This window comes from Strigops habroptila, chromosome 1 (genome assembly GCF_004027225.2).
Source record: "Strigops habroptila isolate Jane chromosome 1, bStrHab1.2.pri, whole genome shotgun sequence".
Lineage (NCBI taxonomy): Eukaryota > Metazoa > Chordata > Aves > Psittaciformes > Psittacidae > Strigops > Strigops habroptila.
In genome coordinates, this window is record NC_044277.2 from 57,456,278 (window position 1) to 57,585,491 (window position 129,214).

At 36.0% G+C, this 129,214-nt stretch overlaps 1 protein-coding gene across 1 annotated transcript; it reads right to left on the minus strand.

The window, feature by feature from the left end:
* Positions 1-6,356: 6,356 nt before the first annotated feature.
* RTTN (rotatin) lies at positions 6,357-94,779 on the minus strand. The gene is made up of 49 exons (XM_030498351.1): positions 94,691-94,779; positions 93,681-93,868; positions 92,078-92,276; positions 90,174-90,263; positions 88,974-89,052; positions 87,669-87,783; positions 86,047-86,197; positions 84,951-85,116; positions 82,736-82,917; positions 78,467-78,582; positions 75,922-76,092; positions 74,405-74,617; positions 73,049-73,161; positions 71,777-71,903; positions 69,573-69,698; positions 67,347-67,463; positions 65,341-65,480; positions 64,925-65,096; positions 63,791-63,890; positions 62,592-62,680; positions 59,821-59,938; positions 59,472-59,568; positions 58,544-58,612; positions 57,941-58,129; positions 56,647-56,886; positions 53,833-53,977; positions 52,069-52,223; positions 50,655-50,874; positions 48,658-48,786; positions 43,957-44,064; positions 43,169-43,327; positions 41,829-41,900; positions 39,911-40,103; positions 37,515-37,597; positions 31,066-31,177; positions 30,102-30,300; positions 29,016-29,106; positions 27,848-28,001; positions 27,549-27,686; positions 26,357-26,568; positions 22,500-22,605; positions 18,980-19,074; positions 15,444-15,521; positions 13,795-13,921; positions 12,289-12,491; positions 10,143-10,410; positions 8,882-8,985; positions 8,471-8,540; positions 6,357-6,804 (listed from the first exon to the last, which is right to left on the minus strand). Exons 1-49 carry the CDS (start codon positions 94,719-94,721, stop codon positions 6,722-6,724), a joined length of 6,702 nt encoding a protein of 2,233 aa, XP_030354211.1. The 5' UTR covers positions 94,722-94,779; the 3' UTR covers positions 6,357-6,721.
* Positions 94,780-129,214: the final 34,435 nt, after the last annotated feature.

Sequence of the window (129,214 nt, forward strand, 5' to 3'; positions counted from 1 at the left end):
TCCCTCTCTCCTGTTTTGCTCTGTCCCATGAGGCTATGCACTGCTACTTAGGGTTATTGAAGGAGTGAGAATAGAAAATATTTGGCTTTCAAAGGCAGATGATCATATGTATTTCAATCCTAGATCAGTCTTCTGAAAAAATTCTTAAATAGGAAGCTTTCTAAAGAAAGATAGGCAACACTGTGAAAAATTGCAAGTTACTTATTCTAGTGAACAAAATCTTGTATTAGTTACATGAAGCACTGGGAATTGACAGCCTGTTTTCTGATGGCTTTGAAAGCTTCAGACATTCAACCCACTAGCAGTGTTTCTTCTGTCATGCTACCTACACTTAAAGTTGTTTTTAGAAGCACCTTTCCTATGGAAAAAGAAGGGAAGTAAAACATAAGTTTTACGTGCCACTACAAAGTGAAAGCTCCCACAGAAATTACATATGGATAAGTATTGCTTGTGGGTTTAGACCTACTCTATTGGCCATTAAGAACCTGCTGTGACTTAGTGAATCCTACCTGACTGATGAGAAATTTATTTCACATACACATAAAAAGTATTTTTTCCCCCATTTCCCATGAGACTTTTCACTTTTATGGGTTTTTTTGGTGGGGGTTTTTGGTTTGGTTTTTTTTTGGTTCTTTTTTCTGCTCTTCTTGGCAAACATTAGGCATTAGGTCAAGGACAATGATGAATTTATATTTTTAAACAGTAAGTTAGCTAGACATTCTTTAACAGAAAGCAGTCATGTAATACGCATGATTCGGGGTTGTTAACTTCAGGCTTCTCAAGACAGAGTATCAGCTTTGATACTAACAGTCAGAAAAATCTCCTTATGAAGTGATTCTTTTGAAAGCAGACATGATTTGGCCAGCATTAATTGTGAAAGGAAGTACAGCAGAATTTCTTGACCCTCTTTCATCTTTTCCAAAAATTCTGTCCAACTGAACCAGTATTGCACTAAAATGGTTGACACATCAAAGAGAAAAACAATCAGCTTCTACCTGCCGTTGTCAGCAATGGACCAAGAATATTTAAGGCACCCCTAAACCAGCTTTTCCCTGATTTTCAGAGAGATGCAACAATTTGGAACTTGGTTGCAGTTTTTCCTTCTCATCATTGAAGCTAGAATCTGCATTCAGCCAGAGCTTTCCTGCTCCAAATAAAGTGAATCAGTAGTCTTTGACCAGTGTGTCCTTTCAGGAGATGCGGGTGAATGCAGTCTGTCCTGTCACTTGGAAGTCAGGTTCAATGCTATGTCCTCATGGCATGTGATCTCAGACATACACAGGTTGGGCTGGTTCTCTCCTAGCATAACTTTACTGTGAAATAGCTATGGAGTTTTAAGGATACTGCTTATATCAGTTCTGAATGTAGTTTGTTTGGGGCTTTTTTCCAGCATATCCTGCAAAGCCACATAACCAAGTAAACAAATACCACACATGAGATAATAGAAGACTATTTCTAATCAGCTACATCAGAGTCCACATTTGGAAATGTTTTGTTTGCTACAAAATGCTTATTAAACAAGTATTCTAATACAAACAGAGAGATCTTGCTTGCAAGTTTAAAGCACTGCATGTGTGACACATTTGGGTGAAGTACTTAGGACATTGCACCATTGTTAATATGCATAATTTAGCACTAAGAAACTATTTGTTTTGCTTGTGATAACTGCCACAACTATTTATTTTGATAATTTCTTGCACTGGATTTGCAAGTGAAGGAAGCACGGTTAGCAAAGCTTTCAGCTTTTTACAGTGAAAAGCACATTCTCTAAGTTACAGGGCATCTCTCTGACAGGTTAGAAATACCAAAAGGGGCTTGTATGCACCACCTGTGCTATGCAAAACCACAGACAAACAGATACCCGCTAACTTCTTGAAAATCATCAGTTGCATTTTGTAGCAGGAATTACTGTTACCCTCTGGGATTTCAGTAAAATCACATGAATGTTGGTCTTAAGTTGGGGAAAGTGGAAGAAACAACAGATGCTGCTTAGAAAAAATAAAGAGCAATAAAAACCTGAAATAATGCATGTACTTTTTAATAGAACAGCAAAGATTATTGAAACATGTTTGGGTTATGGTTTGATTTTATAAAATAAACATTCTATTTCAGACTAGTTTGATAACAATGGCTGAACATATAGATGGCATAATTGTTCATATTGTGAAAAATTAGAAACACCAAATGAATTCAAGATTTGTGTATTTGACAGAATCACCAGCCAGATTTTACATTACTGAATCTAAAAGGTGGATAATGGCATGTCAGTAATCCACAACGAAGGAAAAGAGAATAAAAGCAGAAAAACAATAACACTGAAGTTAATAAAAATTTATTAGAATTCTCTGAAAAAATACAAACATTTTAGACATATAAAAATAATAACCATTAATATTTAATACGAATTTAAAATCTACTTATGAGCCTACTGAGATCTCTTTATAAAGTAGATTATTTGGATTTTCAGCTGAAGTGGAAAGGAAATGTAAAAATTTTGTGAAAAACAAGTTATTTTTTTGTTCCAAAGAGCTCTATCCTGTATTTATTACAAACACATTTAATTCCAACTGTCTCCCAACATTTCCATTTTGAATAAAATTATAGAATCGTATATAAAAACCACACAGTTTTGATTTCTATTAAAATTACATTTCCGTTCAGCAAAGACTTGCCCTCACCTGCTAAATACCAAGGATCAGGATCTAAAAGTGTAAAACTTCATGATCCCCTTGGCAAGTGGCCAGGAAGCTGGAATGAGAACATATCTGGATTGATCATTCAGCATCAGTCCAGGCATTTATGAAGAATGAGTACACTTGTGAACCTAAGCATGTACATTTGCTGTTGAATACAGACCAACAGGCTCTCTTTTGAATGTAGGAAAGCAAGTGCTGTGAGAGTCTCCTCTTCCAGTGAAAAAGGGAACAGCTTTCACACCATCTTTCTTTTTTTTCTTTAAAATGTGTGGTGGCTGAGATAGGCTTGGCAGCAGGAACACGCAGCTGAATAGCAAACTGAACTGTAAAATCCCTACAGCACCTGAACCACTGTAAACAGCAATAAAAATAAGACGTGCTCAAAAGTAGCTGGCACTGAGACCAGAGGACGCAGACCAACCTCATCCATAGGGTGAAACCCTTCTGCATTACACAAAAGGGAGACTAACCAGGTCTTGGGAATGCCCACAAGCCACAGAGAATTGCTGAATGAGGTTAGGTAATCATCAAATAAGGAAGAGAAGGTGATGAATGAAGAACACACGTCTTCTACAGTGTGGCCCAGGAGCCAAAACATGAGCTATAAAGGATTGAGGTTTGAAGGGATCACTTCTTTTTTTTCTTTTACAACCATAAGAAACCTGAAGAGAAGTACAGTGTCCCTAAACTCCCCTGGGGACAGCAATCTTCAGGTGTCTGCAAACCAATTATTATTTTTCCTCGCTAGAGGAGAGTAAAACCCTTCTCTGAAGGACAATCAGATGAGAAGCATTCTCAGCAGCTTCTACTTTGCTGTGAAGGGAAATCCTGATATAAAGCTGGGCCAAAGACTCTGCACAGAAAATTCCCCTCCCCACTATGGCCAATGTTGCTCCATCATTCCACTGAAGCTAGAAGCCTGTAATTGCTGTAATTTGCAAGTTTGATGTGGAGAGGAACCAATGATGAATTCCACCAGGGGCTGTGTAGTTGCTAGGATTGAGTGAGGAGAAGCCATAGTTCCAAATTGCTGGAAAAGCAAAAAATAGTGCCTTACTCAAAGGAAATCTTCTGAAAATTTTAAAGTAGGCTTGAAAACCTATTACTCAAAGCTTTGAAAACTTCATCAGCAAGTCATGACTTAATTTCTCTATTTGGATGAAAACACACACAATCAAAACTAAATGATTTAAGTTTAACCCACATTTTTTTACCACTCAAGGGAAAATTATTTCTTTGAAAGTTTTGAACATGCATAGATGACACATCAGTCTTGAAAAGTCTGAAAGCCTCATTTGTAATGGATTTTATGTACAAGCCTCTTCTGAATTTAAAGTAACTTCTTTCTTGATTATAAACTTCTCATAAAAGATAAAGCAACCAGTAAGAGCATGATATATCTGCAGTTAGTGCAAATGGTAATTGTGTTCTCCTGGATAAGGATTCTCAAGAGACTCTAGCTTGCATGGCCATGCCTTTTATTTAGAGAAATTAGATACATGCTGAATATTACTTTTTAAATTCTGTAGCCTGTTCAGGGAATCCATCTCCACTTTAATTGCACTTTCCTCTGTAGGATAAGAAATTATTTTACAGCTCTTAAAATTTGAAGGTATTTTAGGATTTAATTTTCTTTGAAAACCCAGACATGACAAATACCACATGCTTGGAAATAGATGCATCTCCAAAATTCTGAAATTAAATTTAACTGTGAATGAGGTCTCAATATTTTAATTTTCTTTCATGAAAGCTATGAAGACTAAAAGTTATTGTGAGGCTAATTGAGCTACTCTAAGTGCCAGTGAACAGAAATTGTAGTGTCATTTATGTTTTATAACCTACTTTATTAACATGCAGGGAGACAGGATGCAGCCACTGTACGTCCCCGATTTTTGAGGGAAAAAACAAAGTGAATGCTGACTTTTAAATAAATACATAAATAAATAAATTTATCTTTCCTTAATCTTGAAGGAGAAAAGTTTTAAGTATTCTGTGAAGACTGTGCACAACGTTAATATAGACATTTGATATACATGCCCTTAGAGGCTAAAAATTGGTGTTGCTGCTCAGGAAAATCAAAACAGAAGTATTTACTTCTGCCATTGCTGCAGTTGCTTCCCAAAATTATAAAATATTGCAAAATACTGAGAAAATAGTGGCTAGATCTATGCTCATTTTAGGATAAACAGAGCACTTGCACTAAGGCTTACTGTAACAAGAAATGTGTTCACAATTTATCTGGATTTTTCAATATGAATAATTCCTTCAAGAACTTGTACAGCTCAGTAAAATTGAAATGTTTTATAGAAAACAAGAATCCGGTTCCTTTATGTTATTTTATTGTACTTACATTTAACGAAGCCATTCAACTATGCAGCCCAATTTCATCTCACTAGGTCCACGTGTACTACTTCTACACTTTGAAACTGAGGGGGTCCATTGCATTTAATTTGGCATCGAGTGCTCTCATTCTTTGTGTCTCTGAAAAAGAAAGCAAACTGGCAAACAATCTGAGTTTTGACTGGCAACCTGATTTATGAGAGAAATCATTGGGGTCAAGTATGCTGAAACATAAGTCTCTGAAGAGACTTGGCACTTGCTATTCTGAGGGGAAGAGACCCCCCACCAAAGCCCAGACAGCAAACACTGACTTGCAGACCTGTCTGCTGAGTGTTCCCCTGCCCTGCAGCTTACAGCTCTGCAATACTATGGGATGAGCATGACAGCATTTAACAAAAGCTTTGCAAGTTACAATAATTATGCAATGTATCAAGTGGGAAAGAATCAGGCTCTGGTGGTGCTTTTTCTTTAGTGGAGGAGCAGAAGGTTAGCTGATAATTACGTTTCTAGTAATGATTTAATCCAGCGACTCTAAGTGTCATGCTTATGTCAGCAGAATAATGTCAAGTCACACATTATTTATAAGCATCACAAATCAAACAAACAAAATCCCCTCTATTAGTGGAAAATACTTTCAGTATCTGGTTAGGAAGACTAATTGCATGTAGACATGACCTTGCTACAACCCTATCAGAGATGTTCTCAAAGTTGTGTTTTCTGTTTGCTCACTTTAAGCTGTCCCTGACATAAAAGAAAAGCTTTACGTGTTGAAGGAAACCAAAACACCCTGCTAGAATGTTTCAGAAGCACATTCAGCAAAACTGTCATGTGTTCAGGCATCAATGTATTTTTCTTTCAAACTCATTCAGAACAGAATACTGAAAAGCTTACGACAATAGTTTAATGGTAGCAGTTCAAAGATAACACAGGCCTGGATATCAGACTGTTTTTTTCTTTAGGGAAAATATTTGAAGTGTTTATAAATTGGAAACCAATAGATTGTGTCTCAAGTATTTTCTACAATGTTGTAACATAACTAAAACTGATTCACATACCTCCCATGCTGAATAAACTGCTATATTAACCTGTCACCTGTAATACCAGCAATTGAGAGATCTTTTTCAATTGTTAGCATCTTAAAAAAACAGAAAAAAAGCAACAGTTTGAACTGAAAACTGTCAAAACTAAACCACACACCTTACTGTTCTATACCTAATAGTTATAACATACCGTGACTGCCAACATTTCCATTTCTTGAATCACAGTATGCACTGTGCACATCTACATTACAAATTACAATCCACTGACGACAAATGCTGATTTCAATTAAAAACCTCTTTATTAAGACCAATGCAAAACAGCAATTCTAATACTTTACAGTAACAATTTCAACACATAATTTAGGAAAATTACTGATTTTTCACATCCTTTTCATCTGTACATCCTTCTTCTGTGTACATACTATACATAGCATCATTATGATTTCCCATTGGGATTACATTACAGCATTTAGTGCGATTTCTTTGGTTCAAAGTGATGAACTTCTTCCTCAAAGGCTTCATAAGCTTCCTCCATTGCATATATGCTGCTGCTACAGATCCGTGAATTAGAAGTGTTTTCTTTAAATTTCGGGCTCTCATTGAGTAAGCTGTCCACTTTCAACATACGAAGTCATTTGATGATGATTAACAATCAAGAAGCTGCACTATATTCTCTAAGCATTTTAAATAGTAGGCATGTAGCTCATTTTCTTCTGGCTGTGGAACAGCTAAAAGGAAATAAAAAAAACATGATTTGAACTTCTAGTTAATTCTTAATAAAAAATTACTTTTTCAAAGATTGCATCAAATGCCTTGCTAGAATTCATTTATGATCTTAACCTGTATATTAATGAGTAGCAAATCAAGTACTTATACTTTATGTTGCTAAGTCTGGTTTTTTGTTTTGTTTTGTTTTGTTCAAAGGCTAGATTTTCACAGCTTTCCAAGCCCCCACTTGGTTGTGACAAAAAAGTGAGAACTGCCTTTTTGTTATGCTATGTTACAATGCAGTCATGCTTTGTTCTTCCTCAAACTTCTCATTGGGTTCAACAAAGTTCAACAAATGTAAAATAACAGTAGCCATGTCGAACAATTCCCTCATTTACACTCAGAAGAACAATCTATCATTTTAGCCCAATTATTACTGTAATGTGATCAAAAGGGTACTAACTAGGGTAGGCTAGTTGAAAACCTTAATACAGGAAAATATAGATTGCAACTTCACATGACTGTAAACTGTAACAATTACAGTTCATAAAAACTTCTATACTCAATATTCTGATACTTCAATGTTTATTGAATTAAAAATTGCTATTTCAGGCGAGAACTCTGTGTTCTAAAGCAGTACCTAATGGGGATTAACATTATGAGGTGCTAGTCTGGAAAAGATTCAAATTTCTACCTTGCTGATTCAACATACTGTTTTGAAAATTCCCTGATCAGTGGTAGTTATGTTATAAAGAACAACAAAAACTTACCCATAAATTAACACACTATCAATATATGAAATGTTGCATATGTTATATTTAATGATTGACTTAGTAAAGGATGAGTTTGAAACAGTACACTGACAAAATCAATGGATTTGGGTGACAGTACAGAAGAATTAGCATGAGATAGTCTAGCAAGAATACATCTCCTTATTAGCATACTAACAAACAATGTTTCGTGTGCGCAGAAATTCTTTGGCAATTCAGTTGTGCAAAGTACTATGGGAACCTGGTATCATAGGTCTCCCAAATTGATAAACCTACTTGACTACATCTATAGAGCAATTAAAATGAGACATTTGCATATTTTTGCAAGATCAGATTTTGCAAGATCAGAGTGTTCCAATAAACCCCAGCTACAGACCAGTGGGTGAACATCCTTCAGAATAAATGCTCTTAAACTGAAGATGGCAACCTATCACATAAAAGCTATTCAAATGATAGTTATATTCAGTTAGTTGACCAAAAAACTCAAGTCTTCAGAAAGTCAGCTAACTCACGGTACAGTATTTTAAGACTGGCACAATGATCTGTTCTGATGCCTTCTCTCCATGGCTGAACACAGTGAGGTTTAGCACTGTTAAGCAAAGTCATTGCTAAATGAACAATTTATCTTATTGCAAATTTTGCTCCAAGCACGATCAGACTTATTGTTACAAACTAACCTTAGCAATTACCTGAGGTATTATTTATAATTTGTTAACCAAGAGACATTTTTCTACATTTGTATTTATAAAACACCTAACCATAAACCATATTATTACTCATGATTTTAGAGACAAAAGTATCCTTTCAAAAAATTGTAGCACAACGAAAACTTACTGTGATTATATAAATTGAAATGTATTCATGATCTGATTGACGAAAAAACACAGAACTGGTATTAGTTGAAAATAAGACTTACTTTTCTTCGCTAAAGAATAAGCCTCATCTATTATTCTCCTTATCGATGGATTCTTCAAAGTAACTTTTGCCTGTAGCACACAAAACCACACAAAATATAGTGACGTGACTTTCTTCCCCACATGTTCACACTTTACCAGTGAAGCTTAGAAAATTAATGTAATTCAGCAGAATTTTAGAATTAGCATATGACCGTATCATCATACAGATTACATTTATATAAGCAGTCACAAATCACAGAAGACAAGCTGCTTCCTCGCCATGTTGTTTAACCTCCTAGTCTGAGCACCTATGCGAATACAAAAATAAAATGGAACTGCTACTGTAAACTTTATTTACTTAAAGGTTGCTGTATTGTTTACAGCATAAAAGTTACATTACAAATTTTTCAATTATTTCTCAAAATGCTAACCTTCTGATAGTTGTGAAGCAAAGCCCAAAGCGAAGCTGCTCCTATTCTCCGAACACCACAACTGTCACTTTCCAAACAGCCAGACAGGACTGCAACTGCTTTATCTAATGAAGAAAATAAAACAAAGCAAAACAAAAAAAAAACCCAGAAAAAAGAAACCACAAAAAACCCAAACTACACCTAGAAAATATCAAACCCACAGAAATACGTACACATGTCTCAGTATTTTGGAGCACACTTACTTTTATGACAAGTATTGTATGGCAGAAGAATTACAGAAACTTTATTATCCGATTAAATTTAAACGTGCTTACGGAATTGGAAGACTACATTCAAAGAAGTGGTAAAAAGAATATAGCAAAACAAACCCAAGGAAGGTGAACATTAAGCCACCAGTAATAAAACATGCACAGCCATCAGCTATACACAGAGTAAGCCATGAAACTGTTTTATAACTTCCAGTATCCACAATTAGAGCCACATCAGGATGGAAATTAAGATGTTTTTATTTTCCTTAGTACTTATCATGTAGATGATTTCTAACCAATGAGAATTATTTGCCACCCCATCATAGGTGCCTTAATTTCCTAGCTTTGCACTGAACTCCTCAAATTTGCTTTTTCACTTCCTAATAAAAATTCACAGATTATGGAACTGAGTAATGTATGCTTAATTTAGCAGCAAATCAGCACCTTAGGAAAAAAAGAAAAGCATGGACACCATGGAAAACCTGCTGAGAAAGACAGGACCATTCTCTGCGATTAAATAGGGGAAACAGGCCTTTTATCAAAAAAAATGAGAAAAAAGTTCTGTGAATGTTGTTACATTAAATATACATGCCACGACATAACACAAAATAGTTTGTCTTGACATCTGTTACTTGCAGGAGCTAATACATTTTGTCCAACTGAAAGATTGGAAAGATAGGACAGAAAAAGATCCTTCAAAACCTCGCTGAAAACTAGCTGTTTGAGAATACTGCAAAAATCCTTTTATTCATCATGTGTTACTATATATTATCAGTCTCATCTCTTATTTTTTTGACTATTTGCTTTTCTTTTTGTTATGTATTATTTAATTGCTTTTCTGCCAAAATATATGTTCCGTAATTACTTCTACAAAAATAATTTTTATAAAAATGCTTTTCTAAACAACAATATTGTGTTCTTGGTCAGCAACTGAAATTGCAATGAAAACATGGTATTCTGGAAGGCACAATATTCTCAGAGTAAAATAGCTTGAATACCTTTTAGATACTTACCATTAGCTAATATCTTCGGCTTATTAGTTGTATTAAAACATACGTTATGTAGAATAAGAAGTGCTAGATGTTGGCTGCTTTTGTGTTTGTATTTACACATTTCCACGATCTGGTCTAAAAACCCATTTATCTTCATAATCATCTGCTGTCCATCTTCTCCAAAAGATATGTTCAGTAGCAGTTTTAGCCAAGGAGTAGACACATTACCAGGATTTTTATTACTTCCTTTTGGTAAGGAGAGAAACAAAAAGTTCTGCAGAAAGTTACTCTGTCAGAAGGAAGAACAAAGATGTTAGAAATTATAGTAGTCCATGTTTTGTTCATTGCTGTTTGACCTTCCAGCCTGCACACTTGACCAAAACCTAGTATTAATGTTTCATTTACATATTTCAGAGAACCCATTATTATAATCAGGGATTTTTGAAAGAATTGGATATGAAAAATTGTCCGCATCTTCGTTAAAATGTTAATACGGTAAAATACATTTTCTTCTCTAATAATTTAGGCAGTGTAGTTACATAAAAGTTGACTGTATTTCTTTAAAGGCTAATTCCCACCACTACCTAAGCTTTTTGCTATGCACTTAGCATTTATGCCCAAAAATAAGTTAGAAAAAATTTAATTGAATCAATGCTCTACTTACTTAATGTATTCTTGATTCCTTATTTATTATTGGTTGCATTATTAGCAAATGTTAATGAGATCATAGAATATCTCAAGTTGGAAGGGACTTATAAGGATCTATAGCTCCACACCCCCCTTCACTGACAGCCATAGGAATGTTGTCTGGTTTTGTAATCTTTGAAGAAAGAGATCTGTGTGTTGATGTGGCATACACTACTCCCTCCTAATCTCAGTGTTCGCCTCCACTTTAAGTAGACACTCTGAGCAGGTGAAAACCTATTCTCTTGTTGCATGGGAGAGATGTTCTAAGATAACACTCCTATGACTATGATGAAACAAATCCTCGACTAAATATTCCCAACCTCACTGACCTTCAACAACACATACAGGCACCTGGCTAAAAGCAAACGATTCAGCATAAAACCTCATTGTGGTTTTCTTCACGTGAATATAATACTGGCAATTTAATTTTCACAGATGGAATTAGTAATTCAGCATTGCTTACACTCATGAAAGCAGAGCTCAGGAGAGAGAATGAAGACTAAGTATTATCACACTAGAGTGAAACTCTGAACACAGCAAAAGCCAAACCAATTCACAGGCCAACTACCATAGAAAAGAACTCAATTTCTTAGTTTCTGTCACAAAGTTTGAGTATCAGCAATTTTGTAACTGTATGACCAGATTTTACAGAATTAGCATTACAAAAAGATCATACTTCTCCCTGCCTTTTCTAACAGGTGATTAGGTCCAAGCACAGAACATTGTTAATGTAAATTGAAAGAAATTGTTGAAATTATTAAACTACTATAAAAGATCCTAAAAACAAACACACATTTTATAAGTTCTTCTGTGTTAGCTAGTTTTACCATATCACCACTATAGTTGATGTTCTACATGGTTTGACTTCTCAAGGTGTTGAATTTATTTAAATGATCAATGTTAAATTTTAACAAAACAGATTTCTCAAAGAAAATTTCATAAAACAGAGTAAGGATCATTCAATATGCAAATTAAAAAGGGAAAAGACAGTACCGATGTATTCTTATTTATAAAATAAAAATAGATTTCTACCTAACAGCCAATTACAGACATGTAGGACATCTTTTAAACTATAATTTCTACAAAGATTGTTTCACACAGTATACCTAATGACTCATACTATGTGTAATTTCTTGTTTACCCCCATGCAGTTTTTTCTACTGTATGCTCATTTCCACGATCCACTAGTGATTGCTTCAATATGCACAGGTATTAATTTTTTTACACCTCACTGAAACTGAGAGGTTATAAAAAGCTCTAGCAAAAATTGGTTCCATATGCTGTTCCTGCTCAGACTATGAATAGGACTAAATTAAATGATTCTCTTTGGGAACAGTAACACAACTGAGGAGACAATGGCTTTGATTTCTGCAGAAGCATCTGCATATGATCACAAGACATTCCATACTGAAATATGAGAGTTTATTAAAAAGGAAAATGCATCCACACATTCCTAATATCGAGAATATAATGTACTTACCTTCTGAATAATGCCTTTACAGTCATGAGACAAAGCAAGGTTAGAAAGAAGACAAAAGACCACCTGCTGAATTGGGCTGTTATCATTTGACACGTGGGAAGCCAATTTCAAGATGTTATGCATTAATGAATTGCCAGCTGCATTTCGTGCAGGTGGAAGTGATGGTGATTGTCCACCACTGGCCCAACAAAGTGAAGTACAACCTTAAAAAAATTAAATGTTTATCATATGAGAAATGCGCATATACATTTAAAGAAAAAAAAGATCTATAGAAAGGACAGTCTAACAGCTCAAAGACTGAGATGGAACTTTTGAAAGGACTATGTTATTTTTTCTTTGAACCACAGTGAAGTCAGTGGGACATGCTTTGAATAGAAATGTGCAGATTTAACCGTTAAAAACATCTACATGTATTTCTTTCTTTGATTACCCTAAGGGGAAGTGGTTAACCAGTTCAGAGTAGGTAAGTTTGGGTCACCTCATAAATCAACTATTCTGAACAGAAAGACAAAATATGATGAAGCTAAAATCACTTGCCCTTATTAGTGAGGAAAAAAAAATGCAGCCTAGAGTCACTCAGAGTTAAGAAACAAGAAAAACCATCAGGACTTCAGCTTGACTTCCAGTACACCACAGGACATTGCATTTTAATTTTATATCCTGTGGTTGACTAATACGCATTTGACCGTTTTTCAGTCCACATTAAAAAAAAGTCTTTATTAAAAAAAGAAAAAAAAAGGCATCACAAGCTCCTTTAAGGTATGGGGAAATTAACTGAAAAGAGGGTTGAAAAGCTCAGAGACTGTTCGGTTAGTATATTTTAACCATGCTAACTCTTTATGGTGTCTTGACAGAGGGAAATCAACAGATACTTATATGTCTCTTCAAGCCACTAGCAAATCATTACCTGAGTCAATAACCAGGATACAGAATGAGACAAATTCATATTAGGGAAAAAAAAAAAATTACCCGTAAATGGAAATAAAAGGTTTCCTCAAATGACAAAGGGAATCTTTAAGAAAAATACACAAATATAAGCTACTGAGACCAATGCACAAATAAATGGAAGAAACTTAGTACAGAATTAAATTAGATTTTTGTATATATCAAAACCAGAACATTCTCAGTAAGGGCTGAAGTACAAACTGTATGAAGTACTGATACATTGTTTTCTGTGAGAGAATTCCTAGAGTAGTACTTTTACAGAATACTATTCAGTTTGCCAGGATTTTCACTGTAACCTTCAAACATAACAGTTTGAGTTTAATGCTATTTAATCCTTCAATACAATTGTACTCTTGCTAAATCCAACAGACTGAAACAGGATTCGAACAAAAGTCTTGAATGTATTAAAATCAAAATTCTCGATAGACTTTGATGGACCGGGGCTTTTATACTTCCCTGTAATGGTACTAATAAACATTCCTTTCCCTTTATTATGTTTTTCTGTCTTAATTATTCTGGTTAAAGATTTTGATGTATTACATCATAAAGTGACTCTCCTACCTGCAGGATAGTTTGTAGTGTAGACACAAAGCAAATGCAGAGCTATTTGCATTGAGGAGTCATCCATTAAAAACCATGGCCATAGTGAATGCAGAACAGGAACAAGATGAGTTTTGAGTGCTGCCATCTACAAGAGCATGAGGAAGAATTTGAACTGCTATACTATTAAGTACTTTGAAAATGAAGCATAAACAGAATGAGAAAAGCATATTTTTATCTTATGATGTCCAATTTGTTTGCTGTAGAAGATTGTAGGGGAAGAACTGACACCCTAATTTCAACACTAATGAAACTGATTCTATCCCAGTCAAAACCAGCACATATTTTAATTACTGAGACATGCAAACAAAAGTAAAAATTTATTCATTCTAACTGTGGTTGTTCAAGAGCTGCCTATTCTAAAGTTTTATATTACTCAACTAAACTAATTATTAGAACTCAAAAAGCATGGAAATAGAAGACTGCAGTTCTACAGAGCAAATGATAGAAAACTTCAGTTATCAACCGCAACCTCCTTCTCTTCTCCAAGAAATTCTCTGCAGATCCCTGATCAAAATAAACAAACAAAAATATTCCACAATATCTCTTATCTGATATTATGACATAACAAAGTTATGGGGACCTTAAAGATAACGAGATGGCTTATTCAGGTCCATAGTTTACATGGTGTTCTATATACAAAACTGATGCTAACACATGCCCACAATAGGGATACTTCTGGAAGGTCTGGAAATCTTGTTTCCACCAATGCATTTGCTAAAAGTAGCACAAGTTGTATCACAGTGCCAAGACAAATTTAACTGTGAAAGAGAAAATGGGAATAAATGTGTGAAAGGTATCAGCAATAAGAAAGAGTAGTGATCAGAAAGGAAGAATACAGGAAAGAACGAAAGAAAGTAATGTAGAATTTTACCCATGTTAAAAACAGGTAGGCAGAAGAACTGAAGTAGAAAAGAAATTGAAAAGCACAAAAAAAAAACACACCACAAAAACAGAAGACCAAAAAAAAAACAACCCAACAAAGAATGTGAAATGAAAAGAATAAATTCAAAACAAGATTCTGAGCAAGGAAAATGATGAAAAAAATGATGAGAACAAAATTATGCCTTGCAGGATTAGTGTAATTTAACTCAAAGAAAAATAAATGCCAAATTATTATTTAGTGTTTGGGTTTTTGGGGAGATTTTTTGTGTAGTTTTTGGGGGGGTGATTTGTTTTACTTTTGTTTTGCTTGTTTGTTTGAGTTTTTTGTCTTTCAGAAAGGGAAAGGAAAAGAGAGAGTAAGGAAGGAAAGGAAACTTAACTTTCCAAGATGTGAAGTGTATCTCTTATGCGTCTTATCTTCTGGCCCCACACCTTTCCCCACATCCATTTTTTATATTATATGCTTTGAAAACTGCAATTATTAATTTCAGCAAACAGAAGTGGGTATAAAGGACAATAGTCATCTAAAACCTTTGGGAGATGATGCTTCAATGAGAACATTGAGTTCCTGTGCATGTATGAAATATTCTTAGGAGGCGGGAATTTAAAGAATTTCTTGCCATTAATATCAAGCTTCAATTTAGCCAGCTTGAAATAACTTCAAAGTAGAAAAAAAAAAAAAAAAACCCACAATCTTCATTCACTAACTGAATGTGAATACTTACTTTACATTCTTCATTTTGAAAGAGGCAGTTTCTGAGGAGCTGCATACAACACCTTAACTGTTTGTTAAGGTTATCCTCCTATTCAGAGAAAAATATTTGAAGATCATCAACATAAGACCAGAATGAATTTTGTAGGAGAACAAAGGTGATTTCAAAGGAGAGGTGCAAATTTAAGACATCAACACTTGGGTCACATCTCTGCAGTAGAGTTTCCTTCTGATCTCAGGTAGGATTCATCTCAGCTAGCTTTAAATACTAGTATACTAAAGACATTTATAAGTTACTACTAAAGACATTTATGTTAAGTTACTCGGAGTCATTCTCATCTCTCTTTATAACCCACAGATACTATTTCTAGGGGCACTGATCTGGCCAAATGCAGAGATCTGTAATGTAGAACTCCACGTCGCTTACAACTAATGAAGAATGGGTGGGAACACTTTCTGAGTATTTGTTCCACCCTAAAGCAGACATCTAAAATAAGTCAAATGAATCACGCCCTAGAAGCACCTATTTTTCTTCCTTGGATAACAAGGATAAATTAGCTCTGTCTTATAGATCTCTACATTTGGTCAGAACAATCCATCCTTATATTCCCAGTGTCTTTGTTCCCTATCCAAAATAACAGAAATAGTTTCCATCCTGATAAGAATATTACAAAGATAAATACAGACCTTTGGACAGTGAGGTACTATACTGAGATTCAAATATACAAGTAAATGAAAAAAAAATCTATGTTTGTGATAGTGCTGTGACACTAAAAGGCTAATGATGGCTGACCTAACTTCTATAAAGTTGACATACTAAACCACTTCTGAAAGATAATCAAATTCCAATAAGCTTGTTCACCACAGCAGACTATTTCTGTTCTATCAAGCATAAAGGAACAAAAATGTAAAATAGGATTCTTGCTTAATCCTAAAAAGACAAGGTGACGCAACAATGCTTGCTTATAAATCATATCATACAGTTGATGACATTTAGAGAAGAAGTAAAAGCCTACATCAAAAAAGTTAATGAAAGTCAGGTGTAAGATGAAAAAGACACGAGTTGTAACTCTAAGATGTTCCTTGAAGAACTTCCACATTATTAATTTATTTAATAAATACAAATAGCACTAAATCCTACAAGATGCTACAAGCTACAACTTATATTTACGTTAAACTTCCAGAAGGTTGAGAAAGCTATAGACTGTGTCGATGGCACTGTCTGTATTTATTTGTTTTAGGATATCTTGATTTTTACTACAATCCTATTTTGAGGTGTTTTGGTTCTCTCTCTCTTAATTTTTTTTTTTTTTTTTTTTGAAAGCTTAGCTATTTGTAAGTAGTTTTCATGCCCTTGGTTAAGATCACAGTAATTCTTGTGAACAAAAAGGAATATCAGGTAAAACAGTTAAAAGAAAAGAAAGAGAAAAAGAAAAGAAGCTCTGAAAACTTCACTTTGAGAACTGTGCCTCAAAGTGGGCTGGGGGGCAGTTTAGTGAATCATCAGCTGAATCTGACTTTTCCTCATGTGAAACTAGATTGCTTGTCATTATGTACCACATATGATGAACAGCACACTTACATATGATATAACAACCTATAGTCCCAGCTCAGCAGAGAAATCTGCCACAAAGTCTTTTGCAAATCTCTTTCAAATAATTCTTAATTAAACAGTGTTTCTGACCTTTCTCAGAGGCTTCTTTCTTTTGAGTTTTAAATTCCTTCTACATTTAGAAGAGTAACAAATGTCCCCAGATTTCCCCTTCTCAACCCAAGAAATATAAAGAACCAGCTGACTTCAACCTTACTGGATATGTCCAGGGCAGGACACCTTCCAGCCTTCACCCCTTGAACAATGGATAACAAATGTGCTTAGGAGATCTCAAGAAAAAATATTGTAGCATTCAAATGTCAGGGTCAAACTCAAATTCTTTTAAGAGCTCGCTGTTATAAAACACAGTTCCACGCTCACAAATCAAGGCTAATGTCTGTATCTGCCAACGCCTTGGAGAAAAATACTATTGAGCTCAAACAATTCAGAAATATCCTGCAGGAAGATGCTTTGTGCAATTTCTGCTTTATGTGGAAGCCGACAAGATATCAAACTTGACAGCAGAGGTTATTGTTTGTATTTTAATAATTCTTTTAGATGAAAGTGGTAGAAAACAACAGACTGCCACAAAAATCTTATGAAACGTTGTCTGATGGTAAGGAATAATCTATGTCTAGGTGTGGTAAGGAAGAGCTGGCTGATGTGAGAGTCTGGAACAACTGGAAGTTATTTAGAAAAAAAAAAGGAGAAAAGAAAGGCTAAAGAAATTGTGAATGTATAGAAGAAACTGGGAGTACAGGTGGTGGAAGGACCAGAAGTATGAGGTAAAAAACCAACTCTGACAACAAGTTAAAGCCAGGGACAATTGAGTCTGATGACAAGAGACTGCAACATCCAGACCAAATATGCAGGAGGACGGAAACAAATTAGAATTGGAAGCCAGATAATATGAGAATGTAGAGAATAAAAATCTATGACTTACATGTGCAAGCAGACTGGCATTGGGTTTGGGGTGGGGAGAAGACTGGTACAGGAACAGACAAAACCAAAATGACTAGCACTAGTTGAAAGACACAGAGAGAAAAACTGAGAAACAGAAAACATATTATTGTGGAAACTAGATGGGAAAAATTGGCTGGATTGGATAGGACCATGAAGTCAAGGCTGAAAATCCAAGCATGTTTGAAAACAATACAGTACTCTTAGATATTGCTGTAGTCTAAATAAATATAAATTGCAAGCACTGACAGGTGACAAATGGATGAACATGTATGTGTGTGAATGTCTGAAACTGAATTTTTGAACTCTCAACTGGAAGCCTGCTAGCTGCTGGCTTCAACCAGAACAGGCTAGTTGCTAATTCTGATAAACTGGACTAAAAATGGGAAGTCCTGAATCCTCCAATTACTGAAAAGACATGAGACAGAACCACTAACTCAGAGGCCTATCATGTATTGTATTTCTTGTATAGGATATTTAGATTAGGTAAACAGGAGCTTAGTTCTGGAAAGAAAAGTTGGTGGCAACAAGGATTTCTGGAAAGAAATGGTCTCTGAAAGAAAGCGTCACTCTGCAAGTGAGAGAAGATCCAGGAGACTAGAAAGACGCATCGAGACAAACACCAGCGCACGCCCAGGGGCTTTGGCCAGTAACACCCAAGACTGGTAACTGCGCAACTGCAAAACACAATCCGATATGATTTTCTGCCTTTCTTGAACCAGCAGACATTTACATACTGGAAAGAGAAATTGAGACCTAATGAACATAACTGTGGGTGGGAGAGTGAGTGTGTAAGATAATCAAGTTGGTAAAAGCTCTAAAATCACTGAATCTTAAAGAAACGCTAGTATCCAGATCCAATACAAGCTGTCATTTACTCCATCTCACCTGTGACAGATAATAACAGTAATGGCCTCAAGAAAACAAACAAACAAAGAAAACAAACAAATGAGCTTGGAAGTGCCTTAATATATCAGTCTTCTGATTTTTAGAGTTACCTTTTTTTTCTGTGCTTTCCCAGCCTTTAAGGAATCCAAATTCAGCTGTGCATGAATATCTTTCATGTTTTCTATACAGCTGTTTATCAAGTCAACTGGAAGATAAAAAATATTAACATTTTGAAGCTCATTCATAATCAAAAGTATTTTATGAAACATAAAATATCTTTCTTGCAATGATCTTGATTACTGTTACCCTCCTGAACTGAGATTTAAGGATTCAGATATCCAAATTGTGTGAGTTCATATGTTATCTTTTTGATTATCAGGAAGTATTAGAAAGTAACGAACCGTGTCTGAAATAGAATACGTCTAGTTGAATGATCTTAAGAAGCAAGAATACATTTGAGTCCTTTTGCAACAGAATCCTGTGAGAGGAATGCCAAAAGGAAGGAAAGCTAAGATGGAAATGGGAAGATGGATGTGGGAGGAAGAGGATAGCAAGTCATAACTCTTCGGGATATCTTCAATGATGCTGCCTAGAAGACTGAAGCTTCAAGAGGTTATGGCATGCATTTATGTTATCTTACTCAACTTTTCCGTAAATGCAGCAGATTTGCTGCATCTGAGGAAGAAGGAAAGCAAATGTTGAGGTGACACAAAGTGCAAAATTTTGAATTAGGCTCTTTTCTTGGGATCTAGAGTCTTTAATTCGTTACAAGATCATGGAGTGACTACACCAATGGAGAAGGGAAGAACTAGGGATCTCATACAAGACTTCTTGAGTCAAAGTGGGGGACTTTGACTCAGTCCCCCACAACATCCTTCCCTCAAAATTTGTGGTGGGTGGACTGTTCAGTGGACAAGGAATTGGTTGGATGGTTACACCCAGAGAGTAGTGGTCAATGGCTCACTCTCAAGACAGAGATCGGTGACAAGCGGTGTCCCTCAGGGGTCCATACCGGGACCAGTACTGACACGTCTGAGGGATGGGATGCCATCCAGAGGGACCTGGACAAGCTTGAGAACTGGGCCCTCGTGAACCTTATGAGGTTCAACAAGGCCAAGTGCAAGATCCTGCACCTAGGCCGGGGCAGCCACTGGTATCAATACAGGCTGGGATGAAGGGATTGAGACCAGCCCTGCAAAGAAGAACTTGGGGTTACTGGTGGATGAACAGCTGACAATGTACACTTGCAGCCAGGAAGGCCAACTGTATCCTGGGTTGTATGAAAGGAAGCATGACCAGCAATTTGAGGGGGGCGATTCTCCCCTTCTACTCCACTCCAGTGAGATCTCACCTGTGCTCAGCTCTGGGGCCCTCAGCCCAGAGGGCCACAAAAAAAAAATGAGCAGAGGGATGGAACATCACTACTATGAAGAAAGGCTGAGTTGGGAATGTTCATCCTGGAGAAGAGAAGGCTCTGGGAAGACCTTATTGCAGCCTTTCAATAGTTAACGGGGCTTGTAAGAAAGATGGTGACAAACTTTTCAGCAGGACCTGTTGCAATAGGATAAGGGGTAATGGCTTTAAAGTAAAAGAGAGGGGATTTTGACTAGATATAAGGAAGAAAGTTTTTACAATGAGGGTCGTGAAATACTGGAATAAGTTGCCCAGAGAGGTGGTCGGTGGCCCATCTGTGGAAATATTCAAGGTCAAGCTGGACGAGGCTCTGAGCAATCAGATCTAGTTGAAGATGTCCCTGTTAACTGCAGAGGGGTTAGCCTAGATGACTTTTAAAGTCCCTTCCAACTCAAATTATTTTATGATTCTATGATCATAGGCTCATGGGATAATTCAAGTTGGAAGAGATTGCCATCAGGTGTCATCTAGCCCAACCTCCTGCTCAAAGTAGAGTCAGCTATAAGATCAGGCAAGATTTACTTGTAGCCTTATCCAGTTGGGTATAGAAAATGCCCAAAGACAGAGACTGCACAGTATATCTACCCACTGCTTTACTGCCTTTGAATGGAAAATATTTCTTTACAGCCAGCCTGACACATTTCAATTTATGCCCATTCACTCTCACCCTCCTACATCATGCACTGCTGTGAAAAACCCATCTCTGTCTTCTTCAAAATCTCAGAGGTACGAGAAGGCTGCTATTAGGTCATCCCAAAATGTTATTTTTTCCAGGTTGAACACTGCCAGTTTCCTCGGCCTTTCCTTTAAGGACAGGTAGGAACAACCACCTTGGTGGCCCTCTGCTGAACTTGCTCCAGTTTGTTGATGTCTTTCTTGTACTGGGCCAAAACTGGATGCATTATTCTGGGTTTGGTCTGACAAGTGCTAAGTAGAAGAAAGATAATCCTTTCCCCTTGATCTACCGGCTATGATCCTGCTAACACAGCCCAGCATGCTGTTATTCTTCTCACAGTCAGCTTGCTGCCTACTAAGACCTCAAGGTCCTTTTCAGCTCCCCAGTCAGCTTGTACTGCTGTAAGAGATTGTTCCTTTCCAGGTGCAGGACTGTATTTGTATCTTAAAAAGTAGTCCTTAACAGTTGAACAGGTGATGTTAGAGCTACAGATATCTTCAAGACATTGATTTGAACCTCAGAACTTCTCTTCCTTTCCTCTAAGGTTTGTGTTGCGTCACCGCAAGGATGACATGAAGGCATCTCTAGTGTAAAATGTGATGCATTTCATGCGCTGGTAGTGCCTTCACAGGAAGTCAGGTCTTATATGATCTAGAAGGTCATCAACAGAAGAAGAGCCCTGATTAAAGCAAGGGCTGAGAAGACCACTAGGAAAGAGCAGAAAGTAGGTATATAGCATAGGATTTGAAATTCAGAGTTTTCCGCTGCTATTACGGTGAGACATTGAGCAGATATGTCTAGGCTATGTATTTCAGCGTAGTGTAAAGTACTGAACAAACCAACAGAGAGATGTAAGTAACGAGAAAGCACCCAAGACAAAGTGCACTTGGGCTGATCAGCAGGTATTTAATGCATGACACAAGAAAAATTCAAATTAACCAGTCTCCCCTGTGTTCTACTAGGCACAAAAAGCCTTTGATTAGAGATTTTTAACTTTTGTTTTACTGCTGTAAAATCAAAACCTTAGCATGAAAGATGATGCATTGCAAGGGAAGAAGGTCCTACTTAAACTGTAAAGTGGGAAGAAAGAAAGGAAGCGGCAGGGAAGAACAAAGCTGAGAAAAAGTCTCTTCATGTCTAGGTCATTAAGGTTCTAGTCAGAACTGAGAACACAGGGTGTACTTTCACCTAGAAACCTGTACTGGCATAGCATGAAACAAGAAATGGAAGATACTACCAGCATAAAACCTCCCGTTTTGAATGGATGAATATGCCACTAGCAGTAAAAGCTCACAGGTTTCTTCTCACTCTGACACAGAGCTGTGATTTCACCACAAGTTTTTACACTGGCTACAATGTCATATTTTATCTGTAGCTGAAAATTTTAATTATTAATAATGTTTTCTGTAAAAATCTGCAAAAAAATGCCACTGAAAACTAGGACTTTTGTTTTGACAGAAACCATTATGATTTAAAAAAATACGTGAAACGTGCAAGCATTTGATTCATATATAATTTAACATACATTTTGAAATGCTCACCTTCCAAAGCAGATTTCTGGGCATTTTTACTGACAGCTAAAAGAGACAGCAGTGCATTTGTAGCAACTTCTTTCAGCACATCCTTTGAAGATTTTCTTTCACAGATCTACAGATAATGCAATTTTATTACCAAAATGAGAAAGTGACCATAGTAAAAGTAGTATTCATATCTATAAATATGTTATCATGACCTATATTTTCATTTGGATGATTCATCACTATATTCCTGTCTAGAGTTCTCCCTCTGTATATTCATGTTTATAGTCCGTCCGCATTGAAGTTTTTAATTATTTTTTCTAATTACAATGTTAAGATTTCAGACACACAGCCCCCCCCAAGCTCACTCCTCTTACTATTTTCTTAACATTCTAAATTCCTAACGCCTAGATTCCCAGCCCTAGCATTCCAGGCCTTTTCTAATATTCAGGCTTGCTATTGCAGACAACTCACTGACATGCCGTTAGTGCAATCTCACTTTCCTTCAACACAGCAATGAAGAAGAGATGTTAAATATCAGTGAAATTCTTTAGAATAAAAATATCATTGACACACTGATAGTTGGGGGTTTTTTTAGATATTTTTCCAGCCAGAGAAAAATTGTCATTTGTCTTATTTTTGTGAACACCACAGTATCTCTAATAACATAAATATAACCTCTGTGCTTTCAAAGAAATATTTATTTGGAGTCATATAACAAGAAATCTGGAAAGGGATTTTTTACAAGGGCATGTAGTGACAGGACAGGGGAAAAGCTTCAAGCAGAAAAAAGGTATATTTAGATTAGATGTTAAGGAAAAATTCTTCACTATGAGGATGGTGAGACACTGGTACAGGTTGCCCAGAGAAGCTGTGGCTGCCCCATCCCTGGAAGTGTTCAAGGCCGGGTTGGGCGGGGCTTTGAGCAACCTGGTCTAGTGGTAGGTGTCTCTACCTCTGGTGAGGGGGTTGGAATCAGACGACCTTTAAGGTCCTTTCCAACTGAAACCATTCTATGATTCTATGAAAAAAACCAAAATGATGACTTCCTTCAATCCTGCATAATCTAAAATGTAGATTAAAAGTATCAAAATTCCATTTTTTCTTAAAGCATGCTCCTTTATGCTTTTTTCCTTTACTCTTCAATCAAGAACTGTAGTTTTTAATTAAGAAGAAAAGTCAATCATAGGGAACATTTAAATCATTAATAATTCACAACTACTAGTTGAATGCAAAAAAATTTCTGTAAATTTATCATTCCTTTTGCCAGCAGATTCTATAGTTTTAAACGACTAGTATTAAAGTATTAAAATGTGAATGGACACTTTTAACACTTTTTTGAAATTATGATGTATAATAAATTTAAGATGTCCCATAAATCCACAGCAGACATAGCTATGTTAGTCTGCACCTTCTGTAAGTTAGTTGAAGGGGCGATCACAGACTTTCTAAAACATTATATATTTTATATCTAGAAAATAAAAGCTAGGGCCTAAATTTGAGACATTATGTATGGATTATGGTTTCCTTATTACTTTTACTTCTGATATTGAAAATATGTATACAAGGGTTAAAGTTGACATACACAAAAGCACCAAAACCTTTTGTCAGCATGTGCATTTACTAAAGTGTTTATATGCAATAATGCATACTAATTTCGGACCTGGTCACACCTACAGACAAGGTCCCAAGTTAGCATTTGCCATTGCATATCAAGTACTCTGCAGATTTTATGTAGTTAGGATGATTAATAGAGACAACTGTTTGAAAATTCTCTCTCACTGCCTTTTCTATGTTAGCCAGCTATATGCTTAAGTGCTTCTCTTGAAGGAAGGTTATATTTAAATTTTTCAGTTGTTATGTGGTTTGATATTTTTTTGTGTGATGTTTTGTGTGTGTTTGGCTTTTTTTAACAGCCAACTTTACATCCTATGGGCTCCTCTTTCAGCTGCCTCTGAATGATCACTGGAGGGGAAGGAGGGAAGAAGTAAATAAATATATACACTCTCCTCTAAAAATTGAAGCTGTTTTTTTCCTAATTCTGCTATTCTTTTGAGGGCATCATAGCAGCTATACCCCTTTAATGCATTATAAATCCCCAGGTAGCATAAGTTATCTTTTGAGCTATTTTATGAACAAAATGCAATGACTATCTACAGCTCTGTACAGTTAAAGAGCAAGTTAAAAAGCTGCTATCTCTTACAATACCATGTCACAGTGTCTGATGTACTTGAGGCTGGGCTGCAGTTACTTCTTCATTGTGTAGACTTTTTCTGCTGTCACCATAAGAATCATCACTTTTTGCTAGCAAAGACTGGTAATCAGTTATGTATACTTGTATGAAAGTAAGGGAATGTGACATACTTCCATGTAATTGCATTTCTTGTGCCAGAGCCAAGGAGTTCAGTTTTAGGCACATACAGGAACATTAAATACAAAAACGTAATAGGATATTTATCAAATTATGGGATTTCAATAAAGTATCCCTACTTTGCTAAGAATCTCTGAAAAATCACGTCCTTACAGGAAATCTCTATGCACTCAAATTATCTGCAATTAGTTGCCCAAGGAATTCTAGTTTTAGTGGCCTATATAGCGACAGTAAGAAATATCCTCTCATGAAGTTTCTCCTCTCTAAAAGACACCAGGTTCTCAGTGGACAGAAACTATGCCCAAATAAATGCTGTAGAAACACAGTGGTGTAAGACTGCAGCAGAGGAACAGAGGTTGTGTGACAGATACCAGCTAGATCAAGGCAAGTCCTGGTAGGAATAAGGTTAGTCTACAAGAATTCGGCAACCATAGGAAGAGAGGAGATTAAGTGATACTATGAGCATTATTTTGGTCACACAATCCAATACACATGTTGAAAAACTAATGTTTTACATAGCAAAACAGTACTAAATATGATTCTCACAGAAAAAATAATTACGAGACACTGACTCCAGAACATGAGAAATCATAAACTATGTTATATGAAATGTGCATCTTTTAGACAAACACAGTCATGAACCACTATGACTGTTGCAGTGACAAAATGCACATAATTTAAAGAAGGACAGCGAGTACAAAAAGGAACCAATTTGCGAGGAAAAATAAATCCGACACAAATTTCAGATATTACTTTTCTTGTTACTAAGTAATGGAAGATATTTTATCAGTCTGTACATAAGTGAAGGATGTAAATATAAAGGAGGTAAAAAGAATCAGTTGGGACAGTATATAAAAGTATAAATAAGACTTTATGATAAGATTACACTAAGCAAGACAGAACCTTAAGAATAAGTATCTAGGAAAAAAGCATCTTGTCACCAAAATATATATTTTGTCAGGCAACAAAGTTCCTAAAAAAAATTAGTGAAAATACATTACCTGGCCAATTTAAAACTAGCCTGGAAAATACATTAATATATGCTCCTTACATGCAACAACACTGATCTTACACTATCAGGGAATGAACTGATGATTCATTTTGGTTCACAATTTTTATGAAGGCAGCTGTTATAAAAAACCATGCTGTAATTTACAGTGAGGATAACTACATGTCAAACCTTAAAAATCTCATTACATGTTTGGAAAAGCAGAAAAATAAAAGTGTATGTATTTAGCCAAATATATTCTATGTGTTATATCTCCTCTATGTAATATTACCATGCTGCTGCAGCACAATTGCCTTGCAAGGCACTTCCTAGAAGTTGCTGCTTTGCATTTGTTCCAGCTTATTACCTGAATTTCAAAAATGAGTGTGATAGATGTCTCAAATTAAAGAAGTCTTGGTTCATAACTGGAAACGATTTTTGATTAGGTAACTACATTCCTTTTTAATAAAATACAAAAATGTAAAAATACATCCTGCAATCACATCGTCAAATTCTAAATACCTGAATAATTAATGCAGTAAGTTGAGTTACTGATGCCTGGCATCCTTCAATGTGATCCAGAAGAAAGCTAATAGTTGGATTCTGACATGTATTCTCTTTATCTTGGAGCTGTCGTCTTCCTTCTTCATTCAAAAGGACAGAGAGGAACTGTAAACTAGTCATACATAATGCAGGATATGTGGTTGACAGATGAATACAATCACAAATGTTATCTGAAAGGTTAAACAGAAAAAGAAAATAATTTTAATATTTCATTCTGAATAAAGCTTAAGTGCTTTGGAATTCAGAAAGACTTATCAAAAGAAAGCATGTAAGCCAAGAAGCACTTATATCTGTTCACTGCACAAGGAACTGACAAATTCTATGCATTTGACAAGTCTTTAAAAATCTAAGAAAGAAAAATTTGGGGTTTATAACATTTGAATGAACTAATTCGTCTGCATTGATTTGACTATAAAACAAGAATAAAAAAAACCCCAATTTCGATTTGCTAAATCACTCATTTGTTCAACAATTTTCCGAACTCTTTTCACTTTATTCAACAGCTTACATTACAATGCCAACAGTACCCATCAGCTGCTTTGTGTGCAATTGGATTTGGATTCACCAGATCACTTAACATGCAACTGCCTGAAATCACAAGCTTGAATGGAGTATGCTCATAATTCAGTACTGAAACATGTCAGAGAATCTTGGTGACCTAGAGCCCTGACTAGGCAAGTAACTAATGAAGAAACAATTAAAAAAAACAAAAAACCAAAGAAACCACAAACCAAAAAAACCCCCAACAACTCCCTTTATAATAAACTTAAAAAAAAAAAACCCCAAACAAATAAACAAACAAAAAAACCCCAACATAACATATAAGGAAAAAAAATGAAGTGCTAATGGATTATTTCAGGCTTTACTCACAGGTGCCATATTTGGTTAAGATTTACAATTAGAATCACTAACCCATATATGCAAACAGAACTTGTGAACTTATCTGACAGTTCAAAGGTTAGCCTGATGAGATCAGAAAGAGTTGTAAAAATCCAGTTAAGGGAAAAAGCTAGTCAAGCTCTGGACACATCTGGTTTTCATTTTGCATATGCCATTGCTGATTACTTAATAGTATCTAAACATGAATGCCCCTCTTTTCTGTTTATTTTATTAGTTGCTAGGTTAAAACCCATCCAGGAATAGTCATTACCAATTATTGCTGTACAATGATTTGCAAGGGCTGCTGTCACAGATGGAAAAGATATTTGGCCACTCTTCCACAATAATGTAGTTAGAAGGTTGAAAAAGTCTACCCATGTTTCATGAAGTACAGATGTTAACTCCATATCTGCAAAGATAATGGGGGGGGGAAAAAAGTATCAAACCATTCACATGTGTGCACAAACCCGGACAGCTAAGCTTGACAACAACTACCAATGTAAATGAAGGTGGTATGTAAATAAAGACCTGACTCTGGCTGGCTGCACTGGGAACAAAGTGCTTCATTACCTAATCCATCTTTGGAGCGAATGGCGAGAATTGTAAAGGTATTTCCCAAGAAAGGTTTCAACACTTCATCCTGGATTACAAGCTGAGAGTCCACTAATAAACATGATTTCAGAAGCCTGGACACAGATGACAAGTATTGAAGTAGTAATAACACCTGTTAAATATTTTTAAAAACATATGAAATAAAGCCACATAGTTGAACCTTCCACTTTTTTTTTAATTTAAATACATCGCCTCTACTGACTCCTAACGTTTTGAATAAATATATATGACTTATAAGAAATAATAGGATATTAATTAAAATTGTTCCCCTAATTTTTATTGTAGAAGATGAAACAGAATCCCTAGTCTGGAAACACATGTGTGAAATCAATTTTCTAGTGATGAAGAATAAATTTCCTTGAGAAAAAGTCGCAACTCGTTATATGTACAGCATCATATTCTCTGGAAGCTCACAAAGAAAAACTTAAAAATGGTCTTTAATATTGACAAATACATGTATTTCCTAAAAACAAACTCAATTTGAAGCTTTAGGAAAAAAAATATTCCTTTTATATTTATTTATTCTCCCAAGATTTCTGCAGAAACACATTTTCTTAACAACCTGTGTATCTTTCTTCAAAGTAAATCTGAATCCAGAGCAGCAGAAGCTTTAAAATAGTGCTGAGCCATGAACATAGTATGTTCTATATGTTATATATAGAGAGTTAAATTTGATACAAAATTAGTTCCATTGGCAGTAACCCTATATGCTTTGCATACATCAAAATTAGTTGAGAACTATGTGTCTGCAGGACTGGAGGCAAAGCAAAGCTGCCTGTTTTGTTGAAGCAAATAAATATGAAATGTGTCAGTAACTATCTGGCTCATATTTTAATACTGTTCAAAGAAATTCTATTGTATGATTTCTGCAACCACTAAACTCAATTTGTATTTTTCAAACACTGGTTTTCAGTTTGACGGTTCTATGTGTAGTTCTAACACAAAAATTAATTGTTCTTGTTAAATGAAACATGGTTTATTTTCTCTTAAACCTTGTCAAAAACACAGATTCACATGAAGGTAGCCTATAGCAGTGTGTCTGGACCATGATAATGAATATAGATTACTCAAACATAATTATTTTCATAATTAAAAAAAAGTAGAAAGTAACAAACAGTTCTCTAACCTGAGCTTTTACATATTCTATATGGCAAGGATGACCCAATGGAGCTTTCAGTTCCAAGATACATCTCTCAACCAGATTAGCACTTACAAGACTAAAATAAAATAAAGTCGGTTAGAAATATACTTCAATAATTAAACACTCTACTAATTTAACATTTCATAGAAGAGAACATTTTAAATCAACAGTAAAAAAAAATCTTAAACACTTTTTTAAAATAGTGGGGTTTAGCAGTAAGTCTATTCAATGGCAACTGTAGTAGCTGTGAGTTGTTTCAAAATAGACTAACAGATTCCAATGGCTGTTACTGCACCGTTAGGTTGGGGGGGGTGAGGGGGTGGGTATATGTTTGTTTAATTGTTGAGGGTTTTTTTCACTAATTGCAGTATGAAGTGCAAGTACAAAAGCTCTTGAAAACCTTAAGAAAAACTGAACCAATTTTCATGCTTCACTTCAGAACTTCCAAACACTTTGTACAGATGAAAGAATTTGTTACTATGCAAATGGAAACATGAAATACAATCTGTAGACTATTTTAAAGTGGTTCCTTCTTTAAAAAAAGAAACAAAACACTAAGGACTATCATCCAATACTTTCCCAAATATGGCAAGCATTCTTTACTCTTCTTTTAGCGAGATAGACAGACCTCAAAATACTGCATACAATTTAAAGAAAAAAATCATAGAAAGAACTGAAAAGAACTGCAATTCTGAATACCTATAGTAAATGACTATATCATTTACTGTTCTACTAAAGAAAAAAAAAAAAAAAATTATCCCTCCAAAAAGGATGACTAAATGGCTATCTAGACAAAAACCTAAAACATTACCAGAGGAATACAGAAGTGCTACAGAAGACAGACACCACAAATGGAATCTCCAATATGACTACCTTTTCTGTGACAAAAAGAAGTAATACAGATTCTTTTTTGTTGATTGTACTTTTTTAAGTCATTTTTGGACACTTCAGAAGCAAGAAGTGATCGGTATAATAATTTTGATAAGAAACACTGGTAGATCTTATTTCAAACTTTTCATGCCTACTGCTAAACCTTGTTTCTGGTTCAGCAGTTATTTACTGATTTCATACCTGCTGAGATCTGCTAGCAAATGCGCCTGTTGAAGAGCAATTCCAGTATCTTCTGAATCAACAACCAGCAGGTTGTGCAGAAGGCTGCAAACAGCTGACAAAAGAGCAGGTGTGACTACAGCCCACTGTTTAGAAAGGGCAGCAGACATGGGAGAATCATGTTGACTTGGAGATTCTGTTGTAGTTGTATCGCTTTGACCTAGAATGTATTTAATAATAAAACAAAACAAAACAAAGAAAGAAAGAAGAAAAAAAAGAAAAACACAACAGATTTATTAGAGCAGTTACATAAAACAAATTGCATTTTATTTTTCATAAAACATCCAATTTCCCTTTACATTTAAACGGTGTATTCTGAAAAAGATAAACAAAATAAACCCAACAGAAAATAAAAAAGAAATCAGATACAGGGAAAGTGTTATTTAAAATAGCCCTGAAATAAAATGTTCTTTCTACAAGGCACTAATAATTGTTAAAGATAAATGGTAAATTTGGAAAGATATATATTTTCACTTCTTTTCTCCACAGAAAAGTGTTTTATATTTGTACACAGATGTCTCTACATGCATTATTTTACTTTTTTTTTACATTACATACATTTTTATCTATCTACATATACAGAGAATTATATATACATATCTGTATGTCTGCATATATGTACAGGATAGCTTTACCAAAATTGATCGTTTTGAAAAGGTGACTGGATGTCAGAAATAGAACTTAAGTGTTGAGTGACATTTCAAGCAGTATCAACCATTTTTTACCTATTTTTGTTAAATATATTTTACCCTTACTTCATTTTAAAGGCAGTGTTTCATGTTTGTCTTCTAAAATAACCACTAGGAGCATCAATGGTCATTGTTCCAGCAACACACAAGCTCCATATGCATGTACAAATACTGGAATATGGGCAGGCTAATACATCGTATTCATCATTAGGTACCAAACCCAAAGTTTGACTTACCTTGTGCCATAAGCCGATCAACTACAGTTTCAGGAATAAAACTGACTGAATTTGTTGGAACTGCTGCCTGAAGCTCAGTAGCAGTCCCGAGTGTTGGTGACACAGACAGAATCTAGAAAGCCATAAAAAGGAAATTAGTCGATTCCAGCTTTTACAGAGCAGACTTCTATTTATATTTTGCTTGGGGTGCAGGGGGAATCACGACATGACAGGACGCAGTAAAATCAAAACACAATGTAAAAATTACTGTTCAGAACTAATCTGATTACATTTTGTTCCTTATATGTGTGTATATGTATATACACATTCTATAAACGTCTAGTAACTGAAACTATTGAAAGATGTTTCAGGCTGTTCATATTTCACATTTCAGTCAAAAACTGATCAATGGTCATGTTACTGAAAATTCCTCCTCTTCATCCCCCTTTCATCCATATAATTGATTCAATCTACATTTGGATAAAGATAGAAAGGCATTACTGAAGCATTTAAACTCAATTTTTTCATGGACTATTTGCTCTACTGAGAACATCAGCACTTATCCATTTGTAACAGGACATGCTCAGATAAAAATATCACAAGCGCATTAGTCATCAGCCAAAGCTGATATTCCAGAGACTTTCTGACTCTGCGTACTTCTCTTAATCTTAGGCCAACGTGTATTCATTTCATAGTGAAGATATATTTACACAATAGTAAATTCTGCTGTCATACTACCATGCTCCTCCGACCAGTTTTACATTATCTATCATGTTATTAATTTTGCATGCTTTCAAAAGTTCTTAATGCTCTTGCTACTGTGTTTAAAACCATAAGCCGGAGATCAGGAGACCTAGAGTCTTCAGCTTAATAATATGATTTTGTGACACAAGACCTGTGACCTGTTTCAAGAGTATAGGATAAATATCTCCCAAGTCGGGTCACTTTTTCATTTCCATTTTCGGTTTTCTAGCTGGACAATTCACATCACAAAAGTTTTCTTCAAGAATGTAACTATACGGTGTAAAGAATACAGAATTCTGGGGAATCCAGTGAGCTTGAAGGAGGACGGCATTAGACTTTCCCTCACAGCAAACTTCCTAAGGAAGACCAAAATGTTTCAAATGTTTTCTTTTCCAAGTTCTATTAGAAAATCAGTTGGAATTTTTTTTTTTTTTTTTTACCTAAAGGAAAGTCAAAAGTGACTTAATTGACAAAAACTGTGGAAGGAAGGAAATCACAGATTACTCCCTTCCTAGCTATTGTATCCTTGCAGTTAGGTCACTGCTTTCCAGGTTTAGCTTTGATTTACTCAGCAGCATTTTGAGCTACAGGAACAGTCAGCTTAGCCTTTTCTCATCTCCTAGAAGGTTTAACCCCACCTCCCACTCCCTATCACTTTCAAATGTTGTTAGGCTTCTATCAGCACATCTTTACTTGAGACCACAGTGCCTGCATGAGCTAAAGGTTGCCATCTCCGTGTTGTAACTCCCTTCTCTCCCCTATTTTCCCTCGTCTCACATTATTGTCCATCCTACAGTCCTGAATCTTTTTCCTCAAGCATGCTCAGTCGTTCCTTAAAAAAGACAGAAGATTACTGTAACACAGAAAACAAGCTATAGTAAGATGTGGGGTGCATGTCTGAACCCCAGGATTCGCATATAGCTTGGGTCACAGAAACACTAGGACATGCTTGGCTAAATAGTTTTCTTCTTAGTAAAATGCAGTACGAAATTGTACCAATGAACTTAAATTCAAATTCTGGTCAGATTATGCAAATAAAAATCATATTTGCCAATTGAAACAAATTATTTAAAGTTTCATGCTTGCTGATTTAAATAATTATTAAAATCCATGATTTATATTAAACCAATCCACCTTGACACATGACAAATTCTGCACTTATTCAGCAATATACTTCAATTCCAAGCATTCTAATAAGTAACAAAAACCAACTCTTTAAAAAGTACAAACCCAAAATGCAACTTCTAACAGTCCATATGGTTCTTCTGCAATAAGCAAAGCACTAAAAGGAATTTTTACTACACTGAAAGTAATTCTGAATATATTATTATGTATTATATAAGCTTTCATGTATTAGTAAATAGTATCACCTACATTGCACAATTCTTTCCCACCTTCTGCAAATGTCTAAGCACTTTGGGCAAAGAAATAAAAAACAAGTGCTTAGAGATGTTAAAAAAATTCAATAAATGCTTTATCTAGTTAGAATAATATCAGCTTCCTGCACTGACGGAACATTTACTGGTAATTGTTTCACAGTGGGACATGGGTTAAAACCAGAAATTTTCTGCTTTCTTAACAGAAGAGACATAGTAGCACAATGAAGTTGTTTCCACAATGTTCTGCCCTCCAGGAGAGAAAAGATATTACAACTTTTATAAATCCCTTTGATAAGGATGAACTGGGAGTCTGGGACATTGTATCTGGTAATGGATATTTTCTATTGCCACCATATTCTTTCTGGGAGCAATGCAGCATTCTGTGGCTTAACAGTGAAACAACAGACTTCGGAAGGGGGTTCAACTGAGGAATAGAAAGGGTTGTGTGGGGGGGGGAGATGAGGACTGCAGATTAGAACTAATACAAAAATTGTCTGAGTGGAAACACAGGAGAAATGTGAGGGTTTTGCCATTTATCTACCACATATGAATAAAAGGTCTTTTCTTAACCTCTAGTATAAAAGTCCCTCTGGCATTGCTTTAATAGGCTTGCAGTGATTAATTCTATTCAGTTCTATTTTCAAAGGTTTAAATCACTTAACTGTATAGCAGTCTGGTAACCATGGTTCCAGAAAATAACACATTTTTGTAAAATAGCAAGAAGATTTCACAGGAAAGAATGGCTACGACTTAACACTATCCGGGAAATGTCTGTAGATCTTTAACCTGCACCATTTTTAGCCCAAGTTTTTAAATAACTGCTCATTTTGCTAAGCTGTCCAGGGCACAGCACAGCCCTAGTGTATTTATGCATTGTGAAGCAAGTTAGTATATCTATGCTGATTGGTGTTCTCAGTCACACGTAGTAAGCACAAACCAAACACGTTGGTTGCAACGTGGTTTGATTTGTCCTCGGTAATGATAACCTGAGTTAACGTTTAAACTATGAATTCCATAGATTTTTAGCCTCAGAATTGGACATTCTGCAGTATTCACATTCCAGTTTGCAGAAAAATAAATATAAATTTGATAGAAATCTTTAATCCACTGAGATCTTAAAGACACTAAATACAGTGCATAGTTAACAGCTAACAGAGCAGCACTGCTGCTGTCTTTTACATGACCTTGAAACATTGATTTCATCCTCACATTGCTATTCTTTACTCTCCAAAATGGGCAAAAGTGTACTTATGGCCTCTGCAAGACCTCTGACAGACTATTTTATACACTAAATTAAAAAAAGAAAGTTCCCTGTTATTAATGTACCTTTTCTTTAATTTTCTCAATTTTATTTTCTTCAAATTTGCGGATGGAGAAAAAAAGATGAAGCCAAAAAGTAATTTCGATTTTTACTTTCATTTAAGGTCACATGAACACTGTATGAAATCAGCCTTTGATAGCAGATAGCTCAATTAAAGTATTGATTACATGAAAACTGAAAACAGAGGAAAACTAACAGTGTCGTTTTCTTTTTGTCCAAACTGTTTCCAAGTATTAAAAAAAAAAAAAAAACCAACCAAAAACCAAACCCCAAAAAACACGCAGACTTTTCCATAGAAAAAGAATTCACGTAATTCAGTAAAAATACATCACTTTTGCTTCTCCAAATACATTCAGGATATGGCTTACTGAAGAAAAAAGCAGTTTCAGCTTCCTAGACTGACATTCATAAAAGGAATAGATATGGACATACTTAGAACTACTTAAAAAAAAAATAAATAAATAATTAATATCAGAGAAGATCTTCTCACAGAAACAATTCTACTTGGCTTGATAGCTGGTAGCTCTCAATTATTTGTGCATGTCGACCCCAAAAAACCTAACATTTTTCCCTTCAGTAAGACCTGCAGACTCCCTTTCATCTGTGATGGGGAAAGCATGCCATCTAGCGGGCTTGGAATAAGTACATCTTGCTACCATCAGTATATAAAACTTCTACAAACTTTTGGTAATGACTTCATACATGTATTTCTTTTTTTTCATACATCAAAATGGAAAACTTTGGGCCAAACTGTAGGAATACAAAATTTAAATTTATACAGGTATAAATTGTGAATGCCTGACTTAAGGACAATTTTGCGATTTTAAAGGTATTTCCAAACTTTACTAGAAAGACAGTTAATAGTCATTAACAGCCCTCTGAAATACGGTTTGTACTTAGCCTCAGTTCTCTTCTTCCATCTTTCTTCTCCTAATTAATATTGGTATTTGAACATCAGACCTCTGCATCTTACCATCTGTCATGTTGGCAATGGTACTTTATTAAAGAAACTTAGTAAGAACAAGAATTTAGAGCTGCTAAAAAGGTCCATGAAGGACAAATGGAAATTAACTTCTATAAATGACAAGCAAAGTTTTTGTGTGAAACTTCCATATGTATCAGGGGAAGACAGAAAACAAAACAAAACTCACATTTGAATAAAACTCTCTTACATTAACTGTTAGAGCATAATCTTAGCAAATACGAAGCCTCAACATCTGGAAGACTGACACAAATGAGTCTATCTTAGTATTACATTGAGTTTCCCACTTTAAATAATTAGTTGCCCATTTGTTAAATAGAACTGTAGTGCTATGCCTTTACGTTAAACTATGGTGCTACTTTACACATACAAATACAAATTTGGTCTAGTAGATTCAAATTATTTTTTCCCTTTTTCTGCTTAAGCAATTTCATGTAATGAACTCTTCATGAGAACTCAAGCACAATTTTAAGGAGATTAGACACTCAACCCTGATGAATTGCTGAAATTTACATTTCACTCAAGTAACATGAACCAAACAAGATGAAATCCGTTCAACTTTTATTCCTATAAGTGGCACTTAATTTATTCATTACAAAGCAAAGTGGAAACAACTGCTTTTAAACAACCTGAGATTTTTTGTAAATGTTTTTAGAGCACTATTCCTATTAGCATCTACTTCCTGATTTACATGCACTGTCATTTATTTTAGTTTCAAATATTCAAATATTCAGATTTGAATATTTGTGTTTAAAATAACCCCAAGTGTCTTCTGGGGGGTTTGGGCTCTTTAGATAAATGAAAATCAAAATAATTAACACAATTTCTGAAAAAGAGAAATTTTAGCTTAAAACTAGAGTACAACTTTTCCTCAATTACTAAAAACACGCCAGATAGATAACAGTCACAGTACTAGACAGCAATAAATCTACAAAAGAGAATGGTAAGGAAAAGTTATAATTGCAAAATATTTTGAGACAAAACTCCAGTACTGGCTTTTCTATATTTTTTTTGTCACAATCCACAGGAAAACTGAGCATTAAATTTTAGTCAATAAAATAAGATAGCACCCTGTGCTTTATCAGTCTGTCATATAGGCACATCTGTTTAACAGAAAAACTTCTGAGCTATGACATTATGGCTTTCATATTACATTAGATGGTCTTTCACAAATCAAAGATTTTTGAAGAAAAAATTATTAAAATGGATTTCAGTGCAACATGTCAGAGTTTTCTTGGAGTTACGCTGCAGTCTGTGAAAATATATAATTTTTATCACGTAACTAATGAACGTTATAAAAGCTTCCTCCACAGCCTGATCTAATATTGCAAATCTACTCTGGAAGTGGAAGAATGTCTTTCAATTTCTCTTCCTTTGCATCTGCCATCTTGAAAGACAGCATATGTTTATAGCTTTTCATTGCAATAATCGTCCCAGCCAGAAACAAATTTTTCAAGCAGCCACTTGCTTTCTTGTATTTTTCATGTCTATTTTGGGTCTTGCAAACACTTGTGCCAGTGTTATATTCCATAAAAGCAGTTTCAGAATCCAGAGTTTATTGTGACACAGAATATAATTTTAACCTAATATACTTATGTGGTTTGATTGATCCAGTTTTGTACCTGTGTAGTGTAAATATGGGTTCACTCTGGAAGGACAGTTAGGATAAAAGCAGCAGAAGTGACAGCTATAGATGGAGATGACTGCATTTTGTCAATACAGCGAATTACAAAGTAATCTATAGAGAACAGGTCTTGCTGTGAGAAGCTACAGAATTCAGCACTGCCTTATGCATTTCACTAGTCAAGGTAAGCTATTTTATTTATTTTTGCTCAGGTAAATAACCATAAAAGTTTTCTTCAACACATTAAATCTGCTTCAGAGTAAATTTTAATTTAGTTTCAGCTTTTAAATTTTCAGTTTAATTTCAGCCTTTTTTTATGTTTTGTTGGGCTTCTATAGCATTTATAAAAGCGCTAATTTTCTTCAAAGCATTTCACGAACAACTTGAAATATAAAATCAATAGATTGCTCTGCAAGTTACCATAGTTTCAGATGTTGACTGAGAATGTGAAGACTGGCTTTGACTGGATGGAGCCTTCCAAAGATTAAGAGAATCATCAAAATCTGTAGTAAAAAAAAAAAAAAAAAAAAATCAAACAAAAAAGAGGTTTTCTTCTTCATTCCTAAAAGACCTGCAGAGAGCATTACAAGATTTTCAGAGGACTGTTTCAGTGAAACAGAAAAGTAGCAACCACAGTTATATTCTGAGATCTTCAGAATGATGAATTTTCACACATTGTACCACCTATGAATTTTTATTCAGGAAATCCCTTCAATAAACTGGACTTAAATATAATACAATTTTCAGTGCTACAAAATAGTCTGGAAAAATCTACACTTAAGCAGTTGCATAGACTTTAGTAATTTGAAATAGTTCAGATTTAGTTTTATTTAAAATGTAATAGTACTAAAGTATTGAAGATACTGGGGTGTCACAGCACAAACCTAACTAACAGATGTCCTTGTCTTAAAAAAACCCTTCAAATTCACATTTTAAGAGAAGCAGTTTCAAGAGAACCCACAGGGGGGTTGGAACTAGATGATCTTAAGGTCCTTTCCAACCCTAACTATTCTATGATTCTATGATAATGAAGACAGAATTACTTTGTAGATTTGTTTCAGAATAAAAAGAGCCAAAAATAGTACAGACCTGTCAACAGTAGGTTTTGAGGCTTTCATATATTTAGAAAAAAAACAATGAATAAAGCACTAGATTAAACAGATTCTGAATGCAGAACCCACAAAAGTAGAAATCCTATACATATCTTAGCTAATTACTAAACTGAACTAATTTTATTTTTAACTTTAACTTTGTGGATGGGTTTTATTTTTGTACTCCTGAAAAATGTGAGGAAAATTCATTGGGAAAAACACGACAAAAATGGATTTAGCAAAATAAACCAAAGCAAGATCTTCTATTAAGAGATAAGGGACCTATTAAAAAGCAAAAAAAGGTCATTATAGATAAACACCACAATTCTGAACATATGAATAGAGGACTTATAAGCCTTTCAAGCACTACAGTTTTAGAGATAGAGCAAACATTGTCCTGTCCTTCCTTTTTTTTAAACAAACAAAAATTTTGTATCTTGTTCCTGAAATATCACAGATTATTCTCCTCCTTCATTTCAAAGCTCCCGGAAAATTTTTTTTTTTTTTTTTTTTGGCTTTGCTTTTCAACAACCTGATAAGACATTTCTCAACTGCTCACTGAAAAGTTCTACAATCCTGGAGTTTGAGTTGCTTTTAGATATGATATTGCATCAGCTAACAGAACTACCAAGAGGCAGAAATACGACAAGCATGGAAGGAGTGAAATGTGTTGGATTGAAAAAAATTACACCTATAGATAAATAAAGCAGCCACAGAGGAAATTGAGGATTTTTATGGCTGAATTTTGTATACTGCTAAGGTAAGTCTCTGAAAATCAGAGAGATAACCAGTAATATTTATTTTCCTTGGGTCTGTCAAAGTAATAACTTGGTAGGGGAAATCACATTTCTGCTCATGTTTCTGTAACTAAGTTTAACAGAAGCAGGCCTACAAGAACTGTTTAAATCTGTAACCTTAGAAGGTGGAAATACAAAAACTTAGGCACACATCAAAGAAAGAAACCAAGAAGAATGAACTTACTGATTTTCCCTCCCTTAAACAGTTTTTACTAATTGAGCTCTCTGAAGAATTTCCTAGCTTTCTAAACTTAAGCTCGTAATGCATATTTGGACAGGAATGTTGGTTCCCACAATGCATCATAGCAAGACTTAGAAATATTGTTCAGAAAACAATTAAGCAATATTAAAAATTAGATCTGAGATACTCCAGGCATACAGGTTAAAAAAAAAAAATAATAAAAAAAAAATAAAAAATCAATCCGAGTATTAAATTTTTTTCAGTCTACAAATTAAATTATATCTGATGTCTTAGAATGCAGCTAACTTCAGCATATAAGAGCCCACTCCTACTCATGCATTTTTGATGTTGAACACATCAAGAAACAGGAGTCTTAGAAACAGTCCATATATTTCTTTTTCCTGAACTTTCATTGTATTGGTCTGTCAAAGTCATAACTTTAAAAAGTATTTTACCAAAGATATTTTGCAAGAAATTATACTGCAGAACCAATTGCATCTTTTCTATTTATAACTTTTTGATGATGTAGGTTACAGCTTAGAGCTTCTTCTGCCCTATGTTAGAACTAGTGGCTTATCCACCACTTAAATCCTCAGAGCAGTATTCTTCTTACCATATTTAAGGGCATGGCTTGAATATTCATTTTCAGTTCCATTTTTAGTAAGAATTTTTTGAGGTAAGTTACTCAAAACTAGAAATTATTTACGTAGGTTTAAAATACTACAAGATTATATTAACGGCACTTACCAGTTATACCTCCTTTTTCTATAATGAGGTTGTCTTCCTTGGAAGAATTCAAATCAAACATGTAACATCCTAGGTAACAGTGTTTCACCATCTGCTTCACATGCTCATAGAACTGGCAGTGATACAATAGGGCCTTAAGTGCAGGTTTTCCTGTCTGAGAGAGGCCAGATTCTTCATCATGTACACATGGACCCTGAAGACATGAAATTCACAGACATCATTTCTTTAAAGGAATGTTTTACATAAAAACTGTCAAAAAAACCCCAAATTAAACCTAATACTGTGTGCGAGTGTATATACATAGCTGCTTTACAGGCTGTAACTAATAGATTTCAAAAATCAAATGTAGATTTTATTAAGGCTGAGTTAAATTATAACATATTACAAAAACTGTAATATTTTAGCAAAATCTAAGTAGCTATTTGGCTCCTGAGAAATTTATGAACAGCTAAATAGAAAGTGATGGAAAGCTGTAAATGGGTGGTTTTAAGACTGTGTATGTATCAATTAAAATTTACAATTTCAATTTCTTGTTTAATTCTACCTACAGATATCAACTAATGCAAAAGTTTTCCTTAGAAAAAGAGCATAGTCATACTAAGATAAGAGTAAATATCTTGAAAAGTTCAACCTGTTCTAAAATATACTGCCATTATACTACAACTAGCTGTGTCAATCTACTATGATAAAAGATTTATTTAGAAAACAAGACATGAAAAGGAAGAACTTCTCTTTGAAGAATGGTTTTCAGTCATTTCTTTTTAAATACTGACTTCAGGGGAAACTTTCTAGAGCAGTGGATTTATACATGAAAAGAAAGATTTCATAGATGTATTTCAAATAAACAGCTTGGTTTGACTGTTTTTGTTACAGTATTTCTATGGTAACAGAAGACAACATGAAGTTTTATTAAGCTACAAGATAACCTCTTTCCAACTAACCATAAAAATTAGAAGTAATAATTGCCAAAAGAACCCAGACTGAGAAAAATTCAAACCAATTTCATTCTGCAAGGCAGTTTTAGGTGGCTTCTTGCAGTACTTCAAGAAGAAACTAGTTAGAACTATGGAAAGAAAATTCATGACTGGTAATTAGAAACAGATGAAACATCTTACTCATTAAAAAGGAAAAAAAAACCACTCTGAAATACAGAATTTTATCTTGGTATCTTGCATCTTACAATTTTAAGTGTTGCTTGTATTTTCAACAGTTTTAATTTACCAGTTACCATGAAGTGCTATTTGATAACATCTTTCAGCATGAACAGAATTTGTAAAAAAAAAAAAATAGCCCCCCCCCAAAAAAAAAAAATAAATCTTCATCCGTGTGAGAGTAGTCAAACATTAGAACAAGTTGCCCAGAGAGATTGTACCCTTGGAGATACTCAAAACCCACTGGACATAGCCCCAAGCAACCTGCTCTAGTTCACCCTGCTTTGAGCAATGAGATATGATTTTAAGAAGCATTCAAATTTACCTAAGCAACCTTTTCTTTGGAAAGGGTTGCTTCTCAACACTTACCTATTTTTTTTCCCCCCCTCTCCTAAACATTTTATAATCACCACATTATCAGAATTTCATCTTCCTCATACCTGTCAAATCATGCTGCATTTTAAGTGCAGATTATATTAATGACCAATTTCTATCCTAAATGTTAATGATACTATGTAATTAAGCGAATTTCCTAGGAACCGAAAGATACTATACTCATGAAATGCAACATATATAAACAAACATTGTTTCTGTTCTCAGGCTTGCTAGAAGTTTGTCTATTCATATATTTTGCTTTCTGAAATGTCACCTTAGACATGTAATTCTTTAAGTTTATATTTTATAGGTAAACTGACAAAAGTTTTTATATCGAGTAACATCTCTCTGTGATACTATGACCTTTCTCATCCAATGTTATAGTCACTCACTTGCCAAACACAGTCTTTCATGTCTTCTGTAGGAAGTGGAATCACAAGGAGATTTTGTAGAATAAAAGCGGCCTGAAAGAAATGAAAGCGTCATTATTGATATCTAGCCATCACAGCTCAAAAAAAAAAAAACCAAACAAAAAGTGCATCAGATTGAACAGCACAGTCTACAAGTCTACATATTATTCCACTGCTTTAGACATAAGAATTTTCATGTTCATGTTTGGGAAAAAAAAATTAGAAGGATATAACACAAAACCTGTCAAGCTTCACCTACAATAGATGTCATTAGGGCATGCAGTTTAATCACTGTTACAGTACAGTCAACACTATCCAATTAGCATAACAAGAAGTACTGGGAAAAGATTCCCAAGCAGGAAAACCTAACTGTTTATGACCCTTCACTCTACTGTCATTATGTTTTGTATTAATTGAGACAATCTGGGGACACAGTGGGATACACAGACACATCAGTTCCCAATATCTTCCTTTCTCAATACATGGCATGTGTGTTTTGCTCATTTATATCACACACATTTTGCATGTATATATGGGTGGACTGAAACTGCTTATTTTATATTTTGTCAATCTTTTGTCAATAATTTGACTCTTAAGATACTACTGAAATTATTTAGAAGTTAAATAAAACAACAAAGTGCCCATTCTCAAAAGCATTTTGCACAAATAAATTCAAAATATTACTTTGGAAAATATTATTAGTTGAGCAATAGAGCTGGGAAAAAAATAACCCACTATTTTTCACTGTTGTTCTTTCTTAGTCATTGGAAAACAAGAAAAACATTAGAGTGGATAAAGTTGCAAAAAATGTGTACACAGCTTAAATATAGTATTATATAGTTGTATGTGTTATTCTTTTAGAGTACACTGCCTAGACAGATTACTTCATGCTTGCAATGGTGAGATATTTGTCACAGATCAGTTGATGAGTTCATACCAAAGCATACATAAACGGAACAAAATGGTCATTAAAACCTGGGCTAACTTGTTATGCTTTAGCAACCTATTTATCTGCCTGAGTAAGACTTAAGAGTTTTTATGCGTTCCCTTATATTATTTAGATCATTTCTACTTTTACAGTAGTCATCTGTATTTGTTGCTTCTTGAGTAATTCTAAATAAGCAGCTAAACATTTAGTTAGGTAGCATTTAACTTACAAAGCAGTAGGTGTTGTGCAGCATCATAGAGCAGATATATAGAATAAAATATAGAATATAAAATATATGGAATAAAATATTTAAAAAAAAAAAAAAGATAAAATCTTTTCTCCTTACTGAAAAAAACTCGACAATCTAGACAACAGAAGGACACAAGAAACATACCTCCCTGCGTACCATGCTACATTCAGATTGATCCAGAAGGATGTTTATCACTGTTCCCCACAGACCTCCTGAAATATTCTGGCAACTTTCTGCTAATGCAATACACCCTGCTTCAAGAGATGTAAGAGCTGATCCTATTCCAAGTGCTGTAAATCTGACCTAGTACATACGAATGAAACACAAAGTGATATTTCTTACTGTAATTAGCAACACATTTTTTAAAAATTATTAAGTTGTATCAACTGAACCCAGAGCTTAATGGAATAATTTAAAAAGTAATAACCTCTTTTCCTATATTTCTCTGGCCCTATACTCATAATCACGACTATGTATAAGTAAAAGACTGAATTAATAGAACAGCTTTTGAATATATAAAACCACTAAGTCTTCAATATTCTTTACATTTTACCACTTAAAAATAGTTCCATTTAGCAAACTTGTAATTTAAGAGATTTGCATCAAATACACTTGGCTCTAAATTTGTAGTTGATATAAATGTTTCTGCTTTGCAGTTAAGTAACAGCAATATCAATGAGAACTGCCTATGAATCATGATCACAAGTGACTAACGAAAGCATACAAGACAAAATGTAGGGAAGGATTTCTCAGAAGATATTTATATGGGAACATTCTCCCTACCTTATTGATACTGTAATTCAGTATATAGTGAGTAACATTTTAAATAATGCAAACCAGTAGTTTCAGTATTAAATAAATTGATGAAATAAAATTTTTGCAAATACATAAGGGTCAAAATAAGATATCAACTTCACATTGCACTAACTAACCTCAGGGTCTCTATCTACCCATAAAGGAACCAGCCATGCCAAACCTAGCTGAGAAAGAACTTGTTCTTCACCGTTTTCATAAGGCAAAGACCAAAGAGATATCCAGTCCTGATTAGAAAACAGAAAATAAAGAAATTATTTTATAAATCTTTCAATGTCATGCCAGTCTACCCACCCTCTGAGCTACTAATTACATACTAAAACACTTTACGCACATAGCACTGATATTCCAGGTAAGTTTTTGATTCTGCCTCTATAAACATGTTGACTTCACCTACTGAATAAAATTGGACTTGTGTCTTCTTCATAGAATTAGGACAGCAGTGCTAAAGGGAGATTAAATATACTGGGATAATTATTCCCATTCAAAATTTACTCCATACACTTTTAATTTCTGCTTATTATTAAAATGTCTTTCTCTCTTGTACACGTGCAGAAAACTACTAAAGAACATGCAATTATTACTTCGATCACAATTTATTCTTTTTCTTCATGCATCTGCCACATGATTAAATAAAGTTTCTCAGACTATCACATACCAATTAGCTGCAGATTCCATGAAATCATACTTGACTTTCTGAACTAATTTTTTAGCTCAGGTTAAAAAAACCTCCACACCTGCCATTCGCTCTCTTTAACCATGGCACTGCAAAAATGATGCATTAAGTTTATAATGCACTATTACACCTAAAATTTTATGTATTTGTATTCTGGCCATCTCAGTCCTGTATAGTCATTACATCGTATATGACTGATGTTTCATGTGGAGCAGCGTTTTTTGCTTGGATTTTCTCAATACACACGATATTAATTACAAAAAGCACATTATTTTAAAATCCTTTAATTTGGGGAGGGAGGACATTGAAATACAAAATGAAATATAAACCATAGGTGAGCAAAGCACAACAAATGAAATGTTACTATAGCAAACAAACAAAACATTCAGCCGTTCTAGTGCACCCTAAGTATATGCTCTATTTCTCAGGTACTACAAACGTCCATCCACCAGTACGACCTAAAGGATGTTATGTCTGATTTAACAAGGTGGTTCTTTTAACAACAAAGAACTGTAATGGTTCATAATACCACTAATGATCAAAAAATAACTTGCTTTAACCAGTTTTAGTTTCAAGTCATTAGACTGTGCATTTTAAGTTCGTACTCATTTTTTTTTTAAATCACAGTTATCCAGTATACTCTGTATAACATTGCTTGCACAAAGAAAGAAGGGTAATTTTGTATTTCCTCCTTGCATAAGATTTGACACTGAATCACATGACTGTAAACAGCCAGGATTTAAAATCTTTTTGGAATATAAGTTATTAGTACAGTCTAGACATTAACACTGTTGTACATACACAAGGTATATGATTTACAGATGCAAAAATGCCACCTATTACTATGCTACTATACATGATCTAATTCTTGGAGGCTACAGTCTTCCTGCAGCATACTTAATTCCCTGTCCCCCTGCAATTTTAGTGAACTCTTGTCAGCACTTAATATTTTGAAGATACTAAGAAGTATACAACTGAAGAAATAGATATCTGGAATTTGGAGAAGTGGGTATACTGCTTTTTCTAGTTACTTGATCAGCAGGGTTACTTGATCATATTGAAAGGTTTTCACCTGTGGCTATCACAGAAATTAATAAGAGTGGCTTTTAATTCTCAAAAATGATTACACTAAATTAATGAATTTGCTTTAAATGCTTCAGGATGAAGGTTATTTTTTATTAAACTTGCCAAAATTCAGCTCTCAACATATGAAAGTACAAGCGCAGATATGAATTTTGCTAATAAGTAATGATAAGTCCTTTTATGATACAATCATTCTTTCATGTATGTATATATTCTTTCATGTATTCTTTCCTGATATCTGTTGGAGGGACGGTACGGCCCAGCACAAGCAATCCAGGAGGTTCCTCGATTGTGTGGAAGACAACTTCCTTTTTCAAGCAATAGAGGAGCCGACGAGGAGAGGTGCCATGCTTGACCTCGTGCTCACCAAAAGTAAGGGACTGGTTGGAAATGTGACGCTCCAGGGCAGTCTTGGCTCTAGTGATCATGATATGATTGAGTTCGAGATCCTCAGGACAGTGAGAAGAGCATGCAGCAAGCTCACTGCCCTGGACTTCAAGAAAGCAGACTTTGGCCTCTTCAGGAATCGGCTTAGTAAGGTTCCATGGGATATATTCCTAGAGGGCAGGGGGGCCCAAGACTGCTGGTTGATATTCAAGGATCACCTGCTACATCCTCAAGAGTGTTGCGTCCTGACTAGAAGGAAGTGCGGCAGGAGGGCCAGGAGACCTCCATGGATGGATAAGGAGCTGCTGAGGAAACTTAGAGGGGAGAAAGAAGCTTATAGAAGGTGGAAGCAAGGACAGGCGGTCTGGGAAGAATACAGGAACGTTGTCCGGGAAGCTAGGGACCAGGTTAGGAAAGCTAAGGCCCAGCTAGAATTAAATCTGGCAAGGGATGTCAAAGATAACAGGAAAGGATTCTATAGGTATGTAGCAAATAAAAGACAGACTAGGGACAACGTAAGCCCTCTCCGGAAGCTATCAGGAGAACTGGTTACCATGGATTTGGAGAAGGCTGAGGTTCTTAATGACTTCTTTGCCTCAGTCTTCACTAGCAAATGCTCTGACCACACCACCCAAGTCTTGGAAAGCAGATGCAGGGACTGTGAAAATGAAGACCTTAAGCCCACTGTAGGAGAGGATTGGGTTCGAGACCATCTTAAGAACCTGAACGTGCACAAGTCCATGGGACCTGATGAAATCCATCCACGGGTCCTGAAGGAGCTGGCGAATGAAGTTGCTAAGCCACTGTCCATCATATTTGAAAAATCATGGCAGTCAGGTGAAGTTCCCGATGACTGGAAGAAGGGTAATATAACCCCCATTTTCAAGAAGGGGAAGGTGGAAGACTCGGGGAACTACAGATCAGTCAGCCTCACCTCTGTGCCTGGCAAAATCTTGGAGCAGATTCTCCTGGAAAACGTGCTAAGGCACATGAAAAACAATGAAGTAGTTGGTGACAGCCAACATGATTTCACTAAGGGGAAATCCTGCCTGACCAATTTGGTGGTCTTCTATGATGGGGCCACGGAACTGATGGACGGGGACAGAGCAGTTGATGTCATCTACCTAGACTTGTGCAAAGCGTTCGACACTGTCGCGCATGACATCCTTGTCTCTAAATTGGAGAGACATCAATTTGATAGATGGACCACTCGGTGGATAAAGAACTAGCTGGATGGCTGCATGCAAAGAGTTGTGGTAAACGGCTCGATGTCCAGTTGGAAAACTGTAACGAGTGGTGTCCCTCAGGGATCGGTGTTGGGACCTGTCTTGTTCAACATCTTTGTCGGTGACATGGACAGTGGGATTGAGTGTGCCCTCAGCAAGTTTGCCGACGACACCAAGCTGTGTGGTTCAGTTGATATACCGGAGGGAAGGGATGCCATCCAGAGGGACCTTGACACGCTTGTGAGGTGGGCCGATGCCAACCTTATGAAGTTTAACCAAGACAAGGGTAAGGTCCTACACCTGGGTCGGGGCAATCCCAGGCACAGCTACAGGTTGGGCAGAGAAGAGATTCAGAGCAGCCCTATAGAGTAGGACTTGGGGATGTTGGTTGATGAGAAGCTTAATATGAGCCGGCAGTGTGCACTTGCAGCCCAGAATGCCAATCGTATCCTGGGCTGCATCAAAAGAAGAGTGACCAGCAGGTCAAAGGAGGTGATCCTGCCCCTCTACTCTGCTCTTGTGAGACTTCACTTGGAGTATTGTGTGCAGTTCTGGAGTCCTCAACATAAGAAGGACATGGAGCTGTTGGAGCAAGTCCAGAGGAGGGCCACGAGGATGATAAGAGGGCTGGAGCACCTCCCATATGAAGACAGGCTGAGAAAGTTGGGGCTGTTCAGCCTGGAGAAGAGAAGGCTGCGTGGAGACCTCGTAACAGCCTTCCAGTATCTGAAGGGGGCCTATAAGGATGCTGGGTAGGGACTCTTCCTTAGGGACTGTAGTGGTAGGACAAGGCGTAATGGCTTTAAACTTAAACAGGGGAAGTTTAGATTAGATATAAGGAAGAAGTTCTTTACAGTGAGGGTGGTGAAGCACTGGAATGGGTTGCCCAAGGAAGTTGTGAATGCTCCATCCCTGGCAGTGTTCAAGGCCAGGTTGGACAGAGCCTGGTTTAGTGCAAGGTGTCCCTGCCCATGGCAGGGGCGTCGGAAGTAGATGATCTTAAGGTCCTTTCCAACCCTAACTATTCTATGATTCTATGTATGCATATATACACATATATACATACATGAAAGAATACGCACATGTATAAACATTTAGAAAGCCCATTATCTGTACAAGGCTGAAGAAATAACGATGTCATAAATCCTTACATTTATTCATCCTACATAAAATTCTGATTATTTTTTTTAAATAAAAAGAAAATTATTCTCAAAGGCGGCCTTTCTAAATCCACAGAATTACTTGCAGAATAATTTCAGTGGGGCAAGAACTGAATCTTCAGCTTTCCTATTCATTTACCTAACATTATATACCAAATGAGATTGAGCAGATTTTTTTTTTATTTTTACTATCTGTTGCCATGTAAGACATCTTCCGCCACCACATATGAAAATCTATGTGTGTAGCCCTCACAAATGACAAGATAAGGGCAACTGTAAGGCACTCACCATATCCTTGGCTTGAGCAGTCATTTCATGAGATAAGTGAAGCAAACAAAGAACTGTGCTTTTCGTAACACCTTTACCCATGAAAGACATAGCATTTCCTCCCCATTCAACATAAAACGATGAGATGACCTAGGAGTAGGGGTACAAGTTCATGGTAGACTTATACAGGTAAGCATGGTAAGCAGCATACAGGTAGAGTACAAACTGTCTTACACCACTAAAATATAACTTAAACCTATTAAAAGATGGCAGATTTTTAGCTGAATTTTGAGAATTTATTTATTTATTAGTCATTTGGTCATGTGATGGTTTCCTATATGGTTACATTTCTGAAGATCAGTGATTTTTATTTGCTTCTCAAATGAAGAACACAGCCAAGCTTATTAATAACCATAATATTAACAGAGACCTGAGACTTTGTTTTTAATGTGAACAGCCCATTTATTGTACACAGATTTTTGTGCTATGTTTGGAATTAAAAATATAATTTCTTTTCAAAATTCTGTATTCAAGAAGAAGGGTAATTTATATCTTTTATTCTGATTTGAACTAGAATAAAAATGTGTCAGCTTTGTGTATCAGATTCTAATCAACAGAAATAAAGGTCACTGGATCATAATGTAAAATAAACTCTCTGACCAAGTATCTCCATATATGTTAAAATAAAAGAATGCTGCTTTCAACAAAAAATGCCCCAAAATATTTTATTAAAATCATAATCTTAAGACTTATACTTCTCGATGTATTCTCTTCTCCCCAGAACATGGCAATTTAAATGTCTCCATTTTTGGTGCTATTCTTTCTTTCAGTGGCCCACTCTACAGAAATTCTTTCGGTCCCGCTTTCTCCCCTTATCCAAAAAGACCTATGATTACTTTTATATTTAAGCCAAGTAAAACTGCATAATTCTTCTGCACACAGAGCTTATGCATTACTAGTTGATTTCATTCCATAATATTCATTAGGCTTTTGTCCAGTAATAATCTTTCTTTTGCATAACATCTATAACCTTGGTGCCGTTTTTAGTCTAGACTTCAAACCTCGAAACTCATCTAATCAAACGGTTCTAAAATATTTATTTCTACTCAAGGAAATCTTGGCAAGTGAAGACTTCCCCCTAAAATACTATTTTTTTTTCCATCACAAACATGATTACTATCTGTATACAAACTTGCCAGACACTTATCTGGCTGCTATTCATACCATTCAGAATTGCAAATTAATTAAACCTGCTTTAAAAGCTTTTCAAGCCTCAGATTTTAGTATTTGAAACTAAAAAGAAAACTTTAAAAGGTACCTACCTTACTGAATACCTGTAAAACAATCAACAAGCCAGATCTATGCTTTTTCTACAGCTTTAAGAAGACTGGAGTTTTCAAAAGATAGAATTTTAGGAGCAAAACCTAGTTGTCTATCATGGCCATGGACTTAACAAACAAATAAGAACACTGAAAACAACAATGAAATTTTGGCTTCCCAACAGCTGCATCATCTTGAATTACCTCGTTTCTGCTTTCTCTGTGTTAAAAACCTGCCTAATGTGTTATTGTTCCCCCAGACCACCTTTCTCACATGGATTTTGCCTATGGGAGAGTACCTTGGATTTTTATTCTTAGTGTTTCAACAAAACAAAAAAAAAAAAAACAAAACCAACACTCCCAAAAAAAAACCAAAACAAAAACAGAACAAGAAAAAAAACCAAACCCACCCACATCTACTCTTCGTCTTGATTAAACTATAGTCACTCTTTGTATTACCTGTTAAACAGGGGATGAAGGCACACACATAACACACAAAACAACCAATCTTTAGAAGAACAGATACAGATCACTCAATCTAGTTTCTATATTTACTTAGCAGAAAAAAGCATCTTTCCCCCACCTATTCCTAGTGATGATACTCTCTAAAAGCACATCATAAAAAATACAGTGTAATTAGTTAAGCACTTCTTTACAAGCATTCAAACCTAAAGCTAAGTAATAACATAAGCTACTTACCTCAAGAAGACCTGTTAAATATTTCTTACAAATTGTGACAGGTTCAACTTCAGCAGAACAGGTACTCCAGCCTGGAAGTGCAGTAACATGAACCATTCCTCGTAATGTTCTCTCCAGTGAAGGAAGTCCATAAAAACGTGGTGCATCTGTTAGCCTTAAACACTGTAGCAGCTTCAGGGCCAGCTCAGTTCTGAAAGAGCCAGCAAGTTCCAAGCCCTCTCTGGTTTAATCATAAAAAACAAAAATCATCAACTGTCAACACAAAGCTATTACAAGGAATTATTTTCTAAGAGGGCAATGCCTCATTCTTCTTACTGTTAGTCTGAAAGTCTCAGCATCTCAATTAGTTACTATTGCCTTATGCAATTAGTTCCAGAGTAGCATGGAACTAAATTTGACATTTCTAGCTTCAACAAGGTTCTGAAAACATAATACTGCATCTGATTATAACAGGGCTGCTTAACTTAAATCTGACAAGTGAGATATAACTAATTACTAAGGAGCATGTTAAATAAAGAGTAAGAGACTGAAAATAGTGATAACAATGAGAAGATTTGCAAAGCTTAGTAGTTACACTTATGTTTGTTCTTGCTGAAGAGACAAATTTAAAAACATTTCCTGCAAAATACCATCAGTCTAGAATTCAGGTAGATATACAGGTATGGGAGATATAACTAGCAGCAATTTCTGTAATCCTCCCTTTACCAGCTGCCAAGACTTTTAGAAAATGAATAACTGAGTGGGAAGAGTGAAGAAGATAACATGTTGAAAGTATCTTTACAAACAATTACACTGTGGCACTTAAATAAACAAATATTATCTTAAGCTGCAATTTTAGTATCTCTTAGAATACACATGGACAGAGAGATTTAATGTGGGAATATATTATATTAGAAACTCGGAGAAAAATAAATTAAATGCTTAATTGACAGAAAAAGGGTGGAACTTCATGCTGGAAGTAGCTGTACTAAATAATCACTAATGTGCACTGATATACTGTATTAGGCCAAAATGGAGTTCAACTGAAATAAACATTTGTTGATATTTCAAATATTCCTATGTTTTACTTTGCTATAAATAAATGATACAAAATCAATGAAGTTATCATTTGCTTATGAAAATTTCCAGCAGTGACAAAGGATGGCCCATCTTCTCCCTGCAGTCAGTTTTAACTGTCTATTTGCTGAACAAATGACCACTAGTACATCATCTTCCAATTTTCCTAGTTGATTTCCTAATTTTACTGTGAGAAGGCCTATCTAATGTTGATCTTCAAAAGGAGTATACTCCATTTTTACAATTAAAGATGATTAGGTCATGATGTAATTATATTCAAATTCAGCCCACGATACAGCAGCATTAAGTATTATGATCCCCAGTCAGAATTACACAGGCAGGTCAATTTATACTGTACCTGTCAGTCACTGACATGGAACAAAATAACAATGTGTTAAAAAGACGAATGAGTTCTTTGTCCAATTGCTGCCTGACACCAGTCTGTATTTCATCTATTTCATCCCGCACTTGGGATTCTGGTCGCACCAGGAGGCCCAAAAGGGATTTTGGCTTCTAAAAGAAAAGAATAAAAATACAGTCAGAAAATGCATTATTTAAATGCTATTTTAATACCCACACAAAAGCCATTTTTCTGTTGGGAGCTTGCAAACCACAAAAAGTATAAATTACAAATTCCATGATCATTTTATTAAGGAGTATTTCTGTAAAAAGCACAGTGAAAATATCCTGTAATTATCAATTACTTGAATCTACTAAATGGCACAAAAGAATCTACTGTTAATGCCTTTAAAATTTCCTGGCATTCAGCCATGACACAGTGTATTTTGAAGTGTGAAAGTCAGTTATATACAGCAATAACCTGCAATAAAAATGTAGATCACAAAAAACCAGAAAACACATAGTAGAAACATTAGATCAAGTTGTATCTTGTATGTCTCAGTTGAAAGGCTTAAAATAATTTTACATAAAGATTTTACATTAATATATTGAATGGGCCATACTTACAAAATTTTACAGGATTTGCAGTTAGCCATATGAATTAAAGCACCTGAGTTCTATATGTAATTAAAATTGTCTACTAGCATTTTTTTTTCCTAGATGCTTAGACTGCATTTTAAAATGGGGAAATACAAGTGCATGGAGACTGTACTTAATATGATATCTTTTTTAAGACCATGAATGATCTTGCACGTGAGCAGTTTGCCCTTGCTTTGTGAAGAAAAAAGGGCAAACAAGTACTTTGCAAACTTCTAGAACTGCAGCCATCACTTTTATACTTTGTTTTTATAAAGCAAGATTGAAATATTTTATTTTAACAAATATAATAAAAGTTGGTTTGAATTGCTTTGTGATGTTCATTTTCTACTTGTTTTTATATTTTCCAATTTTACACATCTTAAATTGAACAGTATTAGATAGAACAAATCTCAAATAGAAAGCCCAGGAGTCTAGAGAAACTGAAAAATAGACATAATCATTTAAAAAACAAACTGAAGTGACAGACACACTGAAAGCAAATCTATCCTAACTTACAATTCTTGTTCTTAATGTGGACAGATAACGTTTATTTCTATCTTTTTGCCAAACAGAACATTCCAATAGGAACATCAAGCTTTTAAGTTACACAGACAACACATATTTAGTTATGTAGCTAAGCATACCTTATACAACTGCCTATGCTTAGCACATATGCATGTATGCACATCTATGTCTATGTGAACACATATGTTCATATAGTTACATAGTTAACAATATCATATAAGTATATATAGTTACACGTACATATAGAGCTCTGCAAAGAGCTATGCATAGCTGACTATAGTTATATGGCTTTATACAACTGTATTACCATAGTTAAACCAGATCAAGACACACTGGTAGATGTTGCTTGCTTCTGGCAAATATAAAATTTGAGTTTAGAGAAACAATTCATATACTAAGCAAAGGAAAGAAGGAAGTTTACTCTTGTTCAAAGTTAACTTCCCCAAACACTAAAACTGTAGCACCAAGCACAAAGTAGCAGACATTAATACCGCAATATCTGCTATTTCTTTTGTTACTAAAGTCATTTTTGTTGAGGAACTCATCAGAAACAAACCAGCCAGTTCACAGTTATATTATTTCTTACAGTCTACAGCTAACTTCTTAGATATATCCTTACATTTTTAAGCAATGATTTCAAGATCCACTTTAGATGGTTTGATTCCAAACTTGATCTCTGCTCTCTTAGCAACTTGTTTAAAAATCTTAAGACATCTACTAAAAGCTTCTCATCCTCCACAGAAGCTGGAAGCACTTGGAGAAACCTGCAATACAAACAAAAATGTTTACTTTCATACTTGTAGCACATTAAAAAAGTTTAAAATCTCAGCCTAATAGGGCTGAAGTCACCAGCAAATGTGGAATTATAAAGTCACTATGTATATCACATATATTTACATATAGCAAATACAGAATTATACCAATTATATTATATATATAGGCTATATTAAATTATTATATACTTTTACACATTTCTTGTGTATTATAAAATTGTTATGTATGTTTAAAGTCTATTTACATATATTAAACATAGGATTGCATGTAGTAAAAGGTAGAAAAATCTGAACAAGGTCACAGACAGGAAAGAAAAGGTAATTAGCTATTAAATACTCACAAATAATAATAATAGCAAAGCCTACCTATGCATTTTAAAATAATCTTTATTTTAAACACAGCATTCTTATTTTTTGCTGGTTTTGTGTATGTAAATCACAGAATCGCATAAACATCGAGATTGGAACAGACCTCTGGAGGTCTAACCCAGGGATACCTGCAGCTGGTTGCTGAAGACCATGTCCAAGCGGCTTTTAAATATCAACAAGGATAGAGACTCCATAATATTCCTGGGCAACCTGCGCCAGCACTGGGTCACCTTCACAGCAAAAAAGTGTTTCCTGATGTTCAGAGGAAACCTCCTGTGTTTCAGCGTGTACGCATTACCTTTGGTCCTATCATTGGCCACCACTGCAAAGAGCCTGGCTCAGTCTTCTTTACACCCTTCCTTCAGATCCTTGTACACATTGCTAAGGTCCCAGCTCTGAACCTTTTCCAGGCTTACCAGTACCAGCTCTCTGAGCCTTTCCTCATAGAAAAGATGATCCAGTCTTTCACTGTATTTCTGGTGCTTCGTTGGACTCTCACCTATATGTTCACATCCCTCTCATACTGAGGAGTCCAAACTGGACCGAGCACTCCACGTGTGGCCTCACCATTACAGAGTGGATCACTTGCCTCAACCTACTGGCAACAGTCCTCCTAATCCAGTCCAGGATACCATTACCCTTCTTTTCTGCAAAGGCACATTGCTGGCTCATGTTCAGCACCATGTCCACCAGGATCCCCAGGTCCTTTTCTTAGAAGCTACCTTCCAGCTTGGTTGACCACAGCTTATGCTGGTGCATGGGGTTGTTCCCACCCAGGTGCAGGAGTTTGTACCTCTCCTTGTTGAGCTTCAGGAAGTTTGTGTCAACGCACTTCTTCAGCCTATCAAGGTCCCTCTGGATGGCAGCACAACACTTGCATACCAGCCACTCCTCCCAGTTTTGTAACATAAGCAAAATTGCTGAGGGTGTATTCTGCCATATCATCTCAATCGTTAATGAAGATGTTGAACAGGACTGGACCCTGTGTTGATTCCCATTGACCTTGCCATTCACGTGCATGGAAATGGGTTTCAGGATTGGCTGCTCCATCACCTTCCCAAGGACTGGCCTGTAGTTCCTGGGTTCTCATTCCTGCCCTTTTTGAAGACAGGAGTGATATTTGCTTTCCTCCCATTCTCAGGCACCTCTCCCAGTCACCTTGATTGATCAAAGTGGATATGAAATTACTTCAATCAGGATATACTCATGGGTGCATCCCATCAGGGCACATGTCTTTATGTATGTCCAGTTTGCTTATGTATTCCCTACACTGATCCTCTTTCACTGACATGTCTTTCTTGCTTCAGAATTTCTCCATGGTCTCTGGGACCTCAGATTCCTGAAAGCCAGTCTTGCTGATAAAGTCCGAGGTGAAGAAGACAGTATCTCAGCCTTTTCCATGTCCTGTGTCATTGGGACCCCTGGCCCTTTCAGCAGCAAGCTCACTTTTTCCCTAGCCTTCCTTTCGTCAACAAGAAGCCCTTCTTGTTGTCTTTGACATCACTTGCCAGATTCAATTCCAGGTGGGTTTTCTGTTTTCCTAACTGCGCCTCTGCATGGCCAGGCAATATCTCTCTCTCTCTCCCAGGTTACCTGCCCCTACTTCCATCCTCTGTGGGCTTTCTGTGTCTCAGTTTGTCAGGAGCTCCTTGTTCATTCACATAGGCCCCCAGGTTTTTTTGCCTGACTTCCTGCTCAATGCCATGGCTCTCTCAGTTTGGAGGTGGCAATCACTGAATATTAACCAGCTTTCTTGGACCTCTCCTCCCTCCAGAGCCTGATCCCATGAGACACCAACAGTGAGATCTTTGAAGAGGTCAAAGTTTGCTCTCCTGAAATCCAGTGCTGTGATCTTACTTTTTGCCCTGCTCCCTCCCCTCAGGAATGTGAACTTTACTGCCTCATGGTCGCGAGATTCAAAGCTGCTTTAGACCTTCACATCCCTAATGAGTCCTTGCTTCTTTCTGAACATGAGGTCCAGCAAAGCACCTCTCCTTATTGGCTCCTCTGTCACCTGGATCAGGAAATTGTTACTGATGCGCCCCAGGAACCTCCTGGATTGCTTATGCCCTCCTCTGTTGTCCTTCCAACAGACACAGGGAACAATATATATATATATATGTACACACACATACATATACACATATATACACACATATACATATACATATATATATATCAGAACCAGACATACATGAACAATCAATTCCGTAAATTTAAAATATGAAAACTAGAAAATTTACAACTTAAGCATCATAACCCTTATGGATTTCTGTAGTCAATATGCTTACCTGTTTATTGCTTTTTGCCAAACAAAGCTCTTCAAAATGGCTCCACAAGACCCAGGATTGCATTTTAACGTGAGCCTGTCATTCAGAATGTAAAAACTAAGCCTCGACAGAGCAGCTCTAACATCCCTATGGGATACTGCCTGAATGATCGAATTAAGACAATCCCGCAGTCCATAGTTTGTGTGAGTTATCTTGAGTATAAGAATGTCTTCTGAAGATAGTTTTAGTGAGTCTAAAAATCTGAAAATGTACAAGAGAAATTATTAACAGCCACTATTTTTACAAACTATTTCAGTGAGTGTTGACTCCTTCATTTCTCAGTTCAAGTGAGAAGACAAAACATAAATTGTTAACCCATCCTTTCTCATCCCTCTCTCCCCACCAAAAAAGAAAACCCAACCCCAATAAAAATTAACAATAACAAACACCACTACCACATTTAAAATCTTGAGCTGTTTGGGTTTTTTGGGAAAATGGCGCCTCAAAAAGTTACTTGAAAGGTGCTATTCACATTGTTTGTAATGAAGTTTTCCTCCACGCTATTGTAAATGTTGGTCACTTGGACTATATTATTTTCCTATACTCTTTTTTAAGAGATTGCTTTGTTATTGCCTGAAGGAACTTAAAATGAAAATGATTTATCAAATCAATAACTTCAGTTTCCCATGTCTCAGAATCACACTATTTACTAATAAAACTTGTAGGACTCCTTAAAGGAAACAAGCAAAAACTAAAAAATGGTCTAGATTGACCTATCTCAGTCCTATTAAATCAAGAATATTCAAAGACATTGAGTTCTAGGCACTAAGTAGTCTCAATGAGAGAAATTATGATTAATCAAGAGCTAATCAAAGGATGTAAAGGGAATTTTGTTCATTATCTATCATAATTCTTAGTATTTCCATTAAAATAATAACTATTTGAAATTTAAAGTCCCAGGGAAAAAGCTATGCAACTATAAAAAAAAAATTAAAAGGCAGCTCCCTAAAAACCGTAATGACTACAAAGAAAAACAGCCACAGAACCCACTTTAAATCATTTGAAATTAGTCTGACCATCAATAAAAGCTGGATCAAGCTCTAGACTTCATGTAGAAAGCAATTTAAGTAAAACGTTAACTTTGACAATATATCTACAGCCTCTTGGGATGTGATCCTTTACATTTAAAAGGAGAGTATTCTCAAATGAGTAACAACCTGAACTGCTGTTTGAAGTTGAAAACCTATTTAAACTAAACGGAACAATAATTTAATTAAAATACATTGGTATTTAAAATGAAAATAAAATGGCTCACCTTTCTGCTTCTTTCTCATAATTTATCAGTTGCAATAGGTTTTCAGTCCCATGGTACCAAGACAGATTCCAAGACATCTTAAGCATATCTGACACAGGTTTCATAGTCAAGTACTCAGAAGACAATGGCACCACAACAGTATTAGGGCTAACTACATGATGAGCAGTGATCCTGACTGGGAGATGATACCTAAATAAAAGAAAAATAATACTTTTTTTAAGTGGTTGATGTTTTTTGCCTGGGTTTTTTGTTTGTTGTTACTGGTTGGTTTGGGGTTTTTTTTGGGGTTTTCTGTTTGGTTTTTGTTCCCTTTTTTAATTAAGTGATCTATTAGAGCAAGTCTGGAAAAAACCCTCCATGCTTACGAATGCAAACAACTCTGGATTTAATATCAAAGATTTCCCTTCATTCTTCCACCACCAGACTTCAGGAAGGACTGCAAATGGAAAGCAGCAGAGTTAACTCTGAAAAGAACTTTGAAAAAAAAAAAAAAATAAAAATAACCCCACTCTCTCTCCTCAAAGGAAAACTCCAAAACCCCAAACAAAACCACAACAACAAAAAAAAACAACTAACCACCAAAAAAACCCCACCCACACGTACCTTCTAACAACAGCAACAGGTAAACTGAAGACAGGGAGGCCAGTATCACTACTGGTTTTGCCATCAGCCCTACAAGAGATTAAGTTATAGTTATTATTCTTTTTATTAAGCTTCAATTTTCTGCTGATGCTACACTTGTTATTTCTTTATTATTCAGATAAGGCTGTATTTTTTCCTCCAGCTAGCTCTTTAGTATTTGTATTAACAAACAATATTTCTTCATGATCTCAAGGTCCTTTCCAACCCTAACTATTCCATGATTCTATGATTATGCAACATTAAGATACCTCTTAGATCACACATATACAGCATACTTGTGCAGATGTACTGCTGGTAAAAATTAAATTAAAGGTAACATGCCAAAGCACATTCTTGTTTGCTTTATTCTATTAGAGAAAAAATATGCATTATAATTCTTTTCAGTAAACTTCATGTGTGTGAATTCCAAAAGCATATTTTTTCTGACGTATATGCAAATTTCAAATAACAAAATATCATAAGCTGAGGTCTGTTGGTTTAAGAACAACTGCTACACTTAAAAACCAAGATAAAAAGGTGAATTATAATTAAGTTTAAAAACCCACGCCTACAGATAGCTATTTCATTTCTGTATTTTCCATTTATGGAAAACATGGATTACAGACCAACCAGGGGTTTTTGAAAATTAAACTTCAAATAAACACTGAGGTACAAAGTATTTATACTGAAAAAAAATGCCATGTAGACCTATGCAGCATGCAACCCAAGTATTGAAACTACTTGTCTGACCTACAAATATGCAATTTTTATATATAAAAGTTTGGGTCATAATTTGAGATATATATGTGTGTATATATATATATACACTTAACTTATATACATAAACTTATTTTCATTAAAACCTGAAATTTTGACAAGAGAGTATGCCATTAAATAACTTTTTTCATACCACATTTCTGTTCTTGCTACTTCATCAAACAACAGAAGACAAAGCAATACTGTAGTTTCAGTTAAAACAGCAGGATCATTTTGGAATATCAGGGAAGCTGAATGAAACAAAGATATTTAAAAATGTGTTAGAAAACATATATACAACTACATACAATGACACTGGTAAAAAAAATGTGCCAAGATCTTAAACAGATGCCACAACACAGGTAATACTCGCACACAGTGATTTATATTTTAGAGACTCTGAAGTGATCCAAGGCTCTTAAGAAGGCTATTGGTTAAATATCTAACCGTATTTCACAGATCTCCTTTTCATGCATGTATTACAGTCAAAACAGAATCTTTACCTCTGAATAGCGAAAGCAGTAAAGATGATTGCTGTGCTAGGGACAGACGAACAGCTGGATCAGCATACACAAGTTTGCGTAAGAGTGTTAGACATGGTAACACTATGGATTCCATAAGCTGCAGGAACAGAGAAAAGAATTAAATACAGATAACAAATAGGATAATCTATTATGAGATGCTTAATACAAACTCATGCTATGAAGCAATACATTCCACCATTTATAGTAAAATAGAATTTTCTTAGACAAGGACATTTAATCCAGATGATAAATGCATATTCATTAGAAAATATTTATTCACTTCTGGTTTTATTTTATTAGCAATTGATGGTCATTTTATTGGGCTCTATCATTGTAACACAATTATAACATTTGCTTTCAAAATACGTATTTTTAAGTGGCATGTGACCTGAAAGATTAAAAAAAACCCCAAATATTTACAAAAATGTAAGTTTATTAAAGGTTTTTTTTTAAAAGCAAATAGCTTATTGTATCACATTCATTTTCTGGGTCCTAATCTTTTAGATAAGGAAATCTAAGAAGGAAAAGCAGTCCAATAAAAGTTAAATTATCAGTGACCAAAACCATGACCAAAGTCACTGCTCCTAACAATGAGAAGGCACTATGTCTTTCACAGTACCATTACTTTGCCCGTGTGCAGTTTTGCCTTTAAAATTTGTTTTGTAAACCAAATGCAGTTTAGTTTAATACTGAATAAACAAAAATGCTGCTTATTTAGTACGGAAAGAGTCTTTTGCACAACCAAACATAAAGCCTTATTTAAACAGTACTTTTTCCGTTTACTATTTCCTTTATCCTTTTCTCAGTAGACACTTTTCTAAGAACAGGCAAGGTTTTTTTCCATTTGATTTTTTGTTTGTTTTTCTTTTCGATTGATTTTAGGATGAAATAAAAAAAGCATCATTTAAGGGCAGAACCAGTATCTGGGCTAGATTCCTTCAGGATAGTGTCCCAATGACTTAATCAAACGTACATGGTCTTTCTTTGACCTAACGAAACTCTCACTACTTTTTGTTTAAACTAAACTGTATCAACACAAGAGACAAGTAGTGCTCCTCAGAGCTTGAAGAGGCTGAGGATGGGACTTCTACTGGTTGTGCTCAAGAGACAGGAGTAAGACTACTTAGTCTGCAGAGGAAACATTTTACGGTTATTTTACAGAGCTGAGACAAGGCAGTACAAAATTAAATATAATCCTTTGTAAACAAGAAAATTCAGTTTTAAGTAACTTTAAGCATGGTGGCTTTGTACATAACAACAAACTTTCCAAACCTAAAAAGTCCAACCAAAAGAACATAATAAGGATCATTGTATAAGATAAATCATTGTAGCTGACATAGTTTTAGAACCTTATGACCTTCGCACAAAATTTATTGTAAGCACTGCACCAGCTACTAAGAAGGAGAAAAATGACTGCTATAGCTGAACCCAGGACAAGCAAAACAGGACTGTAGATAAAGAGTGTCTGAAACTAGCAGATGTTCAGGATGTGCTGTAGCTAAGTTAACTGATAAGTAGAAGGACGAGAAGAAATCGCTCACTTATGTCAGCAGCGTTACCGAACTAATTAAACTGGCGTAAGCACTTATCTACTGTGCAAACCTCAAAGACTACCAGAACAAGAATTCAAGGAAAAGATAAGGTGATGAAGAGGAAGATAATGAAGAAACGACCACCAAAGGTCTCAAAGACCCCTACCATAATAAAGTGCGCATGCAGGAAGAATGTTCCAGGAATGTGATGTCATGTATAAACAACTTCATGAATATGTATACAATATAATGAATATGTATGACTAACGACAATATAATCATGGTTTGCTTGATGCTTGGACAGAATATGCTAGGAGGAGCTATCCCCCGTGTTCTCCGGCGCCACAATAAAGAATACCTGCTTGTCAACTTAAAACTTTGTTGACGAGTTCCTGATGAGTTCTACAAATCAAGAGCAGAGCATTTGGGATCCAAAACTTCTATCAATACAGAGCTGACAAATTTCTGAATGCTTGCACTTGAAGTGCAAGCTGTCAGCTTACGTTCTCCTGCTGACTTGATCTAAACCATTCATTTTTCAACATGTGCACTTTTAGACTTCTCCTCCTAAATACTCTGGAGCTTCCAACATGTAAAGTTTGCACATCCTATTTAGTATAAGGATCTTGCATTCCACAAGCCATATATGCAAAAGAAAGGTGTCACAGACCCTTAAGAGTTGTTACCTGTGCCCTTCCTGGATGTTTGTTATAGTTTTGATAATGCTAAGATTCTCTTAATGAAAGAAGATTGATTTGCCAACCTATGAGAATAGTATATCAGAACTTCCCTGAAGCTTTCTCAGTAAAGACCAAAACCCAAAAATTTCTTGGTCTTAAAAAAAAAAAAAAAAAAAAAAAGTGTTATATAGCATATTGTAGTCTCTAAACTTAAGTCCTGAAGCAAATTAAAAGTAAAAATGAGATGTTATTGTATATGGGAATCTACATGTCAGATTGAGTTTCAGGTATAAGTAATTTTCCGACCAATATAAGATCACCTTACCAGGGAGGGTGTCAGGACATAAGATCACATTTGGAGTTGAGTGTATATTTGTGGTAGATGGCCAAGCTTTGCATTTTTGCAGTAAATTTGTTTCTAAACGTTTGTATTCCGTGCCATATTAACACAAAGTTTAGTGTTATAAATGCAGAAAAAGGCAAATTTTATTACTGTTGTGCTGTGCAATGATTGAAGAACTTGTCACGGTATTTTTACCTTGCCATCTACATGTATACAGTCATTAAGGTAAGCCAAAATCTTTTCTATCATACCCAACTTTTTCACAATGCCATGCATTTTGGTATCTGTAAGAAAAACAGAAGATAGTAAGAATCACTGGTTCTGCAGCAATTTAATACTAAACTTCTTCCTGCAAGATCACAAACTTTTGCTGGTGAGAACAAGTTTCCAAAATTGACAATCAAGAGAACAAGCACAGCTCTAGCTCTACCAATGCAAGCCTCCTCAAAGTCTTGAACACTAGACTCTCAAATATCTTGCATAACTTTCCATAAGAACTTCATGTTCCACAACTATAGCGATCCCCAGGGCAACTCAATTTCAGTCAAATGTGGATAGTAGTAGACAGTTGACATTTCCTCATTCCTGTGATTATTTTTCTGACAAGTATTAATTTTAATATTATCTAAGACTTCACCTTCCTACAGTGAAAAACTTACGTTCCATCATTAGGATTTGAGTTCCTTAAACAAAACATACTTGAATTAGAGTTTGAGTAGGTAAAGTACAAACATCCAGGTTTGAAACAATACAGTTAAGACCTTGCACAGAGTCAAATAATGCTCTATTCAGGATTGCTTATTTGCATCTTAATTCAACCAGATCTTCTTTACCAGAATTCATAATTTTTCCCCATGCAAGTGACACAATTATAAAAAAAAACCTGTGATGTAAATTTATGATTTTAGTCACTTAAATCATAAAAAATAAAAGGAGGTACACTTTCCTTGTGAACATATTAGATGAAATGCCGCAGCAAGTCTGCCTCTTGACATTGACATAGAGTGTAACCTTGGAAGCTTAGCTTGAGTTTACTGAACTCTCATTCACACAAATAGCATTTCAATCCATTTTAACTGTACTCAGCCAAACTGAAAATGCAGGAAGAAATTCAGAATGACACAAGAAATTCTTCACTAAGTATAAAATCCTATTAGCTAGCCTGTGTAATCTAAGAAATAACACTATTTCTATTTCTTATTCTTGAGGGATACAACAATGAATAACATTTTTTTTTTAATTAACAGATCATCCATTATAATGTTAAAATTCTGGTCCAACAATATACATAAAAATTACAGACTACCCTTAGCACAAGCATATAGGAAACACAGCAAAATTGCAAGCTCACGCAATGATCAGCACATGAACATAAATTTTTTGAAAAAATTTACCTTCTAAAATGATTGCTAGCTGCTCAGCTGCAGACTTTCGTAAAATGAGGTCAACAGCATCAGAAGTCAAGATATCATACAGCTTTTCAACAGTTTCTACCTAAAAGTAAAACTATATTAGATTTACGCCCAGTACACTATTACAAAACAAGGTAACCAGCCAAATTCCCCAACAGAAAGTAGAAAAAACCTAAATTCCTCATTAGAATATATTTGATTAGGTTCCACATGCATGTAATAAGAAAGGATTAGTTTATAATCTTTTTGCAACAACTCTCTAACACCTGTGGAATATAACAAGATGACAGTTTCTAGTGCACAGATTTCTAACAAAAAATGCTTAATTTATGTAGGATTACAGAAAGTTCAATACTACACAGAAAGACCAGAATATGCTTCTAAGTCTGTGAAGGGGACTGACCTTTTTAATGACAATAGGGTTAGAGAAATTTAAATAATGTTACATATCCATACAAATTTATGTCCTAAATTCTTGATGAATGTAGGGAAATAGTATAATTCCAGTGTACAAGGAGCTGTCAATTTTTTTTCAGGTGGCCAGCATCTTAGCATTTGTTTAACATGCTGTTGTTAATCTAAAAGTTTTGCGGATAAAGAAGAAAGGAGCATGGAGGGGAAATGGTAAAAACTGAAAAACAAAAAAGTTTTCCGATAGGTCAAATACTTGTGATTTATTTTTCACTTTGCAAAAGCAGCAACATTAAGAAAACACAGTCATAGTTTGTAATCTATTTTAGAATATTTCATATTCGAAATTTGTGTCTATTTAAGTAAAAATTGATTTTGTGGGGAAAAAAATTTTGTGAGAAAAAAATCAGACTCTGTGTACAATGAAATTATTGTAAACAGAGCAGTCTTGTGGTCTCTGTACACAAGTCTTGCTGTTAAACTTAACAGGGGGTGGAGGGGTGGGAGGAGGAATTTTCTTATTGTTGCACATGGTAACATAAAAACTACTGTTTAAGTTCATACAGAAAGAATATATCAATGGATTTCTTTTTATGAAGCAAGCCAATTTGTATGAAACACTGCAACCTTCAGAAAGTGGTAACTTCAGTGACTGAGCAGGTAGAAGAGCTGATCATGGATAATATTTAGACAGAGTTTACTCACCTTAAATATTGACTCTGTTTTATCATCCAATTTTAGCTCAATAGCTCTACCTATAACCAATAAGTTTGAAATGCTGGAAAGCACACTACCATGCAGATGCGGGCGTTTCAGGTTTGCCCCCTCTTCATTCAAAAGATGGAATGTCAAATGTTTAAGTGCTACAGAACGAACCCTAAAGGAGTAAACAATTAAAATAAATACATAAAGTCCTCATACTGGAAAACTTTAGCTGTATAGTAAAAAATTAATTAGTTTATAGAATTCATACAGTGGCAGAGGGAGTACTTACTAATTCAATATTGATTAATACAGCTTTCGAATCAAACCACTGCATAATAATCAGTTGGATTTTTAGGGAAAACATTTATGTCATCAACATTAGAAGACGCTCCGAAATGCTACAGGGCATTACTTACAACTGCTTTTTTGAGAAGAGAAGACGCAGAGCGGCTCGTAGTCTAGTAGTTCTAGGGAGAATACCCTCTCCTTTCTCAGAGGTTGTTTCACTCAAATTGAGGATACAGTTACCTAGCGTATCTTTTGTGTCAGCATAACCCTAAATCAAACAAACAAAAACTTCCAAAATTAAAATCCACTTACTAACTTAGCAAAATCGACAAGGTAGTTCCCCTTTTAGAGGCTAAGAGAGGTTGGGGAAGCAGCAACACCTGGAAAAAAAAATTAATAACCCTTAAGAAAACACTTGATATCTGTAGATTAACACTCCTCCATAAAAACAATTTTAAAAATTAATGAATGATCCTGTATACAAACCAAAATAAAGATTTTTACATGGCTCAGAGGTACTTTGACCTGAAGCCTTATCTTTCAATTTGTTAACGCGATGATGCTCTATAAGGCCAGTTTCCATTTCAAAAAGATAAAATAAAATAAATAAAATAAAATAAATAAAAAAGTCCCTACAAGGGAATTGCTTCACGACATTAAAACTTATCTACTTCCAGATATTTCATCAAAGCGTTTTCACATAGAAGCAAGACAAACCAGAATCAGTTACGTCAAGTAATGATACCACAAACATTTAAAACTTAGAGTAAAATACAAGACATTTTATATGCATCAGGTAAATACAGGCCTCTGATGTGTTGTGCTCAAGTATCTATTGTACACAGCCAATACAGGTTATTAAATTGAAAATTCTACTCACAAAAATGAGAGCAAGGATAAATTCTTTCTCGTTTGTTAAGTCCACAACTTACATTACCCCCCCCATTCAATCTTGAATATTAATGGAAGATATGTAGGTGGGTAACACAGAAAAGCTGACATTACTGGGCGAGAAAGCTCTGAAGTAACCTTTGTCCCACCACTTTAAAGTTCTCAGTATATTTCCTCTGCATCAATTTTCTGTCTGAGCCTTCTGTTTCATGACCTATCTTATTTGCAGTATCTCCCCATTTTTGCCTCAATCTTTGTGTAGTTTATGTAAGGGCTTAAGTCATATAAGCAGTTTTTTCAACTTATGGTAATAGTGTGGTGGAGGCAATAAATGAACATATAGCAGTGATACGAATAAGTAGGTATGACTATCAAGGGTGATATTTTTGGAGAAAACAAAGACAAAAAGTATACTTGGATGTATTAGCCAAGTCAAATAAGAGACAGAATTAAAGCAAAAAACCAGACATCAGGAATAACAGACATCTGACAGGTGCATCAAAATATCTAATCTGGAAGATTATAGGAAGATAATAGAAGGGAAATTTCTAGCACCAGAAAAAAATGGTAAATAATCTGGATGAAGCAATTAGGCTGAAAATCAGACCAAGAAAAACACAAGTTCCCATTAGATCAAGCTGAGATTCAAGATAACAAAAAGAAAATTTGCACATTGTTACAGATATGAAGACTAAGGTGTAAATTTAACACTGTTGATACTTCTACAATATTGGAAACAAGAAACAAAAAACAAGTATCAAAATATACAGAAAATACAGCTTACACCTATTGCTATTTATTGGGTGCATACTTGATCACAAAATTATATAATCATCACAGAGGAGTTATAACTTAAGATATGAGAGACATTCTAGTAATTACTAGCTAATTTTAAAATTCATGCAATGTTTTAATCTATACTTGGATTATCCACCCATATCTTCAAGCCATTTAAGTCCCAGTCAGTACTTGCTGATTTCTACTACGACATGTCAAAGTTTCACATTCTAGTAATATCAGGCTCAAATTTGTCTGCAAATTCAAAGTAGTAACTCTGACTGGTATTAGGACCCGTATAAAACATTTCTCCATTTGACATCCAACAAAACAAGTTTGTAGGCATATTACTGTTAACATATTTTTCATCTGCTACTTAGTGAATATTCTGTTTGTTGTTTAACATAATAGTGGTGTTGTTTACATGACTTCACACAACAAATTCAGATAAAGTGTTTTGAAGTACCTGTAAAACAGGAATGACAGGACAGAGGGCCTCAATGAACTTGTTCCAAGTCAGTACTGCCATTACTAATTGTCCCTGCAATAAATGCATCAGAATGGCCTTGGCTGTAGAGTTCACCTGCTCAATAACACAAAAAAAGAAACTAATGCAACCGCTTGCGTGTCTAGGTCAGTTTATCAATCCTGTGATTGGAAACTTTATATTAAAAATATCCTTTCTCTTTGAGATGTTTATATACAAAATATCGTCACTGCAGAATGCTACTTTTAAATTGTCAATCACGCTAAACATTAAGTTGTTAGAAAAGCCTCTCAGATAAGACACACAAATAATTCTACCTAAATAGCACTCAATTATTTTCCCCTTAGAACTCCGGTTTGTCTGTTCTGAAATAAAACAAATCACTACTTCAAATTATACACCTATTGGACCCTCTATCCTCCAGATAAAATAAATTATGTTCCGTTTCTTTCCTGACCGTACATTTCATTCCCAGCCTTTATAGTATGCTTTGATATGCTCCTGAAGATACAGGAAGAGGCTTGAAGCCTGTTACATGACAATTTCACTTGCTTGAGGCAAACAGTCAAACTAAGAAAGTTACCAAATATTTCAAATTGTACATGGATTCATCTGAACCTCTTTATCAAAAAAAGAAAAAAGGTATATTATGTATATGATACAGCACTTCTACTGTATTAACGTATCCAGCGTACAGTACATAATGTATACTATATGCAATATTAAAGTATTTAAAAGCTAATATTACTGCAATGGGAACAGAAGGGAAAAAAACCCCAGCTTCTCTGAATTCACTCTTCCTTGCATAGTGTAAAAACATCTAACATCAGCAGCTAAAAATCTGCATTTTATGCCAGAGCTAAAAATCCCCTCACCCCAGACAACAAGAACAGCCTTTAATAATATCACTCCAGCCTATCTTTAAGGGACTGGATTTGTAAGATCACATAGCAAATCTTATACCCAATCTTGGAATACAAGGTTCTTCTCATCAATACAATGTCTTCTCATCATCACATGCTTGAAAGATTAAACTGATGCTTTATGAAAACTTAAGTAGCAGATATAAATCCAAGAAGTAAAAAAAAAAAATATGCTTGGATAGGATCTTAATTATGTATTTTGTTAGACTAACAAAAAGAATGCATTATAAGGTAAAGAGAACAAAATGAGATAATTTTGTAAACATGCATTCTCCGTCTCAACAATCTTTTCAAATTCAGTATCAATGGAAGTCTATTTGTTATGCTCAACCAGTCACTAAAAGAGAAAACTGACAGTCTTTTTAATAAGGCATCCAAGGGAGTAGACGAAATAAATGCGTTCCTTGAAAAAGATAAGTTACATACAAAGTACAAATACACTGCACGTTATCAAAAGGTATTTTACTTTTCCTTTTAAAATGCTAAAATCTAAAAATTCATTTCTAAATGGAATTGTGCACAATACTGTGTTACAAAAAAAATTTTCATTTTAGGAGACATGCAAAAAAAAAAAAAAAAAACCAACCCAAAAAACGTTAGTCAATATTCTTTCCCCTTATAGATCAGCTATAAAGTAGTTACAAATAACTTAAGTAATCTTTTACCTCTCTCAGAACTCCTTAATTAGCTATATATGTGAACTAGGAAATAGCAGATATACGTTAAGCGTTCAGGGATATAAACAAACCCAATGGAAATTTGACCCTATTTTATAATACTATAAAACACTTCTATAATACTCAGGTAATTAAACACTGATGTGTTTGTAGTGATGAAATACATTTTTATATTGAAGACATTGCATATTTGTAATGTCTTTTTGCTCCTTAACCAATGCACACATTTCAGACATCATCCCACCTTTACAAAGACTTGAGACTTCATGCTTTCCATGGAAAGCATCATACATACTATTTCATCATATGCACATTTTATTAGGGCTGAATATATTACACAAAAACATTAGAAAATATAGCTTCCTCATTTTTCATTGGTCTTTATTACATTTAACAGCATCCTATGCCTATAAAATTCTTTTGCCTCTGAATTCATCATAAAAAAAATATTTCCACTTACTGCAACTTCACTGTTTGCACAGCTTTTCTATGTACAAGAAACTACCATAGTCAAAACTTCAGGTAAGCCTCAGGCCACCATGGAGAATATCAACACCTACTTTACATGCACGTCAACTTATAAATATAGCTACTAAACACAGTACCTCATTCTTGTCTTCCTGAAGGCCAAACGTACAGATTTCATATAAAACTTTAGGATGAAGAAGAAAATGTACTCCGTGGCAGATTGAAGACACAGGCTTAGCAATATTAGGAATACCTAAACAGTCCTTCAGTAAAAATAAAGTTGGTTAGTTTTAAAATTCATAAAAGAAAAAATTCAAACACTCTCCAGTACTGTATCTTGTTTTATAGACTGCCTGAAGTTGTCTGCCAGGCTTTCTCCATGCAGTCTACAAGACTACAGTTCTGAAAGCCCCGGAAGAAACACCAACTTTATAGATCGATGACTGAAAATTCCCTTGCTATGCAGGACCGAGAAAAATATAAAATAATTTTGGTTTTATTTTAAAGAATAGTGAAAATAAACTAGACAAACTTAATATGTTTCTTGGTATTACATTAAGTAAAACCTAAAACAGGCAAGTAAAAATCTCACAAAAAGATACAAATGTCATTCAGTAGAGAGAGTTTTCTTGTGAAAGACTAGCTCCAGCATCTTTGTACATTAGCGAATTGTGCTATAAGCACAGTAAGTTTAGCTGATGTCCATTACAGAAAATTATTATTAGAATAAAGCATTATGTCAAAGCTTTTATTTTGTGAGCCAATATTACTGAATACCTGAATGAATATGACCTGATGAATACGACATTGCCGTTCTTCAAACAGAGTATAGCCATACTTTTAGGAAGTTCATACTCTTTATAAAAAATTAAGGGAGTGACAAAATATTCATATAAAACAAAAGCAAAACCAAAACAACCCCACATTATTGTTTTTTTTTCCCTTCACTAAACTTCCTCGTAAAAAGCAGAAAAGCACTCAACACAAAATTATTTTTGCCCAAGTACTAAAAAAAAAAAGATTAAAAAAAAAAAAAAACACAAAAAACCACACACCCCCCACCAAAAAAAACAAAACCAAACCTCCCCACCTCCAAAAAAAAACAAAAAAAAAAAAAAAAAAAAATCACCACCCACACTAAAGGGAAGTGAAAAATTGCTATGAAGGGAATAGAATCTGTCCTTAACAAGTGGGTTCGTATGAACCTCATGAGGTTCAACAAGGCCAAGTGCAAGATCCTGCACCTGGGCTGGGGCAATTCACCATATCAATACAGACTGGATGATGAATGGATTAAGCAGCCCTAATGAGAAGTACCTGGGGATACTGGTGATGAAAAACCAGACATGAACCAGCAATGTGCACTCACAGCCCAGAAAGCCAACTGTATCCAGGACTGCACCAAAAGGAATGTTACCAGCCGGCTGGAGGAGGTGCTTCTGCCCCTCTACTGTGCTCTGAGAGCTCAGCTGGAATACTGCATCCAGCTCTGTTGTCCTCAGACATGGACCTATTGTAGGGGTTCCAGAGAAGGCCACAAAAATCAGAGAGATTGAACACCTCTCCTATGAAGAAAGGCTGACAGAGTTGGGGTTGTTCAGCCTGGAGAAGAGAAGGCTCCAGGGAGACCTTATTGCAGCCTTCCAATACTTAAAGCGGGCCTACAAGAAAGACAGGGACAAACTTTTTAGCAGGTTCTGTTGCAATAGGACAAGGAGTAATGCTTTTAAAGTAAAAGAGAGTAGATTCAGACTAGGTATAACGAAGAAATTTTTTTTACAGTGATGGTGGTAAAACATGGGAATGGGTTGCCCAGAGAGGTGGTAGTTGTCCCATCCCTGGAAACGTTCAAGGTCAGGTTGAACGGGGCTCTGACCAACCTGATCTAGTGAAAGGGGTTGAACTAGATGACCTTTAAGGGTCCTACCCAAACAAGCCTGTGGGGTTCTATGAACCTCATTTCAGCAGACAAGCAAAACTGAACACTTGAATTCTTTCAAAAGCAAAATTAAATAAAAACATGCAAGAGCAGCAAAAAAAAGAAAAAAGAAAGCTTTATTAAGGATCTTCTTAAAAAATAAAATTGTCAGTCACTAGTTTTTCCCTCTATAGAGTTCTTGTCATTCTGAAGTGTAGTACCTGAAGTATATAATCTAACCAAGCAGATTTAATACCAAAAATGTAACAGCAAACTGCAAGCCCAGACCTGTACAGGTTTCACAGTGTCACTTATGTAACACAGTAAACAGAATTTGCATTAAAAATGCTTTCAATGAGGAAATCATATAATAGGCATTATTCAGCACACCACCAACAGTATTAAGCAAGCATTAGTTCTAACCTTAACCACTTCCAAACAGCAGTGATAGGCTTCAGCTTTTATATTCAGCGACGGATGAGACAACAGATGGAGAAGCACCTTCTGACCCTCAGCCTGGAGCAATGAGTTAGCCTCAGCAGACTTCCAACTACAAATGAAAAATAATTAATTTAACTATTACTTATTTTACAGTACCCAAAGATGCCTACAAAAATTTTCCTGTTAAATTTCAGCATAATCTCTAAAAAATACATCCTGAAACGGCATACAGCCTGAAAAATGACTTGGCAGAAGTTCAGAGATCACAATATATTTGCCAAAATCATAATATCAATCTTCACTTTTGTACATTTTTTTTTTCATACATACAGGTAATCAGAGACCATAGTTTTTCAAAATTCTCTCTTCAGAATTAGGAGCCTGACAAACATTTATGTTCATCTGAAAACATAAAATTCTATTGAGCTTCAATACACCCCTTAGATCACAGTATACGATTATAAAAAAAAATTCTATGCCTTCAGAATTTTTTTACTTTTGGATGTAAAAGTCCATCTCACTATCACAAAGTGAATTTATGTTAGTTAAAAAAGTTGAAGTGAATTTCCTGTTGCCTGAAGCAGTAATCAAACAATAATTAATTCTAAAAGGATGAGAAGACTGAAAAGTGTTTTGATGTTTCATAATTTAAAATACTTATTAGAGAGCTCATAAATGTAGTTTCAATTGAAGAAAAATCCCTAAAGTCAAATTCTGAATCAGTATAAAATTAAGATTTTTGTATTTCTAATTAAGTGTTCAATACAGAACATTTCCAGGCACCACAGGGTAACTTAAGTTCTCAAACTAGAGACATGGAAAATCTAAAAAGCAACAAAAACATGCTGTTTAATAAATGAGATGCCATACTGTAATATAAAGCATCTACAATAAAATAAGCCCTTTAGGATATCTGAAAGTAAAATAAAAGTTGGAACAAAAGAATTTTTAAAAGTTTCAAAAACACACCAAAGAGTTTTAAGACTGTTTCTTTGTAAATCACATAGTAACTTTATCTACATAAAAGTTTATACATAGAAAAGAATAAAACAGTTTTTTAGCACCGGAAATTCAATTTTCAAGAAACCTACTACAGAATGACACAAATTATTTAGAGGAGATCTTTCAACAGCTAAAAGAAAACAACTGTTCAAATACACGGATTAACAAATCGAGCTTCTACTTCAGAAACTTCATCCATAAAATAAAGATTGTATTTATTCAAGTAAGAGTTTTAAATAGTAATGTACTCACATATTTGAGCATATGTGAATGTATTCCTGAAGCAAGGGAAAATGTTGATGGTAGGGTAGACTACTCAAGGCCTGATCTGCCAATTCTACTAATTCAGAAAGATTCTTGTCCCCCTGAGAAGTAAAATTAAGAGAAAGAAACTATCAAGAATTAGTAATGTTAAAGTACACATGTTAATCATAATCTTTCCAAATTTATCGTCATTTAATAGTGTACTAAGTAGGGTTTGGTTCAGCCTTTCACAGGAGTTTATAATTAACCTGATTAACAAATTCAATAGATTACAAACAAATACATTTTAGAACTTACTCTTGGGAGCTGAAAACCCTTCAGTTGCTGAATCCAAATAAACTTCTATTAAACTCAAAAGGAATCACATATCTAACATTTCACAGCACGAATACTGTAACTCTATTCAAAACATTTTCTAAAATGATTGAGTAGACATCCTTGAATACCTTATGCTTTCAATCAAATTACTATTTTTTAAAATCAATACGCATTTTATGCGAGAAGAGTATAATTAATATCTTCATAGTTAAATATTAAATATTTAGCTATTACTCATTAATAATAATTATTACATTTAAGTTTGTTATTTGGGTTTATTTTTTTAAATTTAAGTACATATGCCTTCATACTCTTGGTTACCAAATACATTAAACTGAGCCATTTAAATTTGTTGGAGTTAACTTTATTGTAAATAGCATTTTACAAGCAAAGTATTGCTTCTATTAAGTTCAGAACCTGCCTACATAAAGGATAGATTAACTCAGATTTAAGATAGCACTACATTTATATTGCTGCATTTTATTAATTTATTTTAGTATCAGTGGAACCAGCATCTCGCTCAATTACTTTTCTAATGGAGAAGAATATTTTGGTACCATGCTAGAATCTCTTAATGAATAAAGCAAAATATATTAGTTGTCTTCATAACAAAGTGAAACACACAAATCTCAGAGCCTGGAAGTAGTTGTTTATTAGAGCTACAATTGTCAATTGGGAATTAAAGTTTTCTGAACTATTTAAATACTGAACAACATACATACACACACACACACACTTAATAGAGTTTTTGCTTCTTTGTTACTTCTTACTTCTTTGCCCATATGAAGTCTTGTGCTCACTTCCAATCTCCAAGTGTTTATTTCTTTGGTTTTACTTAGGATAAGAGTTTTACAATCATCATGAGTTGTACCAGTGAAAACAAATATAAATTAACTATATCTTGCATAGTACAGAATATTCATGGATTTTCTTTGGCTATGCTAGACTACAGCTTTTACCACAGAGAAAGGGAAGTGGAGGAAAGAAATATGACTACAGGAAACATTTCATATAACAATTCCACACCTTCTTATGAACTTCAACCATAAAGCTACAAGTGCATTCAATTGAATATGCAGCTTCTGAAGCTTGCTTATAAATACTGTAGTTCTCAGTACTCATCTGCTCCAGATAGACTGCAATGGATTCGTAAATGCTGGGGTATTCCAAGGAAAAGGACACATCCAGAGAGAGAATAAATAAAGCATTCAGCAAACTCTTCTGTAAAACTTTACTCGCCTTTGAAAAGGAAAATAACTGTCAGAATAACAGCCTGAAAATACAGTAAACCCAACATTTGCAGTTATTCAACAAGCACAATCACTATGCTGCTACTTAAAAATCAAAGAAAGAAAAACATATTGAATAAGTTCTATATGAAGAATTACTATTTGTTTAATTAAAATGTGAGAGTTCATTAGATGTCAGTCTTCGTGTCAGTCCTGCAACCAATCACAGAAGTTGTACATGATCCAGCCACAGCACTAACCACACACACCACCGGCAAGGTCAATTTACTGTCTAAACACTAGATGGCAGAGAATACACAGACCACAATTATTTCTGTATTTAACAAAAAGTTGTCATTCCATAGTAATATCACATACTAAGAACTGGCAATTCTGTTGTTGGTTTGGCGTTTTTTCCCCACAAGTGTTACAATATTCCTCTGACTAAAATTCTGACCTCCAATACAGTAATTTTTTTTGCAACTCCTGTCACAGACAGAATTCAAATTTTGTATTACGTACATAAGAACATAAAGACAAAAATTATAAAAAATCATTATATTAATTTCTATGTTATTTGTAGGTACAAGAGACTATTTATATTAATAGTAAAAGACTTAATATTTGTGACAAAAAAGTGGTAGCTGAAAATCAATCTGCTACTCAGAAATACGTCTAAAAAAGAGCTACACTGCAATAAAGACTGATCCAAAAATAATCTAAACCCATACAGCCTTAAACACCTTCTAACACTTTCCATCCCACAAAAACTTCCAAATATCAGACCCCCCCCATCTGAAACAAATACAAAACAAACTCAAGAGCTACAACAGAACTTTTTTAAAGAGCACTGAAAGCAATGAATAATTAAAATCACTATGATGTATGAAACATAATTGCTTACTATGTTCTATCAGATTAAGAGTGATGATTTTAAACATTATGTAATTCTAGGCTTTCTTAGCCTTGCTTGCATGCATACTATAAACGAGTAGGGGGCAGCACAGCTTTGCAAATCATGCATCATACTAGAAAAAACACTATAAGAGTAGAAAGAACACTGAATTTCAGAAACTCAAAAAACTGTATTAAAAGTGGAGTTTTTAAGACTTGAAATCTGCAGAATGCACTGATAACTGAAGAACTGACAAAGTTGCCTTCTGTGATCATATATCAGCCAATGTAAATCAGCTTAATTTCTCTATCCAGTGGCTATTTTCCCAGTATTAAACATTGAGGAAGGTATCACTTTTTGACCTCTTTAATGCAAAACCAAAAGAGAATCACAATGACTTAAAATTAGTGATGGCATACCTTTTCCACAGGGAGAAGTATTTGCAGCAATCTAACAGTGAAGAGTGAAATGCTAATAAATGCCATTCTGTGATGCACCAACATCACCTCGGGCTGCTCTGCACTTATATTGCTTTTGTGGTATAATATAGTTTCCCCAAGCAAATCCAAGACCAGAAGCAATTTGTCTTTCTGAAAACAGAAATCAGAAATAAAATCATTAGAAATAATTGACACATTACTCTATCTTTACAGTGTTTATACGGCACCCAGAGCATCATTAACACAATTTACCAAATAATTTTAAAATGAAGAAACGGTACAAAATGCACAGCATTTTGTTTGTCATCTGAACAGAACTGTGCATTAGTTCTAGACCTCACTCTACCTTTAGTGTAGTGCTGAATACTTTGGTATCACTGGTAATTCTCTCCCTACATTTTTGAACTTCTGGAATTTAAACTATTTTGAAGCTCACTTTTAATATGAAAATATTAGCAGCTGTTTTGAACCTGCTAATAAAGCGTTACTCAAAAAAAAAAAAAAAAAAAAAATCACCAAAAACACCCATCACAAACCACAATCCAAACTTTGAGAACATCAAGTATTTTTTATTCCTATTCATTCTCAAAGAAAATAGCACATTTATCAGAATCACTACCATTTGCATAAATCTAGCTCACTGACAGTGGAGAAAACAAAATCAGTTTATAGAATTTTGGTTACCTGAAATAGCCAGATTTGTAGTTAAGGACACTAGAACAAAGGTAGAATTAATTTCAGTTGCCAGTTTTAGAATGACAAATACTGATTAAGAAAGCAATAATACATGTACCATTAATCTCATTAATTCCATAAACTGATAGTCACTGTTAAGTAATTAAGTATTATTTATCTTAACACAGTTGAATGAATAAAACAAGAAGCAATTGACTAAATCAAATCAGTCTTTTAAAGTAATTATCAACACATATTATTACACAGTAAGATGAAAAGGATTAATTTTCATCTTCAGGAGTTCAAAAAAGTAAGTTTGCTACAGTTTGCAGAGGCAAGAAGTGCCCCTGCTTCGAGATCATGGGAGTTTCAACTCAATAGTAAATTCAACAAGTTTATCCTTCCCTGAGACAGGGATGACTGTCTCTAAGCTAGTGATCAAAAAATGCTGAGAGGCTATGACAATTTGCAGTATCTCACTTTCTGACATGGCAGAATCAAACTGCACTTAAGTACACATGACAAAACTGGAAAACAATAAAAACTTTACTTCAGAGGAAGCAAGCATTAAAAGCATAGCTAAAACACATACAGCTACAAACTTATATATTTTTGAATGGAATTCCCAAAATATCTATTCTTCACAAAGGTATTCCAGTGCAGAGATTTAAAATTCGATAAACAAAGAAACATAAAGCAATAAAGTTATGCAAGAAATGCTTTCAAGTTTCCTAGAAAGGAGACACATGACCTCCTTCCCTTGGAGCAAAACACAAAGAGAAAGCATGTTTTCTAAGCACTGAAGTGTAACAGCTCTAAACACATAGCCTACTTCTGATAAAAGACATTTCATTTGATATAGCACTAAATAATGCAAAGGTAAGTTTAACAGTTTTTCTTAAAATTGTTCATTCAGTTATTTTTCCTTACTCAAACACTAAGACAGAAGAGGGTTTTTTTATCTCCTGCCTTGCAATTGCTTTATCAAAATTAGCTTTATTGAATCACACTGCACAGTCTAATTCTGCATCACAAATTGAAGCAGATATGTAACTTTCAATGGGAGGTCAATTTTATATCTGAAAAGTATTTTACTAAAAAAATCTCAAAGTTATACCAATGGAACAAAGTTATATCAGCAATACCCCCTTTTTTGAAAAATCAATATAGTTGTATACAATTACTCAGCTTATTTGCAGAGTTTTGCTTGTTAATGGCCTGGAAACACACATTATCTTACTAACAACGATCAGTGTGATGTATATGTGATGATGCTTACAGTTTCTACTGCTGTTAGACAGGTTTACCTGCAATGGAATATACTGATGCAAATCATACAACAACTAGATAAAAGATTATATAAAGTTTCTTATATTAAGTTCTTATATTCTTATATTAAGTTCTGCAAAAAAGGATACCATGTATTTTACAATTCCAGTCTTGAACCTACACAGTTACCTCCCTAATTTTGAATAGTTTATATAAGGAATAAAAAGAGTGAAAGTTGTCATTTACATCAAATTGGTCTCCTCATTTGTAGTCGGTGGTTCTCCCTCAGATCCCCTTCCCTACACTTGTTTCTCTCAATGGCTGCTTAACAGCCTTTCACTACAAGACAAAATTAATAACTTATTTTCTTCAGGTGAAACATCAAGTATCATCTAGTAAAAGAACTTACAATTTTTAAAAAATAATGAGGTAGTGATAGAACTAGTAATAAACTATTTAAGATTTTCAAAAGGGTAGCTCAGCAGAAGATTAGATATGTGTATGAATCACTGTGGAAAATATCACAGGCTTATAAAAGTAGACTGTTAAATACGGCTGATCAAAGACTAAAGAATCTTACCAACTCCAAAGCAAAAAGGCTATCATCTTCCCAAACATTTTCAGAAATAGCATCACCAATAAGGAACATGTCTTCAACAAGCAATTCAAGAACTTCCATCGTCACTCTCTTACTGCCTGGGAATACAAATGAGAGGATAAATTCAAATACAGGCAAAACATATTACGATATTCAGAAAACACCATTTTGAAGAAGGCATTATTCCACATCTGGAATTCTGATAGTTTAATTCTCCTACACACTTCTACTAAACTACCGCTAACTGCCCTCAACCACCAACAGCCCTCAACCACCAATAAAAGACAACAACTAGCCAAAAATCACAATGTAAGAGATCAAAGCAATCACATATTTGAAAAAAGACTGCATTTCCCCTAAATCCTACAGCAGTACATAAAATTTATTACAGCTGTAAATCCAGTTACTTGGACTTCTTTAAAGTTTAGAATAGAGCCACTTATTGCTCCCACCTAGAAAGCTAGGCTATGGATCTTCCACGCTTATTAGCTCAACATGAGCTGGCAGTGTGCGCTTGCAGCCCAGAAAGCCAACCATATCCAGGGCTGCATCAAAAGGAGCATCACCATCAGGTCGAGGGAGGTGATTCTCTCCCTCTACTTCACTCTTGCGAGTCTCCATCTGGAGTACTGCATTCAGCTCTGGGGTCCCCAATACAAGAGGGACATGGACCTGCTCAAGCAAGTCCCGAGAAGGGCCACAAAGATGATCAGAGGGCTGGAGCACCTCTCCTATAAAGACAAGCAGAGAGATTTGGGCTTCTTTAGCCTGGAAAGGCTCTAGGGAGACCTTAGAGCAGCCTTTCAGTACCTAAAAGGGGCCTGTAATGACAGCACAAGGTGGGGTGGCTTTAAACTGACAGAGGGGAGATTTAGGTTAGCTATTAGGAAGAAATTCTTTACAGTGAGGGTGGTGAGGCGCTGGCACAGGTTGTCCAGAGAAGTTGTGGCTGCTCCATCCCTGGCAGTGTTCAAGGCCAGGCTGGACAGAGCTTTGAGCAATCCGGTCTAGTGGAAGATGTCCCTTCCCATGGGAGGGGGGTTGGAACTATATCTTTAAGGCCCCTTCCAACTGAAAACATTCTGTGATTCTATATTACCTATCGCTGTTAATCTGCATTTTTGATATAGCAGTAGTGGCTTTCATCCCAGATTATTTTGTTTGAGATTTTCTTTTTAAAGGCAATAAGATGAATACCCACTTCAAACACTTCTACTTTTCTCCCCAACCCCCTTCTTTAGGCCAATATTCATTGATTTTTTCATTGCTCCTTCTGACTCAGTATCTTTTAATAACCAGGCTAATCTGGTCCATTTGTGACTTTTATACTTTTTACAGTTTTATGCCTGAACAGAGAAATCTGGACCAAGCCTAAATATTTACAGCCTACATTTACTACAAATATAAACCTCCCCCTAATGTCCACCAATAATGAGACAATAGAGAAGCAGTCAAAGGCTAGAAGGTTTCATGAAGAACAAGGCAGAATATCTGGAGTCAGACCAAATATTTTCAGCATCATACAAGAGAGGATGCCAAAACTGTCTAGCATCCTAACGAACCATACCGTGACAGCTTCCCCCAAATACTCGATTTAGTGCAAGTGTTGGCTCAGTTACTTGTTGACGGTATGTTTCTATTTTAAACCATGGATGGATTTCACACACCACCGAATTTCCAATTTATTTTTTTAACTACCATTGAAATTTTGCATCCTTCAAACTCTTAGGAAAAAAAGAAAAAAAAAGTAAAACCAAAACACTGCTTATTATGATTGAACATTAATTTATTGCCTTTTCTATATTTTGTAGAGTTTATACACTGTAGAAGCCTTGTTGATATACCTGAGGAAAAATATATATGTGGTGTGACTAGATATGTAGTTACAAAGACAACAGCTCGTGTAATCTGTAGCCTAAGTGATCTGCTCTGAGTGAGCATATGGCAGGGAATGGCACAAGGCCTTTTTGAAAACTTGCTTTTTCCTAGCTCACAGAAGTGCTATTTTCCATTTATTTTAGACAAAATGTTGCCAATTTAAAGAGTATATGTCCAAAAACCTTCAAAAAGCACTTTTTCTCTCTTCTCAGCTATTTTCAAATTCTTGATCAAATTTCTGCACTTAAAACATTTGAAAGGTGACTGCATAAATTTTTCCATTGTAAGGCAAGTTTTAAGTAATGGTGGTTTTAATTTGAGTTATAAGTTTCAGAAACTATTAACTATTAAGTTAATAACTAAACATAATGTCTGCAACGCTTTGCTGTAGCTGTCATGATCTACAGACATGCAATTTCATTCCACCATACTCTCACATGAATGTATCAGCAAAATACTAATATTTCACAACATACAATTAGTATGTGCTGAGTTCATTATTACTAAATGCACAGTAAGACATAATCAGTGACTGTAAAACAAATCTTTTACTGTTCAGATTTAAATAATTGTCTTTAAGACTTGCAGTATTAACACTGAACTTCAGACAAGCATGGCAGCTTAAAATTGATCACAAAAAACCCACAATTAAAAAACCCACACCAACCCAAAACCAAAAAACCCACAATCCACCCCACTATCAATTTCTCAAATGACTTAACTCACAAGACAGGTCAGCACAAAGGAAATCAAATTTCAATAAACTTCTCCACAAGGAACAGAATTTGAGCTTAACTGAAATACACATTATATATATTGTAAAACATAAGCATGCAAATTTTACAGTAAGCTTACTGTTTTTCTTTCACCCAGAAAGAGAAAATCTATGCTATATCATATAAGGTGATAACAATGTTAGTAAAAGTGCCTGTTGATTTTACTGAAGGAAAAAAAAAAAATCAGTAAATATAACCATATGAGAAACAGTGTGTTACTGTGTGTCACTGCCTCACGCTATCACAGTGTGCCTTCAGATTACAATAGTTCAGATGAACGGCAACAGGATAAAAATACGAGTTTGCTTACAATCTGCATCATGTTACAGCTCAGTAGAAGAAAGCAGTATCATCGATTAGAGTTTCAAAAGTGTAAAAAAAAATGAGGGCAAGAGAAACAAAGACATAACAACTTCATCTGATAATTAAACTATTTTAGTTCTATAATAAGATGCAAAGAAATAATCTTGAAAGATGGAAAAATACACTATATTTTAACTCTGCAGATTTGAAGTGTTATGCATCAGAAATGGAAAAAACAGAAAATACATTTTCTGCAGTTTCACATTATAAGTAAAAGAGAAGATGCCAGAAGTCATGAATGTGCTTGTAAAGAATTAAGATTTAAATGTCACTATTCTGAAAAGGAAAAACCTAACTTTTATTTATTTTAGTTTTGTTTATTAAAGGGAAAAGAAAAAAAAAAAAAGATTGAATAATTTTTCTGTGGACACAGATTAACATTGATGTTACTATGAAATACACAAGTAAATTGGTGTTTTGTGACAGAACAGAAAGTCATAAAAAGTTATAACCAATCATGAAAACAACAGTAAATGGAAGTTTCATATATATTTCATATCATTGTTATAAGTTAAAGCCTCTACCCAGCTCAGGAAATGTTGACAGGTATATTAAAAAAACAAGTTTTAGTAACCTAGTCATAATAAATAGATACACATTTCCAGCTCCTACATTTGAAAGCCTTACCACGTTTACCAATATCTGTCTTAAATTACATTGGTTTACAATTAAATACTATTTTGGACAAACTAAGAGCAAAAAGACCATCCTTCAAAAAGACTTTGCAACTTAGAACCTAAAAAATCATTAGTTGCAATTAGACTATCATTACCAAAGTTTCTCAAAACACAGCTATAATTTGTTACTGCATTCATAAGAATAAAAACAAACCTTTTCCAGTTTTTTTATTATTTCTTGAACAGGAGGAAAAATCTATGCTCAAAGAGATCAGAACATGTTTTGCGAAGTGTGGTTATTTTTTCATCTTCTTGAATGATATATTATCCAGCCACACAATTTTTCCACCAGACACCCACTTCTTCCTACCACTACTTCCCATCATCAGTAAAAACCACTTGAAACTTCTGCAGCCATTCTGGAAATCAATCAGAAGATTCAAGCTTTATGACCTGAACAAAGTTCCTAGAAAAGAACTGCTGTAACTAGCTACAGTATATCAATAATTATCTGTACCTTATTTATTTGAGGTACTCACCTTATAATAGCAATTTCTTAAAAGGTTTGTATTAAAGATGGTAAGGATACATAAGCGAAATACTTTAAACTTTCTTACCTGTTCTTAGAAGAGGTATTGCATTTTCCAAGATGGAAACACAGAATTGAGGAAGGCTAAACTGCTTCATCTGTAATTCCAAAGTGTCCTCATATTCAATAACTGGTAGGTCAATATGTGCTACATCAAGTGGGGAATGAAGAGAGATTCTGGAGTTTGCATTTGCTTGAGTACTGTTTCCACTTAATAAACAAACAAAACAAAGAAAAAAGAGACACAGTTAACTCACAATGGGTAAACCCATATATGTATAGATGTTAAAAATAGCACCTAGTATTTTAATGTCCTCCTTCCTTAATGGATATCCTTCCTTCCATCCCAATCTTTCTCTGCTATTCAACAATGTTGCAGTAAGAGGGGGATTTTGTTTGGATGGTTTTTTAAAATGTCAGAACTGGTAGCATCACAAGTGAACGCATATTGTTTTGGCAGTCATCTTCAAATGCACTTCGAAATGCGTAATGGAAGAAATACATATGCAATAAATACAATGTTGCAAAGAAAAATCAGTTGATTTGAAATGTTATTTTTGATGAACAATGTCTATCAGTTGATTGAAGCAAGGCCACTTACTAAATCAAATGTCAGCCTGAACTACACTAAAACCATTCTATGCAGCTAGCCACAAGAATCCTTAGAAGGAAAATTAAGTGCACCCTATGTTTAAACTTGTAGGACTTCTTTGTCGACTGTAAAACAGAAAATATTCCCTTGCCCAAGAAAGCTGTATATATAGTTCATAATTTTATTATTTTTCAAGTGCTTTTAAAAAGAATCTTATTCTATTTGCAGCATTACAATTAATACAACGCAGAAAAAAATGTTTTTAATGGTTTTTTTCTTATCCTAAATAACATTTAGAAATCTGGAATTGCTTTAAAAAACTGTAAAACTTTTCTAGATTGTTTTATTTTTGTTTGGTCGCTTTTATTATTAAACAAGCTGAAGAAATTGAACTGTGGCATGACTGTGTTACATTATATTCTCTAACTAAATGTAAAAGATGTCTAAAGAATATCAATTAAGAATTAAGAATTTAAAAGTCATGTATATTACAATATTTTCTATTCATCATGTTTTTCTTTATGCTGTCTCTGGGTTAAATTATACCTTCGTAAGAAATGGGGATTCATGGACAGCAAGCAGCTCTACTGCAGCACACAGGACGCAAGAAGATAAAAGTGTACAGTTATGAACAGTTCATAATATTACCTTATACTTTTAAGAAATTACTACACTCTGGTTTGTAGATGTTTCATCACGACCTTAACTGGTGTTTACTCTTATGTAGATTTCCTTACTACACTGATAGCCAGGCCAAACCTATCTCTTGCACAATATACACACCTTGGGAAAATGGTCAGGTCCTAGAATGCATAAAGCCTGGAGTTCATTTACAGTGCCATTATTAGTTAACATAACAAAAATTTAATATATTAGACTCAAGATGAGTAAAAATAACCTTTTAATATAATGACTCTCGAGATGTGTTTACAGGTAACTACATAAGCTATTCCCATATCACAGTCTATTTGAATACCCAGGAGTTATCCAATCACTAAGTCTATACGCCACAGAGACTCCGAACTACCAATAAGCACACAGTAAGGATTCGCAAGAACTTTTGAATTTCCACATACTAACAGACATTGGTTCTTGAACAGCAGCTTTAAGTCTGTTTTGTCAAGCTGAGTAACAAAACCACCCAGAAAGAAAAAGATGAACATTTTGAAGGTATGCAGACAATTCATCACTTCATACTGAAGTCAAATTTTTAGATGTTATACAACCTAAATTTGTTGTCAGATTTCACAACAAAGTTTGAAGACATTTAAAGCATTTTTGACCATACTGTACACTGTTACCTATGAGATGGCCATGCAACTTTAAAGAAGTTATGGGGTTATCTGCTGGAGAAAAAGAGAAATCCCTGACTTTACAGTAATAGCCTGAATAAATGCTTTTCTGCATCTTACAAACACATGCACAAGCAATAACAATTGATACTAAAAGATTTTGTTAAAAGTGTTGGTTGGGTACAGAATGTGGCAGGTAAAACTGATCTTGGGTATTCTAAACATCACTTAAAGAACTGTGCAATTCATAAACATGGCTTGAATATTCACAGGTTAACAAAACTTTCACATAATCCCACACACTGACAAGGAGCTAATGATATATTCCTATATTAATACTTATTTCCTATTTTATTCACCTGGAAGATGCTGCATCCCAATCTTGACCATCTCCTCTAGGACGCTGAACAGTACGTCCAATCACAGATGGCCGGGGGCTACTACTTCCAGGTGATGGATTCTGAGAACGAGGAGGACCTCTTGTTTCTTGACAGTAAGATATAGATGAATTTTGGGAAGCTGTGCCTTTACGTAAGACAAATCATATGTTTTCCATTAGTAGAATCCGTTATTATGAAAGATGCTACATAGCGATGTAACGGTAAAAGTAACTAAGGTAGGATATGGAAAACACCAAGTAAACATTGGTGAGCTAGGACAACCTACCACTAGCAAGTAGCAGAGTTTGGAAACTCAATCCCAAGGCAAAACCACTGAAAATTATAGTTGAATCATAAATCTTGAGTTTTAAAAATACAAACATACCATCTGACTAAGGCCATTGGATTTGTTGATGTTGTAACTGAATTAGCAAAGAAACAGCCAACATCATTTATTAAGACACCAAATATATGGACAATCTTATGAAGAGAACCAGACTACCAGTGTAGAGAAACAAAGTTGATTAATGGCCTTCCTATTTACATTTTGTTAGCTTAATTTAATCTACACTATTAAAGCTATAAAATTTAAACATTAAAACATTGTGAAATAGCTCTAATGACTGTAAAATAATGATTAAACTCTTTTCGGCCATCAGCAAAAAAAAAAAAAAAAAGAGCATTAACATAGCTCATGAAATTAGTAACTGAATTGTTAAGCACTGAGGATTGAAAACTTTTCTGAAACTCTGCCCGCTTTTATTTTACAGATTTCATTTAGATTTAGTTAAAAAAAATCCCTCTCTTGGTGACATACAAACAGCTGGATACTGGGAAAAGTTGATGAATGAAGAATCACAGGAAATTGTAAAAACTAGTAAGCATTTCAAAACAATACAAGTACTCCAAAAATACTTACTAACATGAATAGTACTGAACACCATCATTTAGCAAAACAATTTCACAAGAATATATTTGCTATAATGTTGTGGACTGGCATTCTTTTAAAATCATTTCAGACAATCTTACCTGTAGGAAAAACATAACAGTATTTCAAATACTTAAAAATACCTACCTTGCTCTGTGGAAGAAAAGCTTGGATCTCTGTGAAAGTTAAGTCTGCTTCTCAAGAAGATGCACAACTGTTGCAGGCACGACACGGCCTGCAAAGCTAACCGATGTCTTCCATCTCCTCCAAAAGCCAGGTTTAGCAGAGATAAAAGGCTCTGCAAACATAAAACACGCTGTTTAGCACAATTGTCAGTGACATGGACAGTGGGATTGAGTGCACCCTCAGCAAGTTTGTCAAAAACATGAAGCTGTGTGGTTGCGGTCAACACACTGGAGGGAAGGGATGACATCCAGAGGGACCCTGACAGGCTTGCGAGATGGGCCCATGCAAACCTTATGAAGTTCAACATGACCAGGTGCAAGGCCCTGCACTTGGGTCGGGGCAATACCAAGCACAAATACAGGCTGGGCAGAGACTGGCTTGAGAGCAGGCCTGAGGAGAAGGACTTGGAGGTGTTGATTGATGAGAAGCTCAACATGAGCTGGCAGTGCGCACTTGCAGCCCAGAAAGCCAACCATGTTCTGGGCTGCATCGAATGAGGTGTGACCTCAGCAGGTCAAGGGAGGTGATTCTCCCCATCTTTTGTGAGACCCTATCTGGAGTAGCGTTCAGCTCTGGGACCCCTAACACAAGAAGGACATGGACCTGTTAGAGTGAGCCCAGAGAAGCACCACAAAGATGATCAGAGGGCTGGAGCACCTCTCTTACGAAGACAGGCTGAGAGACTTGGAGCTGTTAAGCCTGGAGAAGAGAAGGCTCCAGGAAACCTTATAGCAGCCTTCCAATACCAAAAGGGGTCCTACAAGAAAGCTGGAGACGGACCTTTTACAAGGGCTGGTAGTAACAAGGCAAGGAGGAATGGCTTTGAGCTGACAGAGGGGAGAGTTAGATTAGATATTAGGAAAAAAATCTTCACTATGAGGGTGATGAGACACTGGCACAGGTTGCTCAGAGAAGTTGTGGATGCTCCATCCCTGGAAGTGTTCAAGGCCAGGTTGGATGGGGCTTTGAGCAACCTGGTCTAGTGGAAGGTATCCCTGCAGGGGATGATAGGGGCACTGGAAATAGATTAAGTTTAAGGTCCCTTCCAACCTATTCTATCATTCTATGAAAATCATTAACACTGGTAGCTGAAAATTAATGAACCTTTGTGAACACTCATGCCAGCAAGAGTCTTTCACTAAATACAGGTCACAAATGTTTCTAAACATTTAAAACTCACATCAAAGAATAAATAGGCTTAGTTAGTGTTTTTTTTACTGAATGCAAGACTATAAGTCCTATGAGTTCCATACTATATTTCCAACAAAGTCACTATGGCTCTAAAGGCTCATTATATGGGAGCCCATAACAGGGTGTGCATCTGACATTGACACAACTTCATCTTATTCAGATGAAACAAAGTATTAGCTCAACACTGACAATTCATTACTGATTAGTAATATACATGATTTCAACTAAGTAACTTTCTAAACATAATATATAGCTAATGAACCCTCTTCCATGCACCTAGAGTTTACACAAAGGAACTTCTGTTTAGCTATTTTGTTTGGAAACAAATTGTATTATTTACATCAATTCTTACTTGGCACAACAAAACCCATAAACTTTATGTGAATTCTTGCCTGTACAATCTTTGGCCTTTGAAGGAAGATCTCAGCAGGAAAATCTTGCATAATCACATCCTGAAGAAGTTCACATGTACTCCAAATTAAACTTTGGTTGTTACTTCTCAAAGAGCTAAAAATGCAATTCATATATAAATATGTATTCAAACAAACAAAAAAATGTAATAATTAGCTTGAACAAGTCTTTACAATAAAGTTATAATCATAACACTGAAGAATCTGAAGAAAAAAAATGCTATAATTCTATTGTCATACCATTTTTAAACTTGCATTATTCCTTAGCTATGCTCATTTTGTATACAATAAAGAACAAACTCGATTCCAGCTGTTATCAAACCATGTTAAATCAAGTTCCCAGAAAAGAAATATCTTTATTGATTCTGAATTTGAAATTAAGATAAAAACAACTGGAAAATCCCTGTGAAGCTAGTGATTATCTCAGTGGTATACAGCAAGTAATCTAACTCTTACCAATAAAAAAGTTTCTTTCATTATTAAGGTTCATATACAACTTAAAAGTGCTTGAATTACATGTGGGAAGTTACATAAACGAAGAGATTTATTACCTATTCTCTAACATGTATATTAGTAAATAACAAGAACCTTTTGGGTATTCTACTTCATTTTTTTATGGTTTTATTGTTTCCGAAACTACTGGGGGGAAAAGAAAATAATAAAAATTAAAAATAAAAAATAAAAAATTCAAACATGTCCAGTTATATATGTGTGTGTGTATATATATATATATTTTACAAGAAAACTTATGGTTAGGGTAGGCTTGTTAATACTCCAGTCCATGAAACTGCATTGGTGGCTATGCTAGAAACCTATCACAGCTCTGTGTCAACTCAAAAGGAATCACAACTACAGTACTTTTCCTTGGGCCACCTCAAATACTGATTTTCTAAATTAAAGTTACAATAAAAAAATAAATAAATAAACCACTGCAGAAAGATGATATGAATAACTCAATGCCTGGATAAGGCATTGTACCTAAACTTACCGGCCTAACCCTAGTTAAGCTACTACTGAAAGTATGGATTTCTCTGCCAAATGGCTGTGGGGGTAAAGTAAATAATGATTTTATTCCAGCCTGTTCCAAAATTAACTGAATGAAATCTTTGATCCACCTCAGAAATTCAGAAGACAGATTGAAGCGTCACGAACAAAAATGAGGAAAAAAAATTAAGCCATTAGGTCATTTACAGGAACAGACTAATGATGCAGAAGGACACAAATTTAGACCCACTCTTACCCAAGAAAAATAAAAAGTACCAACAAACCATGTTTTTATTACTGTACCTTTCATTTGATGAAAGAACATGTCTATCTGTTGAAGTCAGAGTTAGCCAAGGAAATGTGGAAAATTTCAAGCATTTCACTGCAAAAAAAAAAAAAGAGTGGATATTTTGGAGTATATTTTATAGAAACATTATACTGTATATTTCCATGGCAAAGTCAAGAACTTATGAACTACATACTATCTGAAATAGAAAGACTTTTCAGTAAATACAGACTTACACTAAAGTGCTTCTAATGAGTTTTCAGCAATACCAAAAAAATACTAAGGTCATTTCAAATCAAGATGGACTATGTTTATTGAAGAAAGTTTTAGCAAACAGAAAAAGTGATAGCATTAGTGGAAGAGTACTCAATCCCCCACATCATGCTTCTAAATTTTAATTTTGTTCTGCTACTAAAGAATATTTATTAACACAATCTCTAAAAAAAGAACTTTGACCTCACGCTTTTATTCTTATAGAAGTAGAAATTATAGTTGTTACTAAATTATGACACATAGTAACTTTTTAACTAACATAACTTTAAAGCTATTTTTAAGTTAAAGTTTGTAATAATTATTGTGCAATTCTAAAGATAGCTGACACACTACTCAAGAAGTAATCTGGTGATTTACGCACAGTAACTTCAAAGTCATATTTTCAAATCTATTTCTCAGCATTGTATTCTATGTTAAATATGACACTCTCCTGTGAACTGCTACTAGTATACTGGTACATCTAAAGACTTGCCAAAATATTGGTTTGTGCCTGTGAAACATTTCATATCACTTTACTGACAAAAAAAATAAAAGCATAACACTGGTTTTCATTTAGATATAAGGTAAAGATTTCTAAAGCACCTAATTTAGTTTTCTGAAAAGCAGAAAGGTACTTCAGACTAAGTTTTGTTGAAATAAACCAGTAATCAGCTACTGTTGATTATGGAACACAGATCTTCCAAAAAGCATTAGCAATTTAAATAGTTTTTTTAATTACAGCATATTTTAACATATTTCAAAGAGTTACACTATTTCCTATAAAAGAGAGATTAAGATGAATGTCATTTTCATAAGCATTATAATTGTAGTTTCTGTGATACTAGATTTCACAGAATAACAACAGGAAAATAGCCAATAATAATATTTATAATGGAATTCAATCTAAATTACAATTTTAACCACTTGCTGTAATTAACATATTCTTATTCTATAACTATACATACCAACTGTTCTTTTGGGAGGTATTTCTAATTGCGGCAGATGACTTCTACCTTGACAAAAATATCCAATAAATAATTCCTCTTGAGGCAGAACTAAAACACATGAAGAGTAAATTTAAAAAAGTACACTAAAAGAAAATAGCCAACCGAAAGCAAAACTCAATTTATCATGATGCTTTTCCTGAACTGCCTCCCTTTTGCCCTTGAGTTTTAACCCATTAAGGAAACAGTTTTAAAATAGTCTCAGATGATCAGGAAAGTGGAGTAAAAAGAATGTGTCAATGTTTATTTTTTCCAATCATATTCTGCAACTGTAACTTTTTTCCCCCATTTTCTTATACTACCTTCCATACCGTACAAGCAATAGTAAAAAATAATTACACAAAATGTATTGCCCAGTGGAAAACTGGCAGCCAAAAAAAAAATATTCCTCTAATCTACCTATGTAGTAATAAAATTAACTTTTTAAATCAACTACTTAAAACCTTTTTCTACCGTAACTGCTGTCTTTTCAGGTCAGCTGAAAAGTTGTCCACCTGGTATATAATATGTATATTATTAAATACATGTAATTAATACAAACTGTATAACAAAACATACACAAGGTATGTAATATTAAAAGCAATCTCTCCAGAATATAATATTTGACTCAAAGGATCAAACCAGATAATGCCCAGATTATTACTTACAATTCTTCCCAGTTACTGAAATTGAAATAGAAAGAATACAACAACCCTGTTAGCAACCATTAAGATTATTTCATACACACAAGTATACAATTTACAGCATAAAGAGAAATTATGTACAATACTTCAATTCGGTAGTTTCAAAAAGATAAAGCTTAAGAACGCATATGTAAAAGTTTATTATATTATGCCCCCCCATGCATAATCCATTATGCACAGGGTGGAAAAAAAGGGAGGGTGGGGGGGACAAAAAAGGCAATGAGGGGAAAAAAAAAAGGAAGAGGAAGAAAGAAAAACGGGAAGGGGGAGGGGAGGGAATCAATCACCAGCCACTATATAGTTCTAGCAAACTAAAACTCCAAGCAATAGACAGGCTACAGAAACCACAGGGAAACTACTTTTATCTCCGAGATTGCACAGTATGAGTGACAGAGGTGTGGCTATTACTACACCATCCAGTATAACAGCAGTGTCTTTCCCACAAGGACCAGGAGAATGAAGTAAGGACAGCCATGGTATGTAATTTTCTCCTCTATACTTCTTGCTAAATTTTGTAAGACAGAAGAGGAGAACCACATCGGTTTACTTCTTCACTACATCTAAGCAGCACTGTAAATCATTATAACAGATCAATAACAAGCTACATGACAGAAGCACCTCACATGTACATGAAGCACGTCACACATATGTCGTTTTAAACAGTTGACATATTTTTCTATAGCAGATACTTATCCATAACTAAGCAGAGAGTGCATACAATTAATGTAGTTTTCTTAGAATCACTTACTGCTTTCTTTTTTCCTTTTTTAGATTTGAATTGCTTTCAAAGTTAAAATCTCCTATGCAAAGAAAAGCAGCAAAGAATATTGGCTTAATTATAGATTTTAGAGTTGCTACACTTGCTGCCATAAAGCTGTCTTTGGAAGTTACTCTTGCGTCATGCCCTTTTTACATTATAGCAAACAGATACTACACACTGAAAAAAACAGACAGAGAAGATCTGATTACAAACAACAGGATTGTTCTTATGCACAGAATGCCATTACAGGAATGACACTACATGAGTTAGCTAAGATCACTCCTTCTCTAGCAGAATCTGCTTACCATATACTTCACTAATCTCTCAGGAACAATTTTCCTGCTCTGCCTGAAAACATTAGCCTAGAAACTTTTCCTTTATTTTCACTCTAAAAAAATCATGCTTCAAAATATGTAATTTACCTGGTTGATCTACTGAAGGCTGAGACTGAGTTTCATAACATACAGATAAAGAACTAGAAGGAAGTCCAGAAGGAAGGAAGAACAGTCCATCCACAATCCCATCAATTATGGCCTGCAAGTTTGGATCCACACTGGGGCGAAGCTGAGAGAAGAATTCCACTGCACCAATTTCAACCATTCTCTGAGCAGCAGGTGGATGCTACATTAGGACAAATAACTGACAAAGTTAGCCTGAAAAGTCTCAATGTCTCTTAGGAGGTGTGGCAGCATGGGGAGGAAAGATGTAATCAAAACTTAGGTTATATTTTGCCTTTATTTGTTTAGGCCATCCATCAAGGATAGAATTTTTTCCCTCTGCATAGCTGCTGTTTAGCGATTAAAACACAAAATGTAAGGATCTAAAGTCTTTGAAATGTCTGGAACATTTTATCAACTCTTTTAAAATAAGTTGCACCACTGTTTAAATCTTCAGTTTCCAGGAACAGGGCAAATGCTTGGGGCAAACCATGCCCCAAGGAAGAAATTAAACACTAAATGAGAAACTGAAGGAGCAGAGAAACTAAAGTACAAACCCAGAAAAGAATTATTTTTCCCAGCTGTCTCTCTGAACCATTTCAAGTCACTCAAATTGTTTTAATTTTTTGTCTACACACAGTGGCTTTATTATTCCTGTCTTTATAAAACACTAAATCTAATTACATGGAGCTACAAAACCAAATAATATCCAGTTTTATTTAGCTTCAGCATTCTGAAGACAGAATCACAAACCATTAGGGTTGGAAGGGACCTCTGGAGGTCATCTAGTCCAACCCCCCTGCCAAGGCAGGGCCACCTAGAGCAGGTTACACAGGAACGAGCCCAGGTGGGTTTTGAATGTCTCCAGAGAGGGAGACTCCACAACCTCCCTGGGCAGCCTGTTTCAGTGCTCTGCCACCCTCAACATAAAGAAGTTCCTCTTTGTGTTGAGGTGAAACTTCTCGTGTTTTAATTTACGGCCACTGCTCCTCGTCCTGTCGCTGGGCACCACTGAAAAGAGTCTGGCACCGTCCTCCTGCCACCTGCCTTTGAGATATTTATATGCATTAATGAGACCTCCTCTCAGTCTTCTCTCAACCAAACAGGCCCAGCTCCCGTAACCTCTCCTTGTGAGAGAGATGCTCCAGACCCCTGATCATTCTTGTGGCCCTCTGCCGGACCCTGTCCAGTAGCTCCTTGTCTTTCTTGTACTGAGGAGCCCAGAACTCCAGATGTGGCCTCACCAGGGTCAAGCAGAGGGGGAAGATCACCTCCCTCTACCTGCTGGCCACACTCCTCCCGATGCACCCCAGGATACTACTGGCCCTCCTGGTTGCAAGAGCACACTGCTGGCTCATAGTGAACTTACCATCTACCAATACTCCCAGGTCCTCCTCACCTGAACTGCTCTCTAATAGGTCAGCCCCCAACCTCTACTGGTACTTGGGGTTCTTCTTCCCCAGGTGCAGTACGCTACACTTGCCCTTGTTGAACTTCATTAGGTTTCTGTCTGCCCCATTCTCTAGCCCATCAAGGTCTCACTGATAAAGACATAGTTTGAATATAAATAAATGTTAGTATGTCATACCTTGATCAGACTGTTCACAAAATTTAGTACTTCATCTTTTATTGGTACAACTGGAAAATTGAACCACTCCAAAAGATTAAGGAAAAGCACTTTTTCATGGACTAGATCTGCATATGAAATCAAGTTATGATCTAATTTAAACAGAATAGTCTTCAGAGATCGTTCTCTTATCTCTGCCAGTTCATGACCTGCCAAAAAACAAAAAGAAAACAAAACAAAAGAAAAAAAATTAGGATTCAAAAACTCAAAATTATCTGACACAACTTATTTCTTATTTGGACAAACAGAATACTGTCAAAGATCTTTGAAAAAAAACTGACTTTTACACTGCCGTATGATTCTTACCAGGAAGACAAATATGACTGCTCCCAGCAGCAGTAAGCTATTCAAGTATGTTTGCATGGTGTAAAGAGGTGAAATACTATAAAATATACTGATATAATCTGGTGCCAAATTATATGAGAATTGCCTTTTTCTTGAAGCACGCAACTAAAATCTGAATACCTCTACCAAACTGTGTTGTGGATACCAAAAGCTCCATCAGACCGACAAGCCGGACACAAATCTACCCAAGCCCATTGAATCAAAAGGCAGTCTCTGAAGAGGAAAGCCTTCGGCGCTCCCTAGGGAAGCGTCACCGTGTCCCACCGTCCCCTCCACGTCTGCAGCGGGGAGTCGAATGGAAAAGCAGAAGGCAGAAAAGTGACAAGGGGCTCGAAGGAGATGCGGATTGGGAGGGGAGCGGAAGCGGAGGCCGGGCAGGGGCAGCCGCGCTCCTCGAGTGCCGGGAACGGAGCCCCCAGATCCCTTCCCTGCCTCCCGCCAGCAGCCGGGCTCTACACACAACTGACGGGCCCGTTTCGCAGGTGAAGTCCCCGCCACGCCGTGCGAGGACCGGGGGCAGGCCCCCCGCCGCACTCCTGCACACAGCCCCGCGGAGGCGCCGGGACAGCCGCGGCGCCCCCCGACAGCTAGTCCCGGCGCCCCGGGAGAGCGAAGGAAGCCGTTACCCAGCTTCCTGACGAGCGACGATAACTCCATCGCGCCCGTCACCCCGCCAGCATTCAACCGCCGCGCCGGTTCCGCCGCCAGTGCGCCCCGCCTGCCCAACGGCGGCCACGGTGCACCTTGGGAAACGTAGTCCGGCCGCCACTTCCCTGCATTCCGCCGCGTCCCCTACCGCCCCTGCCTCTCGCGGAGCACGCTGGGAGCTTGCCTGCCTGCTGCGGAACCGCGGGGCGCACCGGCGGCAGCATAAGCAACTACAACTCCCATGCAGCTCCGCGCCGAGCCCGCCCGCCCCCTACCGGAGCCCGAAGGGCGGGCTCGATTTGGCGGGGTGCGGTGCCGCCGGGGCTGGGCGGGGTGCGGGTGGAGCTCGCCTGGCGCGGGTCACAGCCCGGGAGGACAGCGGTAAAGCAGCTGTGCAGCTTAAAAACCGGCGTATTATCGGCATGACGGCTCGGAGTGCCGTACGGGTAATGTGGTGATGGTCCCGCGGACTGGTGCGCTGAAGGCTGGATCGATGGGCTGTGGCCAACGGTATGAGGTTCAACAAGTCGCAGTGCCGGGTCTTGCAGTTGGGTCAGAACAGCCCCGTGCAATGGTACAGGCTTGGGGAAGAGTGGCTGGAAAGCTGCTCGGCGGAAAAGGACCTGGAGGTGCTGGTTGGTGGCTGCTGAACATGAGCCAGCTTGTGCCCAGGCAGCCAAGAAGGCCAACGGCATCCTGGCCTGTATCAGAAATAGTATGGCCAGCAGGGCCAGGGCAGTGATCATCCCCCTGTACTGGGCACTGGTGAGGCCCCACCTCAAATACTGTGTTCAGTTCTGGGCCCCTCACTACAAGAAAGACATTGAGGTGCTGGTGCGGATCCAGAGAAGGGCAGCAAAGCTCGTGAAGGGCCTGGAGCACAAGTCTGATGAGGAACAGCTGAGGGAACTGGGAGTGTTTAGTCTGGAGAAGGCTCAGGGGGGACCTTAGCGCTTTCTACGAATACCTGAAAGGAGGATAGAGAGGAGGTGGCTGATGCCCCAAGTAACAAGTGGCAGCCTCAAGCTGTGCCAGGGGAGATTTAGGTTGGATATTAGGAAAAATTCCACTGAGAGTGTGATCAGGCATTGGAACAGGCTGCCCAGGGCAGTGGTGGAATCACCATCCCTGGAAATGTTCAAAAACTGTGTAGGTAAGACCCTCAGTGACATGGTTTAGTGGTGGACTTGGCAGTACTGGGGTAACAGTTGGGTTTGATGATCTTAAAGGTCATTTCCAGCCTACTTAATTCTATGATTCTATGAAGGCAAGTGGGTGCCTGGTTAGCCGCAGTGAGAGCAGTGGCTGCTGCACTCTGCCCAGGCAGGAGCTGTCACCACAGTATTCTGCTTCCTGCTTGAATGAGGGCTTCGCACGTATCTGGAGCACGATGGCTTCTCGTATCTCACATTCTGCCACCGTTCTTTAATATGCATTTGCAACTTCTGCAAAGATCAGGGACTTTTTTTGTTGTTGCCTGAGTCCAGACATGAAATTAAAAATGAAGGGGTGTGTTTCCTTATCCTTTAGTACCCACATGGCCCTGATTGGGATGCCAAGAATTATTTATGTTCATAGTAATAATAGAGTATCTCCTAATGTGCAGTACAGTATATGCAAATGATTTCAAAAAGGATGTATGTCACTGCCCTCTGTTTATATCTAATTGGTTTTCTACCTTGATCTCTATCACTGTGCTATTCTTTCGCAGTAAACTTCCATTAATGTCCTCCATCTGCTGTATCAAGGTTGTACTAAGTTCTTAATTGCAACTCAGAACTGTCTGTCATTTTGCAAGACAGTATTTCTATCAGTAGGGCAATAAAAAAAAGGACTTCATTAAGCTAATTATAAATGTATGATGATTGCTGCAATGAGGGGTTTTTTTTTTCCAGAAGACGCTGAGCTCACATGGATCTATTAGTGCTTTTCAAGAGCAATTGCAAAAGAAGCATCACTGTCTAAAAATTCCTTTTAGCTACACATGATATGATCATGTAATGAAATATGAAGAACTCTAATCAGATGTGCACAGGACTGCTCACATTTCCCTAAATAGGACTGGTGGGAACTTTATGAGACCCCGTATGAGACTCGCAATAGTAATAGAATGGATTTGTATCTCATTTGTCCAGCAAGGAGAGGGAAAGAGAGGGAATTGCTGAAGCAGTCATTTCCCACAAGAGACTATATTAAAACAGTGCTTCAGTAAGAAGAGACGCATCATTCAGATTTATAAGAATGTTCAATCCTGGTCCTTTTCACCTGTTTAAATATGGTGAACCTACATTGTATAAGAAAAATGAATGTTTTCTTATGCTGTCTTCAATGTCTGAATTAGTAGGTACACAAAGGATTCTTAAAAAAAATTGTTACTAAGGCACAGGTGACATGCACTCTTCATCGCTAATATACTCCTGCACTGTAAGCATAGGCATTTCATTCAGATTTTCTTAACCAAAGGCCTAATTAAGTTCAACTTAAAAAAATATTGCTAACCTTGAGGAGCAGCTTCAATTTTGCTCCTCTTGTTTTAGACCAGAAAAGGATGGTTGCATACCCAAAACAGTGATTCGGGAACACGCTGTACTAGCTGGTGCAATGTATTTTATTCTGTCATGGCTGAAGATGAATATTCAAGATGATCACCAGAACCCAGATTTTCATTGTTACAAATAGAGGGGTGATATGTCAAGGACAATGTGTTTCTCAAGAAAAACAAACAAAACCTTATACTGTATATTAAAAATTAAAAAGAAAAAATGGTGGATGGGTTCAATAATTATTGTTGGCATTGTGAGACAACCTAAATAGGAGACAACCAGTCTCATTACTGGCAGTGCTCATCCTCTTTCTATCTGCATCTGCTGTTTTGACTCCCACTAGTGAGTGCCTCCACTTTTCCTCTTACCTGCTTGTTCGCATTACCTTGCCAATTCCTGTTACTGCTTCTGAAGCCGGTTTGACTTTTTCATTTCCACTGGCATTATTTAATATGGGTATCTCTTCTACCATGTATATTCTTAGTGATTTGCAGTCAAAATGTGTAGGAGTTACACCACTGGGGAAATCAGTCACTGAATCTCATTTACATTGTCCCTTGTTGCTTCCTTACTGAACTCTATGTAAGATGAACTTTAAAGAGCTGCCTGCTCTTGTCTCCTCATAAGCTTGGTTTCTGTAATTCCAATAATTTTTTAAAATCTCTTCTATATTAGTTGGGTTCTGTCCCAATAAGCTGATGATAGGTGGAGAAGCAGTGAACATTGTTGTGTGTATATTCTCATAAAGTTTTTGCATGTAACTGCAGGTGCAGTGAAGTTTTTTTGACAAAAGATGTATTTTAGCACTTTTAATATCGGATGCTCTGTAACTTTTACATTTCCCTTCAGTTGAATGTCATAAAGAGAGCTGATCTTGAAAACACTTTTTCTGAGTCTTTTTTTTAAAGAGTTTTCAGTCTCATTTTGTTTTTATAATTTCTGTGATTCATTCATTGCAGGATGAACTCTTATATCGTTGCATTCTTTTTTCAAAGCTGTCTATTCACAACATTTTTTTCCCTTTCCTTACTGTTTTTGAGTTCTGTCCTTTTACGTTGCAGAAGTTCTCTGAAGATCCACAGATCAAAGACTATCTGACAGGGTCTTGATACCATTTTGATAATGTCCTCACTGTACTTCTGAGCTTAACTGTTGCAGCTTCTAATTCTCTGTTGTCGTGAACATCTGTGAAGATCCTGTTTTCTGGCTCTTCACATAAGTCAAAGAGCAGCAACCTTATGAAGAAACATTCAGGGCATGTCAGATGCAAAAAACTTGAATTTCAGGTGCCTTTCTGTAGGGAACGCCAAATAGGGACTGTGATGGCTATTAGCGAAACCTCACTGACTGCTATAGTTAAAGTGAACTTTACATCTTGCCAGCTGAAAGAAGATTGCAAAATATAAGGAGAGAAAGCAGAGAGAATGAGAACACTGGAAATGGAAGGAGGCAGAAATGGATGAGAGTTTAGATGAGGAATTCCCCAGCTGAGAAAATTATTTCTGTATATTAACTTCTTCTCAATCTGCCTCTTGATTCATTTCAGAGTCCACTTAAAAGTATCCTTTCCTGCCCTGAAGGCCTTCCTTGCTTGCTGTCACCCCCAGCTTTCTCATCCTTCTCTGTTCACTAACTGCTGCTGGTAGAAAAGGACGCCAGTATGTAAAATGAAAAAAACCCAGTCCTGTTGGTTACCTGTATAAATTTGGTCCATTACTGGATGTTCTGCACATGCACGGTAAAGAAACCTGGGCATATGCAGTAGCTATGTCTTCATTGCTTTAACTGACTTACCAGGTTCCTGAAATTAGTATTCAAAATCAGTAGGATGATAGCAGACTTGTAAAGGCTTTCTGTAAACATCAGTGAGCTGCAAGTATAAAAACCCTTTCCGTTGTGCTTTCAGCAGCCAGGAACAACATTTTATTACTGCATTATCTTAAAGCTTGTGACAAGATCTCAACAGGTGCTTTAATGTAAATTCCTGAATTTTACTGCTTCCAAATCAGGTACCGTAATACTCAACCCAAGTACATAGAATAGAATCATAGAATCAACTAGGTTGGAAAAGTCCAACCATTACCCCAGGACTGCCAAGTCCACCACTAAACCATTGCCACTAAGGGCCTCATTTACACAGTTTTTTGAACACTTCCAGGGATGGTGATTCCACCACTTTTCTGGGAAGGCCTGTTCCAATGCCTGACGACATGCTACAAATGTTTTGTGTTTGCAGCAGTGCAGATGCAAATTTGGAAGCTCATTTATGATATTACTAATTTATTGTTTATATTTTCTTCCGTAGTGGAGACGTTTCTAAATTCTCTATTTTCCTTTTTTATTTTCCATTCAACTGGAATCTATCTTCTGGCTTAAATTGCATTATGGCAGATATGCAATGAAACTTACAGAGTGGGGCAGAGAAAATATTGCATCTAAAATAAGTTGCTAGACAATTTAATATCGTTACAGATTATTGTATTTGGTGAGTCAGTCAATATCAGTATAAATGCCTACCATGAACTGCAAATCAAAAGGACTTTAAAAAACGTGAGAAAATCTTTCTCCCATGATGTTCGTTTAAAACACATAAAAGCACATTTTGACACCATGGGTAATGAACTTAGGGAATTTGTTGGCAGAGGAAGTTGTAAACGCAGGTAGTACCAGTAAGCTAGAAAAAAGATGAGACAAATTAACAGATAACATGCCCATAGACACTAGAGGCACAGGCAGGGATGTGCCCACTGACCTTCCAAGGCAGCAGTCATGGTCTCTGCGCAGGAAAGGGCAGATGGACCAGGGAAAGCAGCTATCCTTCAGCGGTGTCTCCAGTCATCACTTGGGGACAGTTAAATCAGTCTCCTCTGCTAAGACATTTCTTACTCATCTGATATTTGAATTTGGATCCCATCAAAGGAAACATAGCAGGACCATAAAGGGAATACGACTTTGGGAATGCAGATCGATAGGATTATTAGCCTTTACAACTCTGAAAAGAGCCTCCTGCTTTTAGCATTTGTCAGATTCCAAGCCCTTCAAAAGGAGATACAACCCACAGGTTTTTAATGACCTTTTCACAGGTAGTAAGCATCTTCTTCCCTCAGACATATAAAGCCAAATTAAACTGAATATACAATAAAAGTACATAGAATGGTTTGAGTTGGAAGGGAACTTAAAGATCATCTAGTTCCAAACCCCTACCACAGGCAAGGATCACCTTCCACTAGACAAGGCGGCTCAAAGACCCATTGCAACCTGGCCTTGAACACTTCCAGGGTGGGGCAGCCATGACTTCGCTGGCAGTTTGTTCCAGTGATCCCACCATTCTCATAGTGAAGAATTTCTTCCTAATCTGTATCTACTCTCTTTCAGCTTAAAGCCATTAAGCCTGTTCTTTCACTACATGCCTTTGTAAAAAGTCCCTCTCCAGCTTTCTTGCAGGCCCCTTTAAGTACTGGAAGGCTTGCTCTAAGGTCTCCCCAGAAACCTTCTCTTTTCCAGGCTGAAGAAGCCCATCTCTCCAGCCTGTCTACATGGGATGATCCAGCCCTCTGATCATCTTCATGTCCCTTCTCTGGACTCACTCAAGCAGGTCCATGTCTGTCTTGTTTTGGGGGGCCCAGAGCTGAATGCAGTACTCCAGGTGGGGTCTCACAAGAGCTGAGTGGAGGGGGAGAATCACCTCTCTCAGCCTGCTGAGGTCACACTTTTGATGCAGCCCAGGATATGGTTGGCTTTCTGGGCTGTAAGCGCACACTGCCAGCTCATGTTGAGCTTCTTATCAACCAACACCCCCAAGTCCTTCTCCTCAGGCCTGCTCTCAAGCCAGTCTCTGCCCAGCTTGTATTAGTGCTTGGGGTTGCCCCAACCCAGGTTCAGGACCTTGCACTTGGCCTTGTTGAATTTCATGAGGTTTGCATGGGCCCACCTCTCGAGCCTGTCAAGGTCCCTCTGGATGTCATCCTTTCCCTCTAGTGTGTTGACCGCACCACACAGCTTGGTGTTGTCAGCAAACTTGCTGAGGGTGCACTCAGTCGCACTGTACATATCACCAACAAAGTTGTTGAACAGAATTGGTACCAACACCTGAGGAACACCACTTGTCACTGGTCTTCACTTGGACACTGAGCCATTCACCACAGCTCTTTGAGTGCGACCATCCAGCCAGTTCCTTATCCACAGAGTGGTCCATCTGTCAGATCTATGCCTCTGCAGTTTAGAGATAAGGATGTCATGTGGGACAGTGTCAGATGTTGGCATGTAACTGCTGTGAATTGCTTCTGCATCTGCTTCACAGAAAGAGCTGGCAAGGCAGTGCCTAATGGACATAACTAGTTTGCTTTATTTGAGGGCATGGTGCATTACACATGATTTCTGGCTCAGGGTGCATAATTACCACATATATTTTCCCTTTTATAAAGAAATTCTAGCTATAATTTAAAATTAATAAACCACGCTGATAAAAACGTTGATGTTATTAAAACATCTAGCATTTTAGTTTGTATTAAGACACTTCTTTACTGCTTTTAGATAATTTAGCACATTGTTTAGAGCACTTACTTTCTAAAGACAGTTTATTCTAAAGAGATTTTCTGTAGTTTATTGCTTGGATAATATTAAACATTTCAAGATACTCTGCAATTCCAGAAAACTATATTCTTGAGAACTGTTAAATTGTGGAGGTTACTCTTTTCTGCTCATATAATGCTGTACATCATTGCAATGGATAAAAGCATTTAAGTAATTGGTTCTTAGATTTGGAAGTTACTCCAATTTTAGCCAACATTATGACATTTTTGTTTTTATTCTGATGTAACTGTTGTTAAATTACCAAGTCTAGGTCAAAACGGGAAAAAATTCTTAAAATTCTGGCGCAGTAATTATTTTGTATGATATTAATTTATGGACTTGTAAAACCTTTGGGTGACATTAATAGAGCTCAATATAATTTTGAATACTATTACTGTTACTTAGTAATAGTAGTATCTGCAAGCTATTTAATATTCTGTATTTGCCTCAGAAAGTGAGTTTTCCAAACTCCTGTCATTACCATTATTCATCTCAGCCACATAGTCATAGTCACAAGTCTGGCCATTAACCATTGCACTTACTTCAGAGTCTCTTAAGTTACAGAAAAAAGAGAAGCCAGTATTGAGAAGAGAACCTTCCCATTTAATACTTTTCTCCAGTGTTACCATTCCCTTATAATTGCTAAAAAACAAAAAAACAAAAAAACAAACAAAAAAAAAAAAAAAAAAAAAACAAAAAACAAAAAAAAAACGGTGCCAAAGAAATATGGAATGAGATTCTATTTCCATTCTGTCTTATCTAGAATCTACAAAGTTCCTCAAAATTATGGTCCTCATCACACAAATAAGAGGTGGCCTGCTGTTCACACACAGGGCTTTCATCCTCTAAACACTGTAGATTCACATCAGACAAAAATGACAAGAGGGAGAAAATTACTGAGGCAACTGTTGTACTTTAAATTGCATCCTGGCTTGAGTAGGGCACAATGTCTGAAAAGAAAGATAGAGATACTTGTACAGCAGCTATTTGACTTGAGATGTAATTGTATATTTTGTGTTTCTCAACTTCTCTAGCTTTTGGAGAAATGTTGCGAATACAGTAGTCATATACTGAAATATTTGACAATCGAGTTAGATGTTCTTTATTTCATGTTCAAGCAGAAGAAATACATTGGGAAAATTTTCTGTTGTCAAGATCTTCACAATTATAAGAATATTTATATTTCTATATTTAACACAATTTTGAAGTGGTATATGTGTGAATTTCAGATTTAGACTTTATTTTTTTATATAGATTGTCCCTAACACAGATCTGATTTCTTGATTTCTCACATGACTTTCCTAGACTTTGAAACTGAATCTTGGATTCCAGGTATGCTGCAATACCATTCCTTGTCCTCTAAATATTGCTATTGCTGTTTCATTTGTTACTGCATGCTATTGTACAGGCACAGTAACTTTTAGAGATTCTAATACTGCGTATTTCTCAGTTGCTCTTTGTGAAGGGAGCACAAAGTCACACAGCACGTCATTGCCCACAAATCTGGCATCGTGACACCTGCAAGAGCTGTAATTGCCTGAATGTTCTTGGACAGTAACCTGAACAGTGTTAGAATCTCAATTTTTGGCAAGTTTTCAGAGCTTGTTAAGACATTTAAAGTCTTGGTATAATATGTATATGTTTATGATTATAGATCTTAAATATAAGGTATTTCTTCTGATAATTTGATCTATAAATTGCTCTAATAATTGTCATTCAGTTGAATTCCTTATTGTGTTTTCCTAGTCATCCTCATATCTCCTTATGACTTGCTAAAAATTGAAGGCTGTTAGTTGGCGTGTTTTGAATGGCAGCTCTTAGATATTTTTTTTTCATCTCATAAGCGCTTTTTGAAAGCATCATACTCAAATTCACCTGTAGCACTTGTATGAGAAACAGTGTATGCAGGAAACCTATTTTCTGTACAAATCCTCAGTTCTATCTTTAAAATAAGGCGTTTTTCCACATATCCTGAGAACATTTTTCAGAACTCAGCTTGAAAATGTAACCATATGTATGCCTTCACCTAGTCATATTTTCTTAGTGAACTGACAAGAATAAGTTTTAGCTAATATCACCCTGCAAAGTCAGAGTAGCTGCCAAGCAGTGAGCTGAATGGACCATATTCTGCCACCAGAATTAACCACAGCACTGATTATTAGCAAGATTGAGCCTCTTCGGTGGCAGTAGGCAACGAATGATAGACAGAGAAGAGGGGACATGGTTCATTTGCAGGTAGCTGAATGCACTCTGTTCATATACTGGCATGTGTAGCCTGAGAGAATAAATGAGACATTGACAGAGAGACACCCAGCAGAGCTGCCAGCTTGTCATTTTTTCAGTTTTTTGTGATTTTAATTTCAATTGGTTAACATGCTAAATATAAACCAAAGAAGCTTCAGTTGCACTCAGTGAAGGTCATATGTCAAAAAACTGAAGCTTAGATGTCAGCGCTACTTAAAAGGGCAAAATAAACCCAACACCTATGTTTCATCAGCACTACAAGTTTTTATATGTATATATTTATATATGAGTATATATAGTTATATATATATCATTTTTATATATACACATATCATAGAATCATAGAATGGTTTGTGTTGGAAGGAACATTAAAGATCACATGGTTCCAGCCCCACTGCCATGGGCAGGGACACCTTCCACTAGACCAGGTTGCTCAAAGCCCCATCCAACCTGGCCTGGAGCATTTCCAGGGATGAGGCAGCCACATCTTCTCTGGACAACTGTTCTTGTGTCTCACCACCCTCACAGTAAAGAATTTCTTCCTAATAGCTAATCTAAATCTACCCGCTGTCAGTTTAAAGCCATTCACCCTTGTCCTATCAATACATGCCCTTGTAAAAAGTTCCTCTCCAGATTCTTGTAGGCCACCTGTAGGTACGGGAAGGCTGCCCTAATGTTTCCCTGGAGTCTTCTCCCGTCCAGGCTGAACAAGCCCAACATTCTCAACTTGTCTCCATAGGAGAAGTGCTCCAGCCCTCTGATCATCTTCACGGCCCTCTGGACTCACTTGAGCAGGTCCATGTCCTTATGTCGGGGGCCTCTCTTCACCTATCTCTGACTTCCATCTTCTTTTACCTCCCATTTCACCAGGGCTGCCTAAAGGAGTGAATTATCTGGTGGCATGCATATCTGAGGATTTATTGTCAAATGCAGTCACTTTTAAGGGATGTTAATAATCTGAAGTATTCATAAACATGAAAATACGGAAGGCTTTCTGCTATTATCAATTTTCAAAGTGTAAATGACAAAAATCATGTATATTTTTGCAATCTCTGGCTATGCCTTCTTCTGGTTTCATATAGGAAAACTTTATTAATAGCATCCTAGAGATACAAGATATATGAAACATGCTGCACAAAAAATATTTTTATTCAGTGCTGAATCCTTTACCATCTTGGCTTGCACATTCATGTTAATCTAACTAGTAGCAAATTTCATATAAAATATGCATATTTGGATGTAACAGTAATAAAATTATAATTTTCTTATTTTTTCATAGGAAAGTCATTCTGTTTACAAGCAGTAGCTGAACATTCCAAATCCCTATATTTAGTGAAGAAAAATACACAGATTTTTAATGAATAATATAATGGTGACCATTAGGAGAGCTACCAATGTTTTGTTGGACAATGTCTTTATTCTTCAGTTTAGAGGACAGAAATCTACGTTTCTTAACATACTGATATTTTGGAAGTTTTTTCTTTGTTTGTTTGTTCTTTACTGATTTAAATTCTATACATTGAATGTAGGCCATAGCAACAGAGCCACCTAGCCATATATACCTTCCAATTGCTAATGTCAGGGGCAGAGGAAAGAGTAACCCAGTGTCTACATATTGCTTTGTTCACTGCCTGAAGGAAGCAGATGTATACTTATTTCTAAGAAAGACAATTATTATAAAAACATTCCTTGAAATTATCTCTGTTTGCACTAAGCAAATATTCTTGACAGATACTGAAAGAAATGTGGATTAGACAGCTATAGCAGAGGTCCAGCTAGCCTAAAGTAGTTCAACAGCTCTTTCAATAAGAAGGCTGTAGCTGAAAAATGTGAATACTGATTGCAGTGCCAGCAGGTCTCTCTTTAAAATTTAATTAGCTCTACAAATAGAAAATAACTAATTTCATTAAGAATCCGTTTGAGCTGTGTGACCCTTTTGGAAAGCAGCGTGTAGATTCTCTGTTGCTAGTGCTAGATAATCGTTTCTCCAGTATGAGCCACTTTGTTAGATCTCAGTCTTGCCATTCTCTCAAGTCAGGGGTCTATTATTGGCTCACACTTGAGTAGACAGATGACTGTGGGTTCATATCACCTCACTATGTATGGATTAAACAGCATTTAGCTGATGATGCTTCAAAATGAGAGGTTTGGTCCCAAATTGTGCCTCCCCAGATTTTTCTTTTAGCTCCAAGCCACCCATTTAGCTGTCTGAAAGCTGTATCACTATGTAGACATCTCTTACTGAAATGACAAGCTGTTGGCTGGCATTTCTCCATAAGCGTATGCATAGGAATGAAGATAAAGAATAGCATATTCTTCTGTTTCCTTATTTTGCTGTATTCAAAACCTCATATGTTTCATTAGGACCTGTCAAAAGTGATAACAGAAACCTGATTAGTGGCAGGCGATAGCCTTGACACTGTTCAAGCAATGATGCTATTTGTACACAGCTGTCAGCAGAGCTGGACTGGTGTAGGAGAGGGTGTGCACAGCTCTCGGTAAGGACAGCAGCAGCTGCTGCGTGTGCACTCCCAGCACGACAGGGAGCATCACTGGGAACTGTTATTAGTGTACAGCTCATCTTCCTCACTGCTAGCATGAGGTCAAAACTGCAATCTAGCCCCAAATTACTGCTCGATAGGTTGTATGTTCTAAAATGACATCATCCTGCCCTGCTTCAGCTGCAGCATATTTCTGTCTAAAGACCAGCTGCAGCCTCACCGCTGTGTGTTTATAGACAGCCACTACTTGACACGCTGTTTACAGTGCATGACAACTAATGAAAAAGGGTTTAATTAAATATTTTTTGTTATTGTCGTTGGCTCTCTTTTTAGAAGAAATGCTCTAAAAGTGGAGGGATGTAGGGCACCCCTCTGGCAACCTGAGCCGCTATACATAGGACTGGTGAGAAAGACAAGACTGCTTTCCTTTGCCCTGAGGACTAAAGTGCAGCAGAAGCACAACCTGGAAAAATGGGAAACTATATGAGATGTGCTATAGATAGAAGCATGATTTAGCAGTGACACCAGAAGATACTCAGAAGCAGAGGAATCTTTATCAGCTTCTATTTGGCCACTAGGTATATCAGACATATTATCACAACTGGGTGTCTTCAGAGGGAAGGGGAAAAAAAAAAAAAAGGCAAAAAACTTGGTCATTATCCCTTAAAGAAATTTTCCAGATCTCATCTATTAAGCCTGATGAATACCCTGGAGCTTGCTGGATTCCTGCTTTTCTTTTATACCCAGCCATCACTGATGCAAGTAGCAAAGCCTGCGACACCTAGTAAAGAGCAGAGTAGAATTTACTCACAGTCTGTAGGCAGTCATAAGGAAAACTGATTTCCTGCATGCCACCTTGAGGAGTATTATTGGAAAATTTAATGAAGTAAATGATTTCACTGGTGTAGTAACTATCTTAAGACAAAGTACTAAAGAAAGTAATGGATGACCTGTAACACTATCAAAAGAGGATAGAACCATCCTTTAGTTCCTCAAAGGTTGTAGATTTTTGACAAAGTACATTTTTAACCATGAAATGAATGGGTTAGGGCTCAGTTTTCATAAGCAGCTAAGAAAACTAGATATCCCATTCCTGTTATCAGTAAGGAAACCGGACACAGAGTGTTATTAGGCAGTTTTGCAACATCCACATCTAGAAATTACAAATGAAAGAAAGTCTAGGTTTTCCAGCTCATTTTTGTGTTGAAGGGAAGAATGACTTGTCTACTATTTATGAGGGCTTTCTTTAGCCTAATCTGACTGTTTCTAAAGATTTCTTACTTTTGACTTGTATAGTTATTCTGAACTCCTTTTTTGTACTTTATATATTTTTTACTAAAGACTGACCTTGTTTTTCTGCATTCCATTTTACACGCTTATGTTTTCATTCCTGACAGACAATGGACTATTTATACCCCTCTGATTCTAACACCCTTTATATATTTATCAATGGGTAGCATATTGTTTATCTCCAACCTTCTTCCCCCATGCAATTTCTATACATATTCATTTTTATTTGTTTTCTTAATACATCAGTTTCTACAAGTTTTTCCTTCTCTAAAGAAATTCAGGATAAATCAATATGATTTAGAAGCTGTAGTACCTAAAAATGCAAGCCCACTGACACCATTACAAATTGCACACAAAAGTTGAAGTTTTGGTCCAGTTAAGTCATAGATCATTTTTACTGACTTAAAATGTAGTCAAATCAAAGTGTTGTTTTAAATTATTGGCAAATGACCAGCCGAAGGTGTACATACAATTGCTTATTTTTCAAAAAGGACCTAGTTATTTACTTCTAAGAACTTTGATTTCCTCTTAAAACATTTTGCTGTCCATTCAGAAAAAAAAAAAAACTCCTGTCAAATCCTAATATCAAAACACTAGGGCTCAGACAGAGGGTGAAAAATGTCCTTTAACAACCCTCAACACTACTCAGTGCTAAAATATTTCTGTTTTATATTTTATTCCAATCAAGTCAGAGATTATTTAAGCAATATTTTACAACTGATTTTTTAAATGTATTCCAGATCTGAGGCCTTATATGACAAATGTTCATGTTGAAATTTTTTGACGCTTACCAGCTTCAGAAAGCAGAGCTTAATAGAGTGACACTGAGATAACCCCAGCTATTCTGGTGCTTTTAAGATAAAATGATACACTAGGAATAAAATACACAGTTACATTTACATTCTGAGCAAACGAGCAGTAATTCACAGAAGAAATTCCACTGACTTCATAAGCTGTGAAGGCGTGAGTGCTTTGTGAAAGAATGCCAAAAAGAAATCCAAGAAGATCCTGTTGCTTAAATATTTCATCACAAGTTATTTGTTATTGATGTGACAGTTTTCAGAGTTAGCACAGTGAGCTACCTCATCCAGCAGCACTAAAATGTCATTTTCTATAAGAAACCCTGCCTTGAAGTGTGAAGGATACTTCAGTAGAACATGCAGGCATGAGGGTGCACACACACATCTTAAGTCTGATTTTTCATTAAACCTCCTTTCTCCAGTTTTCACTTTTTTAAGGAATTAATTTCATAGTTCCCATTGCTTTAAGTTAGTTGAGAAGAGTCAAATACATCTGTAGACTGAGACATGTATTTGATGGAGAGGAAGTACAGAAGGGGATGCCAGGGAACCGTTCACCGCATGCTGGCTACAGTCTCAGTCCTGTGCACTAAGGACGCCTAGGAGCTCAGCTTAGTATGTGGACAATTTAGGAAGTAGTGCTTCTCCTAAGCTCTCAACAGCATTACACAATTATCCTGGTATTTGAGGGAGTAGTGAGACTTCCTCTTCAGATGAAGTATCCCACACTGGGCAAAACTTTAAATAGATTACCAGGTTTAGATAGGATGTTAGCTCAGATGTTGATCAGGTATGATAAATCCTGTCTTTGTATCCTTGCATGACACAAATAAAGCTAGTGTTTTTCTCTTTCTGTTACTCTTTGTTTAACCTGAGATGTTAACATTGCAAATTTTTGACTTTGAAAGATTCTAAACAGTTTTGAAGTTTCAGGCTCCAGTAGTAAAAGAGAGTTTTCTAAAGACGACATTCTTTTGATAACAAATGAGTCAGAGAAGAATGTAGACATGGGCTTCTTGCCTGTAAATTTATATTAATAGAACTTCCTTGTTTGAGAAAATTGTTCATAACTTCAAAAAGAGATACTGGCCCAGTTGAAGTAAACACTCTTAAGTGCCCGGATATGACTAGTTTTGGAAATAAAAGTTATTGATATTAAAGATATCAGCTCAGCAGTGTATCAGAACAGCTGCAATGAACAGAGCAACATTTCAGGATGCTGAAGTGCACTTTAGTGCTCATTCCTGGCAAATATCATGGAAACAATTCTTGCAAAATGTGGAAAGATACAATAAGGTACAAGAAAGATACAATACTCTGGATTGCCAGATGTATGATCTTTATGGACTATAACTTTTAGTTTGGCTAAAACATTATGACAATGAAAGCAAAAATAAAATACCCTCTTAAGGAATGATGAGCAATCTAATCATCATTAAAATAGATAGAAGATGTCTACGCTTAAATTGCTACTTTATTTGCATATAGAGGAGCAGGTTGAATTTTTAAAGAAGGTCTGACTCTTGGCTGGAGTAGATACATTCAATGAAGGCAAAAAATACATTCCTTTTATATATTTATAATTTACCAAAGCACTGAGGTAGGTTTATAATTATGTGGAGGGGTTTATCCCTATGCATCACTGAAGTCAGTGGGACTCTGACTTGAAACACTGGAAAGGCTGACCTGGACAGGTCATTAAACCTAAAAAACAGGAAAATGAGATAAATATATGGTTAATCATACTTAGAATTATACACTTCCTCACATTATTTTTTAGTAGAAGTTAATACTCTATGGCATTCCATGTGATTTCATGGCTTGTAAAATCTCTGTTGGAAATCCTAAACATATGGGAAGGTCCTAAATAGAAAATCCTAATGACTATATTTAACTACATTTATATAACTGACACAGGAAAATGTTCCTGGTGATTTTCAAATTAAACTCTTCAAGCCAAAGAAAAGGGGACATAGAAACACTGGTAGTAAGGAAACTGGTTATATGCCTTTCAGTGGAGACATATTACACTTGTCCTCGACTGTGTATTACACGTAAAAATTCTCATACACATGTAGTGAAAAGACAGGAAGACATGAGAACAGAAAGAGACAGGAATACAGAGAAAGTTCTCTTAATTTGTTACCTTACAGATTGTATACCTCTTTATTTATGCCAAAATACGGCATGTCCCACATACATCCATTTTGGATTTTTTCCTATATGATTAACAACATAAAATAGATTAATTTTTCTTTTACGTGGAAATGTCCGTAATTGAAAGTTAAACTCTAGGGGACAAATGCTACAAAAATGTTTGGCTCAGAGTTCATTAAGTTTTATATAATGCAAACCTATTTTATAAACAACTGCTGAGTCACAAAAAATTATGTACAGAAGAAATTTATAAGATCAAAGAACCCATCTCTTGGCTGTTCCAGGATTGCTCTTCACACTCTCCAGTACAGTCCACTTCGTTGTCATCAAAAAGAGCAATTAATGTAGCCTGAATTCCCCCTACTACAGATTTTGCATTTAAGTAGATCTTACTGTCATGCCTAAATATTTTGCTATTTTACATCAACTCCAAAGTGATTAGTGGCCTTCTGCCTGCTTCCCCCAATTTAACATAGTTTAAAGGGGCATCTTCAGGGGATAACACATACCCTCTCTGAGGATCCTGACATTTGACAGCAACTGTTTGTCTCTATAGGATATGCTACACTTAAATCAGTCAATATAGTTAATTTAGTAATATTTAATGCCCTTTAAATATGCCTTCTGAGAAAATAAAACATGAATAAACATCCAAGAACACTTACGGATTGAAATAAACCTGCTTCTCAATGTAAACTTCCTCCCTCCTCCTCACCCCACTCCAGGTTTTTAACAGATCTGAACTCTCTGATAATCTGGATTCACAACTTTTCTTCCTTTTTCTCTTCAGGCTTCCTTCTGTTGTTTCTTGGGTTCAAGACTCACATTCCTCCACTGAGGACCGATTCATTTATTTTTAGCCTACCACTACACCAACACACAACAACACAAAACCAACACTTTCTCTGCTACTAATGCAGCAGATGTGGACAACTAGGGAAAATCAATGCTGATTTCTTGTTTCTTTCTGTGTTATCTCAGTCTATTCATTATTTGCATTACATTGTCATGTAGTTTGGGTTACAACAATGATTGTCGTCAATGGCACATTGCAGCAGATTTGCATGAATAACAATGACAAGCAGTGAAGGCTCACAAATGGCTTTGTTTGCCAATTTGTAATGTGGAGGTCAAATATAATGGAATCTGACCTTTGAGGGTAAAAGGAATTGCCCATATGCTGTTCCCAGTACCAGAAACAAAAGCTCTACACATAAAGTGAAACTATTGTTAAACTGCTGTTACATGGAGAACACTTGATTCTTTATTTCTTTGTTTATTCTGTAAGCCATTTTCTCAAAACTTGGTTACATTGGTGCAAACTGCAACCAAGATCTGCTCTAACTTGAAAGCTCTGTCTCAGCTGAAACCCCACCCCCCCAAAAAAAAACCAAAAAACCAAGAAAACCCACCCAAAACAAAAAAACAAAAAAAAACCCAACAAAAAAAAAAACAAACAAACAAAAAAAAACAAACAAAAAAAACAAAAAAACAAAAAAAAACACCCACAAAAAACCAAAACCCTCAAATTTTTATAGGAAATTCCAATTATTATTTCAGAAGCTAAAAGTAGTCAAGACTGCAAGATGTCATTTATCCAAGATAAAATTAAAATTAAAGCATTACAAAAGGTATTAATGTTTTGTTTTCTTCAAGGAATATTATTAAGCACTGTTTCACTAGACGAGTATATGAGTATACCTTTATTGGTATAATTTCATTACTGGAGTAAAGCTAAGATTGCCCTTTGAAAGAAGTAACAAATCTTTTACAGTACAGCTGCAAAGGATTGTCCAGTTTCTACCGACAGGCTTGTGAAAGTATTTTTTTGGTTTGAATTGATGTTAACTGGAACCCTGAAATTCAAATCACAGCCACAACTAGTTAACAGTTTATAGAATTGTGGATTTGGACATCCAGAGGACATCATGGTCCAGTGAAATAACTGTAATTATCAAGCTGTATCAATAATGAGGAAAAGACAAATTTGAAGAAGTTTTTACCAATGCTAACTTAAAGCTAGTTAACACCAAAGCTGACTGAGAGTCATTTAAAATTCAAGGACAAACATCTAATAAAGATTTAGATTTCCAAATACTTGTGAACTTGTTAGCAAAGTACACTGAAGTTATAGATTTGTGATGTATGTAAAAAACTTGCTTTTTTATGGCTACATTGCCTTTAATGTATCTTGAAATAGGTGATTTTTAAAAAATATTTTTTAAATTAACACAATTACAGACCTCCTAAACATTATACAAGTTATTAGTCTGATGGCAAGGTAGGAATACCTACCGATATTCTACTGGTTATAGAAAATGGTGTTTGAATATCAAGACAAAAAACGCTATGAAGAAGCCTGCTGATGAGAAGAGAATGCAGATGATCTCGTGGGCAACTGGAGATTACCAACCCAGCGAAGACTTCTTTCTCATTCTGTGATACTGATGATTTCATATTCATACTCATACCTAATGCTATTGCTAATGTTACTCCTGACTTTCCTTTTTAACACTGATGTGCTTTCTCCAGGTACCACTCCTCACAGTGCTTAATGCAAAAATTATCATATCTGAAATGAAAAACTCTGCTCTGTGGTGATCATTGCCATGCAATGAGAAAATACTGTGATAAACTCCCTCAGAGACTGAACAAAGCAACTGTAGCACAGTGTCATCTAGCAGAAAAGTGACCTCTGCCAGAAAGCAGTCTGAGGATGTTGGTTTCTCTTCTTTCTATTACTTACCCTTGACAGCAGGTGGAAGAGAGGATATTTATCATTAGAGACTACAAATACGATCTTGAAAACTGGTCAGATAACAACACAATTATTACTATTGACACTTCCGTAATTAAATCAGCAATCCTTTTCAAATAGATAGCAAAAATGCACAATTGTGGCAAAAAGTTTGCTGGCTACAAATTTTGCAATAATATACTTCACAATTTGCAGAATCTTGCTATACACTTCTTTAAGATGGATGATACAAATTAATTTGGAACACAAAGTAGATTTCCTGTAAGCTTTAAAGAAACTATTCCCCACAAAAAGCCCCTGACCACTTATTTCTCTTTGCATAAAGACCTAATCTGCAACTTTTCAGAAAGAATCTGTTGTAAGGAAAGCAGATTTAGCTGTTTAGAAATGAAAGAGCTGAGTAGCTTCTATCTATATTTGATTCTGTGCTTCTAGACAGTTAAAAAAAATCTAAACCTGATGCTTACATTGTTAAACTTTTTCCACACTTTTACAAGAACTGACAAGGTCACAGCCTGAGGTAATATGATTGCCAGATGTCACACCATTAGTCACAATCTTAGACAGAATAGGTGTAAGTAGGGAGAAGCAAGACTTAAATAACTCTTCATGTAATGCTTTTCCTGCCAAGGCTCTTCTAACAGCATAAGCACTATTCCTTATTCCATAGCGTTAGGTGGATCTTAGTATTTTTATTTAATAGAAATTTAGTATTTTATTTAGAGTTAAGTGGAAAAAACTGTAGATATTAATCCTGTACAAACTGCGGTTTTAATTATCGAGGTTTCCATAGGAAAGAAGTCCTTGACCACAATAGATCCTACCTATGATTTCTTTGAACTGACCATATGCGCAACCACTTTCAGATATGTTTGTTATCTATTTCACTTTAATATATTGTGTTCAATAGAAAGCATAGGATTTTTTCAAGCAGGGGCAATATTTTTTTCAGAACACCTCTCTTACCTTTGAAAGTCACTTTCTTATACTGGGATGCACATAAATAAATCATTGCTTCACTACATTGGCTTTTGATGCAAGTTTTCTACAGGTCATTTTTCACTGAATGAAAGTTATATATCTTTAGTAGCAAGCTTGGTAATGTCAAGCTGATGGTGGTTAGTTGTTCTGAAACTTCTAGAGAGAAACTGGAGAAGTCCAAGTAATTTTCTATATTTTTGCTTTTGTTCAGCCTGTCTCTCCTGGACTGTGTACTCTTATTTCTCAAATAAGGTTTTATACAGGGAACTATTTTACCTGCTGAAAGTTTTCTAGAAGTTACTCTTAATTATAAAGCAAAGCTACACTTACTAAAACAACTAGATCAAATTTTCTTGTGTAAGAAAACCAGTGATTGCAAGAAGAAGGAAATAACTTGTACAGAGCAATTATTATATTAATTAATCAAATATGTCAATTATTTATGTGTATTCATATCAGTTGAATAATTAATATAGTAGATATTAATATACTAATTTTTCAATTGATTGCACCTGCATAGATACATATAGGGATAAAAAATCCATTTAGCAGTATCCTACCATACAGCTACTATTTCCCCGCATTTTGCAGCAGAATGGTGGAGGCCAAGGTCTGACACATTTCATGACATGTGTGTTGTTATGTGCTGTTATGCCAGTGAACTCCAGGAAATGTATATACTGCCTGCTATGGATCCGATGCAGCAAAAAATGCTGGACTGGAAAGCAAGTCTGTAAATCATTGTATTTGATCTCCATACCCACATCTAACCACAGATGTTTAATACAGAGAAGTCTATAAAAACATCAATTCCTCTTCCAACATGCTCTCAAAATCATCTTTAACCGGGCAAATGAGAAGCTTCTAGCACAGGAACAATAAAAATTGTGGTATTATTGAACAGTAAATCTGAACTTTGAAATAAGGAAATAAGCAAGACTGATTTTGTAACACTTAAAACTATAAAATATGATTGCTCTTTGATGTGTTTAAGTCTGGTAAACTATACATAACAGTATCATCCACCCTTACACAGAGCACAATCATTAAAAATTGTCAGCAATATGGACAGTGGGATTGAGTATGCTCTTAGCAAGTTTGCCAACTACACGAAGCTGTATGGTTCAGTTGATACACTGGCGGGAAGGGATGCCATCCAGAGGGACCTTGACACACTTGTGAGGTGGGCCGATGCCAACCTTATGAACTTCAACCAAGCCAAGTGCAAGGTCCTATACCTGGGTAGGGGCAATCAATCTCCACAGCTATAGGAGAAGTCATTCAGAGCAGCCCTGCGGAGAAGGACTTGGGGGTGTTGGTTGAGAAACTGAATATGAGCTGGCAGTGTGCACTCGCAGCCCAGAAAGCCAACTGTATCCTGGGCTGCATCAAAAGAAGAGTGACCAGCAGGTCGAAGGAGGTGATCCTGCCCCTCTACTCTGCTCTTGTGAGACCCCACTTGGAGTATTGTGTGCAGTTCTGTTGTCCTCAACATAAAAAGGACATGGATCTGTTGGAGCAATTCCAGAGGAGGGCCACGAGGATGATAAGAAGGCTGTAGCACCTCCCATATGAAGACAGGCTGAAAGAGTTGGGGCTGTTCAGCCTGGAGAAGAGAAGCTGCGTGGAGACCTCATAGCAGCCTTCCAGTATCTGAAGGGGGCCTACGATAGCGATGGAGAGGGACTCTTCATCGGGGATTGCAGCGATAGGACAACGGGTAATGGGTTCAGACTTAAACAGTGGAAGTTCAGGCTGGATGTAAGGAAGAAGTTCTTTACAGCGAGGGTGGTGAGGCACTGGAACAGGTTGCCCAAAGAGGTGGTAAATGCTCCATCCCTGGCAGTGTTCAAGGCCAGGCTGGACAGAGCCTTGGGCGACATGGTCTAGTGTGAGGCATCCCTGCCCATGGCAGGGGGGTTGGAACTAGGTGATCTTAAGGTCCTTTCCAACCCTAACTCTACTATGATTCTATTAAAAATTCAAAGTAATTAAGGTCAAAGTAATATAGAAATTATTGCATTGAAAAAAGAAGAGTCTTGTAAATAGACCAATCAGTGTAATATATTTGTGTCATGGCAAAGGAAGTAGCCCATATATGAGACCACAGCAGACCACTGAGTGTAATTAAATAGTTGCTCTATGCCTGTTTTCATATGGCATTCATTAGAAAAACAAAATAAATGCCTCCAGCAGTTTTTCCTTAGAAGCAGACAATACAGCTCTTATCTTTTGAATCTGCATAAGAGAGTCACAGACTGGAAAAACATCTAAGTTTCCCCTGTGAATTAATGATACCTAAAATTAACAAGAATAAAATATGTTTTGATTATTAGATGAATGATAAAGTGTAAGTAATGTTCTTTTAAATTTGATTCTTAGAGAAAAATGACCCTTTTCAGACGGATTGCCTATTTGCTTAGGGCATTCTTGCTAAGAAACGTAACAGTAAATTACCATATACAAATTAAACTTTGATATGAAGGGGGTCGTTAGAGATCTGCTGAGAACTACCTGCATATAAATAGTCACAATATGGTATGGAGGAATCTGTCAATTTACAGGGCAGTGGTAGTTAAAGCAGCATAAATTATTACAGAGAAATAAAGTCACCATAGTGATTATCTCATGTGCCAGTAAACTGAAAGTTTTCATGGCAAGGCTCACATTCACTTTCTGTTGCACCAGTGACCGATTAGTAAATGATTGGCTAGACACAGACTGTCCGCTAGTATCAATTAGTGTAATTTTACTGGAATTAATTGCTATTCATCAAAGATCAGCCACTTAGCATGCTTCCACAAGCAGACTGGAAAATCTGAAATCACTGAGCATTCCCAGAAGAGTCCTCCTGTGGCATAAACTGAGTAAAGTTATTTTGATGTTATGAATGAGGTTCTTTCTAGAATTCTGTATAGGATTTTTCCTATAAATGCTTTAGAGCTCTTCCCTGATAGGGAAGATAAGTTCAGGAACCAGAACAGCAGTAGTCAGCTGAAAAAGTACTCTGAAAAGCTGTACGCTGCTGCTGAAGTGCTGTTTAACCTTGGTCAAAGCACAACACTGTCCACTTATCCTTTGGTTTTCTTACCTTTTCACATTGTAATATCTATAAATCAGGGATTTCATGCACTAAAGGCCCAAGAGAGTGAGATCTTAATGTCAGTTAGTGTTTCTGGCAGTGAACTCCATGCCAGGAATAAGAGAGCACAAGGACAGAAGTGCTCAGAGCTGATGGAGTCACTAGTTTGAATCACCACACACAGGTGTGAAACACCTGTACCCCATTTATTCTGCCCGTACCATAACCATAATGTATTTCTCCAGAAATTCCTAGAAGAACTTCTGGGCTGGTAAAAAGTACCATTCTGCTTTGTGGAAAAAATAGAAAAAAAAAAAAAAGTTGTTCAGTTTCCATCAGTGTGCTTCACTAAAAGCATATTTTCCCATTTATGTTTGTGGGCTTGCTTCTTGCAGAGGAAATCCCCTTTCATAGACTTGTGGAACAAGTGCAGGTTTTTTCCCACTGTATAAAGGGATACTTAATTGATTTATTAAGTGATTTATAAAAGTGATTTAGAAGTGCAAACATTTATTGTTTTGTAACAAATGTTTAAAATTAAAGAATTATAAAAAAAAGAAAATAAAAATACACTAGACCAGGTTGCTCCAAGCCCCGTCCAACCTGGCCTTGAACACTGCCAGGGATGGGGCAGCCACAACTTCTCAGAGCAACCTGTGCCAGTGCCTCACCACCCTCACAGTAAAGAATTTCTTCCTGATATCCAATCTAAATCTATCAACTTTCAATTTAAAGCCATTACCCCTTGTCCTATTCCTACACGCCTTTGTAAATAGTCTCTTCCCAGCTTTCTTGTAGTTCCCCTGTAGTTACTGGAAGGCAAAGTAATGGGAAACTGGCTTTTCCACTGCTACAAAGTGAGAGTGAAGGTGTTAAGAGGAAGTGGCTAGCAGGCTGGGAAGTCCTAAAACCCAGTTCTTACTGTTGTAGACATGGGACTACCTATAATGGACAAAAGACTGTTTTAAGGAGCAGCTACCTCTTCTGTCATGCTCACCCCATGTCGCCTTCTACAATGCGAGCAGTACTGCTGCACTGGGGACCAGGCTGACAAAGTGATCTGCCAGGTAGAGGACTTCTGCAGAAAAGAAAACATTTCTTAATTTTATTTGTATTTTGTCACCTAGATTATTTCCTCAACCTGTTCCCTGTGCAGCTGCATAAACTACTGCCCTAGAAAAGCCACAAGGTTGTACAGGGCTGGACGGGAGCAGCCCCAGGAGAAGGCTGCTCAGCAGGGCAGTCACAGAGTTGCTGACCGAGAAACCTCAGCCTAAAGATGAGGTTTCAGCTCACAGCTCATCTGGTGTGACTGTGGGCTGCTGATAAAAGGGTGATCCTGCTCTTCCCCTTTCCTGCCCGACCTTGTACTAGATCTAGCAATCGCATGTCACTGTGAGTTGGATCAGCTTGTTGATCTGTCATAAAATTAACCCACCTCCTTCCCTGGCAGAACCTGATTGAGTCGATTGTCCCCTGTAGCAGCACAATCTCAGGTTCAGTTCAAGGGAAGCACCAGGGGCACTTTGCTGGGAGTAGATAATGGAGAGTTGTTTGCAGATTAGACCAGTTTAAGTGTAATATGACACATCAAATCAAACACAGCATTGTAACTGGTTTCAAAATCACAGTCCTGCTTATAGGGGTTAGTTTTGCAATACACGGAGCACAGATTGGGCAGGAAGTTTAATTTACCACATCTCCTGAAGGGTGCCCTCCTCCCAGCCTGACATGCCCTGGCTTAAGAAAAGCTGCAGACTCTGAGTCACAGAGGCCATACAAGCACAATTGTATGTAGTCTCTTTGCCAAATATAAAAAAAATATGTTTGGTTTTACTTAAAAAGATAATCTTAAAATGCTGCCTTCATCACTAAAGTCCGAAAAGCATCTCCTCCCCTCCCCGCACCTGTTTAGTATATGCAGCCTCAAAGTTTGTCTTGGTGTTCAATAAGACTGGAAAAGAAGTCTAGTTTTGTTTGTGATAACGAAGACTTAAAAAATAAAAATATAATTAATTGCCAAACATCATAAGTTTCCGAGTGATGGGTCTTGTCAAACTAACCAAACTTTTTGTGAAACTAAAGTTTGTCTGCTAAGTGAAATAGTATTAACGTAATAGGCTGGTACTTATCTTACTATCAAATAAATTATTGATTAAGATTTAATACTCATAAAGGAAAATGTTATGATAATGAGTAAATTAAGTCTCATTGAAATGATATACTTAAGGATAGTTTTTCACCTACAATACTGATCCTGAATGCTCTGGACAAAGGAGTTGAACTGTACAACAACCCAATTGATACCAATTCAACTAAGAATGAACAACAGACAGCAATACCTTGATGTAATGATCAATAATAGTAAGAAATTTCTAAAAAAAAAAAAAAGAAAATTAGCATTAGTTAAATGGAACATTTTTATGAGAACAATTGCCTCTTCAAACACAACAAAAAATAGCCATTTTAGTTTACATTAATTTGCATTTGATGGTTCCATTTAGCTAAATCTGATGGTTTTAATAAAAAGTAGTTTGACTTTCTCTGAACCTGAAGCAGGAAGATTTTAAAAATGAAGTCCCATTAATTTTGTCTTTAGATTATTACAGGAAGGATTTACAATTCGGTGGCATACATAATACCACCATTCTAGTTAGTATTTAAGCAAGAGTGAGGAAACCACAGTGCTCCTGAACTGAACAGCAATTTTGCTAAAGATTTAAATGGAATAAAGACTTTGTTTCAAGCTTCACACTATACAAAATTAAATGCTGATTAATACTTAAGCACCTACCTTCAGTTATACTCAGATAAAAGTTGCTCCCAGTAGGTATATACTTACATATTACAAGCTTTTAAAGTATTTTCTTCTTTTTATCAAACATGGCTTTGATTATGAAAAAAGCAATATTCTACATTTGTCAATGTGTTGCATAACTACTTAATATTGTTACATAATATGTTTTTTTAATAACGTTGTTTCACTCTGTTTCAGATTAGACAAGTAGAGATTTTGTTATTTTTTGTGTATGAAAAAATAGCTTTTCTGGTGGGATCACAGTGAGGTTGCATGGCATTTTTTGTACCTGTTGAGTACTATTTAAATCAACATTCCTCAATTCCTGCTTTTACTAACTTTTACTAAGTATCCTTCAGCTTTACAGTAATTAATGTTTTCCATACTGCTTATCAGCATATTTATAAAACCAAGAGAATGTTTTATTTACAGCAAAGACGTGATAGAGATGAGTCATAAAGGAAAAGAAATTCTGTGTTAAGCAAATCCTAACAGAGCAAGGGAGAATATTTTTTCAAAGGGATGAAGATCCAAAAGGCACCTAACTGGTGTATCCAAGTGCCCTCCATGTCTTTGAAAATCTGCCCTGAATGCATGCTACTTAGTAAAATGACATTGCTTCCCTCAAAAGAAGCATTTTCTTCCATGGAGCAACATTTTTTATCCAGCCAAAGACTGATTTTTACCCACAAAAGAGATTGTGGTTGTGTATTCACTGTGTGAGCACATTTTGCAGACATATCAACCTCCTTTTTCTAAAAGAATAGCCTTATTTATCAGTTTCAGCTGAAAGCCCTCAGTCCTGGAGTTTAAGATGATGGCATTCTTAGTGTTGTCTTTACCAAATGTAGATTTTAGTAGTGTGTTGAGAAGCACATTCAAGTCCATTACATTTGCAGTGGGGAGAAAATGCTGCAATTTTATTTTACATCAGTAATAATTTCCAGCTCTGGAACAACATGTTACATATTCAGCACTGCTTTTTTTTTTTATAAAGTTCCTGGATGAAATGAATGAGAACTGTGATATGGTCTTCAGCGTGTCCAGGTTGTAGTCACCAAGTCTTTTATTTTTCTTCCAAAAGATGCCTTCAGTCACTTCTATCCAGAGCAGAGTAGAATGATTAAAGAGTTTTGCTATGCTATAATCACAGTGACAAAATGTACTGCTTCATAAATAAAAAGCAGAAAAATGCTTAAGGGATTTGCAAACCTTTTGTGGAAGAAGGCTCATAAAAAGATCACTCACTTACTACTACAACTTTGTCTTTGGTCATCAAGTAGCAGAGAAGCTGACAGAGTATTTCCTGGCTGTTTTGCATACTGAAAACAACCTGCAAAACCAATCATAATCTCAAGATTTTTCACCTTTTTTGCTTCTGAAGATGTGAAATATCATCTTGTACTCTTATATTTTTTGAAATATTCAAGGTAATTTTTGTGATGAATTTGACCAACTTATTTCTCAAGAACAACCCAAATTTAATGAACTGATGGTAAAGCCTCCTCACATTCAAATGTAGACTATATTTCAGTATGGTTCTACACTTGCTTAGAAGTCTTGATAAATGATCTCAGGATGTTTTTGAAAATGATATGCAGAGGCACTGTAGGCTATCTCCTAATGAATTCAATGCCATTTCAGGATTTTACAGTTATCTGACGTGTGACCAAGGTTTATTGAAAACACGTAGTGTGGGCAACAAGGGCTTTTCCACCCTGCCTTGCTAGTCAGCTTCTACTTTGCTGACAGATCAGCATATATGTAAAGAACTGTAATTGAAAGCTCCAACTTCAATGAGAAAGTAGGTTTCAGGTACAACAGAGCTTTTACTTACAAGAGTAACAAAACAATGTTTTGCAAAATTGTAGAAGTTGGTACCGTTTTGAGAGCCAGACTTCATTTTTGAGAAGAAACATATTTGAATGTGCATGTTTAGAGTACATTTAGAAACAAGTTCACTAATTATGTCTTCTGTGCTATCCAGTTTAGAAAGCAGCTCATTTTATATTGGCTATGTAACAGATGTCAGTTATTGAGAGTTTTAATTTGCAGGTAATGAAGACCATGTTTGAACTTGTGACCTAAATGTGAGACGTTCCATATGTACCTCTGTGAGCCATCTAGATTTAAATACTGTTTCTTTAGCAATACGAATTTTTATTCCAGAAGGCTGTTAACTGTACTGCTTGACTGATATAGCCCGAAGGCGTTTTAGGGGTTTTCTTTTTGCTTTGCTTTTGTTTTTTGTTTGTTTGGATTTTTTAATTTGAGCTTTATAAGTATAATACTATGGGTAAAAATGATTTACAAACTGTTCAATTAAAACTAGCAGCAGCACGTATACCCTCTAACGATAAGCTCTTCAGAAACAAGAGTATTGGGGCAACTCTTGATCTAGCTAAAAGTACATTGCGTAATGATAAGCCCCTGAGATATGAGAATACTGGAGCAGCCCTGGATCTAGCTGAAGTCTGTGGGAGTTCAGAAATCAGGAGAAATTGCCCATGGCATTACAAGCATTGCCTTACAGTGCTGAAGCAAATGTGGATCTTTTCTGTGAACTGGAAGGAAAGGACGATCAGGACTGCTCAGCTGGCATTGTGAAATCTGCTGGCTTTCCACAGCCATACACCCATTTTAGGCGTCAGGATTTTTGGGTTTGTTAGTTTTTAATATGCTTCTGCCTTTGAATTGAGCATTTTTTATGCTTTTACGCATGTTTTTAGAAGCGTATTCTTAAAAACAAGACTGAAAAGAACCCATTTGACCTTCTTTTTCGTAACTAAGGAAATGGCTGCAACACTTAAAGCCAAGAGGAACAGTTAGTCATTACACAGAAAGTAGAACAACATTGATTTCTAGGCACACCTGCCACTACTGGGTTTAGACATTTTAAAATTTAATATAATCCTCTGTAGCAGACATTCTGACCTGCTATCTGCACTTTACTTTGCTCTCTTTTATGTGGTCTAATGAACTAGGGATGATTCTTGATGTCAAACCAAGTTTTAATTTTAGTTTTTTTAATAAAATTCTAGCTACAGCTGTGTGCTTAGTCATCATGTAACTCTAACAGAAGCTGGCTGGAGAAAAAGTACAAAAATAATATTACCTCCTGACTTTTCAAAAGTATTTTTCCCTATGAAAAAGTAAAAAGAAAGTCATCTTCTAACTCCTTTTCAATTTTTTTATTCCATCCTCTATTCCCCCTGAAAGATGAGAAAAAAAAACGCTACTTCTTTAAACAGTCCTGTTTAAGAACAATAAACTTCTGATGAATATAATTGATTATTTCTAAATGACCAGGTTTATATTTGAAAAGTTTAGGGCACACTTTTATCATGAGCTCTGCCCTGACAAAAACGTTCTAATGCAATATATTCTAGATCAGTTTCACCTACCAGACAGGGAAACCAGGAAACAGAGGTGCTGAGCAATACATGCCCTTGCCACAATCTCGCTCAAATCATACAAATCTCCTTTGATCCTCCAGATCTATGGCAAACCCATAACCAAAAGTTCCAGATGTTTGGGCATTGTAAAGTGACATCTGGAGTTGTTTTGGTTTGTCTTCAGCACTTCATCGCCAAAATGATTGCTCTTGGTGAGCTCTATACTCCTTGGGCCAGTTGTGAATACTGAAGTAAGGGCTACAAATCCAAGCCCAAGAGCTGCATTGTAAAGAACAATTAAGATTTTAAATAGAATTAATTTGGCTACAGGGAAGAATATAATATTCCAAATTAAAATATTTGTTGTTGGGTTTTTCTTAAGGGTCTGACACTAGTACCCATAAAGATTCTTACTTTTACCTTTTAATGGAAGAAACTTTACAAGTTGAAGAAGGAGGTCTCTGTGAAGTTTCTGCTCTTTTGTTGCAGAAAAAAAAATATGACCTTCTATATGCATTATTTTGATGAACTAGTATGAGGAAACAGATGAAATTGAGCCTATATGTATTCCAAAGCATTGGCTTTGAGAGTACTTTGCATTGAGAGTACAATGCATTGGCTACGTTGTCTTTGTTAGCTATGTCCATGGGCACAGATATCTTCCACTAGACCAGGTTGCTCAAAAACCTTGCCTATCTTTCTGCATCTCCAAATTTACGTGACTCACTGCACACCTGAGCTAGTTTACAAGCAAATGTACAGGCAATATGGACACTCAATGAGTAAGGTGCATAGGCTAACTTAACCGTATAGAGCTGCTCACAGCAACTACTGTCATGATTTATTGTGTCTTCAATGACAAGAAAAGTGATATATTATTCCTCTGACTTTAATAGAAATCCATTTGTGAGGCCCCATTTACCCTGAATTTATTCAGCTTTTGGTCCATAAACAATTAAAATTACTCCTCTCTTCCCCCATTATTCAGAAGATTAGAAGGTAGTCTTCTTGTGCTGTTCATTATTAGAAATGTCATTTAGCTATACTCTGTTGTTTTCTACCACAATATAATTGATAAAGAACTTTGATCTAAGAAAATATTGAACTATGCTCTTGATAAAAAATTAACACTCCTATCATCAACAGAAACTTTGTAATGGATTTAAAATTCTTAATTTCAGAAGTCAGTCATTTTTAAGTATGTTTTCTCTGGAATTGAAGTGAAACAGGTGAAAGTGGCACTCAAAAATAGGTGTAAATTAGAAAAATGTTAAGTAATTAAGCACTGGGTTATTTAGGTATAAGCATAACAGATAAAGATACAGAGTATCACAAGATAACCACAGTATGAAGTAGAAGCAATAGCACTACTCTCATTAAAATGTGACACATGATCTATATGTATGTGATATGGATAGTTTATTTTTAGTAGCTATAATGAGGTCTTAACGCCATTTATACCTTAAACTGATTTCAGCAGTGCTGGTAAACAATGCAAATTTAACTCCAACCTGAGACAAAGCGGGGGGTGAAAGAACTTCCTGCATACTTGGCCTTTTTTTTGGTGCTGGTTTCTAGCACTGTTATTAAACTCGGTGGAGGGAATTTGCTCAAAATTAAAAACAACCCAAAACCAAACCCCAATGTTGAAAATATCTACATAAACTAACAGCTATAATGGAAATGGAATTTACTAACAGAAAATGTGCAAGAATCTGAGAAAATGAAGTGGAACAATCAACACAGAGTATCCAAAAATTATATGTGATGATATGATACATAAAGATTTCTAATACATAGTGTAATATAGGACTAGAAATATACAATATTATCTAAAATAAAAATACAGGAATAAATAAAATACATATAATAAAAAAGGACTACAGAAATTAAAAACCTCAGAAAATTAGGTCACATTTACAAAAATGACCAGTAATCTACAGTGATTTTGTGTATAGTGCTTTCCTTAAAAGTCTATGATTTTCAAGACCATTTGAATATTTACCATCTAAAAGATCCAGTTCCTGTAAAGTGTTACAATAATTTGAAAATTCTAATAAAATTGCAAATGCCCTTTCAGAATTGTACTTAACAGAAGCAGAAAAGAAGGTATTTGTGTTCTTAAAATACAATCACATACAGTTACACGACTTCAAGTAGCAATAAGAAGACAAAGGCGTTAACCTCCCACTGCAATTCAGGCCAAAGAGCAAGGAGGAGAGTAGTTGTTATGAGATGATGGCAACCTATGCCAGGCACGTAGGCAGCAATAAGGTAAAAAGTGGATATGGTGGATATAACATCAGCTTTGTTGTCAATGAACACTCATAATTTAGGTTTCTGATCTGTCTCTCTGAACTACAGATTTGTATATACACATATTTGACTCAAAAGTTATGAAATAATTTGTAATCACAATTTTGAGTATAAAAAAGGAAAAAAACCCCAACTCCATAAGCATATCAAAGCAGGGAACTCATCGACATGCAGACCTCAGTCAAAGTAATTAAAACTGGACCTGGAGCTCCTGTCTTTAGAAGCTTATGCATATAAGGACATTAGATATGAAAGATGTGAATTTTGTATTACTAAACCCCAACTTTTAGTCCTCATCATTTTGGACAAAGCTAGCAACTGCGAGGCAAGTCTAATAAGTGATATGTGCCTAGAGAGCATTAAAACAAGATGTCTGAATGTATGAACTGCCCAATTTAGACCAACACGTTTTTAAGCCAAGAACAAATTCATCTGAGCAACCCTGCTAACATCGTCCTCGTATGCCATCCAAGTTGCAATGCGAGTAGCACACTTAGGTCACCTGAGTTCACCCTTGCTGATAAACTGTTGCTCTTACTGGGATACAGCAGTTTGCTGATGGGAAAAAGTCTATCCTGAACATAAAACTATATTCTGCAGCTAAGACAAGCTAACAGCACAGTGGTAGCCTATAGAGAAGATTGCAACCCCCAATCCTCCTCCCCCTTTCTCTCCACCACCACTCCAAATGCACAAAGTACTTTGTGTAGGCTGCGATACTCACCTGATAACAGGTTGAACTACATCAGCAACTAATCCATCTGGAAAGTATTGTTTGGTTTTGCTTACTCAGTTTGTGTGTCTTCCTTTAAAGTCCCTGACTTCTCATGAACTGCTAAGTGCTAACAATCTGAAAATGTTGTTCTTGTGAACTCTTACAGTAAGAGGTGACAATTTCTAAATGATGTGAGTGAAAAATAAGGCACCCAGTCTACTTTATGTTATTATTTATTCTTAAGTAAATGAACCTCAAGGGATTTAGCTACCTGAGCTGGCTAAAAGAGGTCCAACGAGGACTGTAGCCACTATGAAAAAAGGGAAAGGTGTGTATGAGCAGAAGGAGGGAAGGAGACAGAGAGAGAGAATGAGGAATCATATCGAGTAATGACACCAATTTAAACTACATTTAGCTTCATCCCCAGTGAGAAGAAAGTTAAAGTATGGAAGACTGACTGGAGGAAAAAGCTACTAAGTTTTATGAATTACTTTCCTTCAACTCTTTAAGGTTGTCTGTCAGTGCCATTTCTGCAAAAAGCTAAACCTTCTGATTCATAAAAGTAACGAGGCAGTTTCAGACACATTAAAACGTTTGTTTAACACATGGGCTGGAAAACACCATCCAGAACCAACTCTTTAATAGTGGGTGGCTGTCGAAAAAGACTCCTAAGATCTTTATCTTTTTTAAAAGATTTTGTCTCATGTGCAATACTACAAGAATTGTCTATGGTAAAAACCGGCTGAAGGTAAAAAAACATTTTTAGTCTTTTGACTTCTTCATATATACAGTTGCTATTGTCCTACAGCTGCTGCTGAAGACACTGCTTAAGTTAATACTATGTGCATGCATCCAGCAACAATACCAGCTAGATCCTGAAAATAATTACTTGTTTAATGCTTTTATCCAAAGGAAAAGGAGGCCTGAGAAGAAGGTAAGAACACACACACAAACGCTTCCCCCCAATTTGTTTGAGGAACTGACAGAACTGCACAATAATTAAACCGAAACTTTCCCAGTCAGGACCTTCCTTGCTTATGTGTCTCTCTCTTATTCCCCTTTTGGATTAGGTTGCTAAACTGACGACAGTTTATCTAGGAAAGGAGGAACCTACTATGTTGAAAACCAAAGTCGTTTGTTATTTATTTCATTTTCTTTCTTTCCTTGAGCACCACTGCCAATATAGAAAGTCACTCATATTTTTCATACCAACAGTATGGGTTTTACAAACAAGTTACAAAATCCATAAGGTTTCAGAAATTATCCACTTGGAGCTATTCTTAGCTTTGTTTGTTACAACACTGATAACATGTAATCATAATTTATATTAAAACTGTTTGTTTTTCAAACACTTAAAAACGTATATCATTCTAGAGATATCAGAAAAAGCCAAACTTTTTATATGAAAAAAAATAATTTCTTTTTGCAATTCTATTAATCTCCCGAAATGGGCCTGGCCTGCCAGCAACTGAGGTCAATCAGACACATAAAGAAGCATATGACCCTTGGATGAGACTCAGGAAAAGCCTTTTAACTCTCAATAAGCGCCTGAGATAAAAAAACGTAAATGAAATCAGGACATGTTCTGATCTCAAATAATTTCAGCAATTAAAGAAGTCTCTGACCTCAACCCACAAATATCTTTGATCTCAGTAGAAGAATCCAGGCAGAATGTGCATTAACATTCTCACTATCTTGTGAGTTTGAGCCATCTCTTACAGACCTTGAATCAGTGAAGTAGCTGCATAACGAGTCATACAAATCATCTGTGTCTCATGCAATTACATAGGTACGCAAATTACGCATATCTTTACAAATCAAGTTCTTGATTTACATCAGTTATATACCACAAGCAGGAATTAAAAGGTAGTATTTTACTAACTCCACATCAGTCAACAACTATGACTTGCAACAACTTTTAAGACCCATATTGTCCACACATTTTAATTCTTCCCTCCCTGCGAGTCGTTTCCGTCAGTCTCGCACATCCTATATTAAGAATTGTTTTGTTGCTCTTGATTTAGCATTTTATTTTTAAAAAAAGGGCCGGCAAACAAGCCAGCAGGCAGCCTGCTTGGCTGGAGTCGCAATAGCACAGCTCATGGGGCTGAAGTTTAGCAGCGATCTGTGAAGCGAAGTTAAACACTGAAATAATGCCTATTCTCGCGCGTCGGCCTCACGGCATGGGAGGTGTGAGGCAAGATGAAGCGGAGGAGAGTGGAGGGGAGACCACCTCCCTCCCCAGCACGGCACGGGCCTGCACCGAGCGCCCATCGCCGTTGCCTCCCGGCGGGGCTGCAGCGGCTCTGGCCCACCACCCGTGCTCGGGAACCCCCCTAGCAGCGAGGCGA

What these genes read in the sequence shown, in the direction of transcription:
- RTTN (XM_030498351.1), bottom strand. Translation starts at nt 94,721, where the DNA reads ATGGAGTTATCGTCGCTCGTCAGGAAGCTGG. An exon ending in GCCTTTTTGCTTTGGAGTTG is followed by an intron (nt 76,093 to 78,466) that starts GTAAGATTCTTT and finishes TTCTGTTTTCAG; the next exon opens with AAAGACAAATTGCTTCTGGT. An exon ending in GTAGCATGGTACGCAGGGAG is followed by an intron (nt 41,901 to 43,168) that starts GTATGTTTCTTG and finishes CATTTCTTTCAG; the next exon opens with GCCGCTTTTATTCTACAAAA.